This window comes from Biomphalaria glabrata, chromosome 8, assembly GCF_947242115.1.
Source record: "Biomphalaria glabrata chromosome 8, xgBioGlab47.1, whole genome shotgun sequence".
NCBI lineage: Eukaryota > Metazoa > Mollusca > Gastropoda > Planorbidae > Biomphalaria > Biomphalaria glabrata.
The window spans coordinates 19,297,542-19,441,720 of record NC_074718.1 but is presented as its reverse complement, the minus strand read 5'-3'; the positions used below and the strand labels follow the sequence as shown (position 1 = coordinate 19,441,720).

General features: G+C 36.4%; 5 protein-coding genes across 10 annotated transcripts; 2 read left to right on the top strand and 3 right to left on the bottom strand.

Annotated features, from left to right (window-relative positions):
- Positions 1-7,419: 7,419 nt before the first annotated feature.
- LOC106065136 (helix-loop-helix protein 11-like) lies at positions 7,420-15,946 on the bottom strand. Its single transcript, XM_013223892.2, has 5 exons — positions 15,534-15,946; positions 11,843-12,002; positions 11,439-11,619; positions 11,011-11,210; positions 7,420-10,523 (listed from the first exon to the last, which is right to left on the bottom strand). The coding sequence occupies exons 1-5, from the start codon at positions 15,620-15,622 to the stop codon at positions 9,597-9,599; spliced, it is 1,557 nt and encodes a 518-aa protein (XP_013079346.2). The 5' UTR covers positions 15,623-15,946; the 3' UTR covers positions 7,420-9,596.
- Positions 15,947-26,697: 10,751 nt separating this feature from the next.
- On the top strand, positions 26,698-72,983 carry LOC106065137 (sodium channel and clathrin linker 1-like). Its single transcript, XM_056039009.1, has 19 exons — positions 26,698-27,020; positions 29,855-29,943; positions 46,793-46,848; positions 47,415-47,541; positions 47,708-47,779; positions 52,777-52,827; positions 53,619-53,689; positions 53,850-53,940; positions 56,884-56,975; positions 57,903-57,989; positions 58,083-58,173; positions 58,910-59,008; positions 61,844-61,990; positions 65,174-65,322; positions 66,744-66,936; positions 69,582-69,718; positions 70,053-70,191; positions 71,154-71,322; positions 72,798-72,983. Exons 1-18 carry the CDS (start codon positions 26,936-26,938, stop codon positions 71,292-71,294), a joined length of 1,917 nt encoding a protein of 638 aa, XP_055894984.1. The 5' UTR covers positions 26,698-26,935; the 3' UTR covers positions 71,295-71,322; positions 72,798-72,983.
- A 2,273-nt stretch (positions 72,984-75,256) lies between these two features.
- Positions 75,257-94,606, bottom strand: LOC106065138 (uncharacterized). Of its 2 annotated transcripts, XM_056039012.1 has the most exons (4): positions 94,235-94,606; positions 91,375-91,438; positions 86,777-86,848; positions 75,257-77,735 (listed from the first exon to the last, which is right to left on the bottom strand). In XM_056039012.1, the coding sequence occupies exons 3-4, from the start codon at positions 86,840-86,842 to the stop codon at positions 76,329-76,331; spliced, it is 1,473 nt and encodes a 490-aa protein (XP_055894987.1). In that variant the 5' UTR covers positions 86,843-86,848; positions 91,375-91,438; positions 94,235-94,606; the 3' UTR covers positions 75,257-76,328. The 2 variants fall into 2 exon arrangements, with proteins under 2 accessions (XP_055894987.1, XP_055894986.1); XM_056039011.1 differs by lacking the exon at positions 91,375-91,438.
- Positions 94,607-109,379: 14,773 nt separating this feature from the next.
- LOC106068415 (E3 ubiquitin-protein ligase Topors-like) lies at positions 109,380-121,866 on the top strand. Of its 4 annotated transcripts, none has more exons than XM_056037185.1 (6): positions 109,380-109,724; positions 110,168-110,239; positions 114,331-115,547; positions 117,067-117,141; positions 119,108-119,280; positions 119,628-121,866. In XM_056037185.1, exons 3-6 carry the CDS (start codon positions 114,511-114,513, stop codon positions 121,328-121,330), a joined length of 2,988 nt encoding a protein of 995 aa, XP_055893160.1. In that variant the 5' UTR covers positions 109,380-109,724; positions 110,168-110,239; positions 114,331-114,510; the 3' UTR covers positions 121,331-121,866. The 4 variants fall into 4 exon arrangements, with proteins under 4 accessions (XP_055893160.1, XP_055893159.1, XP_055893156.1 ...); XM_056037184.1 differs by having other exon boundaries at positions 110,164-110,239; XM_056037181.1 differs by lacking the exon at positions 110,168-110,239.
- Positions 121,867-124,258: 2,392 nt separating this feature from the next.
- Positions 124,259-143,809, bottom strand: LOC106068416 (calmodulin-like). 2 transcript variants are annotated; one of them, XM_056037191.1, is made up of 5 exons: positions 143,652-143,809; positions 134,906-134,936; positions 130,903-131,040; positions 129,690-129,890; positions 124,259-125,602 (listed from the first exon to the last, which is right to left on the bottom strand). In XM_056037191.1, exons 1-5 carry the CDS (start codon positions 143,652-143,654, stop codon positions 125,505-125,507), a joined length of 471 nt encoding a protein of 156 aa, XP_055893166.1. In that variant the 5' UTR covers positions 143,655-143,809; the 3' UTR covers positions 124,259-125,504. The 2 variants fall into 2 exon arrangements, with proteins under 2 accessions (XP_055893166.1, XP_055893167.1); XM_056037192.1 differs by having other exon boundaries at positions 129,690-129,872; positions 143,652-143,808.
- Positions 143,810-144,179: the final 370 nt, after the last annotated feature.

Genomic DNA, 144,179 nt, shown 5'->3' with positions numbered 1-144,179 from the left:
ATTTTAGAATATGCATTTTTCCTTGATTTTCTAATGCTTGGTCCGACAAAATGAATGGACTGTATGTAAGAAAGATCAAATAGACAATAGAATGTTCTCTTTTAACTGTTTCCAGTGGCGTAACTAAGGGGGGGGGGATGGGGGGGAGAATTTTAAAATCCCCCCGGGCCCCCATCTAGGGGGGCCCCCAAATGGGTGTCCGAAATTTATTTGTAAATACATAAATTAATATATTTGATTGACAAATAGTGTCAACGGGTGTCTTTTTTTTTATCAACATTTATGGATTAAATTTATCACAAAGACTAAACCTAGATCTAGGTCTATCAGTACGTTGACTTTGTTGACATTTTAAAAATATTTTTCCCACAGAGATCAAAGTTTTTTTTAAAGTTCCTTTTACATTTTAAACTTTGTTGCCACGAATAAAACTGCATGATATAGCCTACAGCGAATTCCAGGTATCTTGTTACCTTTACTAATAATAGATCTAAATGGCGAGTATTATATGGCTACACTAATTAACCTTGAAGCAAAATTTACAGAATCGAGTATAACGGATCTAAAAGTTATTCTTAATAATGCTAAAATTGTCCATTATTCGGGTTTGGCGTCTATAATTTCAGAATTAAACTTCACACTCGAGTTATTACCCCTTTATTCATCGTTCCTCAATCCAATGGAAACTCTATATTTATTTAGGCTACATCTAATCCTTTTGCTTTCGCACAAAACATAAACAAAAAATTATGACGTAATATCATATAATATTAATACATCCTTCCTATTGAAGTTATTATCACACCCTTCCTTTTAAATTTCCTAAGAGGGATATCTACTAGCAGGGCCGGCCCTAGCATTTGCGGGGCCCTATGCGAAACGGATCGCGCGGTGCCTAGTCTGGGTAGGGATGAGCATAATGTCAATATTTTTTTTTGAATTAGAAAATAGGCCTACTTTCGTCTTTGCAATAAATTTTATCAAATGAAAGCTCGCAATGCCACTTTTTATTTATTGGCACCCCAAAATGTCAATTTCGTCTATTCTTCAGGAGATTTGAATAAATTCAAAAAAAGTTCAGTCTTTATCGTATATTTTGCCTTTTCATGAGATTTCCTGGAGGCCCTGAAAAATCAGGAGGTCGCGAAAACCCTGTTATTTTATATACGTTATAATTGTTTAATTTAATAATGTACACTTGGAATTAGCGCGGGGCCTATGAAAGCGCGGCGCCCACTGCATAGGCACAACAAGTTCTCTAGACGTTGGTCTATAACTGTCTGTTTCGTTTGTTCCAACAGTTTGCAGTTCATTGTCTTCATCGGTATCATAGTACCCAGAGATGTCTTCATCGAAACTCTTATTAAAAAAGCGTTGATTTCTTCTGTATTTTTTTCCATCTTTTGTCTTTATGATGTAAGATCTGGGTGCTGAATGTTTTTTTATGACAACTGCTTTCTGCTATGTTTGACCTAGACGAACTCTACGACAGAATAATCTTTAGGTAGTCTAGCTTTGGCATCGTATTTCACTTAGCTTTTTATCTGTCGTTCGTTGAGTATTGTCTCTGCATTTTCAGCTACCGATGGTTTCAATAGTTTGTGATCAATTGGAATGATTCCCTGAGTCTTCTACTCGTCAGCAGTTGTGATGGTGAATACGGCAGTCCACTTATCGGAGAATTTATATACTCAAGCATAACGAGATATGGATCTTTCCCACTTTTATATGCTCTGAATCCTTTTTCTTGCGCACAAAACATAAACAACCAACAATGACGTAATACCATATAATATTAGCACAGAATCTTCTTCATGCAGTGGAAAATTAAGAATTTTTTGCCTATCTGGAATTCTGGTCAAAGCTCCTGCGCCCAATTAATATAGTTCGGAAGAAACTACAAAAGTCTGGACTGCATATACGGGAAGCTGCTAAAGAAATTAGTACCCTTTCATGCTTTCTGCAAAATGATGAGAAACTGACAAAAACCCAATCCATCGAAAAAGCAAAAGAAGGTAGTGAATACTATGGATTCCCTGTAATCAAAACAACCATAAGAAAGAAAAGACTTAATGGGAATTTGAGTTCTAATGTAGGACTGTCAATAGAACTGCAATTCAAACGTGTTGAGACAGAAGTGCTGGACAGATTTCATATGGAGATGAAGGGCAGATTCCAAAGGCTGGAAAGAAAATGGATACCTTTTGGGTTTCTTCTTGAACCAAGACACCTGTTAGAAGACACGCTTGTGACAAACTGTGCCACTTTTCCTGTTTGTATGATGAAATAAATGGGAAATCGCTTTTTCAATGATGTCATTGATGCACGAGCACTTTTCATCAACAAACAGTAATACAATCACCAATAGACATATTGAAAAAAACAGGCTTCATATGGGAATTACGTGTGCTCAAACTTTGCAACCTCCTCCGAATACCGCTAACTCAGGCCACTTCCATTACGTCATGTGAGAGATCATTCTCAAAGCTCAAGCTCATCAAAAAGTATCTCAGAGCACAATGACGCAAGAAAGGCTTATCGTGGTTTTAATGTCAGTGAAGTCACAAATACTAGAAAGTATCGATGTAGTTGATGTTATAGATGTCTTTGATGCACAGAATGCACGACGTGAAGCAATATCAATTTAGATTTGTCACTTGTGCATTATTTAACTAATAAACAACGGTATTATTCATTAAAGAGTTTTGATGATTACTTTTTGTTAAGTTTACTGATATACTGAACCAATTTGATTTGGAGCTTATATATTTTTGCGTACATCATCTCATGTCATATGTCGAATGTCAAAATGCAAGGGGCCCCCAAAGAGGTCAATCCCCCCGGGCCCCCAAATCCCTAGTTACGCCCCTGACTGTTTCATTGTTTTTGAAAGTCTTCAGCTGGATCTTAAAGATGAAAAAAAAATGTTCACCCTCCACGCGCCCCCTAAAAAAAAAAGTTCTGGTTACGCCCATGACTTAGCTATGCAACAAATGTCTTTTCTGTTCCAACTAGTCATTATCACGTATGATCAGAAGTCTTGCAGATTAAATCCTTCCCATTCGCTGATGTCTTGCGTTTATGTAATACTGTGTTATTACTATGTGGAGTAACTATCATTGATATTACATATCTTTTTTGGATGCAAACTTTATTATCAATTAATAATAAAAACGGTCTAAAATTAACCATTTAGCAAAATATGTCATTCATAAAAATGGTTTGAAAGTCACGTGCTTTATTTGCTAGTTGCATCGGAGTTCAAATAGGTCTTGATCCCCAATAAACAGTTTAACTGTCTCTTTAAAAAATATTGCAACAATATTAAATATTGAAATTCAAACATATTTGATGAAATAATAATAATGAAAGCGTTATAGCTCTTTTCTTTTGATTTATAAAACTATGAATAGGTTATTTAAATTTTCTCCCAATTCGTATTTGGCCTTGAAGAAAAAACAGAGGACTATCCAGCCACGTGATAACGCTCTGCATATGATTACATCAATTATATGGATTTAGGTCACAATATCACTACGCTACGCGCATTAGAATTGTATTACTACGCATTCAATGTTTGGCGTAGGAGGAGAATGTTGTCTGGGTTGTCCATCCGGGTATCGCACACACACACAAATCTTGAAGCAACTAGGTCTATATTATAGTGGGTGGATGTGGGGAGGTAGAAGATCAGCTGATGTCTACACATCGCGCTTCGTATGACGAAAGCCCTAGCGTCGCTGGAATTTTGACTACATCTTGCTTGTAATTCATTCACATGTTCTTTAGACCTAGATCTAGCAATAGAAACAATGACGATATAACTAATATAAGTACATTTTATTTTCATTGTTATTTCGTTAATAACTTTGCCTTTCAAACAATATTCAAGTACAGCTGTTCCTCAACCATGGTCTGACGACCAGTTACAATTTATAGAGTGCAGTGGGACTAAGCTACGTAGCTACTAACTGTCTGAATGGAAGAACCCCGTTGATAAAAAGAGGCCGAGTAGGGCCGCCTATATCACAATAAGGTTTCTGGCTGATTTCAATGAAAAGAGGCATACGTCTAACACCAAGCGAGTGTCAAGTGGGACCAAATGCAAATCTGAGATTGAGTTAGTCACCGCGCTTCTTTTATTTTGCTTATTTTAGATCCAAACGTAGCTTTATAATTCAAATAATAATACAACAGAAAGAGCTTAGCAATTGTATTTTACAATGCTCCAAATGTATCGTTTACCTTTTGAATCACACCAATGATAAATACTACTTTTTTATTTATTCGTCCGCCATGTATCAAAATCTCCAACAGATAGGCCTATAGTAGAATGGGTGCATTCAAAGCATCTCTGATGATGATACATTGTTTGCTTGGGCGTAGCCAGAATTTTTTTCGGGGAGGGTTAGAGGGGGGAATTCTCAATCTATGTATACATATATCATGGGCGTAGCCAGGGGGTTGGGTTCAACCCCCGCCACCTCCGCAGGGGTTGGAATTTTGTGACTGATTTTTTCATTTAATTTTGTTTATTTTAATTGAGATTTTAATGTTAAACCATCTTTTGCCCCAGCGCAACCGGAGGGGGGGGTGAGTTTAAAATCCCCCTCCAGTGAGTTTGAGGTTAAAACTCCCCTCTTTTATATAATAAAAAAAAAAAGCAAACGATAGTCACCAAATTCCATGAGTGTATACTATAGCCAATGGGTTTTGAGTTTTTTACGCTAAAACACCCTCTTCAATATAAGACTGAAGCATACAACAGTTAAAAGATTCATGAGCGTAGCCAAGAGGGGTTTTGAGTTTAAAATGTCCTCCAGACGGCTATAAAATAAATTCCTCCAGACGATTTCAAGTTTAAAAGCCCCCTCAAGCGGGGTTTGAAGCTAAAAAAACACTTCTTTAATATAAAATTAAAGCAAACTAGAGACAAAATATTCTATTAGCGTAGCCGGGGGGGGGGGGGAGAGGGGTAAGTTTAAAACCCCCTCTAGAAAGGGTTTTGAGTTTAAAACCCCTCTACAGATAGTTTTGAGGTTAAAAACCTCCTCTTCAATATTATTCTAAAGCAAACTACAGTCATCAAATTCTATAAGCGTAGCTAAGTGGGGTTTTGATCGAGTTTGTTTTAAAAAAACTCCAGATATTTTTTTAGTTTAAAACCCCCCAACAGATGGTTTTGACGATAAAACTTCCCTTTTCGATATAATAGGGGGCCTATCTAAAGCAAACTACAATCAAAATAAATTCCATGAGAGTACCAAGAGGGGCTACAAATATCTGGAGCCCAGCGACTGGTAGAAATTGAGAACTCTAGTTTTACTTTAGTTTTTTATTGGAGGAGAGAAAAGGTAACCACACAACCGGCCATACATTCAATGTAGTTATTGTAGCTTTGCTTTTTCCTTTTGTTGGAAATGGGGGTTAACTTCAAAACCCTCTTTACTACGCTCATGGAATTTGCTGACTGTAGTTTGGTTTAGATGTTTTATTGAAAAGGAAAGTTTTGTCGTCAAACGATCTGATGGAAGTTTTTAAACTTAAACTCACCTGGGGGTGGGGGGGATTTCAAAACCCCTTTGGCTACGCTCGTAGAATGTGGTGACTTTATTTCGATTTAATTTAATATTGAAGAGGGTTTTTTTAATCTCAAAACTATTTGCCCCGAACCTCACTGATCAATAGTGAGCTGTAGATGCCAGGAGAATGCGTTTCTGCAGTGAAGAATGGCAAGGAAACGCTTTTGGCGTCGGGGCTATATATATATATATATGCTGTACGCACGTTTATGTATAGGGTTAGGGTTTACTGGGCGTTAGGGTTTGGAAAGAATCTGGTGTGGCTAATCATGACCTCCGTGACCTATATCGAAGGTGTCGGGCTAATCAAGCCAATGCTGGATCGCAGATTTTGATACAGTTCGTGCTTGTGTATGTTTGTGTTTTATGCCAGCTGGTAGGACAGCCACTTCCTTTCTTTTAGCTCTCAGCGAGGATCGTACCAGCACGCACAGTCTGTCTCTATGTACTTCGGTCTTGGGCTATTTCCTTCCACATACTTTCATTGATAGCTGTGGTTCTCATGTCTCGCTTGCAGACATCTCTATAGGTTAGTCTTGTCGGCACTTGGGTTTGACTCCCTCCACAAGCTCAGCATATAATATATCTTTCGGGATTCTGACATCTGTCATGATATGTCCGAGCCGGCGAAGTCTTCTCTGTGTCAGGAGAACATAAATGCTGTGCATATTGGCTGATTTTAAAACTTCCTGTTTGGAGACACGATCCCTCAAGGAAATGCGGCGCAGGCAGCGTGAGTAAAAGCTATTTAATCTGTGTTCTTGACTCATGTAAGTTGCCCAGCTCTCACTGCCATAATAAGTGTGCTGAGAACGCAGGCCTTGTAGATTACGATTCTGGTTGCCGTAGTCAATTTGGCATTTTCCCTGACGCTTGAAGAGTTTTGCCATTACTGTAGAAGCTTTTCCTATTCTTTTTGTCAGCTCGGTGACTATAAATCTAGGTTGCTGGCAAGTGTTGATCACAAATACCTGCACCCCCATTAAGTGTATGGTTTCCAATATGTATCACAGGTATTTCTGTGCCGTCTTATGCCAGGATTTAGGTCTTGGGGAGGCTTATTGTAAGGCTAAACTCTTGACAAGCAGCTGCCAATGCATTCACTAGCCTCTGTAGTCCTTGTGAATGAGATATATACGAGTGCCGCATCATTGGCGAACAGCAGCTCATGTCTCCAAGATACGCCGTCTTTAAGACGTGCCAGGTTAAAAAGCTTTCCATTGGATCTACTGTGGATATATACTCCATCACCCAGAAATTTAAAAAGCGCTGGTTAGTGCAACTGAAAAGAAGATGCCAAATAGTGTTGGAGCCAGAACACATCCTTGTTTTACTCGCTCTTGATGGAGAATGACCTGGAGGCGGAACTGTCACACTGTACAGTGCATATTTTCATGAAAAGCTGACACTAGTTTCCGAAGCTTGTTTGGACAGCCAATTCCCTCTAATACGGCAAACAGACCAGTTCTACTGACAAGGTCAAACGTCTTGGTCAGGTCAATAAAAGCCATATCTCTGCTCTTCTAATGTAGCTGCTGCAGGGAGAAAATCATATTTGTTGTGGATCTACTTGCTGTAACAAGCTGCCAAAAAGTATATAATTATGAGCTACTCCCAAGTGAGTCATATTTTCCCTCAATTATTAGCACCAACAATACAACCTTTGGTTAGATACTATCTGAGCCCATATGGTGCCTTTACAAAATGGCTTTAGAGCATGGCACACTTGAACAGTGTCTATGTCATTATGTCTAGTTCTAGAAGAGGATTTTGTATTCTAATATAAAAAGACACTCATTTCTTGACTTACAATTGCATAAAAACAAAAACTCAAATGTTACTTATTAACTTTATTTTTAACCAAAAAAATGTATACACATATATACAAAATAAATAATTCTAATTACACATGAAACATTCCTAGCAACCATCTCAATATGTGTACATTCATTTCAAACTCATTGAAAAAACAAACACTAGAGATGCATACTTTTCAACTGAATTGAAGGATAGACCAGAACTAAAACAAACTGGGGGCACAATGTTACTTTTGTGCATTTGCAGCCATTGTTTTTAAATATGTAGCTTAAACATGGTGACACAGTTGTTCTCAAAAGTAAACAAAATTAAATATATAGCAGTAGCACACACAAAAAACAAACAAATGTAGTGTGTACATAAAACACAACAGCCTTAGAAACTTATGTGTTTTATGTTCATTAGGTCAAATGATTTAAAACTAAGAATCATATATATATATATATATAAAAGGGCATTCTTGGTGACATTAATTTGCTCTAAGCTGTAAACCAGATTTGTAGTTCTTTGAATAGTTGTATTGACTCTTATTTCCTAATGAGCACTCCTCTCTAGATTTGAATAGTTGCACTTCCTCTCTAGATTTCAAGTACTGGTATAAAAACTATAAATCTAAGTTGAACAGTAAGAGGCAATAAAACCAATGTAGTATTGAGTTCATGAAATAAATGAGATTGTTACAATGATGACTCAAATATTTGTCTAAATTACCCATTAGAGTAGTCTGCTCTTTGATTCTTGGCTCAGGTTGCCATTCAGAAGGAACCTTTGCAGACAATTGAACTACAGAAGGCAGCATGGAGAAATGTGGGACTGATAGTCTGCAACTGAATGGTAAACAAAACAACAACAAAAGACAATTTTGAAAAAGAGAACAACTAAATGAAGGGGACTGATGATACTGTTTCCTGGTACAGCAGAAGAATTGGATTTAGCACTAATATAAAATATGACATGCTTTGAAATAAGTTTTTTAAATATTTCCTACAGCTGATTCACCTGCTAAAAAAACATATAATTTGAAGCTGTTCTAGACTAATGATAAGAGATGAAATTCTTTGAGTTCATAGGTACTGGAGTTTCAGCTTTATGGTTAATGAGGGACAACCAAAGAAATGCATTGCTTTTTCCCTTTCTGTAATCCCAATAAATAAGTAGTAACAGTACTATTGGACCTTAAAGTGTGAGCAATAGAATTAATTTAAAAAGAAACAACATTGGAAGGTGACCATTGCCAACTGAGTTACAGCCCTTGTACTATTGGTCAACACTTCTAGTTTTAAAAACATTAAAATAAAATGTATGTTAACTACTGGTCAATTCAATAAAAGTACCTTAAAAGTACTGATATTCATAGTCAAAGTTTTAATCTATATGAATTAACCCCCCCCCCCAATTAAAACCTACAAAGTAATTAGCAATTTAAAAAATGTAATCTGCTTTTAAAGCTAGACTTAATATCATAACAATGTCTTACTAGTTTCATTTACTTAGATATGCATGCCCTTTCTTCAATCTAAATAGATCTTTGTCTTTTTTTTTAAAGCAATGTCCACTATTATTAACATTTTTAAATAACACTTTAGAACCACACCTCCCCCAAACATTTTAGAATTATGTAAGCAGCCAAATACAATCAACAATTCTATACTGACATTCTTCTATCATTTCATCTATTTTGTGCAAGGAATTCAGTTTAGAATCTTTAAAGCCTAGATATTGTCTACTTAAAATTACTCTGGATCAAACACCTAGGCTACAAATTTGAATTCTGAAGTACTAACTATAGGTCAATCTCATTCTAATATATCTATAATTAGGGTTTTAAAAGATAAACATGAATGATAGACAGGGTCTATTGTTTTTCAATTAATATATTTTTGTTTACTTTTAATAAATGAAGGGTGGACAAATAAGTCCAGTAGATAAATTCAGAAATTATGATTTGGCCCAGAAATCTTAGCTGAGTCATGGCTTCAGAGCAAGGCTCTGTTAACAACACCCAAATTAACTGTTGGCCAAGAAACAGATGGACCTATGTCTCCATAGGATTTCAAGGTTTCTTAAGATAACTTTTATTTATATCCATTTACTATACTGTCACCTATGATTGTACATAATGTACCCTCCACTTTCCAGAGGATTACAGGTATATTATAGACATTTGCATCATGTCATACAATGTGTAGAAATTTATTAAGGCTTCTGGACTATAACACCAGATCTATAGTAGGACTGATGAATAGGACGATGCAGAAGTTGAGTTGCAATTGGGTATTTTTCTGATGCACTGCTAGCATTACTATATTTTATACTGCTTGTTGGAAAACTACTTGCTGTTGACAAAGTTGATATCTGTTGTTGATAAAGTAAAGAATCAGCTTGTATGTCAGGTTCATAAGATGGTGTGTCATGATTGGAATTTGTACATTTTGGCTCTTCTTGGTCAATAGTACTTACACATTCTTCTGAGTCAGACAGTGTTCTAGTTTTTTTGTGTTTTTGCTTGTCAGAATCATTAAATTTTTTATCATCACATAGTATACGATCCCCTTCAATTTGTCTTATAGCTTCCACAAGGTTCTCTAGATTCTGTGTATTGTGCTTTGGTCGATAATTTGGAACAGTCAAACTTTCTTGCTCTTGCAATTGTATGAAATTCTCAGATTTTTGTTGATCAAGTTGTGCCAGCTGACGGAGGCGACGCCTTGGGTGGTCACGATGACAGTAATTATGATGAGAGTTGTGCTGTTGCTGAGTACTACTAGATGTAAGTGTAGTAACTCTAGCTGAAGGCAAGGAGGATGAGACAGGTATGCTATTACTGCTTTCCTCCAAATGAGCTGCCTCCACTTTTAGAACATAGGAAACAGGTTCATCTTTCTGAGATACAATGCACTGGGGGGATGAAACTGTGAAATAGCCAGAGGAAGTATTTTCAACTTTAAAAGATGGGTCCACAGACATCTCTTGCTCTGGTGTAGGAGACATGGGCCTTGGAGGCTGATACATGTCCACAGGAGAAGATACAAAACTTTCTCTTGATGCTATTACAGACAGTTCACGACTGTATAAGCCAGCATTCTGGAACTGATGAGAGTCAAAATTAACTGAGTGTAGCTCCTGGAAAAAAAAAATATAAAAAAAATAAAGCAAACAATTTCAAGGGAATGTCTATGGATAAATTTATTTATTTTTAATAAATATTTGAACTGTCTTTCAACAAGTCCGAAGAATAGCTTTCTTGTTTCCAGTATGCTACAGTAAAAGAGCATTTATATCTTCAATACAATTTGTATGAACATTGCAGAAAAAGGCTGTCATCTGCACACACACACAATGTCTGCCTCAGACACCACAATAGGTCTGCAAGGAAGCATTTGTGCAGATTTTACATCTCCCTAGTAGTTGTTTTATACCCCTACAAGCACCCAGGCAAAAAGACCTCATTCAATTCTTTAATATTTTAAATCTCAATGTTACAACATATATAGTCAAGAAGAAAAATTAAAACATTCATTAGTTAAATTTTTTTGTTTGTTTTAAGTACCATTATTTCAAAAGATCTGTTTCTAATCTAATCTTCAAATGTACACTAATCACAACTCACATTAGTTGAGGGATGAGTTGCCTGAATATTCAATAGAGACAACACTTGAGCTTCCAACAAACGATTACGTTCTGTAAGAGTAGCACACTGCTGCTTCTGTGTCTCAAGTTGATGTCGAAGAGATACATTTTCATGATGAAGCTCAGAGCCTCCTTCATCGGACCCATCAGACATCATTCCAACACCTTCATCAGATGACTCTGTTAAAAAGTGAAAAGCTTTAAAAGACATGTATATTTTGTTGTTTTTAAATATTATCAGCAAAAAATATTTTACATTTAAAAAACTAATGACAGTGGGAAAATGATATAAGAATCTTTGTAAATTAAAGATGATTTTTGAGGAGGCAAGTAAATACCCAGATTAAAAAGTATAAGTTTATTATTTTTTTTTAACCACTAGAGGCCAAAAAGATTCTGATTTAATACCTGTATCTCTTTTTTTACGTTTAGTTGGAGGAGGAGTACTGGTCATGTAAGGTTCAGCCATTACTCGATCTTGACCTAGTTCTGTCAAGAGACGCCTAGTGTGATCCAGTTGTGCCTGTAGTTTAATTTTGTCTTGTTCAAGACTTGTAATATATTCTATAGTATGTTGTAGAATGGCAGCCTAAAGACATACAATTGAAGATTAATTGTTATGTAAAGAGAAAAAATTGAATATCAGTTATTCATATATATAAATTGCAAATGAGGATCTTTGAACATTTATTTATTTTATTTTTTTAAAAAGTAAAACAGTTCTAGACTAGATAAAAAGATTTTGCTAAGTGATGCTTGTTTTTTTTTATACAGTTAGCAGACTTTGAGTACAAACAAATCTAAGATGTCACCTTGCTCAGTTTTTCTCCTTCCAGCTGGGGCATTAGAGTCCTAAGACTAGAGAAACCAGCATTAATGCATTGCATTCTGCGTCTTTCATTACTATTGGCTATTTCCCGACGCATTCTTTTCTCATTATCTTGCACGGCTTTGGGTGATGACTGTGAAGCCCTTAAAAGTGAAAAAAAAAAAAAGCCAAATATGTTTTAAAAAAAAAGGAGAGCTTTTTAGGTTAAACAAATGATTATATATACACACACACAAACACACATATAATTCCTCAAATCAGCTTGCAAATTCTTCAAGGGAACAAAAAAACTAAATCTGGGTGGACACAAATCTTGAAAACAGTTCTAATGATTTTCCTAGAAATTTGAAGTTTGTGTTCCACTATATCTTTGAAGAAAAAACAAAATACTAGCCTATTGGCCACACATGGAAAACTCTTGTTTAACCATAATATTTTTTCAAAATATCTTTTTAAACTTAAATTTGGTCTGGATGTTTAGACAATCTTAATCGGAAACACACGTCAGGGGGTATTCATTGTAGAGTTAAAGAAATAAAATAGACGTTTAGGAACATTTGCGCACTGTATTCAAAGGCTGGATTTATAGGCCTATCATCAAACTAGAATCTTCTAAACCATATCCATTATTACATGTTAGTCTAGACTACTGTCTTTTAATGTTACCTGGATATGTATCAATCTATTTTCATTAATTATTATGGCATCGTAGTGGTTCTTACAAAAAGTCACCAGCTTCATAAAGAATTGTTTTTAGTTTTTGGTAAATAATATTAATTGCTAATAATAGTTATTGTCCTTTTTTATTTCAAATTGTTCAGGAAATGTAAATATTTCAGCTTAATAACCTACTTGACCCAGATCTAAAAATAGATTTTAATGCCCCCAAAAGAAATGAAGGCGTACACAGAAAATGACACTGGTCGCTTCCATATCCCGAAACAAGATTTATTATTTTATAAAGATACAGACTAGAATATTTACAACAATCTACACTTTACAGTAATGTGTAGGTACTTAAAATTAAGTGTAATGGATTTAACTAACTGCTCAGTTTTCTAGTTTTGGGTGAATAGACTAGACTAAATTAAATAAAACCATTGGGATTGCCTAACCATAATAGTAGCGTATTAACTGAGTGTGAGTGATTAACTAGTCCTAAATGACCTAAATGTCATTTTAGTATTTTTTTTTCCTTTTATCTTTTTCATTCTTAATAACACGGCACTATGGTCCAATTATTTGGGAATAGTCATATGACAAAGTTATACAAAAACACTAGCAATTAGACGCTGCTAGAATTAAAAAATCACAACAAAACAATATATATATATATATATATATATATATAACCAGGTCTACGGGCCATCAATGGGAACTCTTTTTGAAAGGCGGATGTTGTTTAACTGTGACTGCGTGACGCGGCTCCAAAAGAACAGGCACATTCCTAAGTGCACATAGTCATACTGGCATAGTTGTAAACTTAAAGGCAAACTCTATTTCTTTTTAAATTAACTTTACATACAGTTAGATATTAGATCTAGATATAAATATTGACACGCCACACAAATCCAATCGGGTTACAAATACCATTTATTTGAGTAAAAAAACAACATAGATTAGAATTAGAGAATATAGATCTAGATCTGTAACAAATGTAATACAATTTTCGAGTGTAAAGGCGTCTCATGGCCACTTCCTTTCCAAAAAGTAAATAAATAGATCTAGATCTAATTATTAAATTACTAAAATTCATTTATTATTTAAAAAAAAAAAAAGGAATATGAATCTGGTTGCCAGAAAACCAGAGTCTATATACCGTATCTAACATCTAGTTCAAGTCCTTCTAACATGAACTATGTTAACACATGTGTTCATAAAATCTTAGAGCTAAATCCAGAAAAACTCTACATCCAAGCCATTTAACACGGGTTGGCATGGCGCCGCATGGGCACGCGTATCCTGGAGTAGGGCGTAGTCTAAATCTCGATCTAATTTTATTTTGATGAAAATAAAAGATATTCTCTACTTTCTAGATAGACTAATAAGAGATTTAGATTTATAGATCTGGATTAAGAACATGAAAATGAAAGGGGTTGCACGAATCGGCTAAGAGAACATTTTTTTTAGATGAGTTCAACTGAAAGTATATAGATCTAGATTCATTGAATCTAGATCTACATCCAAGTCTCTAATTAACAAGCGCAATTAGACTAGATCTAGAATGGATCAAATGTAAAATATATATATATACAAATCTAGATTTAGACTATTCTGGACTCTATATGACATAGTATATCTAGACTTATCATTATGTCGTAATTCACAAGACTAGAATCTAGATTAAGATAGATGTCACATGTCACTCTAACTCTAATGATAATCCAGATATAGATCTCTATAACTTAGTAGATCTATAACGTTACTTCAAAAAAGATAATTACGTCCTACGCACTGTATGTGTCAATCTAGCCATGCATGTTAATATGTTAATCAATGACTCCGCTAATAAGTCGTTTGCGTTGGTTTTTCAGGATGATTCAGGCAACCCATTCCATTCTCTAAACTAATGGCAATGAGTGAATGGCACTAGGACTAGGGAAGAAGGAGCACTTGTATGAATTTATTTGTTCTGTCTAGATATAGCGTATGGAATAAGAAATATGCCTCTATCTTAATATCTTTTTGAGTATTTCATTAGGTTTTGTTTTTCTATTTGTAAATTATGTTTTAGTGAAATCAGTGTATTACTAAATTTACTGTCTTTACTTTTTATTCTTCTGTCCTGAAGTAAGTGTCTCTCTACGTTTACATAGACTAATCTAGAGAGTCCAGTGATTTTACTAAACTGAAGTCTAAACTAACCTAATTGTGTTACTCTAGATCTAGTTACTAGTTTGTAAAATGTTTTACATGTTTCGGATGTTCCTTCAGAGTTGAAGATAATTACTTCCTAGTCCAAACCTCCCGCAGGACGACGGGGGATGGGAGCGGGCAGGGTTTGAACCCTCGACCATCGATAAATGTGAACGACAGTCCAGCGCGCAAACCGCACGACCAGGCAGCCATCCAGGCAGTTTATATAGATCTATATTTGTTATTAGAGTGGACTACCTAAATCTCACTGCTCTATTTTGTGTTTGTTCTAGATCTAAATAGATCTAGTAAATCTAAATCTAGATCTAGTTTCTTTAATTAAAGTTTAATGTTTTCTTGAGTTTAGGGATCCCAAATACTGAGGATCCATATTCTTATTATTATGAGACTTAGATCTAGATATCATATTTCGTAATAATGGCCTAACTAAAGTTTAAAAGTAATAATAGCATGTTAGTTTTTTGTTCTTGTTTGATTTGTAACAAATTCTTTTAATAAACCAAACAGTCTAGATCTACAGCCTAGAGTTAAGAGTGAGTCACAGTTAGACTAGTAATAGGTACTTACTAATACTAATAGTAACTAATAAAGAAGATCTAAATTCTAAACTACTCTAGATCTACATCATAATCTAGATACTAGATTCTAGAGTCTAGTCAATATTATAATAGCAAGAAGATTTATTGACTATAGAAGTTCTAGACTATAGATCTAGAAATTCTAGATGTCTAAGGCTCTATAACTAAGAGTCTAGATCTATACACTCTATAGAATTAGAATAGGTAGACTCTACTTACTTAAGTAGTCCAGCAGCGATTTCCTTTTCCCTAGCTTGTAATTCATTAATGTAGCGTCTTCTATCACTACTTCGAACTTCCAAAGACATTATTAGAGAAACGGTGAATGTTTGATTCAGATAAGCTGTTTTCTAGTTGTAGATCTAGATCTAAAAATGTAAATCTAGATCTATTGTTTACTATTAGTCTTTACAACAAACCAGACGTAACAATTCTAGTACAATGAGTAATAATTGGCGGGAAACAGCTGTTGGTCAATTCACGACACATCAATTATCATAGCCCTCACTATACGTTAAGATTACTAAATTAAAGTGCACCAATAAAATCCATTAAAAAATCAATCACACTCATATTCTATACATTTTTATGCCATAACACTGTATGACTTTATAATAATAATAATAAAAATTGTAAAATTTATTAAAACATGTAGTGATATTTTTTTGTTGAGGATTTTTACAAAGATGAGTCAATGGTAAAATAAATAGTTCCGTTAGCAAGAGGCGGGAAAAATAAACCCAACATTTCTTGATACTACTTGGCAATCTTCCAGAGTGGCTTGTAAAGGAGAATATTTTTGAAAGTTGTTCACATTAAAATAGTATTCTTTTGTTTTTATTTTCTAAAGAACAGCAACAAAAAGCAAATTGACATTTATTTTTATCTATTACAAAATAACTTTGAGTTTTACAGATATAATATGTTTATTAAATTTAGCATTGATATATTCTCCTCTTCAACCTCGAGACAGTTTATGACCTTATTTGCTTTACACGAGACAAGCCTACGGCGTTTTAGATCAGCTGACATGTATCAGCTGATTGGTTGAACGGTTGTACTAAACCGGGGGATGGGGGGGGGGGGGTAAGATTCCATATTAACAATACTCACACTATTTATTTTTCTAAGGTTAACAGTGCTGTTGGATCTTTTAAACTAGGTATATCTTTGCCTACTGTCCTCTATGAAGTGGTGAAAATTAAGCATTGCATTAATCTTGACCGTGCGTAATCAAAAGAAAATGTGAAATGGCGAGATGCCTTTACAGGTTAAAAAATGGTACCGACCCTGTCTGGCTCAACCTGTAACATTTTCTCCCTCTCAGGCCCCCATGTGGTGCTTCTGCGACCAATCCTAAAAGCTCAGGTATAGGTCACAAAGAGTGCATGTTTTGTGTATACGAGAGAAGCGGGTTTTATTCATACACGTTTTTGTTTTGTGATTGAAGTTCTTTGCTCGATCTCTCTTTTTACGCGTACGTTGTAGGGAGTCTACTATGCATTTAAAATTAGGCTGCGTTCAAAAATATTCATTCATTAATTTGCACAAATATTAGATCTAGATCAAGATCTAAATAAAAAGGAATTATCAATGGGACAAAACATGGTCATGACCAGAATTTTTATGGGGGGAGGGGGCAAAATTTTGTTTCCCAGTGTGGGGATTGAATGGCTAGGGGTCGCCTAAGCAATGGCGGATCCAGGCGGACGAATTTTAGTAAAAAAAATTAAATTAAAAAATCACACAATTTGTATACCAATTTATTACTTATGTTAATAATATATACAATGGGCGTAGTCAGGATTGTTCTCCCCCCCCCCCCCCCGCAATATATATATATATATATATATATATATATATATATATATATATATATACCGTATATTGTTACGGATCTCACTATCCAGGCTCTCTGCAAACTGCACCTTACACCTCTATCTTAAAGAACTTGACAACTCAGGGCTCCAAAGTAACGTAACAGTTTAATGTCCAATAAATTACAGCCAATACTGAACAATTGGCAACACAGGCTGTACAAATATCTCTCCGTACCACCGTATCAATTCTTGCACTGGCCTCTCCGTCTCGTTCCGGGCTTGCACTGGGTTCAACAGTTCAGGACTGACTTCACACACTAGGTTCGTTGTGTCGGACTCGATCACAGACCAAAATCAAGACGCCGTTCGTCTCAACTGTACTTGATAGTACTCCGCACTGAACCGTCGTAATGCTCCGTACAGAACCACACCGCTGAACCATACTGAACTGTGCTGTATTCGACCGGACTGTAGTGAACCGGGCTCTGAACCGGTACGTGACGTTTTGGCGCCGCCGTTTTGGCGACGCCGTTTTGGCCCCGCCGTTTTGGCGACGGGACGTTTTGGCGCCAGCCGTTTTGGCGACGGGACGTTTTGGCGCGAGATATCATTTGACGATAATTTAATAAGCACGTAACTTTTATAATAATGTTTATTTCACTCTACCATAATATTGTATGTATAGTATAAATTCTCACACCGTTCAGCGAATTTTATTTTTTTTTAATTATAAAGGTTTTGCTTATTTCATGAATATAGGCCTATAATAAGTCAGATTCCTGAATGGTAATGACATGCTATATGTGAGTTCTGCTAATCGCACTGGATGACATTTTTGGATTTCTTTCCAAAAGATTTTGTTTTTTATTTGACATTAGTGTAATATACGAATTAGCTAAGTGTCACACTTTAATATAACAAAAACCATGTTAACATCTAAAGCTTTATTACGCTGAATGACGACAATCACTCCACACATAGTAAAGATCAAGACACGGAATGTGGTCAGTACAAACTCTAACGTGAATCCACAAATGTAAACAAACACAATGGGCGACAATAGATAGAAACAAATTCACGACACTAAGATACTTTGAAAAAATATATTTTGAGAAATTGGGTAGGGGTGATTTGGGTGACACATCTCGCATTGACGCAGGTAGAGTTAAACAAATGAAGACAAGACCAGCACCGAACACTGGTAGTTGGCGTCATGCGTCTGGCGATCATCTCCTTGGGAATGGTCATTACATGTGACACCTATCCCGCCCTCTCTCTTTTGCTCAAATTTCACTCCTTGTATATACTCTTTCCTCCACCCCTCCCCTCTCTCACGCGTAAGACGATAATCTGTTTCTAGCAGTCCACTTGACATCCCTAGGTGCGAATTTATAATCCTTAATCTTTAATTCCGAGAGCGGCCCAAAGTCTACCCCTCTCTTTCAATCTCTTCGCCCTTACGTCTTTATAAGCTCGCGTAGTTTGGACCATTCACTAATCATTTTATCCAGTACGCAGACAGACTAGAAAAACTTTCGCCATTTTATTCTATTATATTTCTAACTAAAAACCTCTAATATCTTAAAAAACTTTTTGAAAATAAAAGTGTGCCTCTTAACAAACACACATACACAAGCCAAAATGTTTATTAAAGAAAATGATGTGAAAAACAAACACACATTTACATTTAGTACGTGAAAACACGTAACACAAACACTCATGCAAAACATAGATATGAATAATTCTTTTAAAAGAATTAATACAATAAACGTACATAATGTATATCGCGCCAAAACGTCCCGTCGCCAAAACGGCTGGCGCCAAAACGACCTTCGCGCCAAAACGGCGGGGCCAAAACGGCGTCGCCAAAACGGCGGCGCCAAAACGTCCTGCTTCGCTCTGAACCCCTTTTCTGTACCGTCTTGACTGCGACACCTCCGCTCTTTATATAGGGTCTCCCTAATGGCCTTCTAGAACCGGACAGAACGTCACTCGACCATTCTGGGTGGTCAGATGACTACATCCCTCGTGACGCTCCTGAGCTCTGTGCTGATCCTTCCCGACCCGTCATGTTAACACTCGTCTTGGCTGACCGTCGTAACTCGTCACGGTTGACCGCTCGTCTAGCGCTGGCCTGGGGCGATTAGCGTCAGCTGACTACACACATACCACTACCCCCATTTGTGCCACCACCAAGTTTATAACAATATATATTTATTTATTTATTTATTTATATACATGTGTGTTTGTACATAATTAATTTTTATTACATTCTCATTCTTTCGGAAGACGTTTATTGTACCATAGAATAGGTTCTTCATGGAGTTAGTGGAAAATTGTAGAGACGCCGCCCTTGCCTGCGAGCTGAAGCGCTGTTGCTCCTCCAGCGGGTTTCGGGGCAGAGCCCCGCCGTCTTTCGGTATTTGAAGCCAAAAAAAAAAATGCAAAGTTTTCTACAGTGCATTATTCTGATATTAAAAGTTTTAGTTCAAAAACCTGATCTGCTATTCTTACTTACTTAGGACTTAGATCCTCTCGCGCCGTTCGGCGCATTGTGCGGCAAGCTGCCTTCACAAAATTCTGTCACTGGCTATGTCTGAAGTCTCTTCCCACCTGGTAGCTATTGCTCAGAGGAGCTCCATGAAAGTGTGACGCCAAGTTGTACTAGGATGTCCCTGTTTGCGCTTTCCTCGTAATGGCCTCCATGTCATCGTAACTCTTAGTGTGCGTAATTCATTTTGTCGGAGAACATCTCCCGCAAACCTCATGCGACGCTCTGTCACAACCTCACTAAGTTGTCGACTCACAGTTTAGCATAGGATTTTCTTGATTGAGACCCGATCTATATAACTAACACCTGAAATACGTCTTAGTCATCTTTGTTGAGCCACATTTAGTCTTTTTTTTTTCAATTTTGGCAGATGACTATTTACTGCACTTTATTAATGGAGCCCAGCGACTAGTAGAAATTTGTAACCTTTCTTGGCTACGCTCTTGGAATTTGGTGACTGTATAAGTTTATATGGAAATGGGAAATTTTATCATCAAAATCATCTGTCGGGGCTCTTATACTAAACCCCCCCCCCCACCCTTTCTTAGCTACGCTAATAAAATTTGGTGACTGTAGTTTGCTTTAGAATAATATTGAAGAGAGGGGTTTTCAACCTCAAAACTATCTGTAAGGAGATTTTAAACTCAAAACCATCTGGAGAGGTTTTTAAATTTAAAGCCCTTTTGTGCTAATATTATATGATATTACGTCATTGTTTGTTGTTTATGTTTTGTGCGAAAGCAAAGGATCGGACGGAAATAAAAAGTTAGTTATATATGTCTACCTTGATAAAGACAGTTATTATAATTATTATTTAGTAACATCTACAGTAATTTATTATTAATCTGTGACAACAGAACACCTTTGGAGGAGGGTGGTTTAATTCAAAACCCCTCTTGGCTGTACTCATAGAATTTCGAGTGTGTATTTTCTTTTATATTGAAGAGGTGGTTTTTAGCTTCAAACCCCGCTGGAGGGGGTTTTAAATACAAAACCCCTTTTGGCTATGCTCATTGAATTTGGTGCCGGATGTATGCTTTAGTCTTATATTGAAAAGGGGGTTTTACAGTAAAAGAAAAATAAATTCGGAGGTGGTTTTAAAATCAAAATCTTCCTAAGCATTGCACTTGGAATTTGGGGATTGTCGTTTGCATTAATTTTTGTTTGTTTATTTTATAGAAGAGGGGTATTGGCTCCGCTGGGGCAAGTGATGGTTTAATATTAAAATCTCACCTAAAATAAACAAAATCAAAGCAAAAAAAAAAAAAAAACAGTCACTAAATTCCGATCCCCCCCCCCCCGCTACGCCTATGATATATATTAATTATTTATATTTCAACCTATTTTTAGATTATTTTGCCCCCTCTAGTATGTTGGCCGATTTAGTGAGATGGTGAAGGGGTGATGCCCCCTCCCATACCATAAACTTTCGAGTGGGATGGGGGCAATGTATTTGTAGAAATCACAGCTTGTTAATAGAATCAATTAAATATCTATATCAGTGATGCCCAACCTAATTCAGTCTGCGGGACATTTTTATTTCAAACACTAATGTCGCGGGCCACATGATGGAAAAATACAAAAACTTAATGAAATTGACCTGAACATATATTATTTCAAACCAGAGGATCTAGATCTAGTACTTACATTGAATTATTGGGATATTTGAATTCTCTCTTTACACTTCATAAAATGGCGTTCTGTTTATATTTTGTTGTTAGTATTATGTTCTACAAAAAAAAAAAAGTAAAGATCCGTTCACTTTTCCTAGTGGATTTTATAGTCCTGTTTCATGAACTCACAAAAGTTAAATGCCTTGGTAGTAATTCATTAGAAAAAGTGAGGGCCCTAACGTAGGTAAAGATACATTTTGAACATTTTTTAGGGGGGGGGGGGGTTCTATATTTATTGCCGACTTTTCGGTGGGCAGGATGGAGGCACTTCGCGGGCCGGATCTGGCCCGCGGTTCGTATTTTGGCATTTTGGGCATCACTGATCTACATGATTAAAACTTGTTGATATTTTAACCGATGTCATTCTCCCATTGGCTGATTGGGTGTGTGTGTGTGGGGGGGGGGCGAATACATCTACTGCCCTTCCCATCTAAACATTTTGAAAAGGGGGGGGGAGCTGTACTTTTTTTTAGTTTTTTTTTTTTTAAAGTTGGAACACAATTGGTGAAATTACTATACAATTTGTATATTATGTCGCCCCCCTCTGATATCTTGGCCGATTCGGTGGGGTGGGGGCGATTGCTTCTACTGCTCTCCCCACTCTATCCGTCTGAGTGGGGTTGGGGCGGTAATATTTTAATGGAGAAATCATAGTTTGTGAACAAAATTAGTTGAATATCTATATTATATAAGCTACTTATTTATATTTGAACCCATTTGTACATTATGTCGCATCACACTCTAATTTCAAATTTTACGATTAGTAAAGATAAAATGAAAAAGGGTTGTACCAAGTGGGAGGGGCTTTACTTGCAATCGCCCTCCACCCATCGGACAAACGAATATTTCTTTCTTTTTGTATTTTAGTTAAGAAATTTCAAAATAAAAAAAAATGTCACTAATATAATTCAAATATGATATAAATTAAATTCTTTTATCGAGTCGCCCCACCCCCTATTCTTTAATTCCAAATGCAATCATTATCAGAAATTATAAAAAGGAGCCAGGACTCTTACATGATTATTGTTTTCATTCTACCGCACCCTCTCCCTTTCAGACGAAAACATGACGTTTTAAAACAGAATTGTCTAATAAGTCGACAGACTTTATTTAATTGCACATGAATTTATCATAATTTTTTACAGAAAGACTTTGTTTTGGAAAATTTAGAATTCATACGAAATTTTTCAGTAGAAGAGTAACGATTGAGATGAGTTCTGAACCCAAATATTCTTTTCCTAGTCGCCTTTTTCCAACCTTTATTCTATCTGCTATTTTTCTAGTTAAATAAATTTCGGACTATAGCTCATAATTTATGCTTCAATCCTAAAAATGCAAACAAATTTAGAGTAGAATCGAATTGGTCCATTTAACTTCTCCTCCCACTTCCGAAATTGTTTTGTTAGAGTCAGTTAGAGCTTTGATTTATAGTTCTATAACAAAACAAAGTTACAAACATGCCTATTAAACAAAATGTATCACTTACAAATGAGCTTTTTTTTTTAATATTATTTTTCGAATATTCTTTTTTCGGCGGCGATCTTCAAAGCCTTAATCTAAACATGTGGGGTATCTCCAAATCGTTTTATTTGCAATGTATTAAGGGCCTATCTAATTCGTATTAGAATATTTTTTTTTTAAAGTAAAACATTATTGAAAATGTCATTTTTTTAAAAGGATGAATAATGAACTGTAGATGTCAGGTGAATTCGTTTCTACAGTGAATAATGCAAAAAAAAAAAAAAAAAAACGCTTTTGGCGTCGGGGCTTTGCCCCGAACCCCACTGATGGCTAATGAGTTGTAGATGTCAGGAGAATGCGTTTCTGCCGTGAAGAATGCAAGAAAACGCTTTTGAAGCCGGGGCTATATATATGCATAGTATTAGGGTTTACTGGGCGTTAGGGTTAAGGTTTGGAAAAAGATCGCCCCCCCCCCACTCCAAAGTTCTGAATTCGCTAGTAGACCGTTGGCACCCGGGCTTCGACCCGGGCAACTCCGAGTGAGCTTGAGGCGCTCCCCTAAACATCCTATCTGATCAGTTGAGTGGCGAACGTAACAATTTTTCTTGTAAAATGTTAGACGCATAGGGCTGCAAGCTCTCTCCACAGAAGTCAGTCTTAAGCGACTTTCACAGCCACTTTCCTTCTAAAAAGGTGTGACGTCATGATAAACGTTGACGCCAGTTGACGGACATTATTTTTGTGTTCCTCTTTTCTGCTTTCACGTTAAGGCTGACTTTTTAACGTGTTTCGTCTTGTCTAACGATATTCCTCACAAATGTCAATCGACGTTCAGTCGTCACTTTCTCTATTGATTACATTATTTCGGTACGTTATTCGTATGATCCTTCTCAGTCATCACTGCTTAGCCTCTTTTCAGCCTTCCATGTCTAGAATAGTTTTTTTTTTGTTGTTTTTTTTAGGGGGAGATTATTATTTTCCTTGGGAGGGGGGGGTGGCACCCGGAGCTTACCACACCGGGTGAAACCGACCCTAGTGACGCCACTGCTTGTGGCAACGGCCGCACTCCGGAAAGCAGTCTTGACTGGTGGGCTAAACCAGGCGAGGGTTAGCCATAGGTAAATCTAGTATCTCTGGTGAAACTATGGTCTCTGTTCACCACTCAGCATGTGAAATCCAGTCCAAGAGGTCTACCAGAGCCATCAGGCGTCGCGTCCAGGGGTGGAACTGGATAGGCAAAGAACGTGTAGCGAACCAGGCCTTCTAGCAGGTCTCCCTGGGTGAGCTTTTGTTTTTTTTTAAATCTCACTCGGGGTGGGGATGGAACAAGTAACCTGCAGTCCAAAAAGTCCGCCACGCCGTTCCACATGGGGGCCGTCATCAGTGTCCCGTTAGCTGGAGTGGCGGTCCCTGCACGGAATAGTGGCGGTTACAGTATAGGAATAGGAGACAAGCTCCCCGCAGTCAGCACTGTTCTCGGCCACGTATAGCGAGTGGAACCAGGACCGGGGACGGTGCGCTGTGTACACGGCACGGCCCGGTTTTGCCCAGTCAACCGATATGGCCGCCTACCGTTGGGTGCCCTCAGACAGGACAGGGGTGAAGAGCTCCATGTCCAGGCCTGGTGGTTGGATAAAAGCCTTTCTAACCATCAACGGGATAATGGCACCTACGGCGCCGACGCCCTACTGGACTTCATCGAAGGCGTCACCTAGCAAACGCAGTGGAACGTTTGGAGCACTGTGGGGCATGTAGAGCACATACTGGCCATCCACTGCACCCAAACCAGTGAGAGATAGTGTGTCTGTGTGAAGAAAACTAAATCAATCTCCACCAGCCCCCTATCCCAGAAAGCCAGAAAAAAAATCCTAGTTACACCATTGGGTGGGGTACTTGTGAAAATAAACACTATATAGTATATATATACCTTAGGAACAAATCAACAGGCGTAGCCGGTATATAATGTTAGTAGTAGATTTATAGATATATCATCAGATCTCAATCTTTATTTATACAAGTTGAAATATATTTCTGTTACCTGATGCACATACCTTACCGTGGTGTGATAGCTTGAGTGCCTCAATGACCCTCAGTGCTACACCGGCGGGAGTTCATCACTCCTGGCAGGTACTACCAAGCCCGTGTGGAAACGACCATTAGAGGAAGTGGTTAGGCTAAATGAGTAGCAAAACAAAACTCCCGTAGGGATGCCCACGGGTAGACGAGAGTCCACCTCTTGCACGGGCGGAGTTGCAAAAGAGTCCCCACAAACCTGTCACCAATCCATGCGCTGTTCCTCAAGGGACCATTACATTAAATGGCGAGTCCCCAATGGTTAGATTGGTACAACGAAGGAAAATGGCGGAGGCTCCCGGTGTCCTCGGCCCTCGGCCGTGTCTAGCCCATGCGTTGGGGGCCAAATGCATCGGAAACAGCAATGCTTTACATAGGCATTGACTTGGGTCTCTTCCAAACAGAACTGTGTTGTCACACAGGTTTTTTTTTTTTTTTTTTTTACTGTTTGACGCTCAAACAGGTTTTTTTTTTTTTTTTTTTTTTACTGTTTGACGCTCAAACAGGTTTTTTTTTTTACTGTTTGTCGCTCAAACAGGTTTTTTTTTTTTACTGTTTGACGCTCAAACAGGTTTTTTTTTTTACTGTTTGACGCTCAAACAGGTTTTTTTTTTTACTGTTTGACGCTCAAACAGGTTTTTTTTTTCAAACTAAGAGCTCGAAGAGCCTTCGGCTCAGCTCTTAAGACGATCAAACGGTACTACCAAGCCGGACAGGTCTGTTAGGAAAGAGGCCAGACAAAAGGTGCATCCCCCTCCCCGGGACACAGGAGTTGTCCGATAGGCTAACAACCTGTCCATGGAAAAAAGAAGTGTTATAGAAACCACAAACACTAAACATAGTCAGAGGCGAGAGTAGAGCTTCACAAAGGAGACTTATGAAGCTGTGCAGGGAAAGACGAACGAATCCTGTGAGGCCGACCACTCTACTTAAATCAATGAAAAAGAAACACTTCCTACAGCTAGGGCCGGCCCTATGCGAAACGGATTGCGCGGGCCTAATTTGGGTTGTGATAAGGATAATAAGTGAAAAGTAAGATTTTGTATTAACAAATAAAGTCGTCTTTGCATTGTATTTATACTTTACTAAGTACAAAATCATTGTCAAACTAACTCAACATTTACTTTACAGTAGATTGTAGTTTTCCAACAAAAAACCGATAAACATTCAGATCTGCCTTTTAGATTTACCATCGACTAGCAAAATATCGCTTTTTTTTCTCAGAAGTCGAGATAAATTTTGATCCATATCTGTATGCCAGTGACTAAAAAAGTAAATTAAGTATTTGAACTTCTTGTTTTGGTTAAAATTCGGTTTATTATTATATTTTTATGAAATGAAAGCTATAGATAACAATGCCCTTTTATTTTATCGCGAGTAGGATTGGCGTTGTCTATATTGAATGACACCCCGAAATGATAATTTTGTCATTTTTAAGGAGATTCGCATCAGTTTTAAAAAGATTTAAATAATTTCAGGAGATTTTCATGACTTTTTCTTATACGTATATTTTATAATTTCAGGAGAATTCCAGGAACGTTTTAGTAATAAGTTAAAATGGTTTAATTTAATAATTTACACCTAGAATTCGCATCGCGCGGGGCCTATGAAAGAGCGGGGCCCACTGCGACCGCATAGGTTGCAGTGGCCAAAGACCGGCCCTGTGGGAAACCATAAAAAAAAACTAGCAAGAGACCGCGGAGAGTGGCGTGTTTTTGTCGAGGCCCTATGTTCCATGAGAAACCCAAAGGAATACTAATAATGATGATGAAATATAGTTCGTCCATCGTGTTTCGATGATGGCCACTTTTGTTACACAGGGGGTTGAAGGACTTTGCACTGGGGTTTTGTGTTTCCTCATGTGGATAAATTGAAATAGTGGTTGAATAAAACATTTAAATCTAATTGGCGAAAAGTTAATATAACGTCTATTTTTATTAGATCTATGGCCGGCCTAGCAACCTGGTACTAGATCTAGATCTAGATTTTAGATCTAGACTTTAGACTTAGACGCTTGATCTAATTTACGGGTATATATTAGAAATGCCTCGATCTAATCCTGTTGATCCATATCTAGATCCACGCAAAGATCTTGATATAGAACTAGAGGAAGTATCGAAAGATCAAGGTAGATTAGTCACTTTATTTAGAATTTAGTGTCTGAAATTAGTGAAATACTTCAAATAGTGACAGTGTGACACTGACAGTAATGACAGTGCAGAGTGCTGAAAAGACTGATTATAAATTTAAAATTATCGATTATGATTCATTATAATTGCATTGAATCAATTATAATTATAATGAATCATAATCGATAATTTTATATTTATAATCAGTCTTTTCAGCACTCTGCACTGACAGTGCCACTGTCATTACTGTCATTACTCAGAATTACTGTTAGTGTCACACTGTCACTGTCACTATTTGAAGTATTTCACTAATTTGGTATTAGTTTACGTGACTAGACACGCTAAATCAGGTTTCTCTTATATTTTAAGAATATGCAGAAAAAAAATGCAGATTACAAATATGTAATTTGATTTCCTCTGTCTGAGATAAATAGTTTTTAAAATATATATATACTAATATAGATCTATTTTAAAGTTTTCTTTCTTAAATTACCATATATTGTCATTGGAAATACGCCATTTTAGTTTTAAGGCTTAATACTAGACTATCTCCCTTGAATTACTTGTCAACTTTTTTCTGTTGCTGTTTTGTCTTTCTTTCTAGCAGCTATTATATATAGATCTAATATTAAAATTCATTTAAAATGATAGCATAAGAACAAAAAACTCTCTTTAAAAAAGTTATTGAAAAAATGAAGAAACAACTTCATCAATTTATTATTAACATTTTTTTAGACCTTCATTTCAGTAAATACACTTAAAAATTTATAAGTTGACAGCATAAAAACAAAAATCACTTTAAAAAAAAGTTATTGAAAGTTTAATATAGATAAGGGAGATAAATATGCTTAAAAACAACATGGTGGTCAGTAAAGGTATCTGGGCATCTAAACTATTACCGTTTACGAGTTGTATAGATCTACTCACTCAGAGTTACTGCTCATTCCGGTTGGTGAAAGGGAGCTCTTGTTCGCTTTTGCTGGCCTCGGCCTGTCCTTATTTTTAGGGTTCCAAGTGCAATGCACAGCTCTACACAACAATTTCAAATGGTGATCGTGACATAGTCAAGGAATTAACATCTTAACATGTTGCATAACCCACTCAAAGGTCAAGACAAACAAAGTGAAAAATGTGCCAGCCATTGCAGCACTGTGTGTAAAGCACATTGTTAATGTAAAGTTTCATTTCTATTTATATTAACACGCCTAGCTTGTCTTTGTAATAAAAGATATGTTTGGTGCATATTCATACAGGCCCTACTTTTAAGTACATTATTATGTTTTAAATGTTAATACATTCTATAACAAACATTAATGGAACAACAATTTGAATTTATACATATTCTTGTAGTTACAAGGTTTACTTTTTACTATCCGGCCAACTATCCTGCAGTGACATTCAGCTGGAGCTGGATATGGCAGAATAGTGAAAAATGGCAGAATATTTGGCCGAAGCCACTATCCTGTGCCACCTAACATGTATAAATCGCTTTAAATCTAACAAATTTCTTTAAAATTTCAAGGTATGTGTATATAAATGAGAAAAAAAATTCTCAACTCATTGGCCACATCATGAAAATTCAAGGTCGACAGTTATATTGGTTTAAACATGTTTCATAATCGTAAAATTAAATACACATATTTTATGAATGAAAGTTTCGAATGATGTCAAAAGAAAAAACTTGACACTACTTATGTCACTGGCTTACAACATTTCACTTGCCTTGTACAATGACATTTAGAACTAACAGAACATGTAAGCAATTTTTCAGATTTTCCAAAATGAGTTATAATGGTAAATATAATTTGTCCAAAGCATCCGAAGTCTAGATCTAGAGAAATTAAAAAAAAACTGAAGCAATTTTTTTTAAATGTTAATATTTCAGAAAATATTGTGAATTCATATACAAAAGTATGTATCAAATTGAACAGTTTCAAAAGAGGACTTTGAATTTATAAAAGGCAAAGCAAAATGAAATAAAAATTTTAAAATATTATGAGTTAATTAGGAAAAACTTCATTTTCTTTTTAATAGAGAGTCTATATAAAGAAGATTGCTCTCTGTTGTTAACTATTCAACACAATCATCTTTTAAATTGATCTATCTAGTTCTAGAACTATAGTATTGATCACAAAAAGAAGACTTAAGATTTATATCTATTTAAGTATATTTCTTTAAAAGAATACTTTAGATCATGATTTACAGATTTTAGCTACTTGTGTCTCAACATCAACTGTGCCAAAAGAACAAACTAAGCAGTAGTGGAAACCAACAGTTGGCTTGAAGTTTTGTGTCAAAACATTATCTTAACAGTGTTTTTAATGTGTTTTTTAATAAAAACTGGCTGGTTAGAATTTTCTGTAATAATTCTAATATGAATTATCAAATTTATATATAGTTTTTTTTCCCTAACATTATCCTGAAAGGGTATAGATTAAGTCATTCTTTCTAAATCAGCTTACTCGAAGACAATAGTTTATAACATATAGGTTATTTAAAAAGAAAGAGTTCAGAAGCCATCAAATAATAAGCATGATAAAGTTGATGCTGAAATCAAATATCTTTAAATGGACAGACGTAAAGCCCAAGATGCTAATAAAGCAGTTAGTGTTACAGAAGTTTTAATTCTAAAAATAAGAATGCATGATTGAATATTTCAATAACATTTCTTCTCAGGGTGTTGGACATAGCTGCAGAGATGTCTGAAAGTTTTCTGTTTTTAAATTCAGTATCATGCACTTCCTTATATACCATTTTCAATTTTTATATTTTTCTCATTTGTTGCTATTTTTCATGAGTGCCTTTTGTTCTTTATATTTTCTATTCTCTTTAGCTAACAAACTGAGTGAATATCATGCACAATATCAAACAAATTTCACAGATGACAAAGTTAATGTGTTTCTACATACAAGCCAATTAAGGGTAGGTAATTTAAATATATATTTTTAAAATGTATTACTCAAACTTTGTACTGGTTGCCATCTAGTTGTTAACCATTTCAGTTACCAATTAGTCAACCAGTAACCATTACTTAACCAAACTCAACTAAAATTTTGATCATTTGATTTAATAATAATAATAATAATAATCTTTATTGTCCGTAAGGAAATTTGCCTTACAATTTGTGTATTACACCAAACAAAACATTGTAACTATAAAAAACCAAAATGTACATTCACACCCGATTCGCTCATAATTAACATATGAAAAGTTTATATCAGATTGTATCTATTTAATGATTTGATTGCCAGGGGAGCAAAAGAGTGTTTGTGTCTGTTTGTCTTTGCTATCGGTGTCTTGTATCTCTTTTGTGATGGTAAAATCACAAAATTCTGACCCAAGAGTGATTTTTTATTTCTAGAATATTTAAGCTTTTTTCTGGATGTTTGTCTCAAACAGCTGTTCAAATGGGGTTTGTTTTTTGCCAATGACTTTACCAGCACCATTTGGGATTCTATGGAGTTTATTTTAATTTTTAATGTTCAGATTGTTTAAATGTAAACAATTTAAATCATCATCATCATCATCATCAAACTCCATTAGAGTGAGGGCTTGAGAGGTTCAAATCCTCTCTTGCAAAAGCCCTGGACAGAAACCCTGCTGTCTTGCGTAGTGCATATATGTCGCCATACAGGTCGAGAATTTTGGGTTTCCCAGACTGTGACAAGTCAAAAACTCGCTGTCAGAGTCACTCAAATTTATCACAGCATTAATTATTATTTTTCATTATTTATTTATTTTATTTTAATTATTTCCCCATCCAACCCCTAAATCATTCACCCGCCACACCTTTTCCTCTCTACCAGGCTAGACTTAGTCCACCACCTTGGAGAAAATTAGGCCAGTCCTTTCATTTATCTTCCCTTGACCGGGGCAAAGATACGCTCAGACCTTGATCTTATCGACAGGATGTCTGACAGCCGCGGTTGACACCACCTTGGTTTGAATGCAAGCTAATCCTCCCCCCCCCCTTTTCTCACGTCTCTCTTTGATCTAAGAGATTACCCTGGTCAACACACCGCGTGATACTCCAAGGTGCGGCTCTTGTCGGATTTCACCCACGTGTAAGATAATTCTTAGCCTAGGACATTTCCGGTGTCCGCCCACACTTTTCAGGCATATATATATATAGTAAACCAACTCAAATCACCCTCTCTTTCTCATTCGAGCTGAGCTATCGAGTCTGGACTATATCACTCATTCTTTCTCCTAGAGGAATACCTGGTGGTAAGCCGAACTTAATCACAAGTTCCATCTCAATTACTTTTGTGTATATTTCCATTGGATTTTATCATGTGTATTTTGCTTAGTTCATTTATATTTAATTAGTGCATTGTGTATTTCTCACTGGCGTAAGTAGAAAACATAAACATGTTCTATGTATTTATTTGTATACTGCATTACCCTGTTAATGCTACGTTGCTCAATTGATAGTTGATGCAACCATGTATATATTTGTACATCTTATTTTATTTCCTTTATCTCGGTTGGCCGCCTTGATAATCTTACTAGCGCACTGATACTGCGTCTAGAAGAGAGATACGAGTTATCTCCCATGTAACGAATTATCTCCCCTTTACTCATTTTACTCTAATGAGAGTGCGACGCTTGAAGGGACATTCAAGCACGCTCCATTGTTCTCGACCCACGGTCATATGTAAACAAACCATCTGGATCGCTGACCACCGCCCAACTCACCCCCCCCCCCTTTTTCTTTCTCTATCCACCTGTGTTGTTTATTTGAGATTATTATTTCCCCTTCTATGTACATTTTTATATTATTACGTTCCCTTTCATGTACATTTTTATATTGCTACTACCTGCCATCTATTTTCCAAATCCCATTTGTCATCATCTCCCCTTTATGCTCTAAAGCAATTTTACCAATCTGACGAATGCACCTCAGACGAGGGCATCGATAAGATGTATGAGAGACAGTCCTAACTTGTCTTTATTTATCCGCAGCCTCCCTCAGGTGTCTGCCTATTTATTGGCTATTTGCTGTTCAGTGTCTATTCGACGCCACTCAACTATTGCCTATTCATGTGCTGAGTGCTATCCAGCACTGCACTGTCCTGCTGAGACCTGCCTATTTATCGGATTACTTACCTGCCTATTTGCCTATCACCTATTGCCTAGTTATTGGATCAACGATCTATTTACCGGCAGTTGTGCTTAGTGCTAATCAGCGCTGCACTTGCCTAGTTGCTATCAAGAATCACCTATTGCCTAGTTATTGGATCAACGATCTATTTACCGGCAGTTGCGCTTAGTGCTATTCAGCGCTGCATTTGCCTACTGAGATCTACTCAACTCTACTACTTGGCGCTATCGGCATTGCCCGCCTATTCGACAGCCCACCTGTCAAGCTATTAGGTGCGACGTCCCTATAGACCAGATCTGTGTGAGACGTCATAGCTACGCCAACCCTCTGCAACTCACTGGACATATCCTGTCAACTACGCTGCCCACGGCAGATCAGCTCTGCCCGCAGTAACCTTGTGCCCACGGTATCCGGCCACCCGCCTTACTGTGCCCACTACAGATACTAGAACTTGGGACTGAGACTCCACAAGAACTATATCGCCGGCGTCCCTCTATCCGCTAGAGCGCCACCTCCAGCTGCAGAACCTCAAGTCAGGACACAGCCAGCTGCGACATCAACAGGACAACCAGCTAAGTCAGAGGACAAAGTGACATACTCTCTTATTATGTGCAAGAGTGATGATTAAACATAGAATATCCTAGAGATAGATGCAAACCCTCCCCCTTTTTATTATTATATGTATATTTATGTAAATAAATATCCTTTATTTTAACTTTTGTATCTATCTTTCATTGCTTTGTCTCGTTGCGTGTCTGCTCCCGATTCATATGCTGATAAGTGGGGGTGTGATAGCATTAAAAATAATCATCCCCTAGACATAAAACGTGCCAAACACACGTCACATTTCCCCACCTGTCACATTTTGGCGAGCCCGTCCGTGGATTTAACCCATAGTACAGCAGGCACGAACAGGCAGCAATAACTAAATTCCTATCAATAATTTTTCTAAGAATATTTATAAGTATCATCACTTCGCATTTTCAAGAGTGTCACTTCTGTCATATTTTATATTTTATATTTATTGCATTTTATTTGTAATATTTCATTGCAGGAATTTGTGATTAACATAGGCAGACACCACATTCCTTTCGCACTCTTTCCTATAACCGGCGACTCACTTTCGCTAACCCACTTTCTTTAAGTCTAGCTCAATCCCATTATCCATTCTATCTGCCCTTCCACCATCCCAGCACCCCTCATCGCCCACCCCTCATCATTATGGCCAGCGGCACACGCTCCAAAGCGGACTCTGACATGAAGCAGAGAATGGCTGAATGGAAAGATGCCGCAGCCTCCATATTTGATGATGAGGCAGAACGGAAAGAATTTGTGAGAGCACGATTTGAGGCGTTTGAAAGAGAGGAACGGGAAAAACTGGCAAGGGAGCATGAAATAGCTATGGAAAGGGAGAGAAGGGAAACAGAAACAGCTAAAGAAAGAGAAAGAAAGGAAGCTGAAATAGCTAAAGAAAGAGAAAGAAAGGAAGCCGAAATAGCTAAAGAAAGAGAAAGAAAGGAAGCTGAAATAGCTATTGCTAAGGAAGTCACAGAGCGAGAAAAGGAAATAACTCTGAGGGAGAAGGAGAAAGAAATAACGGCGAGAGAAAAGATAGCCGCGGACAAAGAGAACGAGGCCGCCCGCCAGGCTTCTTCTGAGTCTCGCCCAGCTAGCCCAGCATCCTTTCAAAGTTCCTTGAACGGTCTACCCCACATGCCAATGGAGCACTTCGACGACAAGACAGAGAACATCGAAGTTTATCTTGTCCGTTTTGAGGAAGTAGCGCGCTTCTACGGTCTGCCAGAGGAGAAATGGTGCTTCCGGCTATCCCAATGCCTCCGAGGCAAAGCCTACGAAGTTTACTCCAAACTTCCCTCCGGCCAGCGAGAAGATTACGCAGCCCTCAAGCAGGCGCTGCTGATCCAGTTCGAGCTGACTGCCGAGGCCTACCACAAAAAGTTCAGAGGGTCACGCCTCGAACGCAGAGAGACCTACGGTAACCTCTGCGAAAGGCTGGACAAGTACCTTATCAGGTGGCACGCTCTCAGCCAATTGCCAGAGACTTTTGATGGCCTAGCATGCCTCGTACTCTCTGAGCAGCTGTTAGAATGCATGTCCCCAGAGGTCAGAGTTTATGTCAAGGAGCAACAAGCAACAGCACCCGCTGACATAGCTTCCGCCGCTGACCGGTACTTGAACGCCCGAAAGGACTTAAAAGGTAAAGCAACCGCGACAGACCAGCAAACAGACCAACCAACTTCTCCTGCTCAATCCAACCTCGCTCCTAAAACTCCCCAGCACAACCAGGCACCAGGCCGGCAATCAGCCCCTCATAACTACAATAACCGCCCCAACCACCAGTCTCGCTATAACCAGTCCAACTACTCTCAGCGTGACTTACGTCATAGCGCGCGTGACAGTAGACCCACCCCACAACGGCAGCAGCAGGCCCCACGGACCCTATCTACGGTGACGCCAGTCTCTCAACCCTCCGCGATCGATCCTTCTGACCAACCGGAGGAGGACTCATACTTCGTCTCCACGATGGCCGTGGCTCCTCAACCTACTGCCTTTGATCTCGGCCAACCAGAACTCCCACCAGTGCTACCTCACCCCATCTCCTCTCCTCCGGGAGTAGAGAACATTCTGGCCAACGGTGTTGAAGTCTTGGGCCTATACGACTCAGGTTGTTCGTTTGGCGCGGTAATCAATAGGGCGCTGATTGACCCATCGGATCTCACCGGTGGAACAGTGACAATCCAGTCTATTGACCGTGGCACTCCCCCGCAGGTTCTACCTGTCGCGAGGGTGCACGTGGAGTGCAGATACGTACATGGCACCATCGACGCCGCCGTCATGGACACGCCAGTATATGACTTCATTCTAGGCTCCAAATATGTCCCTCTTGGAGTAGTCAACAAACCGTATTTCTCTCTGCCCGTCGGTAGATCGACGAAGCAGAAACGTGGCAGCAACCAGCTGGTTGGAAGCCCTGGTCGCCACACTCACCCGCCCGGTCCTGACTCATCAGCGAAGCTCAAACCACTTTGCCCTGGCATTGACACTGCTAGAAAGTCACGAGTTAAAGTGTGCCCGCGCACTCGTGAGGGTCTACTTGACCCAGGATACTCAGCCAAAATTAAGCAACATTCCTCTGACATTGACAGTGTCAGAATGCCCCGAGGTAAGATTAACCCTTGCTCTCATGGACTCACTCCTCTCCATGGCTCATCAGCCACTACTCCGAATCAACCTCTCCCTGGCATTGATAGTGTCAGGAAGTCACGAGGTAAGCCGAACCCTCGCGCCCGTGAAAACACTTCTCCCTATGGCTCCTCAGCCACCATTCCAAATCAACCTCCCCCTGGCATTGATAGTGTCAGGAAGTCACGAGATAAGCCGAACCCTCGCGCTCGTGAAAACACTTCTCACCATGGCTCCTCAGCCACCATTCAATATCGACTTTCCCCTGGCATTGACCATGTCAGGAAGCCACGATGTAAGCCACATTATTGCACTCGTGGGGACGTTCTCCGGCAGAACTCCACATTCTTTATCAGGCCACTCTTCCCTGACATTGATCGTGTCAGACGATACCGAGGTAAGCTGACTACTTACTCTCGTAAAGAAGCGCCTCACAGCGGCTTCGGAGGCAAGCCCCAACGAGCACACGTGCCTTGGGCACCCCGCCTAAGCCCCAATCACCCTCCCCAATCCGCCCCAGGAAGGAATTATTACTCACCCAATCGCCCAATCTACTCTCCCGAACAACCCCAAATGTTTCACCCAGGTGACTACGTTATCAGGGACGGAAAGTAGACCACGGACTGACTTGGACAGACTCTCCTCCTGGCATGGCTATCCCTTTATTTTCCCAGATTTTTTTTCTAATGCTGTGATAACAACTGATCTTAAAGTTAGAGTGACATCAGTCTGCTCGCACTTTATGGATCTTTCTGCGATAGATCCATCTTGGCGGCGGCGTATGTGACAAGTCAAAAACTCGCTGTCAGAGTCACTCAAATTTATCACAGCATTAATTATTATTTTTCATTATTTATTTATTTTATTTTAATTATTTCCCCATCCAACCCCTAAATCATTCACCCGCCACACCTTTTCCTCTCTACCAGGCTAGACTTAGTCCACCACCTTGGAGAAAATTAGGCCAGTCCTTTCATTTATCTTCCCTTGACCGGGGCAAAGATACGCTCAGACCTTGATCTTATCGACAGGATGTCTGACAGCCGCGGTTGACACCACCTTGGTTTGAATGCAAGCTAATCCTCCCCCCCCCTTTTCTCACGTCTCTCTTTGATCTAAGAGATTACCCTGGTCAACACACCGCGTGATACTCCAAGGTGCGGCTCTTGTCGGATTTCACCCACGTGTAAGATAATTCTTAGCCTAGGACATTTCCGGTGTCCGCCCACACTTTTCAGGCATATATATATATAGTAAACCAACTCAAATCACCCTCTCTTTCTCATTCGAGCTGAGCTATCGAGTCTGGACTATATCACTCATTCTTTCTCCTAGAGGAATACCTGGTGGTAAGCCGAACTTAATCACAAGTTCCATCTCAATTACTTTTGTGTATATTTCCATTGGATTTTATCATGTGTATTTTGCTTAGTTCATTTATATTTAATTAGTGCATTGTGTATTTCTCACTGGCGTAAGTAGAAAACATAAACATGTTCTATGTATTTATTTGTATACTGCATTACCCTGTTAATGCTACGTTGCTCAATTGATAGTTGATGCAACCATGTATATATTTGTACATCTTATTTTATTTCCTTTATCTCGGTTGGCCGCCTTGATAATCTTACTAGCGCACTGATACTGCGTCTAGAAGAGAGATACGAGTTATCTCCCATGTAACGAATTATCTCCCCTTTACTCATTTTACTCTAATGAGAGTGCGACGCTTGAAGGGACATTCAAGCACGCTCCATTGTTCTCGACCCACGGTCATATGTAAACAAACCATCTGGATCGCTGACCACCGCCCAACTCACCCCCCCCCTTTTTCTTTCTCTATCCACCTGTGTTGTTTATTTGAGATTATTATTTCCCCTTCTATGTACATTTTTATATTATTACGTTCCCTTTCATGTACATTTTTATATTGCTACTACCTGCCATCTATTTTCCAAATCCCATTTGTCATCATCTCCCCTTTATGCTCTAAAGCAATTTTACCAATCTGACGAATGCACCTCAGACGAGGGCATCGATAAGATGTATGAGAGACAGTCCTAACTTGTCTTTATTTATCCGCAGCCTCCCTCAGGTGTCTGCCTATTTATTGGCTATTTGCTGTTCAGTGTCTATTCGACGCCACTCAACTATTGCCTATTCATGTGCTGAGTGCTATCCAGCACTGCACTGTCCTGCTGAGACCTGCCTATTTATCGGATTACTTACCTGCCTATTTGCCTATCACCTATTGCCTAGTTATTGGATCAACGATCTATTTACCGGCAGTTGTGCTTAGTGCTAATCAGCGCTGCACTTGCCTAGTTGCTATCAAGAATCACCTATTGCCTAGTTATTGGATCAACGATCTATTTACCGGCAGTTGCGCTTAGTGCTATTCAGCGCTGCATTTGCCTACTGAGATCTACTCAACTCTACTACTTGGCGCTATCGGCATTGCCCGCCTATTCGACAGCCCACCTGTCAAGCTATTAGGTGCGACGTCCCTATAGACCAGATCTGTGTGAGACGTCATAGCTACGCCAACCCTCTGCAACTCACTGGACATATCCTGTCAACTACGCTGCCCACGGCAGATCAGCTCTGCCCGCAGTAACCTTGTGCCCACGGTATCCGGCCACCCGCCTTACTGTGCCCACTACAGATACTAGAACTTGGGACTGAGACTCCACAAGAACTATATCGCCGGCGTCCCTCTATCCGCTAGAGCGCCACCTCCAGCTGCAGAACCTCAAGTCAGGACACAGCCAGCTGCGACATCAACAGGACAACCAGCTAAGTCAGAGGACAAAGTGACATACTCTCTTATTATGTGCAAGAGTGATGATTAAACATAGAATATCCTAGAGATAGATGCAAACCCTCCCCCTTTTTATTATTATATGTATATTTATGTAAATAAATATCCTTTATTTTAACTTTTGTATCTATCTTTCATTGCTTTGTCTCGTTGCGTGTCTGCTCCCGATTCATATGCTGATAAGTGGGGGTGTGATAGCATTAAAAATAATCATCCCCTAGACATAAAACGTGCCAAACACACGTCACATTTCCCCACCTGTCACATTTTGGCGAGCCCGTCCGTGGATTTAACCCATAGTACAGCAGGCACGAACAGGCAGCAATAACTAAATTCCTATCAATAATTTTTCTAAGAATATTTATAAGTATCATCACTTCGCATTTTCAAGAGTGTCACTTCTGTCATATTTTATATTTTATATTTATTGCATTTTATTTGTAATATTTCATTGCAGGAATTTGTGATTAACATAGGCAGACACCACATTCCTTTCGCACTCTTTCCTATAACCGGCGACTCACTTTCGCTAACCCACTTTCTTTAAGTCTAGCTCAATCCCATTATCCATTCTATCTGCCCTTCCACCATCCCAGCACCCCTCATCGCCCACCCCTCATCATTATGGCCAGCGGCACACGCTCCAAAGCGGACTCTGACATGAAGCAGAGAATGGCTGAATGGAAAGATGCCGCAGCCTCCATATTTGATGATGAGGCAGAACGGAAAGAATTTGTGAGAGCACGATTTGAGGCGTTTGAAAGAGAGGAACGGGAAAAACTGGCAAGGGAGCATGAAATAGCTATGGAAAGGGAGAGAAGGGAAACAGAAACAGCTAAAGAAAGAGAAAGAAAGGAAGCTGAAATAGCTAAAGAAAGAGAAAGAAAGGAAGCCGAAATAGCTAAAGAAAGAGAAAGAAAGGAAGCTGAAATAGCTATTGCTAAGGAAGTCACAGAGCGAGAAAAGGAAATAACTCTGAGGGAGAAGGAGAAAGAAATAACGGCGAGAGAAAAGATAGCCGCGGACAAAGAGAACGAGGCCGCCCGCCAGGCTTCTTCTGAGTCTCGCCCAGCTAGCCCAGCATCCTTTCAAAGTTCCTTGAACGGTCTACCCCACATGCCAATGGAGCACTTCGACGACAAGACAGAGAACATCGAAGTTTATCTTGTCCGTTTTGAGGAAGTAGCGCGCTTCTACGGTCTGCCAGAGGAGAAATGGTGCTTCCGGCTATCCCAATGCCTCCGAGGCAAAGCCTACGAAGTTTACTCCAAACTTCCCTCCGGCCAGCGAGAAGATTACGCAGCCCTCAAGCAGGCGCTGCTGATCCAGTTCGAGCTGACTGCCGAGGCCTACCACAAAAAGTTCAGAGGGTCACGCCTCGAACGCAGAGAGACCTACGGTAACCTCTGCGAAAGGCTGGACAAGTACCTTATCAGGTGGCACGCTCTCAGCCAATTGCCAGAGACTTTTGATGGCCTAGCATGCCTCGTACTCTCTGAGCAGCTGTTAGAATGCATGTCCCCAGAGGTCAGAGTTTATGTCAAGGAGCAACAAGCAACAGCACCCGCTGACATAGCTTCCGCCGCTGACCGGTACTTGAACGCCCGAAAGGACTTAAAAGGTAAAGCAACCGCGACAGACCAGCAAACAGACCAACCAACTTCTCCTGCTCAATCCAACCTCGCTCCTAAAACTCCCCAGCACAACCAGGCACCAGGCCGGCAATCAGCCCCTCATAACTACAATAACCGCCCCAACCACCAGTCTCGCTATAACCAGTCCAACTACTCTCAGCGTGACTTACGTCATAGCGCGCGTGACAGTAGACCCACCCCACAACGGCAGCAGCAGGCCCCACGGACCCTATCTACGGTGACGCCAGTCTCTCAACCCTCCGCGATCGATCCTTCTGACCAACCGGAGGAGGACTCATACTTCGTCTCCACGATGGCCGTGGCTCCTCAACCTACTGCCTTTGATCTCGGCCAACCAGAACTCCCACCAGTGCTACCTCACCCCATCTCCTCTCCTCCGGGAGTAGAGAACATTCTGGCCAACGGTGTTGAAGTCTTGGGCCTATACGACTCAGGTTGTTCGTTTGGCGCGGTAATCAATAGGGCGCTGATTGACCCATCGGATCTCACCGGTGGAACAGTGACAATCCAGTCTATTGACCGTGGCACTCCCCCGCAGGTTCTACCTGTCGCGAGGGTGCACGTGGAGTGCAGATACGTACATGGCACCATCGACGCCGCCGTCATGGACACGCCAGTATATGACTTCATTCTAGGCTCCAAATATGTCCCTCTTGGAGTAGTCAACAAACCGTATTTCTCTCTGCCCGTCGGTAGATCGACGAAGCAGAAACGTGGCAGCAACCAGCTGGTTGGAAGCCCTGGTCGCCACACTCACCCGCCCGGTCCTGACTCATCAGCGAAGCTCAAACCACTTTGCCCTGGCATTGACACTGCTAGAAAGTCACGAGTTAAAGTGTGCCCGCGCACTCGTGAGGGTCTACTTGACCCAGGATACTCAGCCAAAATTAAGCAACATTCCTCTGACATTGACAGTGTCAGAATGCCCCGAGGTAAGATTAACCCTTGCTCTCATGGACTCACTCCTCTCCATGGCTCATCAGCCACTACTCCGAATCAACCTCTCCCTGGCATTGATAGTGTCAGGAAGTCACGAGGTAAGCCGAACCCTCGCGCCCGTGAAAACACTTCTCCCTATGGCTCCTCAGCCACCATTCCAAATCAACCTCCCCCTGGCATTGATAGTGTCAGGAAGTCACGAGATAAGCCGAACCCTCGCGCTCGTGAAAACACTTCTCACCATGGCTCCTCAGCCACCATTCAATATCGACTTTCCCCTGGCATTGACCATGTCAGGAAGCCACGATGTAAGCCACATTATTGCACTCGTGGGGACGTTCTCCGGCAGAACTCCACATTCTTTATCAGGCCACTCTTCCCTGACATTGATCGTGTCAGACGATACCGAGGTAAGCTGACTACTTACTCTCGTAAAGAAGCGCCTCACAGCGGCTTCGGAGGCAAGCCCCAACGAGCACACGTGCCTTGGGCACCCCGCCTAAGCCCCAATCACCCTCCCCAATCCGCCCCAGGAAGGAATTATTACTCACCCAATCGCCCAATCTACTCTCCCGAACAACCCCAAATGTTTCACCCAGGTGACTACGTTATCAGGGACGGAAAGTAGACCACGGACTGACTTGGACAGACTCTCCTCCTGGCATGGCTATCCCTTTATTTTCCCAGATTTTTTTTCTAATGCTGTGATAACAACTGATCTTAAAGTTAGAGTGACATCAGTCTGCTCGCACTTTATGGATCTTTCTGCGATAGATCCATCTTGGCGGCGGCGTATGTGACAAGTCAAAAACTCGCTGTCAGAGTCACTCAAATTTATCACAGCATTAATTATTATTTTTCATTATTTATTTATTTTATTTTAATTATTTCCCCATCCAACCCCTAAATCATTCACCCGCCACACCTTTTCCTCTCTACCAGGCTAGACTTAGTCCACCACCTTGGAGAAAATTAGGCCAGTCCTTTCATTTATCTTCCCTTGACCGGGGCAAAGATACGCTCAGACCTTGATCTTATCGACAGGATGTCTGACAGCCGCGGTTGACACCACCTTGGTTTGAATGCAAGCTAATCCTCCCCCCCCCTTTTCTCACGTCTCTCTTTGATCTAAGAGATTACCCTGGTCAACACACCGCGTGATACTCCAAGGTGCGGCTCTTGTCGGATTTCACCCACGTGTAAGATAATTCTTAGCCTAGGACATTTCCGGTGTCCGCCCACACTTTTCAGGCATATATATATATAGTAAACCAACTCAAATCACCCTCTCTTTCTCATTCGAGCTGAGCTATCGAGTCTGGACTATATCACTCATTCTTTCTCCTAGAGGAATACCTGGTGGTAAGCCGAACTTAATCACAAGTTCCATCTCAATTACTTTTGTGTATATTTCCATTGGATTTTATCATGTGTATTTTGCTTAGTTCATTTATATTTAATTAGTGCATTGTGTATTTCTCACTGGCGTAAGTAGAAAACATAAACATGTTCTATGTATTTATTTGTATACTGCATTACCCTGTTAATGCTACGTTGCTCAATTGATAGTTGATGCAACCATGTATATATTTGTACATCTTATTTTATTTCCTTTATCTCGGTTGGCCGCCTTGATAATCTTACTAGCGCACTGATACTGCGTCTAGAAGAGAGATACGAGTTATCTCCCATGTAACGAATTATCTCCCCTTTACTCATTTTACTCTAATGAGAGTGCGACGCTTGAAGGGACATTCAAGCACGCTCCATTGTTCTCGACCCACGGTCATATGTAAACAAACCATCTGGATCGCTGACCACCGCCCAACTCACCCCCCCCCTTTTTCTTTCTCTATCCACCTGTGTTGTTTATTTGAGATTATTATTTCCCCTTCTATGTACATTTTTATATTATTACGTTCCCTTTCATGTACATTTTTATATTGCTACTACCTGCCATCTATTTTCCAAATCCCATTTGTCATCATCTCCCCTTTATGCTCTAAAGCAATTTTACCAATCTGACGAATGCACCTCAGACGAGGGCATCGATAAGATGTATGAGAGACAGTCCTAACTTGTCTTTATTTATCCGCAGCCTCCCTCAGGTGTCTGCCTATTTATTGGCTATTTGCTGTTCAGTGTCTATTCGACGCCACTCAACTATTGCCTATTCATGTGCTGAGTGCTATCCAGCACTGCACTGTCCTGCTGAGACCTGCCTATTTATCGGATTACTTACCTGCCTATTTGCCTATCACCTATTGCCTAGTTATTGGATCAACGATCTATTTACCGGCAGTTGTGCTTAGTGCTAATCAGCGCTGCACTTGCCTAGTTGCTATCAAGAATCACCTATTGCCTAGTTATTGGATCAACGATCTATTTACCGGCAGTTGCGCTTAGTGCTATTCAGCGCTGCATTTGCCTACTGAGATCTACTCAACTCTACTACTTGGCGCTATCGGCATTGCCCGCCTATTCGACAGCCCACCTGTCAAGCTATTAGGTGCGACGTCCCTATAGACCAGATCTGTGTGAGACGTCATAGCTACGCCAACCCTCTGCAACTCACTGGACATATCCTGTCAACTACGCTGCCCACGGCAGATCAGCTCTGCCCGCAGTAACCTTGTGCCCACGGTATCCGGCCACCCGCCTTACTGTGCCCACTACAGATACTAGAACTTGGGACTGAGACTCCACAAGAACTATATCGCCGGCGTCCCTCTATCCGCTAGAGCGCCACCTCCAGCTGCAGAACCTCAAGTCAGGACACAGCCAGCTGCGACATCAACAGGACAACCAGCTAAGTCAGAGGACAAAGTGACATACTCTCTTATTATGTGCAAGAGTGATGATTAAACATAGAATATACTAGAGATAGATGCAAACCCTCCCCCTTTTTATTATTATATGTATATTTATGTAAATAAATATCCTTTATTTTAACTTTTGTATCTATCTTTCATTGCTTTGTCTCGTTGCGTGTCTGCTCCCGATTCATATGCTGATAAGTGGGGGTGTGATAGCATTAAAAATAATCATCCCCTAGACATAAAACGTGCCAAACACACGTCACATTTCCCCACCTGTCACACAGACCTGTCGAGACGGAGATCAGCAAGTCTGGGGCAGTCAAACAGAATATGAGGCACGGTTTCCTCTTCTTCCCCGCAGCGGGGGCACCGTGAATCAAAATTTGGCCATAGCCGCGAGAAATATGAGCCAACAGGACAGTGGCCTGTCCTGCACTGTGCTATAATAGCTTGCTCAGGCCTGGACAGCCTCCACCACGGGGAAGTGCGGTCAGGGCGCCTCATGCACTCCCAGACTCCATGGGCTTTTTGGGACTTGTCCCAGCACTCAAACCACTTTTCCATTTCTGTTTTTTAACAATTTAAATGGTAATTTTAATTACTAATAATTATTACTAACACAATCTTTTTTTTTTTTTTTTTTAAAGTAAAATGGCAAACATTACAATTTTACTATCTGATGCACTGATGCTTGTATGGTGAAGAAGTTAATATTAATAAAGCCATTGTTTTTTGGGAAAATTTTGTAAAACTTTTAAAGTTATTTTGTTGTTTATTTTTATCAGAACTCTTTTAATTTTTGCACCATCTGACTGTGACGACACGTCTTAGGTCACTCAAGGTATCTCTCAGGTCCAAGCATTTAATTATTTTATTTAATCTATTTATCATTAATTTTTCCTAACTTAGCGAGCGATAAAAATATTGCGCACCACCCTTTCCAATCCAACACCCACACCCCCTATAACTGATATCACATTTTACCTTACTTTTGACTTGCCAAACTAGGCTCCGACAGGTGTAACCTCCCCCTGACCAAGCTGGTTGAATGTATAACCAAAACACGCCCCTCCTCCCATTCACTGGACCAACATGGACGGGACTTACAGGTGACACTTCCCCTTCTGACCCCCCTTCTCGGGAGTGGCTGGTCAGTTTAAAAGGCTGAATCAACAACACAGCAGGCAGCATCTTCCCTGGTCGAGTCTCACACTGACCAGTGTCAAGATGTAATCTTCTTTACTCTCTTTCACTTTCTCTGACCACCTGTGCAAGAAGATCAAGGGATGCCAGCGGACAAGTCTCTGAGTTCCCTGGTCTTCCAATTCATACCCCTATGCAATGTCTCTCCACGAAAAACTTTCGTCTCGATCAAACTGGGACTTTTCTTCTAGGTGGCGTCACCCCATCTCCACCATTTTATTTCCTCAGCGTAGTCCATCTGAGACCATTCCTTCTCAAAACCTGGCTGAGAGAGGATCATTCTCCTGAGCTCTACACAATGATTCCATTCTCTTTTCCTTTGGATTGGTGGCTTATATCTATAGGTATTCTGCCCTCATCAGCTTTTCAGCTTGTACTCACATCAGCTCATACTTTGGCTCAGAAGCTCATTTTTTACTGCAGACCTACCCTTATCCAGCAGTCTAATCAACACCACTTGCCACGACCTGTCACTGGCTTTGCTGACAGTAGCCACAGCTGCTCCCTGCCTTTGCACACAGCTGGACTGCCTATGGCCTGGACCCTTTCTGTCAGCCCACCGGCAGACATCTTCAGCACCAAGCCACACCAGTCTCCTTACGGCAGCAGCTGACTTGGATGAGGCTAAGCAAATAGGCCTAATGACACTCTGACCATTAAGTCCATAACATCTAATGATGATTAATGTACATATTAGATCACATCCCAGCCCTATGTAAAGTACTACTGTATCATTAATCTAGTATAATAAATCTGTACATAACTCTAGGTGCCTGCATTTTAGCTCTGTCCCTGTCAGTATTACATTTATGCAAGTGTGGGTAAAAAACAAAACCCCTAGACACCCTAAAACGGCCATAAAATAACCCACACTGACACAACAACTAACAATTGAAGAGCCACACACTTATCCCAGTAGTCCGTAAAGATGAAATAATTTTGCTTTTGCTCCTCCTATCAAACAGTCCCACAGAATTTTTCCTGAATTTATCCCTTCCTTCAAGTATACTTATTTGACCAATCAGTTGTAGGCCTTGATTATAAAAAATCTAAGGGACAGCTTCTGTGCAATCCATTTCCACATTTCCTTTGAGGTTTTGAATAAACTTAATAATAAAATAAGGAAAACAAACTAGTTTATCAAACTGGTTTTGCCCAATAAGAAACATTTTTTTTTAAGTGTCTATAGTACTATTTTTAAAAAAATCTACAGACCTAATTACAAGAGCATATCAAATGCTAACAAAAATGATAAAGAATTGAAAATTAACTTCTTGAGCTATTTATTTGTGACAGTGCAAATAAGTCTGATGGCAGAAAATAGAAAAACTGAAATGAGACATGACCATTATTGTTAGGAAGCTATTGTACTATATGTTAAGGTAAATTATCAAGGACTGCACCCCAAGCCTATCATTTCTTTTTGTCAGATTGATAGAAACTTAATAATTAAACATATAATGATCACATCTACCATGTCACAATCATGAATTGGAATTCTGTGGTAAACCATGAGAATATTTGAACTGAATTTCCAAGCTAGTAATTAAAATACATTTTTTGTCATGTTTTAACATGTGTAACTGCAAATGTAACATGTAAATGACAATATATAAGGACTCCTCCTCTTTACACATGTATATGGTTCCAACCACACCCTTTTTTTTACTTACTGAGTCATTCCAGTTCCATATTGATTTTTAAATGACATAATCTCAAATAATTGTCACAACCTACCCTTTAACCTACTATAGCAACATTATTCTCTCACTTTCAAATATCTATACTAGATGTCTCTGTAAATAAATAAACATAATGTGTAATCTATAATAATGGCACTAGTGGTTATTGAGAGAATGAAGGTGAAGAAATTTTGATAAAATATCAAAGGCTCTAAAGAGGGCTTGAATCACAGACCTCTGATTTGGCAACACTTATTATTGACAATAAATATTTTTTTCATTTACCTCACTACACAGTTCTATTTCATCACTCTGTTATTTAAAATGTTTATGTTACTTTTCAGAATGACATTGACGGACTAAAAAATTATACACAAGAATTAGTGCAAGAAAATGAAAGGTAGGTATAATTTTTAAAAATCTTACTTTTTGAATTTATCACTTAAAATCTTTCCTGAAAATGTTGTTCAAGAGATGGTAGCTGAGGGATCTAAGATGCTTTTTTCTCGAGTCTTTGAGTTGATGTCTTTGTGCCATTGAAGTATTATCATACCAACGGGTAATGGCAAAGTTAATTAGACTACTGATGGTAGCTGTAGAAAAAAAGTGTAATTATTTTTTTTTCAATTTGAAATTTTCCTAGCTATCTGAGATAGAAAAGTCTTTGATGTATCTTGTAATATATTTTGGCATTTTTCATTCCATGTTAGCTTGTTGTTTATGGTTGGGCCTAGGTATTTATATTCTTGCTCTATGGTTCAACTATTGATCTAAATCTTTTCAAAATTATACAATGTCAACAGTTTTCTAGCAATATTTATGTATCTTAAAAAAAATTATTGAGACTTTTTGCTATTCTCATTTCTATTAGGCATATATTTGATGAAATAAATCATTGTCACCATTTATATCTTCACTATATAACCAACTGGTAATAAATATTAAATTTTAATGACTATTTTGTAGACTTCACCAAGATTTGAGTGATTTAGTTCAGAAAAATTTATTATCTGGTCACGGTGCTGGAGATGGTGATAGAGATGAAGTAAAAATAATTCAAAATCTACATCAACAAATTAATTTGGCATTACAGGTAAATTAATTAATTAATTTTGGTTGAATCTTAGATTGGTCAAATTTTCATCTCTACATCAGAGGATTATGAAGCTATGTTTTGCCTTTACTTAAGAAACATAATTTGGTTTGAATTCAGTGACTCAAGTCATATGTTTACTTTTTCTGTTTTTTTTTGTTTTAAGGAAAAAGAAGCAGCTCAGGATAAATGGAGAGAAGCATTAGAAGAAGTTGACCGGCTTGAAGCTACATTAGAGGTAACTGTAGCAGTAGTTCTCAAATTGTAAGGGGTGGGAGGGCTTGAAGCTGCATTAGAGGTAACTGTAGCAGTAGTTCTCAAATTGTAAGGGGTGGGAGGGCTTGAAGCTGAATTAAAGGTAACTGTAGCAGTAGTTCTCACATTGTAAGGGGTGGGAGGGCTTGAAGCTGAATTAAAGGTAACTGTAGCAGTAGTTCTCAAATTGTAAGGGGTGGGAGGGCTTGAAGCTGAATTAGAGGTAACTGTAGCAGTAGTTCTCACATTGTAAGGGGTGGGAGGGCTTGAAGCTGCATTAGAGGTAACTGTAGCAGTAGTTCTCACATTGTAAGGGGTGGGAGGGCTTGAAGCTGCATTAGAGGTAACTGTAGCAGTAGTTCTCACATTGTAAGGGGTGGGAGGGCTTGAAGCTGAATTAAAGGTAACTGTAGCAGTAGTTCTCACATTGTAAGGGGTGGGAGGGCTTGAAGCTACATTAGAGGTAACTGTAGCAGTAGTTCTCACATTGTAAGGGGTGGGAGGGCTTGAAGCTACATTAGAGGTAACTGTAGCAGTAGTTCTCAAATTGTAAGGGGTGGGAGGGCTTGAAGCTGAATTAAAGGTAACTGTAGCAGTAGTTCTCACATTGTAAGGGGTGGGAGGGCTTGAAGCTGCATTAGAGGTAACTGTAGCAGTAGTTCTCACATTGTAAGGGGTGGGAGGGCTTGAAGCTAAATTAAAGGTAACTGTAGCAGTAGTTCTCACATTGTAAGGGGTGGGAGGGCTTGAAGCTACATTAGAGGTAACTGTAGCAGTAGTTCTCACATTGTAAGGGGTGGGAGGGCTTGAAGCTGAATTAAAGGTAACTGTAGCAGTAGTTCTCACATTGTAAGGGGTGGGAGGGCTTGAAGCTACATTAGAGGTAACTGTAGCAGTAGTTCTCACATTGTAAGGGGTGGGAGGGCTTGAAGCTACATTAGAGGTAACTGTAGCAGTAGTTCTCACATTGTAAGGTGTGGGAGGGCTTGAAGCTGCATTAGAGGTAACTGTAGCAGTAGTTCTCAAATTGTAATGGGTGGGAGGGCTTGAAGCTGCATTAGAGGTAGCTGTAGCAGTAGTTCTCACATTGTAAGGGGTGGGAGGGCTTGAAGCTGCATTAGAGGTAGCTGTAGCAGTAGTTCTCACATTGTAAGGGGTGGGAGGGCTTGAAGCTACATTAGAGGTAACTGTAGCAGTAGTTCTCAAATTGTAAGGTGTGTGAGGGCTTGAAGCTGCATTAGAGGTAACTGTAGCAGTAGTTCTCACATTGTAAGGGGTGGGAGGGCTTGAAGCTGAATTAAAGGTAACTGTAGCAGTAGTTCTCACATTGTATGGGGTGGGAGGGCTTGAAGCTACATTAGAGGTAACTGTAGCAGTAGTTCTCAAATTGTAAGGGGTGGGAGGGCTTGAAGCTGAATTAAAGGTAACTGTAGCAGTAGTTCTCACATTGTAAGGGGTGGGAGGGCTTGAAGCTACATTAGAGGTAACTGTAGCAGTAGTTCTCACATTGTAAGGGGTGGGAGGGCTTGAAGCTGAATTAAAGGTAACTGTAGCAGTAGTTCTCACATTGTAAGGGGTGGGAGGGCTTGAAGCTACATTAGAGGTAACTGTAGCAGTAGTTCTCACATTGTAAGGTGTGGGAGGGCTTGAAGCTGAATTAGAGGTAACTGTAGCAGTAGTTCTCACATTGTAAGGGGTGGGAGGGCTTGAAGCTGCATTAGAGGTAACTGTAGCAGTAGTTCTCACATTGTAAGGGGTGGGAGGGCTTGAAGCTGAATTAAAGGTAACTGTAGCAGTAGTTCTCACATTGTAAGGGGTGGGAGGGCTTGAAGCTACATTAGAGGTAACTGTAGCAGTAGTTCTCAAATTGTAAGGGGTGGGAGGGCTTGAAGCTGAATTAAAGGTAACTGTAGCAGTAGTTCTCACATTGTAAGGGGTGGGAGGGCTTGAAGCTACATTAGAGGTAACTGTAGCAGTAGTTCTCACATTGTAAGGGGTGGGAGGGCTTGAAGCTACATTAGAGGTAACTGTAGCAGTAGTTCTCACATTGTAAGGTGTGGGAGGGCTTGAAGCTGCATTAGAGGTAACTGTAGCAGTAGTTCTCAAATTGTAATGGGTGGGAGGGCTTGAAGCTGCATTAGAGGTAGCTGTAGCAGTAGTTCTCACATTGTAAGGGGTGGGAGGGCTTGAAGCTGCATTAGAGGTAGCTGTAGCAGTAGTTCTCACATTGTAAGGGGTGGGAGGGCTTGAAGCTACATTAGAGGTAACTGTAGCAGTAGTTCTCAAATTGTAGGGTGTGTGAGGGCTTGAAGCTGCATTAGAGGTAACTGTAGCAGTAGTTCTCACATTGTAAGGGGTGGGAGGGCTTGAAGCTGCATTAGAGGTAGCTGTAGCAGTAGTTCTCACATTGTAAGGGGTGGGAGGGCTTGAAGCTACATTAGAGGTAACTGTAGCAGTAGTTCTCAAATTGTAGGGTGTGTGAGGGCTTGAAGCTGCATTAGAGGTAACTGTAGCAGTAGTTCTCAAATTGTAAGGGGTGGGAGGGCTTGAAGCTGAATTAAAGGTAACTGTAGCAGTAGTTCTCACATTGTAAGGGGTGGGAGGGCTTGAAGCTGAATTAAAGGTAACTGTAGCAGTAGTTCTCAAATTGTAAGGGGTGGGAGGGCTTGAAGCTGAATTAGAGGTAACTGTAGCAGTAGTTCTCACATTGTAAGGGGTGGGAGGGCTTGAAGCTGCATTAGAGGTAGCTGTAGCAGTAGTTCTCACATTGTAAGGGGTGGGAGGGCTTGAAGCTGCATTAGAGGTAGCTGTAGCAGTAGTTCTCACATTGTAAGGGGTGGGAGGGCTTGAAGCTACATTAGAGGTAACTGTAGCAGTAGTTCTCAAATTGTAATGGGTGGGAGGGCTTGAAGCTGCATTAGAGGTAACTGTAGCAGTAGTTCTCAAATTGTAATGGGTGGGAGGGCTTGAAGCTACATTAGAGGTAGCTGTAGCAGTAGTTCTCACATTGTAAGGGGTGGGAGGGCTTGAAGCTACATTAGAGGTAACTGTAGCAGTTGTTCTCAAATTGTAATGGGTGGGAGGGCTTGAAGCTGCATTAGAGGTAACTGTAGCAGTAGTTCTCACATTGTAAGGGGTGGGAGGGCTTGAAGCTGCATTAGAGGTAACTGTAGCAGTAGTTCTCACATTGTAAGGGGTGGGAGGGCTTGAAGCTGCATTAGAGGTAACTGTAGCAGTAGTTCTCACATTGTAAGGGGTGGGAGGGCTTGAAGCTGCATTAGAGATAACTGTAGCAGTAGTTCTCAAATTGTAAGGGGTGGGGGTCACTAATGCATTTGTTTTTAAAGTAATTCTTTTTCAATGACAAAGAAATATTGTATTTTCTTTGTAGCTATAAATCCATATTTGTGTATCAATGAAGAAAAAATGATATTTTTATTAATGTTTAAAAAATTATATTATAAATTTAAGTGACTTCTAACTAGGGTTGCACCGGATTTTATCTCAGGATGAATACCTAGCCATTTTTCACTTTCTGGCCATATTCATCTCCGGCTGAATATCATTACTGGATGTTGGTTGGATAGTAAAAAGTACACTATAGTACATATATTTCGATTAATATCTATAAAGTGGATGAGGTCTCATTAAGGTCTATTATGGAATGTGTGGATATATCTCCAGAGGTAAAAATGAACAACTCCCAATCCCTTATATTTGTTTAGTCCATCACATTGAGTTCATAGATGAATTCAACATGTCTAGAGGTTACACCTTATGAAAAAGGAGTTTGTTTAGTTGGAGATAAATCTCAATTGGGGGCTGTGGCTTCGTTTTTGTTTAGTTGGAGATAAATCTCAATTGGGGGCTGGACTTCAAGCCACAACTTTACATCGGATTCAAGTTTGCTTTCTTGGAGATAAATTTCAATTAGGAGGCTTGTCTATAAAACACACTACACAAGTGACCTTTTGCTACACAAACCACAAGTATATTACTCTATTTCATAGCCCAGTAACTTATAATGATGATAATAAAGGTACAAGGCTCAGATTTGTGTGTATAAGCATAAAAGACACTGACCAGGGCTATTTTTAAAGGGAAAGCTAAACACCTTCAACTCCTTAGTTGTTTAGTCCATGACAGTGAATTTATTGATAGATATTGACCATTTTTAAGCCAGAATGGATTAAATCAATCTTACTCCTGTGTTAAGTGTCTTGATTTGATTTTACTCCCACATTTAAATATGGATCTTGACTTGACCTGCTCTCTTCTTACTAGCAGAAATATGTTCTAGATGTCAGGAGAATTAAGTTTATAATTTGTTTAAATATTGATATAATTGTATTGCCCTGCATCCTCCCATAGTGTTGTAGATTTCAGGGGAATTAAGTTTATAATTTGTTTAAATATTGAAATAATTTTATTGCCCTGACCCCCCCCCCCCCCCCCCCACTGAAAAGTGCTATTGAAACTTTCATTTTACCATCCCCTGTATTATACTTTTAATCTGTGCATTGGCTACTTTTTGTCAATTATATTTCTTTTGTTCTTTAAAAAAAAAAAATCATTTAACTGAGCAAGGCTTGACCTTCTGGATATTGGAAGGTATTCGCAAAGGGAGCAATGAAAAAGATAATCTTTAGAGCTTCCTCATGGAATGTGAAATCAACACCCAAGACTGAATAATTTACCCATGATCACTCACATTCTATAAACATGATTTCAGCTTTGCACTTATATTGCATACAAAGCTATTACTCATTAAAAACAATGTCTTTTTATTGTGTAAATAATTAATCTAATGTAATTGTAAAATAAATAAAAAAAACTGTTATAAATATTTTAATTCCTACTATTTCAATAAACCTGTAACAACAAATTTTTTTTTTACTGCTTGTATTTACAACAATAATAGTCATGAATTTTTATTTGAAAAATGTTTGTCAATAAATCCTGTTATTTTCTCTGATCTAGATGGAAAAAGAAAATCACCAATGGAAAGTTGTAGAACAGCAAGCCAATCAGGTAAGTTCAAATGAAATTTTTACTTTAAAAAATTATTAGAATCTAATATTTTTAGGTTTAGTACATGTATCATTTTTTTTTTCTAATTTTATTTGTTTCCTTTTAATTTACTTTGCAGAATTCCATTATGTATTTGAAAGGTTTACTAAAAAAAAATAAAACGTACCCAGCGAGTTAAACAAATGTGTCCTGTCTCCAACACTATTTGGCATATTTTTGTCAAATGTTATCCATTCTGAAAATCAAATTTACTGTAAATCTATTTACTTCCTCTCTAGTCTGGATAACTCATAGGAATTTCTCATGTACATTCACCATCCTCATACAATGCTACTTGCAGGACAAGCAAATGCCAAAGTCATATTATATGACCAACTTGTCACTAGCTAAAGACAACAGACCACCTCTGTTATGTAGATGTATTTAAAGATGATCTGAGAAGTTCTTTACATAGACATTAATTATTGGGAACATGTAGGTCTAAAAAGCACTAAGTGAAGAAAAAGGGGACAAGGCAAGTTATGCATAACATAGCAGCAAAGAGATCAATCTATGTGAAGAAAGACTTCATGTATAACTGTGATAAATGAAGTTTCTTCAGAATAAGGCTCTTTAGTCACAAGGAGAAGCCACTGTCATACTATGACTAAGGCAGCCAACAACAACAAGAGAACTAGTATTTTGTTATTTATTGACATTGTGAAATTGTCAAATGTTCATCTTGTTGTCACATAGTTACTTTTGTTTAGAATTTCTAATGAATGTTGTCTACATTTGTATTCTGCCTTCAGATCAAAGCACAGTATCAAGAATCTATGACTAATCTCAACAGTGAAATGGAGTCATTGCGTGTTGAGCTCAGGTAAACATAGCAAGCCTTTTTTTTTAGTTATGTACTTCTGTATGTAATGTTTTTAAGTTACTTTAAAAAAACATAAAAAATGTTAGATTTCATTATAAAAAAAGAAAGATTGATATTAATTGATGCTACTAAATCTATTTGTTATAAATCCAAATCTTAGAGAAAGCCATGCTGACAACAGTGAACTAAGACAGAAAGTATCAGAGATGAAACTTACTCTGGGTGAACTACAACAACAACTGATATGCAAGGTGAATCAATTGGAGCACTTACATTCAAACTCACTCCAAGCTATGACTTGAAACTGTCCCTCTTTTTACTTCTTTTCTTTCTGGACTTGGAATGTTTACAAAACAATATGTATGTTTGCATGTGAGAACCTTAGAATTATTTCAAGTGGTTGGCCAAAAGCTTTTCAACATTTTTTTTTCCTAGTAAGTACACAACTTTTGATTTGGCCTTCCTATGCATGTTCATCTTTTTCTTTCACAAACTTATCAATGGGAAACATAACCTCTCAGGGTTTCTGGCCTAATGAAACAACAAAAACTACATTTTGGAGAAGAGGCTGTGTATATTATTTTTGTTTCTTGTCATAGACATTTTTTTGTACTGAAATAAAAAATTAGTTTTTTGTTATTATTAGATGCTTTTAAAGTAACAGCAGATTTGAACATTTTTTTTAACTTAAGCCTACCAAACATTTCTTGGTAAACCAGGGAAGCAGCCAAGCTAAAAAAGGCCTGATATGATTACAGGAGTACAAATACTTACAGAAAAATAAATTATAATATATTGTAATTTTTATTTAAAAATAGTAAAAACAGAATATTATTAATAACAACATAGGCCTACTAAGTATTTCATAGTTCTCAAAGGCTCCATTCAAGTATTACAATCATCATGACTCCAGGCCTTTTTTTTTTATTTGTAATCTTACCTGGCCTTTTTTATCTTGGCCACCATGTATTTTATATGGTACACCGTCAAAATAGCGCCAACAAAATAGCGCCGACAAAATAGCGCAGTAAAAATATATTTTAGTCATTTTGAAAGAAATACTTTAGATATCGTAAAAAATATGAATAGAGCCAATTTTTTTTGTTTTAATGTTATCCTAATTTTTCAGTCATTTTACAGGAAACACTTTAGATATCTTAAAACATAAATAAGCAAAAATCATAATCAGGTAAAATGAATAATTTCAAAATATAGCATTTATTTACATTATAAAAGTGTACTTTGAAAACACGCAAAGATGCTTGTCAAATTTACTCACACACACACACACACAAAGTTAAATTATAGGAAATGTCACATAGAAATTCCATCACTGGCTTGTTTCCATTCATTGGCAATATAGCTTCAAGTCGTCTGTAAAGTTGGAGGTACTTTGTCTTGCTTACAGCTTTACTTCGAAGAAAGTGAAATAATAAGAAATGCGTATCCGTTTAAGAAAACACAAACTGAATTTTGTCCTGGAAAAGAATAGACCATAATGAGAGGAAGGCAAGGTTTCTTGTCTCTTGAAGGGTGTGCTTGGGAGAGACGGGAAGTTGAGGTCTACAATCCAAATGGACACTCCTAAATTTGATATCTATTTCATGGTGTCAGACAAAGACGGACAGGAAATAGCAAAATCAGTGATTGAATAGGTCAGTCACTGCCTGAGATTAAACAAACGTTTGGCGAGATAAGAAATGTGATCGCCATCTGAACTAATCCTGACACACCTAAGACTGCCAATGTTGCGGCAATAGACACCGTTTTGATCAAAGAAAGATGCTGAAGATTTCTGATTATAGTAGAACACACTTTCGTATTTTCCTATCCTATTTTGTCAGGTCACCACATTTCAAAATCCTATTTTTAGCAAGTTATGCATTTTTTCTGCCCTATATAAAATTTAAAGTACTTTTGTTCTATGCAAGTATGGCATAATTTCAGATCTATTAATATTGAAAAAGATAGAAACATCAACAAAAATGATGCCCAGGGCATTAAATTACTAATAATCAGGTGCTTTTATACACGTCATATATAAGTCCGCGCTATTTTGTCTTACGCTATTTTGTCGGGAAATTTGGCGCTATTTAGACGGGTCACCATTTTATATATCTTTGATCTACTCACCCTATCTGCCTATCTGTCTGTCTGGTACTATTTTTGTACACATACCTCTCCCACACCAAATCTTGGATCTAGTTGAAATTTTACACAAATATTTCTTGTACCTGACAAAACAAGAATCAATTTAGGAAAATAACCAATAATTAGTTAATTAATTATTGGTAATCTATTATTTTGTTTGGTATTGAACAAGTAAAAGAAATCATACTTGACAATTGCGATGGTATAAGTTGAATTAGTCCCCTTTATACTTTGTGTAGTGAATAAGGTCATCGCTTAAAAGTTTGAAACTAACAATAGATAGTTATAAAACCATCTATTTTATAAGCACTTCTGTGGCACAGTGGCTAGTATATTGGCTTGAGGAGGCTTGAGCCCATGAGTCGTACATCTTTTTTGTTAAACATACATTTTAAAAGCTATCATGGTAACTTTCACTCAGGTATCCCCTTTTTCCCTGCCCCCCCTTTCCCAACTGGTCCAAGACAAGTGATAGGATCATAGTGCATTGAGAAAGCTAAAAGCATGAAATAGCGCTAAGCAAAAACAATTTGTAAAAATATTTCTAATCACAGATTTATTATTGTTGGTCTAGATCTTTTACAAATTTAATTACTTGACTGATCCAAACTAATTGATACAATTCAATTTAATATTTAATTTTTTTTAAATATTTTTCTTGTGCCTCTTTGACATTGAGCTGGGGAAGAAAAGAGTAAGGCAAAATATTTAGACATTTCAATAGTATAAGTTCACTTGATTATCAAGGTAATTAAAAGACATGAGAGTTGTGGCCTTAGCTGGTTTATGTTAAGAGAGATTTTTTTCAAAATGTAGATCATTATATCCTAACTTCAAACATGGCAGGGATCATTGTAGAAGTGTATACCAAGCAGCTTGTTGTAATGGTCAATTTTGTTTATCTATGGAACTAATGATCTATTTTATGCAATAGTATTAGTGATAGCATGGAATATAGAATAAATGTCTATGTTCTGCATTGCACTATTTAATGATCTGTTGTTTCTTTTGTATAGAAAATAATAAATGTATTATTTCTTTAGGCCCAGGAAAATGCAGATTCCCTTTTCAAAGAGAGTAGGTCAGACAGCAAGGTGTATGAACTGAAACAAAATATGGATTACCTCAATCAAAGGTGTTTTTCTTCTTTGTTTTCAAAGGTTCATTTGTTACTAATTAGTAGGCTAGGATTATAAGTTTATGATTCCTAATTATTACAACAAATAAAGTTTATTGTTGCCAATAAATAAGAAGAAATCATGTTGCCATTTCTTATTAAAAACTCAACTTTGATACACAATCTTCGTTTTTATTAAATAGCCTTCAAAGTCAAATCAAACATCTTTTTGATTGAGTATTAATGCAGTTTTAAAGAATATTACATCTTGTGATTTTTTTTAAGAAACCAAGAAATACCAAAAACTCCTGCGTCAAATCAAATTAAAAAAAAAAAAATCAAAAGAATCAAGTCAAGAAAATATTTAATATCTCGCAAAATTCAATTCAATGAAATGAACATCAATATAAGATTGCAATTAGTCTACACAGGTCACACTAACATTATTTGAATAAGTCTTTATGCACACTCTGACATTTCTTGACTCCTCATACATAGATTGAGCTCTAGCTTTTTATAAAGTACCTGTTTTGCAGCAAAATGGCTTTCAAAAGGAATAACTCTATAATATTTTAGAAAGACTGTAAAACACAGTTGAGACATAAAAAAAACTACAGGGTCAGACTGCAAATGACTTTGTATGCATTAGATGTGACAAAAAAATAAAATGAAAAGAAAAGGAAAATTTATAATCAAGAAAAAAAAAAAAGCATAGAATGGCAGTTTTGCAGAAATAAAAACATGAGAAAGCAAACCATCAACTGGAGGGGGATGTAAGCTATAAGTGTTGACACTGCTGATAGAACTGTGTAGAATAACTCTTGAGTACGCTTCTTGGGGCATTGTGCTTGTAATGGATGAACAACATTTATTGTTTACTTTTATCTTCTATCAAATCTAATTCATTTTTTTAAAAACAAAATTCAATATTTTTTTATGTTCTAGGTTATTAGATATGATTCATGAATCTGAGGAAGTCAAAAAAGAAAATGCTAGTTTGTCAACACGTGTTATGGATTTACAATGTCAATTGTGAGTGTGCATATAAATTAATCAATATTTGATTGTTTTAGTTTTATGTAATGTTTCTTATTGCTATCATTTGTTGTTTTTTGTGTTTACCAGAAAAGAAAGCAAAATGCAAGAAAATGAAGCAGTTTCACAGCTGAAAAATTCTGTTCACATGGCAGAGACAGCAATCATTGAAAAAGATCAGGTAGCTTTTGCTTAAGATTTTTTTACAATTCTTTATTTATGTTTATAACTTGATGGCATATTTGTACAAATAAAATCCAACTTAATATTGTTTTATAATAACCAAATATACTCTTACTTATTTACTTACTTATTTCAAAGATTTTTTTAAAGAATAAATTAAGAAACATGATTCATCAAAAATGTTTTTTTTTTAAGTTCAACATTACACAGTACATTGCTGTAATTAATTGTTTATTAGTTTTGATAAATTAAAAAAAAATATTGGATTTTACAGTTTTGGTTTTTGAAGTTTTCAACATTTTGGATATGATATTTTAGCTTTTATAACAATATTTTTTTAGATGACTGAGTTGTTAGCCCTGTGCACAACCATCTGGGGTAGGGGGTGTGGCTGTCCCTTTCAGCTCTCTGAATAGATGCCTTTATTTTAGGGTAAGGTGCCCTAACCTTTATTCATCATAATGCCATAAGTAAGTGACACTCTTAAAATTACCTTTTGCCCCAAAATGACAGATGTATTTAAAAATTGAATTTCTATGATGTCATTTTTTGTTTGATTTTCAGTAGACATGCTTAGGTCCTTTCAAAAATATCCTGGCTCAGTCATCCATCTGTAAAGAGACACTTGCTGCATTTTTTTTTGCTTAGTTTTTACTTATGAGCAGCATCCCTGAAAAAACGTAAAATCTATATGTTTGTGTGTTAGTTTTTTAAAACCTTTTGCTTTTTTCCAGTGGGGAATTCTCCTGAAAAAAAGAGATGAAGATCTGGAGCAAGTTAAAGCAGTATTAGCCAATGTGATCAACAAGGCTGGTGAAAGAACTAGACAAGAAGTTTGTCAATTTATAGTTATTTCTTAACTACATTCTAATAACCGTTTGGATTTTTTGTTTATTTATCAACTAGATTACATTGCTTGAAAGACTTTAGAAATAAAAATACCTTTAAGATCTAGTAGTATGTTCTGGGGTGTTGAAGTACCACCTCATCATGGTCACTGCGTGAACACCCTGCTCTCTTTTAGGGTGGCTGAGGGTACTGGTTACTCGCTACTGGTGAATGAGCAGGCAGCGAGTGTAAAATGACATCAAAGGGGTTATGTCCAGCCTTCATGGGCTGCGTCGGGTGGGCTGTTTGGTGTCCACGAGCTAGGCTCTGGTGCGCTAGTGGAGGAATATGCTGTGAAAATGGTAATTTCGATACTGGGAATGTCAAGAAACGTGCATCAACCCACTTCTGCCCTACAGGAAACTATCTCAGTAGTCTGTTCATATGTTTTAATTTTGAAGTTGAGAAATGAAATATAGCTTGGAATAGAAAATAATTAAATTCAAAAGTTGGCTTCATTTTTCTGTATGTTTGATACTGTTTTATGACCTAATAAAACATAACGGAGCTTCTCTATGCTGATGATTGCGCCCTGCTAGCTCACAATGAACATGATCTCCAGAACGCATTAAATGTATTTGCATATGCTGCCACCTCTTTCGGCTTATCTATAAACCTTGGGAAAACAGAAGTCACCCAATAAAACATACTCAGCCCTAAAGATCACCGTAAACAGACAGCCCCTTAACGTGGTAGACCACTTCTTGTATCTAGGTAGTATAGTGTCAAATGACACCTCACTGATAACCATCTGGCCAGGGCCAGTAGCACTTTTGGATGCCTTCAGGCGAGAGTTTGGAAGAACAAATCGCTCCGCCTGCCTACAAAAATCAATGTCTACCAGGCAGTGGTTCTCTCAACCCTTCTATATGGCTCTGAGACATGGACACTATACATAAAACAACTGAGATTTCTTGAGTGCTTTCACCAAAGAGGCTTGTGCTCCATCATGGACATATGGTGGCAAGACAGCACTACAAACAGTGATGTTCTTGTGAACGCTGGTATGGACAGTAAAGAGGAACTTCTTATGGTCCAACAGTTACGCAGGGCAGGGCACGTATCCTGTATGGGAGATGAACGTATGCCAAAGGCAGTCTTTTTTGGTGAGCTAAAAGGTGGTCGGCGTAACAGAGGCACCCCACGGAAACGCTTCTAAGACCAGCTTAGCTGTCAACTTTCCTTAGCTGACATAGAAGAGAGCACCTGGTTGCATGCGGCCTCAGAACGAGACAGCTGGAGGTCACTCACGAAGGCCGTGGGATACACATTTGAGGCCAAAAGAAAATCCGCTGCCAAGGACAAAAGCAGGCGGTGAAAAGAAAATCTAAATTGACCACCTGTGTGCAATGGTTATGCTTGCCCTGGATGTGGCAAAATATGTAGGTCACAGCTGGGGCTGCGCAGCCACAGAAAATACTGCATTGCACACTAATCTTTGGACTCAAATACAAGCCTTATTATTATGACCTAATAAATAATCATATAAACTATTACAGGAAATAATATTAATAGTATTAAAAAGCCTTATGATATCGAGCTTTCTTGAAAATATTTATGATGGTTTCTGTAAAATGGTTAAAAGTATAATTAATTTATAATTATAACTAATTTAGAGCATATGCCAATTGCATTTGTAGACTTTTTAAAGCTAACAAAAGTTGTATAAGCCATAGCTACAGAAACAAATATTGTCTCTCAACAATTCTTCTTTACCCAGACTCACTGCAGTGTATATATATATATATATATATATATATATATATATATATATTATTAACACTTCTTCATTACCCAGACTTACTGCTCTATATATCTTATACAATTTTTTATTACCCAGACTCACTGCTCTATATATCTTATACAATTTTTCATTACCCAGACTCACGGCCATATATATCTTAAACAATTTTTCATTACCCAGACTCACGACCATATATATCTTAAACAATTCTTCATTACCCAGCTTCATTATTATAAATTTCTTATCAGCCACTCCTGTTTACATTTAATTCTTATTACTAAACAAACCAGGTTTGTGACAAATATAAGTTTCCTCCATCTTGTTTGGAAAATGTTTGTAGAATATAGAGCTTCATTCCTCTTGTTCTGAGTTTATTGTTTATTGAGGACTCTTGATGTTTTGTATATGTATATATATCCTTAGCCTCAGAAACATTCTTCTCAGCCTCTTGATAGCTGGACACCTTCAAATGTCCCTCTCTTACTGGCCCCTAAAACTCAGATAAACCAATCTCTACAATAAAACAGTCTAACATAAGTCGACAATACTAGAGATGTATCTTTATTCTTCTTTTAATTCTTACTTTGGTAAAGGACATTTTCTATGCTCCTATAGTTTGCTCATTGAGCTCTGGTCTAATCTATTTTGTTCAAAGGCCCCTAATCAACAAAACTCAGCTCAAGTCAAATCTACTTAGGTAGTTATACTTGAGTCTCTTTAGTTAGGTAGCCAAGCGGTTTATCCCACTCAGCCCCACATCCCTTACTTATCCATATGTAATAAGATAATAAGCTTTGCCCAAATAAGATATGGCAAACTACCTAATTTTCAACTGGGTCATGTGAAATACTGCACTCATCCTTAATATTAGGAATGGAAGACAGTGCCTATTGTTTAAGACAGGCGCAGAAGAGGTTAAGAAAACTTAATAGACCCTTTGTATCAGAAGTGGGAAAATATGCATGTTGCAACTGGGTTTGCATAATCATTTTTTGTGCTTTACTTAGGTATTTATGAAAACAAAATTTGGTTTCAGGTTGATAATGTGAAAAAGGCATGTAATCATCGCATTACTCAATTAACAGAAGAACTGCATAGACTAGAAATGGAAAGTGCAGAAAAGCAAATACGCCTTGACAGACTTTTAAGAGACAAAAGAGCCATTGAAGCAGAGCTACAACAGGTTTGGTTCCATTTAGTCTTTTGTGATCTTTTAAGAGTTATTACAATTTTTACTGTTTCATCTTCTATAAAATTATAGAGTATTATTACCAAAGTGCTATTTATTTTTTTAGCATTAATCTATTTCTTATACAGCTAATGTCAATTATTCACAACTGCTAAAATTCAAATTTGTGTTTTGTTTGCGTACTTTCCTCATTGAAACTTTTAAGGAAGATATTCATCAATGGAAGGAAATCTATAAATAGCTTTTTTTTTTGGTTTATCCGGTTTATAAAATGAACAAAATATTTGACAAGTTTTTCTTTTCTAAAAAGCATGGAATTATTTGTTTGTTCTTTTAGTGCTACAAATTTTAAGCTCTTAGTACAAAGGAATTGTTATTCTTGTATCACCCCAGTACAAAGGAATTGTTATTCTTGTATCACCCCAGTACAAAGGAATTGTTATTCTTGTATCACCCCAGTACAAAGGAATTGTTATTCTTGTATCACCCCAGTACAAAGGAATTGTTATTCTTGTATCACCCCAGTACAAAGGAATTGTTATTCTTGTATCACCCCAGTACAAAGGAATTGTTATTCTTGTATCACCCCAGTACAAAGGAATTGTTATTCTTGTATCACCCCAGTACAAAGGAATTGTTATTCTTGTATCACCCCAGTACAAAGGAATTGTTATTCTTGTATCACCCCAGTACAAAGGAATTGTTATTCTTGTATCACCCCCCCCCCCTTTCCCTTCCTCCATATGTCTCCTACTCTTTTTTGACTGTATCTTTTGATGAATTCAGTCAATGAAAATGTGAAAAGAACATAGAGTCCTTGCCCCTAAGTGTTGTTATTGTATACATGTATTTCTATTTATAGAATATTCCACCCAAAACTATTGATTGTTTTAATGAAACCCCTGTGTGAAGTGTAAGGGGAGAAGGACTGACTTTGAGCTGGTCATCAAGTCGGTACGTGACGTTTTGGCGACGCCGTTTTGGCGACGGGACGTTTTGGTGCGAGCCGTTTTGGCGACGGGACGTTTTGGCACGAGATATCATTTGACGATAATTTAATAAGCACATAGCTTTTATAACAATGTTTATTTCACTCGACCATAATATTGTATTTATAGTATGAATTCTAACACCGTTCAGCGAATTGTTTTTTTTTAATTATAAAGGTTTTGCTTATTTCATGACTATAAGCCTATAATAAGTCAGATTCCTGAATGGTAATGACATGCTATATGTGAGTTCTGCTAATCGCACTGGATGACATTTTTGGATTTCTATCCAAAAGATTTTTTTTTTATTTGACATTAGTGTAATATACGAACTAGCTAAGTGTCACACTTTAATATAACAAAAACCATGTTAACATCTTAAGCTCTATTACGCTGACGACAATAACTCCACACATAGTAAAGATCAAGACACGGAGTGTGGTCAGTACAAACTCTAACGTGAATCCACAAATATAAACAAACACTATGCAAGTGTTTGGTATGTATAGCTGGAGATACCATACAGTCATTAAATAAACCAATGTTAATGTAAACAAATAATTGCATCAATTTTTAGTCTATCATTGTTTCATTTTATTTTTTATTTTTAAGGAATATCTTAAAAAACTTTTTTGAAATAAAAGTGTGCCTCTTAATAAACACACATACACAAGCCAAAATGTTTATTAAAGAAAATGATGTGAAAAACAAACACACATTTACATTTAGTATGTGAAAAATACGTGAAAAATATGTCTTAACACAAACAATCATGCAAAACATAGATATGAATAATTCTTTTAAAAGAAATAATACAACAAACGTACATAATGTATTTCGCGCCAAAACGTCCCGTCGCCAAAACGGCTGGCGCCAAAACGACGGGGCCAAAACAGCGGCGCCAAAACGTCCTGCTTCGTCATCAAGTAGACAGTTCAACAGTCGAGCCAAGTTTAAAAGCTCCTTCCTTTGCTAGAGTCAGATTTTATAGCTTGTATTCTCTTCAGTGTTGCACTAAAATTGATCTCTTCTTAATGCTACTCTTCTATACTTCATGTCTCTACAATCTTGCACTTTCTGAACAATTTATTGTTTTGAAATTGTTTTTGGAATGCTGATAGATTTTGCACATGTACCCTGTGTGGGGATTGAAGGAGAGACTGATTAATGAAAGCTCTGGACTACAAATGTTTGATATTGCATACAGATAGCGAGGGATTGGTGTAAAGCATTAGAATATTCTCCCAATGAAGGAATTTTAGCATGAAAATAGTTTTATTGAATTAGACCAGAAAAAGTCACACTTCAATTTAACCCTGGCCAAATGAGCTGGGCAAGTCTTTGTTTTTATCAATGTCAAGGGGAGGGAGGTGAGAGAAGAGTCAGTGCCATAAAGGGGAGAGTTAATTCACTATCTCTTGCCCCCTTCTAGTAATGTCCAAACTATTGTTAGAGCTTATGGCAAAAACCATCATAATTTAAAATAAACTTGTCATTACTTAGCAACAACATGCAAACACGACCTTGCGCTTGAAAGTATTCAATCTAAAAATAAACTTAATACAATAGCTGCTTTATGTTACTTGACTCTTAGTGATCAAATTGAATGTAGTCAGGGGAGGGGAGTATGGGGCTAGTGTAAATGTTTAAGTAGAATTATTTTATGAAATGGGAGATAAAGGGAAAATAATATTAAAATAATAAATGCTGCCACTGACTTTGAGTGGAAATTTGTATTAACATCTCATAATCAGTATCATTGACGAAACTGGATTATTGCCTTCTTCTACAGGTTTGACTGCAACTTTTCATGACTCAAGAATAATAGAAGAAAAACTAAAAGTTTGATTAGTGCATGAGGAGAACTAATGTATTTAAAACATTTGAATGCTAATGTCTGACTGTTTTAAAGCTTCTATTTCTTTGGTACTTACATTCATATAATATATTCATGTTTAATAACTGTTCAATATTTTCTAACACTTTTAAAGTCTTGCCTTAACCAGCATTGAGCAGCAGGTCCAGTCTATTTAATCTTTCATTATAAAAACTCTTTAGTAATAAAACTTCTGCCTGTAATAAATAGTAATAATGAAGAAAAAACAAAAGCTCTTCACTACTTCTAAATATAAGAACAATTCAAGAGCAAAGGAAATGTGTTCATTTTATTTCAACTGTATTTGCTTAGCTTTCTAAAGATGGTGCTGCTGAGGGCTTGAAATATAAAGAAGAAAATCAGCATCTCAATAAGCGAATTATAGAGGCTGAAAGAGCTAGAGATGAAGTGACTTTGCAGCTAGAAAAGTTACAGAGTCATTGTGACAAACTAGATCAAGAGTAAGTTTCACTTTCATCATTACCACATGTAATTTTTTATTATCAAATGTTTTAAATGGTCTTTCTATAAGTCTCCGATTTTCTTTCTATCTACATGCAGTATATACATCTATTGTTTGTCTCTTTATCTCTCTCTTTAAGTGTATTATTTAATCTAGATTTAGAACACTTTTTGGGACCATATGGCTCTGCAGAGAACATCAGTGATAATGGGGAATGTTTGCTTTCTTACTGTGCATTTAACTGCCTGTCAGTTGGAAACACATATTTTAATCATAAACAAATCAACGAAAATCATAGTGATCACCAAATGAAACTTTCAACAAGATAGATTATATTTGCATCTCCTAGTGATGGAGATCAACACTGTTGACCACTACCTTGCATTGGAAACTTTAGTTGCAACGCCAACTAAAACGAGTCACTTGACCATTAAACATAGACAAGTTCAAAGATTGTAATGCTATAGAACAGTTTCAAAGAAAACTGAAGAACTGCTTTGAGGCTCTTGAAAAAGAGTGGGTCAACTTCACAGATACTACTATTTAATATGTTGTCAGAAGGAGGCGAGGTTCATACACATAACGGTGGATACAAGACAGAACATGGAAATTGATTGATGAAAGGAAAGATGGCAAACATAGATGAGACCAAAAATATATAACATAGGATTGCAGTATAGCGTAAGAAGCTTACAGGGAAGCAGATTTGAAAATAAAGAGAATCTGCTGTCAGGATTAATTGGGACTGAACAGAAGGTTCAAGAGGCACAAGCAGCTGCATGCAGGACACAAAGACTCTCCATCGTCTTGCCTGAGATCTCACTGGAGCAAAGAGGGGACATGGAGCACCAATAAAAGACTAGGCAAAACATTGCTAATGAAATGAGAACAATATACAGGACCTCACAATAGTGGAGACAGTCTGGGAAAAGGCTGCAGATGTTGCCAGTGATTGATTTTGCTGCCAAATGCACCTTATGGCATGGAAGGATCTAAGTTTCCTTTTTTAATGCTCCCTAGGAAAAGAATTTAGAACTGACAAACTAAATTAATCTTTTGTTTCAAACTGACAAACTAAAGTAATGTATTGTACAGAAGTGACAAACTAAAGTAATGTATTGTACAGAAGTGACAAACTAAAGTAATGTATTGTACAGAAGTGACAAACTAAAGTAATGTATTGTACAGAAGTGACAAACTAAAGTAATGTATTGTACAGAAGTGACAAACTAAAGTAATGTATTGTGCACTTCAAGAAATAAGGGACTAAGAAATGTTTCAGAAGTGGCTAAGAAGATAAGAAAGTGACAAAAATGAGTGGTACTGATGATGTCTAACATGGGGACTTCTTTTGATGGAACTCTCCAATTAGATTGTTTAAAGAATATGCCTCTAACGTTGTTTTTTTTATATCAACAGTAACAAACAAATGAAACAGAATATGCAGATAGGGGCTAAGAAGTTTCAAGACAGACTTTCTCAGATACAATCTGAGTTTGAAGTGATTAGTGAGGATAAAATTAACCTTATAGATAAACAAAATGAATTGAACAAGAAGGTTTCTATAGTTGAACAAGAAAGAGATATAGCTATTAACAAGTTTAACAAAGAGGTAAGCTAATACATTATGTGAAGTTCCTCATTGATATATTTATTTATGTTAGAATAGAATCTCTATCTGTGCCAAGGGTCAAATTTCTGTTAAAGAAATATATGCCTGTTTTTTTTATTATTATTAATTAGATTAAGTATGCAGTAACATTACTTAGTAAAAAAATTTATCTTGTGAGAATGTTAACACTGAAACAACCCTGCAGAGCACTACCTGTTAGTTATAGAAGCAACACTCATGAAAATCCGTCCCAATGACAAGAATATCAAAGTGTAACATAAAAATCTAATTTGCTATGTATTGTAAACATCTATGTTTTTTTTGTTTTATTTTTAAAAATTTATCTTACCTTATAAAGTACAGGCATTACTTCAAAAAAGAAGATAATTACGCCCTATGAATTTCATTTGTCAATCTAGTCATGCAAGTTAATTAATAACTTAAACTCTGCTAAGTTGTTGGTTTCACGGGCTGATTTGGCAACCTATTCCATTATGTAATGGCACTAGGAAAGAAGGAGCATTTGTACAAATTAGTACTAGCATTGGTTCAATAATGCTGCCTATTCAGCCAGGTACAAAATGTCTCAAATATTTAATTCCTGATGGACACATTCACTTTATTGTGATATAATGCATTTTTTTTTACAGTATTTGTTTTTACAGCTGTCTTGCTTTGCTTAGAAGTTCAAAATTACTTTTTTAAAAATCTTAATTCTGTCAATTATTTAAAAATAGGATTTTTTTTCTAAGTTCTCTCTTACCATGTCTGTGGAATAACTAAAGACTTTTCTTATTTGGTCACAGTTGGACTGCCCTACATGGCTGAAATCCAAAACCTTTTATTTCTGTGGTTTTCCTCCAAGTTTTAAAATTGTCCATTCTTGTTGATTTTAATGGTGAAATAAATATTAACTCTAACAAAAATAGATGTACATCTAATAGCTCTAAAAAAAAAATAGATATACATCTGATAGCTAAAAAAAAATTGATATTCATCTAATAGCTCTAAAAAAAAATAGATATACATCTAATAGCTCTAAAAATAATAGATCTACATTTAATAGCTCTTAAAAAAATACATATACATCTAATAGCTCTAAAAAAAAAATACATATACATCTAATAGCTCTAAAAAAAAATACATATACATCTAATAGCTCTAAAAAAAAAATACATATACATCTAATAGCTCTAAAAAAAAAATACATATACATCTAATAGCTCTAAAAAAAAAATACATATACATCTAATAGCTCTAAAAATAATAGATCTACATTTAATAGCTCTAAAAAAAATACATATACATCTAATAGCTCTAAAAAAAAAATACATATACATCTAATAGCTCTAAAAAAATACATATACATCTAATAGCTCTAAAAAAAAAAGCTGTAAAGAAAAAAAGTATTTTTGGAAATCATGGAGTAGCACTTGTTAGCTGCTTTGAACACATATGTATTTGTGAGGAATTAAAATGGGATGTTTATTATTTGTAAAAATGATTTACATGTTTCAGATGTTCCTTCAGAGTTGAAGGTAATCTATTTTAAGATAAGATGACTTTATTGATCCAAACAAATGTCCGAACCTCCTTCAGGATGACGGGGGATAGCAGTGGGCAGGGTATGAACCCAGGACCATCAAGACGACTAAACAACAGTCCAGCATATACGCACAACCAGGCAGCCATTTAAATGTCTAAAGTACAAAATTATAATCCTTCCACTTTTAAGCATGTATTAACACTTTCTAGGCGTGCAACTTTTTTCATTCCAATTTTTATTTATCTAGATCAGTGGTTCTCAACCTATTTAGCTTGGATATCCCTTTTTACAATTCCTCACTATGCTGCAACCCCCAACCGTAAAATTATTTTCGTTCATAAGCCAAAGTAACTGTATAATGTTATAAAATATCACAATCATAATTTAAAATGTTTAAATATCTGATATGCATTGCCAAAGCTTTATGTTTAATCACGTAAGAAATTCATACTTAGGTGACAATAATTGCATGACATAGCAAAACAACATGTACATATCATACAGTAAACTAAATTGCTACAATATTGTTGCAACAGTTTGTGCAAGCAAGCCAACAACAGGGTAAAGGCTGAGCTTGTTTTTGCTTCATCGTATCATTAGGGTCTATGAAAGATCACAACAAATGTCATCTACTGCAGCAAGTGTTATTTTGTATTTAGACTTGATAAATAACACAATGAAAAACCACCTTGCAAAAATTATGTTATTGGAAGTAGGAAATGGAGAAATCATTTCTTGTTTTGCCTGGAATTTTTAGGCTTTCTATAGAATGTAGGATTTTGCATTATTCCGGTAACATACATGTATATTATATATATATACCAAGAAAGGTATATAAATATATATACACATTTGATTATTTAATTTTTTTTTTTAATATATTCTATAATAAGCAGCATTTAATGAGAGTCACATTTTTTCAATATACAGCTTTCTTGTGTACAGAGTAATGGAATTGTATTTTAAAAGCATATAATTTTTTTTTCTATTTCACTTGTCAGAATCAAATGTCTAAGTTCTTCTCCTTGTAGTTCAAAGTCCAATCAATATTCAATGTATTTTCTCTTAGAAATATTTCCATACATTTCTCTTTGCTTAGCTGGCACTTGTTGAACAAGATCACCATGTCAGATTTAGAGAGTTAGAAATCAAACTTCAAACAACTGAAGATTCTAAAAGGCAAACTGTTGGGGAATTAAGGCGATTGCTAACGGCACAACAAAGAATGAATGCCAGGTAATAGACTTCCTAACATTGTTATGATACTCCATTGTTTAATTTCATAAGTCAATGTGTAACTTCTTGAAAAAAATTTGTTTACAATGTACGACTGATGATGTGAGACTGTGGTGATGTAATGTCAATTAATATTGCATATATTGCTTGTTTATCAATAAAAAGTAGATGACATTGATTGAAATCTGTCTGTTAACACTGGCCTCAATAGAGAAGATAATTGGCAGACTGAAATGCTATTAGTATTTTTAAAATAAGATGTACCAATCTGTACTTCAAAAAAAAAAATGCAGTTAACAAAGATTCTCCTGTTATTGTGTTTGTATTTTTGTAGGTGGAAAGAAGAATGCCAAACACTAACTCACAAATTTGAAGCTACATTAGAGAATCTACGCTCAGAGCTAGCAAGTGTTAAGATCCGTAATGAAAACTTAACATCACTTTTAAGAGAGAGTCAAATAAAAACTGAAGAGGTTTGTAATTCTTCATCATATTTCATTGTAGACATGTTACTTTGAAGATCGCTAAATGTAGTGATTAAAACTTTCTTAATGTCATAGCCAAAAATCAAAATTTGTTTAATTTTTGGTTTTTAATTATGCATTGGGAGACTACATGTTCTAAATGTGTGACTGACTCACTTTTAATCATCACAATAAGGTTTTTAAAAGAAATAAGCTTCCCATAATTCCTTTAACATAAATATCTTTGTAGATTTGGATTTTTCACAGTAGTCTCCCCTCTCTAAAGAAAGTCAAACAACCAAATTCGCTGGTGTCCTAATTTCCTTGAGGTAAACATGTAACATTAAATAAAGGATTAGATTGAAATCATGCCATCACAATCAGGCTGCAAACAAAGTCACGGTTGAAACATTTAAACTGTTAAATGTTAAGTGAATTATAAAGAGGAATTAGGCTAGAATTTAGGCAGGAGGAGAATCATCTATGAAGAATATCAGGTGGTGTGTCTGAAGACTTCTGCCAGAGCTCGCACTCTGCATTTCAACTTGTGACAATGAATGTCGCTGACAATATTTGATCCAACTGTAATCCCTATTGTATGAATGCAATGCATAGAGGAATGTCTACTTCCTAATTCCATAGTTGATACAGGTCACACAATTGGTTGTGTTGCTAGACTGCAGAGACAGTTCAGACAAAAGGGTTTAGATGAACCTTAGTTCTTCATTGGTTGAGTTGTTTGTTTGTAACAGATTTCTAATCACTTAACATTACCATTCAATAAAGATGGCAGGGTAAGAGGGTTTACAAACAAACATTCTGGCAAAGAAATGCATGAAAATACTGAATGTGGAGCATAGAATTCTATCAGAAGAAAATGAATTGAGTCTGTCAGGGTGGGAGAGGAAGTGTTGCCAACAAATATTTTCAGGAGATTTTAAATGAAAATAATGTATTTCTATATTTTGTAGGCTGAGAAAGCTCTGTTCCTTTATGCACAAAATATTAGAAGAATGGAAGATCGAGTCAAAGAAGCTGAATTACGAGCTGGTGATGTTATTAAACAATTGGCAAGCAAGAAGAAGATAATAGAAAGGACTCAAGAATCATAGTAAATATAGGAAAATATGCAGTTCAAAGGTAACCCCCCAAAAAAAAGAGTTTGTTATGACATCTTCTTTTAAGCTTCCCAAAAAAGATAGTCATACACATACAGTTGTCTCCCATAAGTAAAAGTGCCCTACCCTAATTTAGAGAGAATGAAGGAGCACTCATTTTGACATTATTTACAGTAAACTTTTAAGAAACAGTCAAAGGTAAAAATATGAAGAAATCAAAGTAAATCCATTGGCCTCCTTCAGTCGTAGAACGACTATGGTTCATCTCAGAGCACACGTCCTCTTGTGGCTGTGGAGCCCTATTTTGGAGAGACACTCTCGTCCACAAATATTGCAGGTTAAGGTGGCTTTTGCTTCGGTGGTAGAGGAGCTGGCCATTTTTCGCATTGTCCGTTTTTCTTCCAGGGCTGAGGCCCATGTTCTTTCGCTATCCATAGCTTTCTTGGTCACTGTCACTCTCCATCTGGTGCGGTCTAGAGCTATGTCTTCCCAATGGTCAGTATTGATGTTCACTGATTTGAGGTCCCGTTTTATTACATCTATGTAACGGAGGTGGGGGCGACCAGTTTTTCTTGAGCCAGTGGCGAGTTGTCCATAGTGGATGACTTTCGGGATGCGTTTATCCTCCATCCGGCAAACATGTCCAAGCCAGCACAAGCGCCGTTGTCTGAGGGCTGTAAAGATGCTGGGAATACCTGTTCATGCAAAGATCTCAGTTCTGCACACTTTTTCTTTCCAAGTGATTTTAAAGATCCTACGGAGACATCGCAAATGAAATGAGTTCAGTTTTCTCTCTTGCTTTGCGTAGGTGGTCCATGATTCACTACCGTACAGTTGTGTACTCATAACGCATGCCTTGTAGACTTCCATTTTGGTCACTGTAGTGAGCTTCTAGTTTTCCCAAACTCTTGACCTGAGTCTAGCAAAGGTCGAGGCAGCCTTCCCTATGCCTTTTTTTTTATCTCCTCTTCTAGAGACAGGTCATCTTGAATTGTGGATCCCAGATAGCAGAATTCATTTACGGCATCCAGCTTGTTATCCATCTATGAGGATCAAAGTAAATAGACAACATTTAAATGCATGAACATTTCTAGAGAAGCATTATTTCTTTTATTTTCTTGGAATGAAATCATTGTTTCCATTTTCTTAGATGTAAAGTAATTAGTGAATACATTTAATAGTTCTTAACATATTCAGACATTACAGCTGAAGTTTTTTAGTTTTATTGTGGACTTCTGCTTTAGGTTTTTATTTTATTTTGTCAGCTTCTGTTGTTTTTTTTTCCTGACCGTTTGTCACAGTTTCTGCTTGTATAATTCCAAAAGTAAAACCAATATTGAGCTTCATACTGCGGTGGTGAAATCAATTTTGAGTTCAAAGAATGATAAACAGACTAAAGACCAGCTTGAAGCTATCTCATTGTAATATTTTGACTGCCAGATTCTGGCACTTTTTCTACATTTTATTTACATACATGTTTCAACTATTTGTTTTCAGAAAATTATCTGACAAGAGTGAAAGAGTGTGGACATTTTGAAAAGAAAATATCAAGTTTTTAATTTGATAGATGACAATGATGGTTTTATTTATGTCATCAAAACTAGATCTGTTAGTCTTGACATAATTATGTATTGCATATCAGTCATGTTAAATAGTTTTACTATTAAATATTATTTTAGTATTTTTTTTCTCTTAATATTTTTTCTTCACTAAGAAACCATTAGATAACTTAATTAATAAAAAAGTATCTTACCTTACTTAACAGGACTTGTCAATAGGAATGATGATTTAAAATGAATAAGTCTAGTCATTAAGCTTATTTATGTTTTGTTTCTGTTTAACCATAGTCATTCTGCCAACTAAAAAGTGTTAGTTATTTTGTAGCTTAAAAAAACACTAGGCAGCACATTTTCACATCTGCCAACATTGAGGTTAGAAAATAGAATTAGTTTGGGATCTGGCCTACTTAAGATTGTGTGTGAAATGAGTGGCTGAATGGCAAACTTCTTAACTACCTATCAAAAGGGCTTGAGTTTGAACCTTACTTGAGCTGAATTGTTAGTGAAGCACATGAATCTCCCCCCCCCCCCCCTTTCCAAACAGGTCTCTATAAGAGATTGGACCATAGTGAATATAGAATGCTGTAAGCTTGAAAGATAGGCCATATAAAAAGAAGAAAGTTTTGTAACAGAGCTCTGCAAGAAATCCCAGACCATTTCATCAAAATACCGTTAAAGGTAAGACTAAATTATGCTCTTGATTACTCAGGTTATAAATGAGAAATAACTTAGCGAGGGCCAAATGAGATACCTCTGTATACTGCTATTATGTCACCCTGTAATCCTATTTCAAATGATCTATTTAAGACAAGGAAGAAGAGCACTAGAACCATAGAAAAATGCATTGTAATTAGAACCAAAAAGTAAACACTTTTCATGTAGAATCATGTACATTGGACAAAATACATTCTTGTTTATTTACAATCAATTTATAAGATCAATTTTCCATTATTGATAAAAAGAAAAGAAATTGCATTGCAATAGCCCTGTGGCTTCAGACGCGACCATATATATTAGCGCAAACACACAGTAACAACTATTAAAAATTAACTTTTTTACACTTGTTTCAAAAATTGATATATATGTAAATACACACACATACTTTCAAGAGACGATCATATGCTATTTTCAACATGTATTCATGACAATGAAAAAGTTTTAGTTTGAATGCTACATATTTTATTTCCAACAAAATCAAGAAGTGAGTTTATGTCTTATAAGCTTGATGCAACTTACTCCTGTGAGTCTGTTAATTAGGATTTGCATTGAAGGTTATCAGGCAGGTTTTGATCCTATTGAAATAATGAAATATATAGATATGCAGTACCCATACAAATGGACGTAGTGCTGACACTATAAAAGTCTTGTTTGTGGCATGTTGGGATAGGTATGGACCTATTTTGTCTTCTTGCAGACAAAAGTCACAAGCAAATCGCACACACTATTAAGAAACACAATCCGGCTAATGGAGTTTGTTTTGTAAGTTTAGACCTATGTGTAGACTGGTGATATATATTTATTTATTTGTTTTTTAAGTTTAGAACTATGTGTAGACTGGTGATATATATTTATTTATTTGTTTTTTAAGTTTAGGCCTATGTGTAGACTGGTGATATATATTTATTTATTAGCTTTACCCACCGGTTTCTGCCACTGCTTTTGATCGCCGACTTATCACAGTATACTCTTGTTTGAAAACTCCAAAATGCCTCAGGGCCAATCAAATATGAGCCCACTTCTCATTCATTGCCAACTCATGCGCAGCCGGTTGTGACATTAGATCGATTACTTTCAGTTTATTTATTTACTGGGACATTTAATAGTGAGGGAATACGTCAACAAATAAAAAGTGAGGCGAAGAAAACACAACTCGGCCAAGGTCCCACACATACTCCATGAATCGAAGCCTAGATGTAATGCTCACCCACAAAACTTTTGGCCTGTGAGTGGAAATATCCGTGATACTCATGTTTCGCTACGCTAGAGTAATTCAAAGGCTATAACAGTTTCGACGGAAACCTTTGTGTAACCTCATTCTAACGCTAGCCTACACCCCCTTCATCTGTCCTAATTATATATCTAAACCAACCTTTATAACTTTTTTGTTTCACATGTTTTCCGGTTTTCTATACACCTCCATGATTAGCTTATATTGTATTCGTGGTCGAGAAGCTAAGTTCGCTTGATGGGGGCTCGAGGTTCGACACCTAACTTGAGCAGAGTTGTGTTAGCTGAGCGCACGGAAAACCTTCTCCCAGATACCCCCTCCACCCACTGGTCCACAAATGAGATTGGACTAAAAGCGCTCTGAGCATGCTATAAGCATGAAAGTAGTGCCATATAAAAGCCATAATATATTTATATAAAATCATAAACTTCGAATTTATTTATTTCTAATTATAGTGACGTGAAGAGGAAAAAAACATTTTAAAAAATCACACGTTTGATTTTTTTTCTCTCCATATTTACGCCTAAAGGTCGAAGGTTTTCCTAGCGAGATATAGCAAGAAAACATTTCCCTTTGTGGAAGTGAACATTTTCTCCACTGGGTCTAGTCCAAAGTATTTCAAAGAAAGGTAGCATCGTGGTCACTGCTCGTTCAGCTTGGATAGTTCTTAGAGTCATGACTTCAAAATGTGTCGCATGCGGAGACAATGGCTGATTCGACACGGAAGGAAGCAAATGTTCAAATAATCATATCTGTCCTGTCAACATGTTTAGGACAAATACTAGTTAGGTGTAGGCAAAAAGTATGCTATTTAAATATGTTATTAACATGAGAAAAAATAGTTCAAATACATTTACAGGATTAACTAAGGTACATGGGTATACAATCCCACTCATGGGAAATCCAAATGAAGTCACGACCTGCTCAAATGAGATCCAATAGCATAAATCCCCCAATTCATATTTTTCACTCACATGGACCCATTGTAAGTTGTCGTCGACCCCTGAGGGTCGCTCCATCCCACTTTTTCACTGCCTTATAACATTCCTTTTCACCTACTTTTCTTGGTACACATACATAACTCATTCATATCAATTTGTTTTGATAAAGTGTCATCGACTGCAAGTTACTGGCTTACACCAGAATGTAATTCACTGTTTTCTACTATTAAACATTTGTATTTGGTATTTAGGAAAAGTTATTTTGGCCTATATTAGATCTATGCTGACTTCTTCATTCCTGTTTTATATTCAGCACTTTCCCTCTTGACAGCATACAGAAAAAAAAAGTGTAGCCTTTAGAGAACAAGTGCGTTTTAAGAAACACATTATCGTAACGGCACATTTTGTCAGCAATACTTTTTTTACCAAGTTTACACATGTATACATTCTAACAGTTGTGTTACTTTTGCATGCTCTTTAAAAGTTATTTCAAAACTATTGACAGGTTATAGCAATAAAACAATGTATTAGATATTTGCACACGAAACACACTTCCCAGCAGTGTAAGGTTATGAATGGTTTAAATACTTTTTGGTCTCAAGTTTTTATTGACATTTTGTGTTATTTGTCCGTTTTCCAAAATATAAATGTTTGCTGTAGAATTATTTAAGTACGATGCATATCTGCTAAAGCCACTCTTGGAGATGACCAGTACATCACAGAGACTCAACAATAACTGGTCAATTAAAGCGACTTCCAATCCACTGCAAACACTTTGTCCGTTTCTCTGACGATCTATGTGCATGATTTGACCGCCATAGTCAATGAGACGATCACCAAAAAAGAGCAAAGATTCTTTTCTGACATAATCGTAGTCGGTGGCAACAAAAAAGTACGGATCTAGACTAACACGGCTTTTGGCTAACATAAATCTGTGCAAAGTTGGCAAATCTGTCATTTTAAAATTATACAGATCCTCATCCATCGGTATCGTAGGATTTTTTCCTATTCTGACATGACCACATATTAATGTGGAATTATCAATGTCATAGAGAGACCTGATTTGCTGTCTGGTTTCTATTGGTTTGTTTATAAGGCCTTTTTTAATCAGAAAACTGGAACCCACAATATGTTCAATATCTTTAAGTAAGATGAGCGAGGGTTTCATAAGATCATTCCAAGCCCACCTGAATCTATCTCTAGCATCCAGCAGCACTTTCCAATGTTTGATTCTAGGTGAATAGGAAGAAAATCTCATCACCCTGTCGTAAAAATCAGAATTGGTCCGAACAAAAACAACTTTATAAGGAAATTTTTGATTGAAATCCCCAGACTTGAGGTTTTGAAAAAATCTATCATTGTTCATGGAATTGATTTCCGTACTCTTCAACTCTTTCAAAGTGGTGTCTATTTGCCAGTCTACTCTGTTGGGCACATAAAAGTTGGACAGGTCACAAGGCGTGCTCATTACAATTTTAAATTGGCGGCCCAGAATTTTAGAGACAAAATATAGCGACGTTATTCCTCTTTGCCTATCGCCCCATCCGCCACAAAATAGCGTCGAGTCACAAAGATAGACAAGATATCCAGGCTCTGTATTGTTTTGTTGAGAATCAGCTTTAGCTGGGGAGTTAATTGCTGCTAGATTTTCATCGTCAGAGCTTTGAAACTGCTTTAATGTGACCGTCAACAGTGCCAAAGAGGATGTGACCGTTGGTGTTAGAAATGTACGTTCCTTGTCATGTTGTTGATTTGAAACCAAAGGATTTACCGCTACAGTCTTCTGATCAGTTCGGTTGCTTGGAAAGTCGGCTTTTATGCTTAGATCTGATTCGAACATTATCTCCCTTACATAATCATTGAACTTAGAACGACTTTCAAAGAAAGCATCCTCTGCTCTTCTCGTCATGTACATGAAGTACATGATCCAAGCACACAATGATGTGATCAGCAAACAAATTACTTTGACTAATGTTCTGTTAGAAATCTGAAATAAAGAAAGACAATGTTATTAGCGGCTTCAGATAAATCATCCAACTGCTCAAATATTTAAAAACATACGTTAAAAATAAAAACTTCCGAAACAATTTTCTTTTTTTTTCTTGGCAAATGGTGCATTAAAATAAAAAGTAAAAAAAGTAAAAAAAACATTGTTTTCAAAGATTCTTATATTAAAACGCCTTTAAAAAGTGTTGGATGTGAATTTCACTTCAGTTCATACTAGATCTAAGCCAGTTTTTCTGAAACTGTTTTATAGTGGTGAGGATCTAGGACTCTGCTTCATAAAGTAGTATTGGCTTAACAATGGTGGTGCTTATTTCCCTAGATTCCTAGGTGTTCTTCCAGCTGATGGAAAGCTGTTTGGAACAATGTCATTCATCACAAAAAATGTTCTCATTGATACACATACATCTAGAAATGTTCTTTTGGTTGAACTATAAACCTCGGAAAAACAGAAGTCCTGTTCCAGAAGTCAATCAATCAAATCTAAGCTCCAAAGATCACCGGACACTCACTTCACGTGGTGGCTGAGCGGTAAAGCGTTTAGCGTCCGAACCGGGGGTCCCGGGTTCGAATCCTGGTGAAAACTGGGATTTTTATTTCGGGATCTTTGTGCGCCTCTGTGTCCACCAAGCTCTAATGGGTACCTGACATTAGGGAAAAGTAAAGGTGGTTGGTCGTTGTGCTGGCCACATGACAAACTCGTTAACCGTAAGCCACAGGAAACAGATGCCCTTTACATCATCTGCCCTATATAAAGGGGAACTTTGACTTGACTTAACGTGGTAGACCACTTCACATATCTAGGAAGCATAGTAGACCTAATGTTCTTTGAGTTGGCAGTGTCGTTCATGAAGTGTTTCCAGAGATCCTGGAGTCGTTACATGTAGGCTATATATACACGAATTGCTCGTATTGCAGTATAGCATTAATTGGTCAAGCGTCTTTGTTAATTTATTGGACAATCATTAATTAGTAATAAATAAAATAAATTATGGTTTTTATATAGCGCTACTTTCATGCTTAAAGCATGCTCAAAGCGCTTTGGTCCAATCTCAGTTGTGGACCTGTGGGGGGGGGGGGAGGGAGGGAGGGGGTATCTCCGTGCTGCCTTCAGGCGCTCAGTTAACAATACTCTGCCCGAGTCGGGTGTCGAGCCTCGAGCCCCCTTCATAGGTAGCCAAGCCAAGTTCCAGAGCACTTCGCCTCTCGACCACGCTTCCCTCATGTCCATTTCGTCGCTTTGAAATGCCAGCTGCATACAAGGCACGGGTAGGTTAGTTCATGGGCGTAGCCGGGGGGGGGGGGTTAGTGACTGATTCTTTGCTTTGATTTTGTTTATTTTAGGTGAGATTTTAATAATAAACCATCACTTGCGCCAGCACAGCCAATAGGGTTTGTTGCTGAACATAAAATTTATATATGTGTCAGACGCGAATAGCCCAATTTTCAGTAAAAGAAATTACAAAAAGTCATTTCTCTATAGAAGAAGTTACGAAGGCTATATAAAATACAACCACAGACCTATATATACTACAATAAATATAGGTTTTTGATTGCTAGTTTCGATTTATTTAGGTAGGTGCTGTTTTACTATTACATACCAAGTATTAGAGTTTAGACAAACCCAGGTTTATTTCTTGAGCAACGCTATTAGCTAACACCTCATATCATCTCTCCATTAGTATATTTACATATATAATCTAATTCTAGTCTAGATCTATATATAAAAATCGAATAGATCTAGTAATAGTATAGATTCTATCTTGAGACTCGATTGCCGAGTCTAGCCTATGCTATGCCTATAGTCAGTTTTTATAAGAAAAAAGTCTAGATACTAATAAAGACTAAAGTTTTTTAATTATTAGATTATTAGAATTAATTAGATATAGACATAGACATAAGACATAGATCTAATAATACTGTTATAAACCTGGTGGTGGCACAGATGGGGGTAGTGGTGTAAGTGTAGTCAGCCGACGCAAATCGCCCCAGGCCAGCGCTAGACGAGCGGTCAACCGTGACGAGTTACGACGGTCAGCCGAGACGAGTATCAACATGAAGGTTTGAGTAGGATCGACGTCGTGAACAGAGCTCAGGAGCGTCACGAGGGTTGTAGTCATCTGACCACCTAGAAACGTCGAGGGGCGTTCTGTCCGGTTCGAGAAGGCCAGTAGGGACCCTATATAAGAGCGGAGGTGTCGCAGTCAAGACGGTTGAGAAAGCGGTTTCACGACAGGAGTTCAGAACACGGTCGACTACAGCACAGTTCAACGGTGTGGTTCTGTACGGAGCATTACGACAGTTCAGTGCGGAGTAGGCCTACCCATTAGGAGAAAAACGACCCCTTTACTCAAGAAAAATTTAAGAAACTAGAACTGACACAAAATAAACAGTGACATTCATAACAAAATAATATTCAAATTGATTAGAGTAACACCTTTTTAAGTAATCATTTAAAGTTTAAGATCACTACATTTTTTTTCAACAATTACTTTGTGTATTAAATTGTGTATCGGAAAATGCCGGGTACATGAAATAAGCTAGTCCTAAAAAAACAACACAGATCTTGGGTAAAATAGTCATAAAATAAAAAAATAAAAAAAGCGACTTCCGGCCCAATACTTTTTAATCAAAGAAACGAAACGGACTAGTCCAACAAACCCTATTGGGTTTTGAATTTTATAAAACAAACTAATAATAATAACGACTATCCCCAAATTCCAAGTGCACAGCCAAGGAAGATTTTGATTTTAAAACCCCCTCCGAAATTTGTTTACGATAAAACCCGCTCTTCAATATAAGACTAAAGCATGCATCAGTCACCTAATTCTATGAGCGGGGTTGAAACTAAAAAATACCTCCTCAATATAAAAAAAAGCAAATTACACACTCAAAATTATATGAGCGTAGCCAAAGGGGAGTTTGAGTTTAAACCCCCTCCCATGGGGTTTGAAGCTAAAAAAATAACTCTTCAATATAAAAAAAAAATGCAAATTATACACTAAAATTTCTATGAGCGTAGCCAAAGGGGTTTTGATTTTTAACCCCCTTTCTCCAGCGGGCTTTAAGTTTAAAACCCTTCTAGATGGTTTTGAGTTTGAAATCCCCCTACAAATAGTTTTGAGGTGTAGAACCCCTCTCTTCAATATTATAAATAAAGCAAACTACAGTCACCAAATTGTATGAGATTTTTTAGTTTAAAACCCCCCAACAGATGATTTTGACGATAAAACTTTTCGATATAAAATCTGAAACAAACTACAGTCACCTAATTTTAAGAGCATAGCAAAGAGAGTTTACAAATTTCTACCAGTCGCTAGGCTCCATTAATAAAGTGCAGTGAATAGCATGGAAGTCATCTGCCGAAATTGAAAAAAAAAAAGACTAAATATGGCTAAGACGGATTTTAGGAGTCAGTTATAGAGATCCGGTCTTAATCAAGGAAATCCTATGCCGATCTGAAAGTCGACCCTTAGTAAGGTTGTAACAGAGTGTCGCATGAGGTTTGCGGGACATTTTCTCCGACAAAATGAATTACGCATAAGAGTTGCGATAAGGCCATTACGAGAAAAGCGGAAACAGGGATATCCTAGTTCAACTTGCCGCCACACTTTTATGGAGGTCCTCAGAGCAGTGGACACCAGGTGGGAAGAGGCTTCAGACATTGCCAGTGACAGATTTTGTGGAGGCAGGTTGCCGCCCAATGCGCCTAACGGCGCGGGAGATCTACGTCCTATGTAAGTAAGAATAGCAGATTAGGTTTTGGAACTAAAAATTTTAATAGCAGGATAATGCATTATAGATACCTTAGAATATGCATTTTTTTTGGCTTTAAATACCGGAAATAAATCTTGGCGATGGGGCTCCCCCCCCCCCCCACGAACTCCGCTGGAGAAGCTTACAGCGCTCCTTCAGACCACCTGGGTGGCAAGTGTGGGGTGTCTACAATTTTCTCACTAACTCCAGGAGAACCTATTCTAAGATACAATAAACGTCTTCCGAAAGAAAGAAGGGTCAGAATGTAATAAAGATCTATTAAGTACACACACACACAAATATATATATATGTGTGTGTGTGGCGGGGGGGGGGAGAGAGAGAAAAATCCCCTCCAACCCCCCCAAAAAAAATCCAGGCTACGCCCATGGGTTAGTTACGTAACAAAGTTGCCGGCTTTTCAGCGGCCCCCGTAAGGGTAAAAGCCGCTATTAGGTTTGTGCAAAATGTCCGTCTGTCACACTCAGATCTCGAAAACTAGAAGAGATATCAAAAATATTATTTCACCAAGCGATGCGGCTTGAAAAGTTTAGGCGCAACGGCTACTTTTGGTTTTCTAAAAGCAAACCGTTTAATTTATAAAATTAATTATGCAAGCGTTTTTTTCATAAAAATACACCGATTCTTAAACAAGTAAATGTAAGGGAGGCAATGTTACAATATATTAACAAAGAAAAACATAAGAGGCTTATTTTTGTGCGTTTTGTCGGTCGGTCGGTTTAAATAAAAAAAACAATAACTCTATAGGCTATTGAAAATCTGATTTACCCTTTAATGTTCCTCCCGTAACATCTCAATAGTTTTAAGTATTTACAATTGATTGTTCCAGATGTTTTTGTGCAAAACTAATCAATGCCAATGAATGTTTGTTTGCTCTTCTAACCTATATTACATTTAATTTCCATGCTTAAACGTTGCAAAAACACATATGTTGTTCCGTTTTTTTTTTATGTAAATAGCATATAAATGTTAAATCAAAATCACTATCCTGACTGTAATATTAAATGTAAAAAGTTCCGGATATTGTTTTATAAAAAATGAATTATGTTAAATGATTGTTTGAAATCGCATAATTGACAAGTATCAATTTTTGAAATCGCATAATTGACTAATATTACACTTAGGCCTATATTCATTGATAATACGTTACTATAGTTTAGTTATCGATATCAAATTGTTCCGTATTTTCATGTTTAAACAAATTTCTAAAATATAGACGTATTTTACATTGAATTTTCTTGCTGAAACATTACAAAAGTTTTTTAATCGATAAAGAATGTTCCGGATTTTGTTTTGAAAAGAAATCGACCTACAATACTTACATTTTCTACAAATCGTCGCGAAAAATGTCCGAATTTTATATGAAAAATCTACTAACGCCAAATAGCCGAAATATCTCTTCTAATTAATAAAACAAATAATCTTCACATTTACGATAAAATGTTTTTCAGGATTTTTATGAAAAATATTTTATCTCTATTTTTATGTAAAATCTCACTTCTCTCTTACAGTACCTTTAATTTTCTAGCTAAAACGTTACAAAATCTAATTGTCGTTAATATTATGTTACGATTTTTTAGGAAAACAACTTCCAAACACCAAAGTATGGTATGAAAATCTTTCCACAAGGCTGCGGTACATCTAATTTTTATACAAGACCATCCCAAAAACTTAATTAACGGTGTTACATTGATCTGGAATTCTCTTTTTCTCTTACTATTTATAAAAACATCTGGAACAATCTATTATATATACTTAAATCTATTGCGTTCATACTTTAATAATTTTTTTTCTATCGTTGCTATAGAAAAATATTTTTTTTTTCATTTTTCAAGTATTTTATTGCAATTAAGACAAAATATTAATTCAGACTTAGAAAATGTAAGCAAGAAGTTGTACGTGGTGTAAGTAATAAGCAGGACAAGTTTGATGGAATTCATATTTTTTACTACTCCTTCTTGCTTACATTTTCTAAGTCTGAATTATTAAAAAAAAGGTTATACTATATTTAGAAACTAAATGCTAGAAAATGTTCTGGTATGATTGATTTACACATTGTATATTTTTATTTGGCAATAGCTTAAATAGTTTTAGAGCCTTAGCGATTTAAAAACAATAAACAAAAATCCAATATGGCGGCCGTTGCCATGATAACCATTATAAGAAAACAATTTTAACCACATTTTTTTTATGGTTATTCATAGAGATTATACATATAAAGTTTAGAGTAATTTGATCAATTAATTAAAAAAAAGGTGTCAAGTGTCCCACATAGCCTTAAGTTGTTTTTCTATATTCACATGAAGAACAGACCAGACTGACAGACAAAACGCACAAAAAAAATGCGGCTTTGATCCTGCTTAAATAAATTCTATTAGAACTCAGGGCACCAATGCTGTGCTGGACTGATTATCTCGACGTCCAGGGTTCATACCCAGCTCGCTGCCATCCCCTATCGTCCAGCGGGAGGTTTGGACAAGGAAGTTATTTATCTTTAATTTTGAAAGAACATTCGAAACATGTAAGACAGAAGAAAAAAATTAACAACGGCAAATAAATCTTTGAAACATTATTACTTTTGACAATCCAAATAAAATCACGTCTTGAATATTCCTTGCGAATAGGCGGATCCGACAGGGATCCAACGGGGCCGCCTCTGAGTTTGTAATCTTGATTTTTCTTCGCTCTCTACTGCAAATACTGATGAAACCCCCCGCCCTTGGCTATGCTCATGAAATTTGGTGACTGTAGTTTGCTTTAGTTTTTTTATTAAAGAGGGACGATCAAGAGCTAGCGTTTCCGAGTTGTCAATTTCACATTCTTTGAGGGAGCACTTGACGGTGTCTTTGTATCTCTTGTGTTGAGAGCTTTTGACGGTGTCTTTATATCTCTTCTTATGTTGAGAGCTTTTGACGGTGTCTTTGTAGCCTATCTCTTGTGTTGAGAGCTTTTGACGGTGTCTTTATATCTCTTCTTGTGTTGAGAGCTTTTGACGGTGTCTTTCTCTCTCTTGTGTTGAGAGCACTTGATGGTGTCTTTGTATCTCTTGTGTTGAGAGCACTTGATGATGTCTTTATATCTCTTGTGTTGAGAGCACTTGATGGTGTCTTTATATCTCTTGTGTTGAGAGCACTTGATGATGTCTTTATATCTCTTGTGTTGAGAGCACTTGATGGTGTCTTTGTATCTCTTGTGTTGAGAGCACTTGATGATGTCTTTCTCTCTCTTGTGTTGAGAGCACTTGATGATGTCTTTATATCTCTTGTGTTGAGAGCACTTGATGATGTCTTTATATCTCTTGTGTTGAGAGCACTTGATGATGTCTTTCTCTCTCTTGTGTTGAGAGCACTTGATGATGTCTTTATATCTCTTGTGTTGAGAGCACTTGATGGTGTCTTTATATCTCTTGTGTTGAGAGCACTTGATGGTGTCTTTATATCTCTTGTGTTGAGAGCACTTGATGGTGTCTTTATATCTCTTGTGTTGAGAGCACTTGATGGTGTCTTTATATCTCTTGTGTTGAGAGCACTTGATGATGTCTTTATATCTCTTGTGTTGAGAGCACTTGATGATGTCTTTCTCTCTCTTGTGTTGAGAGCACTTGATAATGTCTTTATATCTATTGTGTATTTTGATAGCGCTTTCCAGTACACAACTCCCCATAAAAAAGTCGTTTGGAGAGGCGATTTTCAGACATACGAACTACATGTCCGTACATGGACTACATATCCAGCCCATATTCGTGGGAAACTTTGTTTGCTGTGACAATGAAACTGTTTATCTGTAACAAGTGTAAGATCTCAAAATCCATTATGTGATCAAATCAATTCGTTGGACAGATTGTTTTTGGCTGAGGTGGAAGGAGTTGAGCTTTTGGATGTGGTAAGAATATAGGCTAGTGCAGGACTCATATAAAAGTAATCGAAGGACTACATGTCAACTTTCAGTTTTGTGGATGTGGTAAGAATATAGGCTAGTGCAGGACTCATGTAAAAGTAATCGAAGGACTACATGTCAACTTTCAGTTTTGTGGATGTGGTAAGAATATAGGCTAGTGCAGGACTCATGTAAAAGTAATCGAAGGACTACATGTCAACTTTCAGTTTTGTGGATGTGGTAAGAATATAGGCTAGTGCAGGACTCATGTAAAAGTAATCGAAGGACTACATGTCAACTTTCAGTTTTGTGGATGTGGTAAGAATATAGGCTAGTGCAGGACTCATGTAAAAGTAATCGAAGGACTACATGTCAACTTTCAGTTTTGTGGATGTGCTGCCGAGTTCTTTCCGTGACCTTGTTCTTGAAGTCTGCCAAAGGAGGCCGCGATGGCACGTGCTACACGAAAGTTAAAGCTAACTTTCATTGTCTTACATTCTAACTTACTTTCTCTTATCTCTTAGAGCCTGGCTAACTTTCATTGTCTTACATTCTAACTTACTTTCTCTTATCTCTTATAGCCGGGCTAACTTTCATTGTCTTACATTCTAACTTACTTTCTCTCATCTCTTATAGCCGGGCTAACTTTCATTGTCTTACATTCTAACTTACTTTCTCTCATCTCTTATAGCCGGGCTAACTTTCATTGTCTTACATTCTAACTTACTTTCTCTTATCTCTTAGAGCCCAACTTACATTTTCTTATTTCTTACAGCCTGACTAACTTTCATTCTCTTATATTCTAACTTACTTTCTCTTATCTCTTAGAGCCTGGCTAACTTTCATTCTCTTACATTCTAACTTACTTTCTCTTATCCCTAAGAGCCTGGCTAACGTATATATTCTCTTATCACCTTTACTTTTAAACTGATGTAAAATGCATAAAAATGTAGATATAAGTTTATTACAATTGTAGAATCTACTTTCTATTGTCAAAACATAAGTTCATCAAATTTACATTCTCTTTAGAATTGCCTCCAGTTCATTGTAGCTCTATAAACACGTACACATATACAATTACACAAGCTGGCCTGAAGGATAAGAGTTAATGAAACTTAATGATGAAAAAACAACTCGACAAATATCATAATTTTCATAGAAAATCTTTAAAAAATCTATAATTGTTAAATTCATGGGCCGCATTCGAGTTAATTTTAATTGATTCATAATTTTTTGTTCAGCTCATCTAGATTATTCAGCTAGGGAAAAAGGAAATAGTTGTACAATTGAGAGATTGTGTGATTCTGATTGCATGAGAAGCAGAGTTTGGTTCTGGTTCTCAGGCGTTGCAAATACAATTAAATTTGACTTACCAGGTATGCCATTTTAAATTTGTTCCTTTGCGATTTACCATTGAATTGGATTTTATTTCGATACATATTTCACTGAAAAAAAAAAAGAAAAAAAAAATCAAATAAAAAGTTACAACACAATTTCCATTACACTTATTTGGACTTTATCAGTTAGCGAAGTAGTGTATTTCCAAACTATGAACTATTGGTGTCAGACTCTCCCTTCCTTTGCTCATCCAACTATTCTATGTCTAGCACCTTTGTTATTTTGTTTGTTTGTTGTTGTTGTTTGGCATCCTTTAATCATAAGCATACATATTACAGATAGATACAGTCAGCACTTAGGACCAAATATGTAATAAGAGAAGATGATTCAAATCTAACGAAACTAAGGGACTGCATCGATCAGGACACGGACGTGTACGTCACTTAACGTCCTTACGTTTCATCCCAAGGCAAGCCATGTACTGGTATTAGGTACCGCAACGATTTCTTTACATATGCAGACAAATAACGCATTTTCCAAACACCCCATTAAATCACCCATTCCCGTTCCCCACGCTACATTTATTTTGGCATTGTGCCTTCTAAATAAAAGGAAATATCAATTTGGTTTTATTAATTGTAATCGTTTAACTCCTTTTGAATGTAGACAAACGACAAGGCTACAAAGTATCATTATTAGGATTTCTTTCGAGCGCTTCTAAAAGGAAGTGAAAATGACGTAAGGCAAATACAATTAAGTGGACTTAGGAACAAAGAAATAATTGGCTTTAGAAATACAGAATTTTTGTGCTATTTCTTTGAATGATTTATTATTATATATTAACTGCGCCTTCATGGGGAATTACCGAAAATAAAATACCAAGTTTTTTATAGAAAGCTTGCGGCTTTTCTCGAATTGCGGTGTTCAGGCTGCGAATCTGTCAGAACCGCGTCTCTTTGTTGATTAAAAGATCTCAGTCAGTAGTGCTAGTTTACAAATCTAATATAGATTGGAGTTCTGGGGAAGCTCTTTGATTAGTTTCTGAAGCGTTTTTTTTTTACTTCGGTAATCATGACCTAATCATGACCTAATCATGACCTAATCATTACTAATCTACTATTAGCTTGCATTCTCTCCATGAGTGGAAAACGTTATTGTAGTTGGAAAACGGAAATTGAAAAGTTTAAAGTTTATGTTTATATTGGAGACTTAATCACTCGCTAACTGACCACTCAGTGAAAACTGGTTTAACGGTTTCAGTTTCAGAATGACTTCATCTTCGTAAAATTTAACTTGGCTTAGGCTACGTCTTTTCATCAATTTAAATGTATTTAAAAACATACATGTTTACTACTAGACTAGAGCTAGAATAATTGCCAGGCAAAGCTGACTGGTTGACTCCTTGCAGTCATGAAAGATGACAAGAAATGACTAGACATCATACACCACCATCAGCTTCATAAAGTAGGAATGGATTTTTCAAGTACTGTGTGACCAATAAGGTAGTTATTTTTTTCCTAAAATATAATACATGAAAAATCAGATCGTTTGAGCCGTTTTCGAGACACACGTACAAAGTACAAGTTCCCGCCTTTCGAGCCCATGAAGAATGTGCAAGCTTATAGGAGGACTTGGAAACAAAAACACGGAATATATATATATATATAGAATTAGAGATATCACTGGCTAACTCATTCGCTAATTAATCAACTATTGCTCATTTAGACTTTATTTACAAATATAATTTTGTACTCAGTTCTTCTAAGAACTTTTCCCATCCTGTGACCTACTGACACTGTTTGCAAATAAACACAATGAACATTTGTATTACATTTCTTTTTTACAATTACCAAAAACAATTTGAATTTTCCCTTTAGCATACATTGCACTAATAGAATACTACATCCCTGTAAACACATTTGTAGAATAAACCGGAACAATAAATTCTTCCAATCTCTGTGGCATTTCACATTTCGAGAAGATTATTTTCCCTTAGCAACTTCTTGTGTGACTTCAGTGGCAGGGCCGCCACTACCTAGTGTGTAATGTGTGCAGTGCACGCAGGCGGCCAAATTTTTGGGGCGGCCAAAACGTTATTCAAAGGTTGACTTTTTAAAAAATTTAAAACTAAATGAATGGTCTTTGTACTAAACTGAAAGAATTGTAAATTTTTTTTGTTACAAAACATAAGCCTAAAATATTAAATATTGCAAATAAATTCTTTCAGAAGCCTAAATTAAATTTCTTACCAGCAAGGAAAAAGCTGAAATTATTTTCTAGACTTAAGATCCTATAAAAATTTCGATAATATTATGGGAACAAAAGAACTTGCTTGTGTTCTAGACGCTGATGCTGAAGGAAATAAAAGAAAAAGTAAATAGGATTGATTTCGAATATCTTGATGCCCTGTAAAGAGACCAATCCTTAATACATATCCACAGTCACATATTTGTAGTCATCAGACGCTATTTTAATACAGCTAATAAGTGGAAATTGAACCTGAAGGAAACTATATATATATATATATATATATATATATATATATATATATATATATACATGGGCGTAGCCAGGGGGGGGGTTCAACCCCCCCCCCCCCGAAATGAAATCCCCCCCCCCCCGAAGGGGGGGAGTCGGAATTTAGTGACTGATTTTTTGCTTTGATTTTGTTTATTTTAGGTGAGATTTTAATACTAAACCATCACTTGCCCCAGCACAACCAAAAGGGTTTTGAGTTTAAAACCCCCTACCAGGGGGTTTTGAGTTTAAAAACCCCTACCGGGGGGGGGGGTTCGAGTTTAAAACCCCTACCAGAGGGGTACGAGTTAAAAAAAAACCTACTAGGGGTTTTGAGTTTAAAACCCCCTACCAGGGGTTTTGAGTTTTAAACCCCCTACCTGGGGTTTTTGCAGTTAACTCCCCCTCTTCTATAAAACAAAACAAAAAAAAATGCAAACGAAAATCCCCTAATTCCAAGAGCACAGTTAAGGAAGATTTTGATTTTAAAACCCCGTCTAAAATTTACGATAAACCCCCTCTTTAATATAAAAAAAAAGCAGCTAATTACTCACTCAAAATGTTATGAGCGTGGCTAAATTGTTTTGACTCAGTTTTGAGTTTAAACCCCACTTCAGCGGGGTTTGAAGGTAAAAAATATCTCTTTAATAATAAAAACAAAGCAAATTATACACTAAAAATGTTATGAGTGTAGTCAAAGGGGTTTTAAGTTTAAACTCCCCTCCAGTGGGGTTTGAGGACAAATTTAAATACATCTTCAGTGTAAGAAAAAAAAAGCAAATTACGCACTCAAAATGCTATGAACGTTGCCGAAAGGGGTTTTGAGTTTAAACTCCCATTCAGAGGGGTTTGGTGCTAAAAATACATCTTCAATATAAAAAAAAAAAGCAAATTACACACTAAAATTATTTGAGCGTAGCCAACCCATCGGGGGTTTTGAGTTTAAACACTTCTTCTACAGATGGCTTTTTTTTAAAGTTTAAAACCCCTCCAGATGGTTTTGAGTTTAAGATCCCCCTACAGAGCATTTTGAGGTGGAAAACCCCCAACAGAAGATTTTGACGTTAAAACTTCTCTTTTCGATATAAAATCTAAAGCAAACTACAGTCACTTAATTCCAAGAGCGTATTCAAGAGAGGTTACACATTTTTACCAGTGGCAGGGCTCCATTAATAAACTGCAGTGAATAGTCATCTACCGAAATCGAAAAACACTAAATGTAGCTCAACAAAAATGGCTAAGACAGATTTTAGGAGTCAGTTATAGAGATCGGGTCTAAATCAAGGAAATCCTATGCCGAAATGGGAGTCGACCCCTTAGTAAGATTGTGAGAGAACGACGCATGAGGTTTGCGGGACATGTTCTCCGACAAAATGAATTAAGCATAAGAAGAGTTGCAATGAAATCCTAGTACAACTTGACGCCACTATTCATGGAGGTCCTCATAGTAGGTGGGAAGAGGCTTCAGACATTACCAGTGACAGATTTTTATGGAAACAGCTTGACGTCAAATGCTCCGAACAGCGTAGGAGGGTCTAAGTCAGTAAGAATAACACATTAGGTTTTTGAAATAGAACTTTTTAATAGCAGGAAAATGCACTGTAGATACCTCAGAATATGCATTTTGTTGGTTTTCAATATCAGAAATAGTGCTTGGCGGCGGGGCTTCGCCCCGCGCTGGAGGAGCTCCTAGTGCTCCCCCAGACCCCTTTGCTAGTAATGTCCGAGAATCTACAATTTTTCCACTAACTCATGGAAGAACCTATTCTAGGGCACAATAAACGTCTTCCGAAAGAATGAAGTGTCAGAATGTAATAAAGATTTTATACGCACACACACACACATAAATAGATATAATTTTTTTTCGCCGGGGGGGGGGAGAAAAAAAATTCACCCCCCCCAAACCCCCCCCCCCCCCCGAAAAAAAATCCTGGCTACGCCCATGTATATATATATATATATATAATTACTAAAAAAAAATGTAGGCCTTTAGATCTATATCAATACATTTTAAATTACACGAATTAAGAAAAATTCTCTCTGTTAGATTCATGTGATAGAAAGGTTCCTGTCATTAAGTATGTGTTTAATTGCATAAATAACTATTTGGTCATACCGTGAGATAGGTAGTTCCTTTCACTTGCTCTATTGTAAAAAATGTGCAGCTCACTAACTCTAACCTAAATACAAAAATTACAAGTATAATATTTTGAAATATAAATTTAGCATATATGTTGAAAAATATCTGTTGGTGTTGCTAGTTATGCTATTGTATTGTATGTTATCGTAGATATGAAATATAATTCTAGTTAAATAAATTGTCATGGGTATTGAATTCTGCTCATAGCAAATACCAAGTTAAGCACATTAATTAGGACTACTATCCTATAGTGTGCCCAGGTACGCACTGGCTATATGGGCATTTGGGCGAATGGCCGATGGGTCTGTACCCAATTGAGCCGCTAGGGTCACCGAAAGGGCCGCATGAATACCAGTAAATTGTTTAAAGATGGTATAATATTCTCTTTAAAAGTAAAGCAGCACTATGAGGGTCGTGATGTAAAAAAACAACATCTTTTACACTTAATAAAGTCTAATACTTATCTAAAGCATTGTCTTTAATAGCCTAGCCTACATCCGTATGTAGTGCTTCTAGTAGACGTCAATTCCTAATACAAACGATAAACAAGAAACTTAAGGCCTTTATTTCTTATAGAGATACAAACTTCACGTTCAAATGAACCTATAAAGGGATCAACAACAACGTTCCAAGTCCTATAAATGATATGTCCAGTCACATACGAATTCTTATTGGCTTGGTAGAGTTGTCGCATGATATCGAGTTGCCCCACTATGAAGTCTTTCATAAATCCATAGTGCATTGAGCATGCTAAAAGCTTGAAATTGCGATAAACAAAAACAATTAGTTAAAATATTCCCAATCGCAAAGATTTATTATGGTTGCCTGGTCGTGCGGTTTGCGCGCTGGACTGTCGTTCGGACTTATCGATGGTCCCGGGTTCAAACCCTGCCCGCTCCCATCCCCCGTCGTCCTGCGGGAGGTTTGGACTACGAAGTAAATTATCTTCAACTATGAAGAAACATCCGAAACATGTCAAACAAAACAAAACATTTGATTCCCTTGAACACAGGAGACATTTTTTGATTTGAATCAAAAGAATCTAAAAAGAAGAAGCAGAAAATAAATACAATAAAAAGCAACTATTGCTGGAAACCTGTGCAAAAGAATGTAGTAAAATGATGAATGTTTTCTCTCAAGCACTAGAGATTCGCCCACCTTATAAAGACATGCATTTATGAATGAACAGGCTCAACGCCTTAAGAAATATTAATGCCAATAGGACAAAGATATTGCTAAAATATGTAACAATCTTGACAGCAGTTTTTACTAAATGTAAGGATATTAAATTTCCTTCAAACAAGTAGACTTAATGTTCTGTTGTGTGAGTAGATAGCATCTAAGATGCACTCAGCCAAACTAGGTTTCCATGCATATGACCTTGTGAGTAAAGTGAAGTTCCTTGCCAGCTTAAGGGCAGATGATGCTAAGGTCATCTGTTTCTTTGGCCAAATCTTAAAGAGCAGATCGTCATGTGGCCAGCACAACGACCAAAATGCGTTTACTTTTCCCCAGCTAATGTTAGGTACCCATTAGAGCTGGGTGGACTCAGAGGCGCCTTAAAGAACCCAAAATAAAAAAATCCCAGTTTTCACCAGGATTCAGGGCCCGCTGGTTTGGAAGCCATACGCTTTATATTTATAACTCAGCTACCGCGCCTGTATGGTAGGACTTTTTTAGCAGCTAGAGATTCCCAATTCTAAGTGTTCTACTTTATTCATTTAGCAATAGAGATTATTATATAGTTTCAAAGTCATATAATTCATTAAGCTAACTACTTTAGATACATTATTAAACTTTACACAATGCTTTTTAGAACAAATAAAGAACAAACCGCCCCTGATTGTACCCTATAGTCAAAACAAGTACAATCCGTCATTAAAAAAAGAAAGATACACTTTCTTCTATCAATTAATATAGACTTTGACATTCAGATTTCAGCAGGACGACAGGAACGTCCAAAGCTCATACCACGTGGCAAGTAAAATTATTTTAAGCATTTTTTAAAATGACAAAGCTTCTATCGACTCCCTGACAGTCTGGTACAGATTTTGTACACCTTATTTCTCCCACTTCCCATTGAAACTAGTTAAGGGGAGATAAGCCTTGTGTAGAGAATTACGTTGTCGACTAAACATTTAAAACTAACAATAGGTATCTATAAGCACTTGTCTAGACCAGTGGCTAGCGTGTCGGTCTTCATAAAGGACGCTGGTGTCCTGAAGTTCGAATTCAATTCCCGCAACATTTTTTTTAAAATGCTTTTAAAAACCTAGCAAAAAACCTTCTCCCAGACCCCCCCCCCCCCCATTGGTCCACACAAGTGAGTGATCCATAGTGCATTGAGAAAGCTAAAAGCATGAAAGTGCGATAAACAAAAACGATTTGTTAAAATATTTCCAATCGCAAAGATTTATTATTGTGATTCTTTATACATTACAAATTAATTCCATGATTGATTCAAACTAATTGATACAATTACTCTTAAAAGTTTTTTTTTATAAAAGTATTTTTTTTTATTTTACTTGTTTTAAATGTCAATTAATCGCATGTGTAGGGTTCAGAATCTAGATATTAAAAGAATAAAGGAATCAATACGTTCAACATTGAAAACTAAAAATGACGGTCTGTCTGTAATTTGGAATTTAATTTTGTTTAAAGTAAACAATTATATAGCATTGCTTCAAAATGAGAAATATAGATCTATAAATCAAACAAAAATATGATCTAACCCCAGAGTGGAAAATAGACTGAATATTTCTTGACGTATTTTACTGAAAAGTTGACCAAAGTGAACTAATTCTATTTAGATCTAGTCACACAAATGTATACTCACTACTAAGTGAACAACTCCAACTTGTGAAGTCTACACTATGCATGTTGATAAAGTTGTTTGAGAATCGTACACACTTTTGTTTTAGTAGAGATGACAAGGCCGACGTTTTAATCACGTATTAAACATTCTGAATCAAAAGTTCTAGTGATAACATTGTTTCGTCTAATTTGAGATGACAATAAAAAATTGCTGTTCATTTAATCATCTCAATGGAACACTTTGAAACACGTTCACAGCCAGCAGCAGACACAAGGCTAGGAGTGGCACAGATAGCCCGTGTGAGCTACATGTGTGTTGTGTTGTAAACACAGTTCACTCACGAGGTGTTTCGACTGCAGGGGTTGCTGGTTAGTCTCGCTTGTAATAGATACCAATGCATTATGAATAGCACCTCTCCCAACTGAAGTAAATAAACAACAAAAGTTGGTTCTAATCATAACGCCATTCGTTGAATACGTTGTGATACTATAGAGGTTGAAAATGTGATACTATAGAGGTTGAAAATGTGATACTATAGAGGTTGAAAATGTTGTGATACTATAGAGGTTGAAAATGATTTTAAGGAATTGAAATGTTTTAAACAAAGGAACATAGACTGCACAAATTTAGCATGCACACACATTTTAAATAAAAGTTGCAGATCACGGTGTTCTTCTTTATTCAACAGATCTGGGTGTTCTAATTTATTGTCTAATTAAGTGCACATGTGTAGCACACTTGCTCCTCTCTTTGTGAGATTGTTCATGCGCTTTTTTTAAGTGAAAAAAAAATACGTTAGCATCAGTCCTGCAACACACACACACACACACACACACATTTGCATCTCTCAGTGGTCTGGCAAGGGATCTACAGGAGATGTGGGGGGGGGGGGGCAGGGACGTAGCCATAAAACCGGCCAAACTTCAAACAATCGCTTTTCAAGCACAATGTCTGGGTTTGTTTGTTTTTTTTTTTAAATATAATTTAAATCTTGTCGGGTTTTGGTAGGTTATTGTGATGTCAGTAGAAACAATCCAAGACATAAAGACTCTCGTTAAAACAACACACAGACTTTGGTAGGTTATTGTGATGTCAGTAGAAACAATCCAAGACATAAAGACTCTCGTTAAAACAACACACAGACTTTGGTAGGTTATTGTGATGTCAGTAGAAACAATCCAAGACATAAAGACTCTCGTTAAAACAACACACAGACTTTGGTAGGTTATTGTGATGTCAGTAGAAACAATCCAAGACATAAAGACTCTCGTTAAAACAACACACAGACTTTGGTAGGTTATTGTAATGTCAGTAGAAACAATCCAAGACATAAAGACTCTCGTTAAAACAACACACAGACTTTGGTAGGTTATTGTGATGTCAGTAGAAACAATCCAAGACATAAAGACTCTCGTTAAAACAACACACAGACTTTGGTAGGTTATTGTGATGTCAGTAGAAACAATCCAAGACATAAAGACTCTCGTTAAAACAACACACAGACTTTGGTAGGTTATTGTGATGTCAGTAGAAACAATCCAAGACATAAAGACTCTCATTAAAACAACACACAGACTTTGGTAGGTTATTGTGATGTCAGTAGAAACAATCCAAGACATAAAGACTCTCGTTAAAACAACACACAGACTTTGGTAGGTTATTGTAATGTCAGTAGAAACAATCCAAGACATAAAGACTCTCGTTAAAACAACACACAGACTTTGGTAGGTTATTGTGATGTCAGTAGAAACAATCCAAGACATAAAGACTCTCGTTAAAACAACACACAGACTTTGGTAGGTTATTGTGATGTGAGTAGAAACAATCCAAGACATAAAGACTCTCGTTAAAACAACACACAGACTTTGGATCCAAACACTGACACAACGTAAGAAAGTTGACCTAAAGCATATCTAAAAATAGTCTTGACATTGGTCTAAGGGCCAAGCCAGAGCTTTTGAATGTGCGATAAAGCATTTTTTGAAACACTAACACGCCAAATAGGATCTTTCTCCTCCTCCTCCTTTCTCTCTCTCTCTCTCTGTCTGTCTGTCTCTCTCTCTCTCTCTCTCAAAAAATATTTCAAGGTACAATGGACAAAAATGTTTTTTCTAGTTATAAATTGATGTTTAAATATTTTTAAAAAATGCATTATTAGCAATGTTCGAAACATGAAACTATGTCCAGGAAGAGATGTTTCATCTTAGAAGTAGGACATTTCGTTTTCGTTAGAAGTGTCTGCAATAATATTGACTGATTTATTTATTTTTGGAAGAAGACTTTCAAAACGTCGCCGCTAAGGCGATTCTTCTCCACTATCTAAATGTCAACACGGTCGAATCTCGACTGCTGCACATCGTTATATAAACGACTTTTGCGTGACGAAAACAAAGTCCGCGACAAGACGTTTTACTTTACAGTTTACAGTTACACGAAGACGATCTTTCGACGATCGCGCCCTTTACAGGCGTACTTGCGCTATAAGTACCTCGAATGTCCCTAGAAAGCCTCCTTCATTATTATACTTAATTTGACCTGCACCCGTCCTACCCTTTTACTGAAACCTTTTTTGATATGCACTCTTCTTACTAAAGGGGATTGTTGGACAAATTTCTACAAATGCTCATTCTTCACTAGTGCTATTAGAGCATGGAATGGGTTGCCTGGGTCAGCCAGGATAACCAATAACTTGGCAGAATTTAAGTCATTAATTAACCTGCATGACTAGATTGGCCTTGGGACACACGTAGGACGAAATCATCATCTTTTTGTTTTGAAGTAACGTCTGTATTTCGAAAGATAAGATAAGATAAGAAGTACGAATTTATGAAACTCAGATGCAATAAAACTCTTGGCTTTGGATTTCCTCTCTAAGACTATACCCAGACAAGCTTCAATCAACATTTATGACGTAAATTCGGATTTCAAACTTATTGCAAATATATTCTTTATATATATTCAAAGAAAAAAGGAACATTGTGTTTAAAACAATCTTTAAGTGTTTTTTTTTCATTAATAATAATAATAACTTTTTGAAATTCGATTTTTTTTTGTTGACGAATGCCAAACTGAAGGAAACGTGGGTACTCATATAGGACAGCATGTCCTGCTTTATCTAGGTCGCCTTAATCAAGTTGCGAGACTAATACATACACACGCACATTGCCTTGACATGTGATCAGATTGGAAGAAGTAGGGTACGGGAGTGCTTTTGAAAATGGTTGAAGCATTTGTAAAACCCAACCCAAATTATAGGCACATAACTTTGTTGGCTGGGTACCATATTTTAGAAGCTTTGTTACTCCTTGTAGTAGCTGCTTTTAGACCTACTATGAAGAAACTAGTGTACAAGTTGGAATCAATGTCAAAATTGCCATCTTTGGTTCCATAATAGCAGTCAAGGCTTAGAAGGAAAATTTGTGCAATCAGTTTTTTTTTTTTTTGCATCAGCTGTGAAGATAAATAACTTAACTTACATTATATGTATAACTATTAAATATTTAACCTATACTTTCAAATCTGTTCGTTACATTTATTATGTTTTTATCAATTATCATTTACATTGTTTACTACAAGCTGAATTTATTTAAAAACAAAATAATTCATATATATATATATATATATATATATATATATATATATATATATATATATATATATATATATATATATATATATATATATATATTTATATATATATATATAATTACATACATAATAAAAAAACATTGAAAGACACAAAGATAAAGGCACATTCCTCGTCCCATATGCTAGGACAAATTTGTACAAATACTCCTTCTTCCCTAGTGCTATTAGAACATGGAATCAGTTGCCTGAGCTAGCAAGGAAAACCAGTGACTTGGCAAAATTTAAGTTATTTGTTAATATGCATGACTAAATGCATGACCCGTAGGACGTAATCATCTTCTTTTTTGAAGTAACGTCTGTATTATATAAGATAAGATAAGATAAGAAGATACACAAATACATTGATGCATTCGGGTGAAAAACACTTAAATAATCGTGAAGGTTCTTAATTTTTATTATTTTTGCTTCAGTATTTCTTTTTAATCAATTATCTTTTATTAATCTTGTTTACAAACTTAAATTATTAGAAAACAAAATTACATCTTTGAATTTATACACAAAAGACTAAGCATCTAAGAGGTGAAAAATATGAAAATTGGCATAACTTTTTGCCTACAATTATTTTAAAACTATATTTCATGTAACATAAAAAGCATCTATGAAGTCAAAAAAACACTTTATTTTCCATAATTTTGCTCTTGGGGTATGAAGCCTAATGGAGGGGCTTTTTGTCCCAGGTGAGGGGGAGACCCTTTTTCAATTTCTTACATTTTATGCAATAATTTTTAAATGCCTTGACACAAAATCATTTTTAAAACTTATTTGTAAAGTAGACATATTGCACTACTTGAAAAATAAATTTAAGCTACAAATATATTAATAACCTAGCTTTGACAGGCCATAGAAGCTTAGAAGGGGCTTTATGCCCCACGTTACCCTACGCCTCCTTACAATGGGCCTACTCACCACAGGAGGTTCTGGAGTCAACCAATTATCTACTGTATTGGGATAGACCTATTTTAAATGGCAAGTTAATAGGGGAAATGGATTTAATCAATCAGGTGTACTCTTTATTGACTTAAAAAAAAGAAAATATGAAAACCTAAGCTTAGAGTTAAAGCGATTATGGAAGTTATATAAAACAACAGCATTGCCTGTTGTTATATCAACTTACCTAGCAGACACACTCAAGAAAATTCGTCTGTGTTTAACCCTCTTGCTCTAATTTTATTTTGCTTCTGCTGCAACTTCAAATTGGTTTTCACCTCTTGATGAATAATGCAATGATATTTAAGAAGAGGACGAGCTAAAAATCTTTCGAGCAAACTTAAAGTTCCACCAACTCTACCATCCATTGGCGTTCCCTAGAAATACAATAAAATTTAATACAGATAGCCTACATCATTTTTCAATGTGTCTTTTAAAAATGTTTTCATTCAGTGAGTGATTTCATTTATCTTTTTTCAATACTTTAATCACCAAAACATTTTATGGAAGCATAGACGTATGCTTTTGGGCAAAGACAATGGCGATTTTGTAAGAGGCCTCAAGTATTTCTTTGAACTTTCAAACTCTTTTAACAAAGAGATTTTTTTTGACTTTATGATGGTATTGTTACGATCCTCTCTCCTAATCAGTCCTTCTGTAAACACTGCTAAACACAACACAACACATCAAGAACTTGACAACAATGCTCCAAACAATCTGGTATTTTAATAATGGTCAGGTAGATAACAGCCAATACTAGACAATTGGCAACAAACACATCAACAACTACTAATGCTACACAGTACATCACCGAACTAAACTCTACTGTCTCTATCTCTTTCTGGACTCGTACGTTTCTCTGGAGGACTGCACCAGGACCGACTTCATGGCTGACTAACAGTCCCGGTCTCAACGCTCTCCGGTCTTGAACTGCCGCTTTCTTACACACTGTGTCTCTGGTCTGCGCAGGCCTATGATCAGATGACCATAACACGGGCGCCATTCACTTGCAAAGTTCATGCCAGTACTGTCCCTTGCCTTTCAATATAGCACGCTAAACTGTATTTCTGGCCTGTGTCACATATATCAGCTAATCACACACAGTTAACCCTTTTGCGTCGCGAATAGGGTTATAACACTGCCCCCTTCTCAGATTTGTCCGTCCCGGACAAAATCTATGACGACATGGGCAGTGGAGGTGAATCGATGCAGGAGGAGGTCTAGCGGTGGGGCGACAATGGGCTTATATTGCCATCTCGATGGAGCCATCTGTGTTGTATTCTGCGTATGTCTCTTTCTCCTTCTAATCCAGTTGACCTTCACCTGGTTGCACTGACGTCGTGGTTGCATCGCCATGCACTTTGGACTCAGCAAACGTCGCCTTCTTCGGTCGCTCACTACTGAGGGCAGCCACTTAACACATGGGGAGGGATAGGATGTCAGGATTGAGGTCACCAGGATCGTTGGCCCATCAGGTTGTTTCATAGGGCTTTCAAGGGAAGGGATTTGGAAAAAGGTATCAGGTCCACAGGAGGGGAAATAGTGGCACACATCATCTTCAGACTTGTCCGGAGGGCAAACCAGTGGAGCAAGTTGGCAGCACTCCACTTGCGAAGGTCCCTCATCTTCAGCATCAAGCTCCAGTTCACTTACTTGACCATCACCAGGGTTTCTCACTCTGGTCTCGTCAGCAGGACAAACGTCTGTTAGGTGCAGACCTTGCCGATGGGTTCCTTGGAGTTGGCGTTCTCCCTGCAAAGCTCGACATACAAAGTTCTTGCCAAACATCTGGGTGCAGCCATCAGGATTCGAGTTCCTCTCATCAGCACTGGCAGATTGACAGATGTCTTTAATGTCCTCAGCTACGAGCTTGGGGAAAGACACAACGTTGTCATGTTCTGTCTTGCTGATGGAGGCACTCACATCAGGTACGTCTACAGCAAAAGCGTTGGTTAAACTACTGGTATCTTCTCTTGTTTCTTCAACTGTCTCTTTCTGCGAGTCACCATTTATCACATTCTGAAATCCAGCCAGTATCTGTTCTTGAAATGTGGTCAAGAGCTCTACCACATCGGGTTTGAGTTCAAAGAGGTACGTGTTCGGATCTTCCTCTTCATCCACCAGGGCTTCCCGGAGACGTTCTTTTAAGAGTTTCGTTGCTCCTTTCGTAGTACTTCAGTCCTCGCCATTTCAACTCTTGCTTCAGTTCTTTCAGATTCAGTTCATCTAGCAGTTTTACAGAAGCCATATGAAATCCCACTTCTGACACCAGTGTTACGATCCTCTCTCCTAATCAGTCCTTCTGTAAACACTGCTAAACACAACACAACACATCAACAACCTGACAACAATTCTCCAAACAATCTGTTATTTTAATAATGGTCAGGTAGATAACAGCCAATACTAGACAATTGGCAGCAAACACATCAATAACTACTAATGCTACACAGTACATCACCGAACTAAACTCTACTGTCTCTATCTCTTTCTGGACTCGTACGTTTCACTGGAGGACTGCACCAGGACCGACTTCATGGCTGACTAACAGTCCCGGTCTCAACGCTCTCCGGTCTTGAACTGCCGCTTTCTTACACACTGTGTCTCTGGTCTGCGCAGGCCTATGATCAGATGACCATAACACGGGCGCCATTCACGTGCAAAGTTCATGCCAGTACTGTCCTTTGCCTTTCAATATAGCACGCTAAACTGTATTTCTGGCCTGTGTCACATATATCAGCTAATCACACACAGTTAACCCTTTTGCGTCGCGAATAGGGTTATAACAGTATTCTATTTTTTTTTCTTGACCACGCATTCTTATCTTATCTTAGCCGTTACTTCAAAAAAGAAGATAATTACCCCATACGCTTTTCCTGTGTCAATCTAATCATGCATGTTAATTAATTAATGACTTAAACTCCGCTAAGTTTTTGGTTTTCCTGACTAATTCAGGCTACCAATTCCATTCTAAAATGGCACTAGGGAAGAAGGAGCATTTGTACGAATTTGTTCCAGCGATCTATTCTTTCTGTAAATCAGAGCTAGGCACCAACTTCTAGTTTTCTTCTTTTTCAGCTTGATGTTTCCTATAGTGTCTTGTCTTCTGTTATCCGAGAAAGTGCTCTTACAAACAATGGATATTGGTTTTTCTAAAAGATTTGCAATGAATAAGAAAATTATTTCCACAAACTGACGCTTGCAATCACTTTCTGCTTTTCTTTTGGTCATGTTCTTTCTAACATGCTTCGTCCAAGCAAGATAATGCTAAAATAATTCTAAACAGACTCAAGAGAAAAACTGAGGAGGTCCTTCTCGAAGATCAGGCAGGCTTCAGAGCAGGTAGAAGAAGTGTTGAACAAATATTTAACATCGGACTGTTACATGAAAAATACATTCAACGCCAAAAGAATCTGATATCAAAGACTTCAAAAAAAGTTTTTGACCAGGTTTGGCATGTGGCAAGTGATGTCCCTCAGAAAGACAAAGATAAAGGCACATTCCTCATCCCATATGCTAGGACAAATTTGTACTAATACTCCTTCTTCCCAATTGCTATTAGAGCATGGAATGGGTTGCCTGAGCTAGCCAGGAAAACCAGTGACTTGGCAGAATTTAAGTCATTGGTTAATATTCATGACTGAATGCATGACGCGTAGGACGTAATCATCTTCTTTTTGAAGGAACGCCTATATTATATAAGATAAGATAAGATCAAAACATTATTGATGTTATCACTGCCCTATATATCAAAATTCTTCTAGCTCCGTACTTCCAGTACTTCTGTACAACCAAATGGAACAAGCTTTAGGACATCCATAGGAGTGTGGCTTGGAAGCATTATCTCTCCAGCTCTTTTTAATTGGTTTCTGAAGCACATTATGATGGACACTCTTGAAGGATTTACTTCTAGCTTGACCATGAATGGACGACCTATTTCCAATCTCAAATTTGCAGATGATATAGACCTCGTTGGAGATAATGCAGACCAAGTACAAGATCTTACTTGAAAACTGGATACTGCAGCTAGAGCAGTTGGCATGAAAATCATTGCATTAAAAGCAAAATACAAGTTTGTGGTAGAGATAGTACGAGATGTTGCATACAGTTGAATGGCTAAACATTAGAAGAAGTTGACTCATTTAAATACCTAGGGTCAAACATAACAAGAGATGGACGATCAATAAAAGATAAAAACCTGTTTAAGCTTGGCATCTGCTGCCATGAGCAAACTGTGGAAAATCTGGTAGAGCATCATCAGCTTCCTAGGAAAATTAAAATTGTATTCTTCATTAGTGATCTCTAAACTCCTATATGGTTGTGAAAGTTGGATACTGAACTTTGAGGCTGACAGAAGAATCCAAGCCGTTGAGAGTAAATGCCACCAAGAAATGCTGGGTATCGGATACCAGGAAAAGAAGACAAATTAGTTTGTATTTGTACAAGTCAACACTCTGGCTGGCAAAAAGGAAAGACTCTTCTATAGTGTGAAGAGACGAAAGTTGAGCTGGTTAGGCCATATTGTAAGACATGACTCACCATCAAAAGTAATTCTTCAAGGTAAAGTGAAAGGAGCACGAAGAAGGGTCGTCCAAAGAAAGGCTGACTGGATAACGAAAGAAAGGACCGGCCTCGCTCTTAATATCCTGCTGAGAACAACGGCTGACCGGGAAAAGTGGAGGGATTTGGTTGCACGAACTGTCACAGCACCTCTACGAATTTAAGTAATTGGATAGCATGCATGACTAGATGCATGACGGGTAGGACGTAATCATCTTCATTTATGAAGTAACGTCTGTATTATATAAGATAAAATAAAGAGAGTTTGAGATGAGCAGCTTTTGCCACCTCTGAGTTCTATGAAGTATTATGATTAACCGCAATAAGAAATTTTCTGTTTACAAGAGCATCACTCTGAACATGCCTGCGGGCGCCCAAGCCTCCATCCTCGTTGATGAAACAAACTAGAAGTTGTACAAGAATTCTGCTACCTGGAATCCACAATTCAAGACGACTTGTCCCTAGAAGAGATTTTTAAAAAACAGGGGAAGACTGCATCGACCTTTGCTAGACTCAGACCAAGTTGGGATAACCGGAAGCTCACTACAATGACCTATATGGAGGTCTACATTCTCTACAATGAATGTGTTTTGAGCACGCTACTGTAGGGTAGTGAGCCATGGACTACCTATGCAAAGCAAAAAATAATACTGACTCCGAAGGATCTTGAAAATCACAGTGTGCAACTGTGACAAGTCGGATTAAAGTATTGGCCGTTTTGGGTGTCTAGGGGATTTTATAGTTTGAGAATCCTTACTTGCACATATAAACTATAAGCACAGCGTTATAATGCAGGCAACAAATACTATATTTAGATGTAAACTTATGTACAGTTTATTATACAACATAAGATAATGAAAGGTGAAATGCTGTACAGATGCTAGAATGGGATCTAGCGTATTTACATTAGGAGACTATCATCATCAGATATTAGAACCAAGTGGTCTGAGTGTCATTAGGCTGGTTGCTTAGCTTTTGGTCCGGTGCTGCACTGGTGAGACGGGTGTGGCTGGTACTGATGCTGTCTGCTGGTGGGCTAGCGTAGTGGATCCAGGCTCCGTGCGCAGTCCAACTTGTATGGTTGCAGAGCTAAGCTGCGTCTACCAATCAGTTAAGCCAGTGACGAGTCTGTGGCTAGCGTTGTTACTTGGACTCTTGAAGGATGAGTAGGTCTGATGTCTACAGATCTAGTGCCAGCAAATCTGCTATCAGCTTTAGGTTGCTAAGATTTCAGGCGGGTATAGCCTATAGATAAAAGCTGCAACGATATGATGTATGCGTCGGTTTAGCCATAACGATAACTCTGGGACATAGATGCCTTTCCGTGAAGGACATCTTCAGAATGATGTATAGAAACTATAAGCTAGTTTCATAATTATCAAAGGGACCTAACAAACGAATATAGTGTCCCATCAAGGGAGATAACAATAATAATGGGGACTCCCATAAAGGGAAATAACAAACAGTAATAAGTGATATATGATAAGTAATACAAGTGTCGTTCACCGATCACGGTGAGTAGCAAGTACCTATATCGCTTAGATAAATGAGATGAAAGGGGAAGGGGAGATCAACGTCTGATACTCGCCCATGCTCTCACATAAGTAAACATAGAGCATAAGTAAATACATACTCAGTAATAAGACATGTTTACATAAATGTTTGGATAATTCCCTGCCAAGGAATTAATCAATGATACTACGTTGAAGGCTCGTGCTGAGCGCTAATATATCAGAGTTAAAACAATAATAGTTAAAGAGCTAAATACATCTGGTAAGAATTGTTAATAAACTCTAGTCCAGCTGGTCTGAACATTTAGTCACAAAGTCATGATATAAAATAGGAGTATACAGTAATCTACTTACATTATCCATGATAAGAACGCACAAATATATACACAAATAATGTAGTAACAAATGCACACATATATATATATATACATTACTAAGTAAAATGGTTCACAAGCACTTTACTAAGTTACATACCACCAATCCAAAGTGAAATAAGGGAATGAAAATAGTCTAGAGCTCAAGCAAGAGATAGATGTGCTCCCTGTGGGCTCTCCAGCGTGAATGAGATCGGACGATGAAGTTTGTCCATATACACGTGGATAGAAAGGGGGGGGGTGAGTGGCGGGAGATAGGTGCAAAGGTGGTCTAGACTATCTGACGTCTTTGACAATGGGGGTCCACGCTTGACCGTGACGAGAGTTTCCGGGAGATAGACATTGCGCGAAGGCGCGAGTTGAAAGTCCAGGAAATCAGTCCAGGTGGCCAGGTGGATTATGAAGGGGAGATTATCGGAGCTCGGCCAAAATCAAGGGAGATTATACCTTGATAATGGCTAGTGCTAGACGAACAGCGTTGCCCGAGGCGTTAAGTTGAATGGGTACTTTGAAGTGACCAGCCGCTCCCGGAAGGGGGGGGGGTCAACGGATGTTTGCCACGATAGATGGAGGGAGTGTACTCTTGTCAAGGGTCTAGTGTAGCACGTGTCAAGGTGGGGATAGTAAAATGTGACATCGCTGCCAAAGGGGGGTGGGGTTGGATTGGAGGGGTGGTGGCTGTGTTTTTAGCGCTTGATTGGCTAAATTAATAAAATTGATGATTAATAGCGAGTAAATAAATTAATTAAATGCTTAGACCTGAGTGATATCTTGAGTGAGCTAAAACGGTTCGTCACAGCAACACTGTGATACTTCCTCAACGGGTCTTCCAAGCATCTTACCATCCTCAGACAATGTCGCCGGCACTGGCTTGGTCATGTCCGACGGATGGAGGACAATAGTATCCGGAAAGTCATCCTTTATGGTCAATTGCGACTGGCTCAAGAAAAATTGAATGTGAATGTAATCAAACGGGACCTCAGAGCAATGGACATTGATGCTGACTACTGCAATGACTATGTGGAGAGAGATGGTGATCAAGAAAGCTATGGACAGTGAAAAAGCTTAGACGTCTGTCCTAGAAGAAACGTTTCCCAAACAGTGGCGTAGCTAGGGATTTGGGGGAGGGGGCTTGGCCTCTTGTGTGGGGGGGGGGGGCTGCATTTCAACATTCGACATCATGACATGAGAAAATAAAAGCTACGTCAATCATACGATGCACCAAACCGTTTAAGTTCTACATCTTTAAAAGCCTGTGACAAGAGCCATGACTAATAGTAACATGCTAAATGTAACTTGCGGGGCCCATGGGCGTAACCAGTATTTTTTTGGGAGGGGGGTCTCCTGCCCCCCCCCCCTATAAGTGTGTGAATGAAGAGTTTAGAATCATGATTAATACAGCAACTGGACCCCAAGATGCTAACCACTATCAAAAAAATAAATTCAAACTCTATGGCAACATGACAAGGTCCTCAGGGCTCGCAAAGACCTTCCTTTAGGGAACAGTACCAGGAGAAGATGAAGAGGAAGTCAGAGAAAGCGATGGAAAGACAACATCAAATAAATGACAGGCCTGTCAGTGAATGAAATTATATCAAATGCAAAGGACAAAGAGGAGTGGAGAAAGACAGTTGACAGATCTTGTGTGGAGCCCCAACGGTCCAACAGACAAAGGGATAGGAGAATGTGATTGCGAAGTTAAATGTGAACCTGGCTAAACAGATGTTATTCAATGATTATCTAATTGATCTAATTGTTTTATTAAGAGCCAATCTCTTATTTAAAGTTCTCAACAAATACAACTTTTCCTTTTAGTTAAATGTTCCAGATTTAAAATATCACACCGTAATTCACGATCATAATATAAAACACTGCTTATTGGTTGTTGTTTTTTTTAATTAAATTTACGTATGCGTACTAAATAAATTTTTTCTCTTTAAAAATAAAAGTAAACATTTTTTTTGTTAATATGTATAGCCTAGTTTGTAGGAATGAGATTACTTAACTTAGTAATATAATGTATTTTCTATATTTTCTTTTTGACAAAACATGCATCAAGATCAGGGGTGGGCAACCTTTATGTATCGAGCCGCATTAAAAAAAAGTTTGGAAATGGCGGGCCGCATATATATATATATATATATATATATATATATATATATATATATATATATATATATATATATATATATATATATATATATATATATATATATATATATATACTTTTAACTGATATTTACACTGTATTATAGTCAAGCTTCTTTCTGTTTTTGTAACAAGAGTAACCAATTTTTGAAAACAATTTTACGATTTTTTAAAATTGCTGTTGTCTTTTTATATCACAATATCCCCACAATTATACAGTTGTACTTAATGTGCAGTATTTTACTTTTTACACTAGTGCATAATGTTCCGGAACTACGAAACTATCTTACTAGTTGTTACCCCTGTGACTGCTGTCAAATTACAGTCAGTCAACATTGACCAGTGATTATACTTGTTTAGTTTCCACTGAATGAGACAAATATGTTCCGGAAGTCAATTGTCGGAACGAGCGAAATCTGCCCTTCAGAGAATGCTGACCATGTCCTTCAATGGTGCATACTAAATCAAGAGACCCGAACAAGACTCTTTAAAGACTATTCGGAGAACTGCTAGATCTGGAAACCACTGCGCGGTTCATCTCAGATATAGAATTACTGATCTGAACCCTCCAACATGTAAATTGAGAACGAAGAGGAAGAACAGATGTATGTGTAGTGTGTACCCAAATAGTGTGAACAGCGGCAAATTTTTTAAAGTGTGGAAACACAGCTTCTGGCACCCATAAGCCTTGTTTGAAAAGATTTAACATGCATTTGCATTTCATATATGTAAACAACCAATTGCAAAAGCAAATATAGAAAACATGAAATCTGTCTTCCACTCTTCATTAGAAGTATTGGTAACAAAGTCACAGTCAATATCCTTCAAGTAACATAACAACTTCTTCCTTGAGAATGTATATCTCATTTTACTTTTCCATGCTAAGCTAGCGGATACATTTTATTATTTTCTTCATAAATCGGTACTACCCGTGGTTAACGCACCTAGCTCTATTGAGTTTGATTATTGTTTCTGTTCAAACAATTTAATGTTAAAACTTTATGCAGCTTTGTGCAAACTTTCCTGTTTAGAGTTTATGGTTGAGAAATTTTTTTTATTAAAAAAAAATATTTTTCTCAAAGATCGAGCTATATCAGTTATTACACTTGCAATCTTGTTCCAAGCCTACCCAACACTCAGAAAGTGTGTCTTGAATCGAGTGTAATGATGTATTGCCAATACGCATAATCTTCGTTTACTTAAAACTTTTATAATGAGACAGTTTCAATAATTTATATAGATATTATTTTTAATATTTGCATTTTTATATGTATATACTGTGGGCACACCTGATTTCTATAGGTGTCGGCGGGCCGCATAAAACACTTCGGCGGGCCGCTTGTGGCCCGCGGGCCGTAATTTGCCCATCCCTGATCTAGATCTAAAACCGTTTGCATAAATGTGTTAAAAATATAGTAAATGGATATCTCCCTTAATAAATAATCTCCCTTATTTATTACAATTAATAGTGAATAGTTGTAAAAAATTGTGTATTTTATGAAAAATCTGCTTGCATGGTTAATTTTTAAAATTAAATTTTTCGCTTTCAGAAAAGAAAAAAGTAGACGTACGTTGCATCAGAACTTTGAATGACCTAAAATATCATGATGACGGATTTTCAATATATTTTATAGTTTACGAAATCTAAACGTGACGGACAGACAGACCACACAGAACTAATAGCGTATATTCCCCTTTCGGGGGCCGCTTAAAATAGTAACAAAAATACCCCCTTTTTTGATTGGGAAGTGGTTTGAGCCCCGACTCCCCCTCCTTCACCGGCTACGTCCATGGCGGGGCTCCTGCCAGGCGCAGGGCCAATTAGGAGCAATCGGTCTTATCGGCCTAAAACCGCCCCTACCCAGTCCACACCTGTCTATAGGGGGGACACCACTCTATAACGAATGGTCTTGATAGGGGTTGCTCCATAAGTCTATAGTCTATACTCTATGCATATAAGATGTCACTGAACTATGTATTCGTAGAATAGCGCAGATGAAGAGTGTTACTACTTCCGTCTTGAACCTAGATCTAGATCTAGACTCTAAATCTAAAATCTAGTCTAGATCTATATGAGTATATCTACTCCAGACTCTTCTCTACTCTACTCTAGATCTAGAGTTCTAGACTATGTTGATCTAAATAATAAAATTTAATTAATCTGTATACAGATGAGATCAAGAATCTAGACCTCCCCTAAGGCTAAGGGGCTAATTCTATACTATAGAATCTATAGTCTACTCTATAGTCTATAGACTCAAGTCACTCAGTCTCAGAACAGAGACAGAGTAGAATCTAATTCTATTATAATTATTTATTATTCAAAACTATTATTTATTGTCTGAAGTAAGTCTGTAAGTTGTTCAATTATTATAATTTACTAGAGTAACTTACGTTTATCGAACAAGTTAATCTCAGTTGCCGACATTTTTTATGTTTGAATTTTTGTATCTCCGTAAAAATTAGACCTAGAAAAAAACTGATTGTATCTATGAATTCCTCATCCATTTTTCTTAAAAAGTAGATAGACGTCTTCTATATGTTTTATTTTATTACTACTCAAAGTTAAACTTATGTTAAAGTGGGTCAGGTCGATGCTTTCAAAAGCTTAAATTATCGAACACTGTTTTACCTTTATCTTATCTTATCGAACATATTAAGAAACTATCGAAGTATGGTGTTTTAAAAGTGTTATAATCTTAAAATTTTGTGAAAAGTATGGTGTTCAAAAGTGTTATAATCTTTAAATTTTTTTTATATCAATTTCTTTTTACGCCATGTCAAGACAGACAGATTTTCGCACATGCTCCACATCGAAGGAATCTATCAGCTCTGCTTAGAAACTGACGATACACATAAATGTAAGGTGCTAAGCCCAGTAACCCATTACCGACACATTACCATACCGGTACTTATTTAGGTCTAAGCTATTTTGATATATAAGGCCCTTAATAACTCCAGATATTATTTGGGGGAGAGCCTAATAAGCTTTGGTAGCCAATAGTTAGATAATCCCGCCCTCCCCAAGCCATTGCAGGGCACAACAGTTTACGTGGTTGACCTAAAAACAAAACATACGAGGCTCTACATATCTAGCCGCGGATCTAGCACGCTCAGTGTATGTAACAGCCAAAAAGTCAGTGCTAAATATTTTTCGATCGGGCGTGGGGGGGGGGGGTGAAAAGCTATGATAGCTTGTGAGCTGTGTTACCTATAGATGTAGATAGATCCGCCCTCCCTAAACCACCTGGTTGACCAAAAAAACAAAACAACGTATTTTAGAGCACGCTTAGTATTTGTCACACACACACAAACAACATATCTATATATACTACGTATCTATCATGCCTAATGTTTGTGACCTAATTAGCGGCTTGACCGTAGGTACTTGACTGATGTCTCCTCCCCCTTTCCCATCAACATTGTTCTTACTACAACTTGAACAATGTTTTGGGACTGTGTTGATGGCCTGGTTTACACCTGTGTGTTACGCTATCACTGACCTTTTTTTTTTGTTGTGTGTTAGACTGGTGGCTGCGTTTAGATTGAGTCTTGAAATTTACGTTGTTACTTTGCACTGAAAAAGTGTGAATGTTGGAGAGTGGAATTGTGTAAGAAGAAGAAGAAGCGCAGGTAAGGGGGTGTAGGCAGAATAAGAGAGTGGTTTAATGTGTTATTGTTATTATTTTGTGTATTTGTGATATTTCAAAGGAGTGTCTTTGTAGCGCATTATGAGCTTTATCATACTTTATGGCAAAAAAAAAATATAATAAAAAAATATATATATAATTTTATAGACCCAGCGCCACACGTCTAGATCGAGAAGCACAACTGACTCTATGTATTTGAGGCTGGCGTCACATTCTAATGGTCGATCAGTTATTGATGATCTCTGGATACAGTGTCTTGACTGTTTCTCTCCCCCCCCCCCTTTTTTTTTTACCTGCCCAAGACATTTTTATTTCAAAATACCATATCTACATTCTATACCTCCCCCTTTGCCCTTTCTTTTTATTAATATCTCTTCACATCAAGCACATGCGCTAGGTATTGGTTTATAACACATAATTCAGAAGTTAATAGAATGGGGCATCTGAAAAAAAAACAACACAACTGAATATATTCCACTCTTCTTTGACCATGACTGTCGCAATAATGTCATTAGCATCAAGCTATGTGTCATCAAATCAAGCTTTTAAAATGGGTACAATTAGTGCATATCGATTTAAATCTATTTACTTAAAAAAATATAGCACATTTACGGTAAACCACAAATAGCTGATACAAATTGCAACATTTGAGTAATTTATATCTGTACTTTGCATTACATTATTTAAAAAAATAACAATTAAAAAATATATAATTTAAATATTTTGTCTTCTTTGGGTTATATCCCTTTGATGTTTATTTTTAACATTAAAATGATGTTCGATATTTTACGAAGCTGAGATTGCTTATATAAAAACAGCTACTATTGAACACCCCCTTTTTAAACCTCAATTTTCATGTTTAGGTAGCAAAGGCAACTTTAAAAAAAATAGTTGCAAATATTTCTCAGCCTAATTAGAAGCGTATTATATAGGTTTTGTTGAGCTGAAGCATCATTGGCATTAAAAAATACCCTTAACCCAAGACTCACTTCACTCTTCCCAAGAGGTCAAAAAAAGTGAAATTTTTATACCAATATTATCAATGCACTTTGAATATAGGTAAAAAAATTATCCTCGGGTGAAAATGAAACTAAATATAACTTAACTATAAAGAAATGGATGATGCACAATAGGAATGGACTAGTTTTGTCATAATCATCGAAATAAAGGAGAATTTAAAAAAATACAAAGGGGTGTTTGATAAGTACCTTAAAACGAAGGTGTTCGCTAGATGTAAGTTACTGTAGTCTAATTTAGTCAATATTTAGTTATTTACTATTTTATCTAGTGATTATTATTTATAATTATAAAATAAATTATAAAAACAACCTCTAACTCTACTCTCCATCTTCCTTAATTATTACTGATTTTATTAGTGGTTTCAGTAACTGTTACAAAAGGGAACGATATTCTTATATCTTATCTTATTATTTATAAATATAATACAGATGTTACTTCAAAAAAGAAGATGATTATGTTATGGACATGGATATAAATATTATAAAATATAATGGATGTCAGGTGTGTAAAAGTCGTCCTGGCCTGATACATAGTGGCTAAGTACGCATCTTAAGTAAAAAAAATAATAATAACAAGGAGTTAATTGACTGTCACAAATTATTAAGAATATCGTTATCAAATCAAGACACTTAACTGCAGAAGTAACATTCAAGTTAACACGTTAGAAAAAGTATTTAACCGTAATATTTATTTACAGTGTAATATTCTTTGTTAGCACATTGTGTTTTTTCATTCTGTCTATCAATAAATTGGGTGTCAAGGACCAAATAAATAAAATAAAGAGTAGGTGATGTTTAGCTTTTATTTAAAATTTAATTTTACAGATAGCACTGGTTGTGTCTTTTACGCTAATATAGATTTTTTCTACAAAATAATTAGTTACTGGCTTACTGGGCTATGAAATCTGGCGGTTTGTGTTCTATGTAGCTAAAGGTCACTCGTTTAGGTGTGTGATCTTTAGTCCAGCCTACTAATTGAGATTTATATTCAATAACTCGGCACACTTGAAAAGGTGTGGCCTCTAGTCCAGCCACGTAATTCAGATTTTTCTCCAAATAAGCAAACTCTTTGTCCGGTTACCCATGTAGATGGTGGCTTTAAGTCCATCCCCCTAATTAAGATTTACTACCAAGTAAACAAACTCAGTTCCCTCGACAAGGTGTGACCTCTAGAGAGTGTCAATACCCTGACATTAAACCTACGTCCATTGTATTTAACTAGTGGTCACGAGTCTGTAAATAAACTCAATGTGATGGACTAAACTAATAAAAGGGGGTGGGAGTTGTTCATCTCTACCTCTGGAGATATACCCGCACAGCTAGACGGACGTCTGGTCAACATGACAAAATCAAGGAATGTAACATTTTAACATGTTAACTAACCTACTCAAAGGTCAAGACAAATTGAAAAAAAATGTGCCAGCCATTGCTGCTCTGTATGTAAAGCGCATTTATGATGTAAAGTTTCATTTCTATTTATATTAACACGCCTTGTCAATCAAGGAATGTAACATTTTAACATGTTAACTAACCTACTCAAAGGTCAAGACAAATTGAAAAAAAATGTGCCAGCCATTGCTGCTCTGTATGTAAAGCGCATTTATGATGTAAAGTTTCATTTCTATTTATATTAACACGCCTTGTCTTTATAATAAACGATGTTTGGTGCATATTCATAAAGGCTCTATTTTTAAACACATTATTTTGTTTTAATATAAACATTAATACATTCTACAACAGACATTAATGGAATGAGGTCCACTTTATGCATATTAAATATGAGTACTTTTTACTATCCGGTTTACTATTCGGTAGTGATATTCGGCCGGAGCCTAATATCGCTGAATATTGAAAAAAATGTTGAATATTCTGCAGAAGCCGAAGCGACTATCTGGTGCACCCCTAATACTAACGTACAATAATTAATAATATAAGCTTTTTGAGCCCTTGAATTCACTCTTATAATGTATAGATCTACATCTATAATAATAGCATCTAGACTCTTGATCTAGATTAGAAGCAAATGTTTGTATAAAAAAATGGATTTAGGTCGATTAGCTATTTTAATATTTTTACATTCACATTTGCTTTACTTATAACATTGTTATTTTGTTTAATAGTTTCTAATACACTATAGCAGTGACGCAAATTAAGACCCACTTGCTGCGGGTAATATATGGCTAGTATATATGTAATATACTTATCTTATTTATGTTTCCATCCATATTTGTTGATCCCTTTTATTTATGTACTATATATTGATTTTGTTTTAAATTGTTTCAGTCATGGAAGTTAGAGAAACAATCATGACAAAACTGACAGATAATGTTATTAGGCTTTGATCAACATAGGAATTCAAGCTCAGAAGATCCAGTGTCATCATAAGCGGCACTACAATCACAAGCATATGATCTGCAAATAGATGTTCTAAATAATGACAAAACTTTAAATAGACCTACAAATATGGATTCTCTTGAATCTGTCAAAGTTAGTGAAATTATTCCATCACAAGAAGTTTGTGAAAAACAAACTTTACAAAACGATGATTATTACGAAACAATTTCTGCTGATGGTAGCATTTGTGAAGATAATAGTCATGTTAATGACAATGTACTCATTGACATTCATGACAATGACTGCGATCAAATCCAAGAAACTATGCACGCACATGAATATGATAGGAAGACATCTTCTTTTCTAAATTCACCATTCGTTCCTAACTTTGACTTTCCTGCCTCAACCAATTATGGTAATAGCCCTAGTGTAAATAGCACACTAAATAATACTTCTAGGCCTAACCCTAAACCAAATTTTGATTTTTCCATACCACCTCCAAACTATGATATTGCAAATAAAAATATGAATACAACATCTCCCCCTTTCCTTCATCTAACAAGTTCCAAAACATCTTTGGTTGATGGTAGTATGTTAAATATTGGAAGTGACAATTTAAATTTGGATACATGTTTGACTAAACCTGTATCTTTGATGAAAGAACCATTAGCTGACTGGCTAGATGAAAATGGTGATCCAGTGAAAGGAGCTTTTGATAATATTAAAACTATTAATAGTTCTGAGAAAGCAGTAGCCAAAGGTTCTAAAGTAGAGTATGTTTTTTATGTGCGGGAAATGAAAAATATACCAGTCTCAAAGTCTTCAGCAATTTCAAGTGATGCTAACACAGTAACCAATACAAATGCTCTTAGTGCAGCTGGAAGTTTGGATTTTGAATCTGAAAAATTGAATTCAGATTTAAATGAGGAAGAAAAGAAACTGTATTTAGCATCTAAAAGTGGTAGTGAATACAAAATAGCTTTGCAAGCAACATTATCCACATCTCAAGATCCAAGTGTCAGTAAGACTGTTGCAGAAAAAGCTAAAAAGGAACTTTTAGACAGATTGAGAAAAAACACATTGAATGAAAAAAGCAACACATCTTCATCTGTAGCACAGCCAAAAGAAGAACCTAAAAAGACTCAAGAAGAAGCAGCTCTAGAAAGGTACAGAATCATTATAATGTTAGGTTGTTGTTGTTTTATCATTAAAGCATTTTTTGTTTCATAAACTGTCTGTATTGTATGAGTATAGCACCAGTGTAACTGGATGTCTGAGTGGCTTCTCTGGTTCTTGTTATTGGTGGGGATCACTGGCACCAAATCGCTATCAAATCCTTTTACCCCCTGCCAAAAAAAAAGGATTGTTTAGATCTTGATAAACTTGTTGAGTTAGGAAATGTAGATTTAGAGAGTAATGAGGCTCTTCCGGCCAAGAATGTGTAGATCTAGGTTACTCATTTAATCACAAACTGTAGACTTAAACCCTTCCATTCAGGAAGTGTAGACAAAGAAAAGCTAAGCACTAAGTCATTTAAAATGTAAATAAAATTGATTACAGTCAAGCACTGGAAATGTCTCAAAACATAACTTTTTTGGGGGGAGGGGGTATATATTGGGTGAAAATCTGCATCAGGGTTTCAAGGATTGGTTAAAACAAGATTGTTATTAGATCAAGCATGGCACACTCACAATCAATGTTACAGGCGATAGACAAAGAAAACAGGAAATAGTGGATTGACTTGACTTTCTTGACTGTGAACTCCCATGTGGAGCATAGGGCTGCGGGATTAGGAGTTTGAATAGCTCAATTGAGGTTAGCAACATGAATAGAGCAATAGTCACCAGTGCTGAATAACATTAATCTTTATTGCATCAAGACAGTTGTGGCAATGAAATAATAATTGAATTAGCAAATCTATTGGGTACTGGAAAAAACATTTTTAAGTGTCAACTATTTAAAATTTAGGAACATTTATTATGTTAATAGAGTAGGACATAAATGATGGGTTGGTGTGTAAACATAATACTGCCTGGTCGTGCGGTTTGCGCGCTGGACTGTCGTTCGGATTTGTCGAGGGTTCAAACCCTGCCCGCTCCCATCCCCCGTCGTCCTGCGGGAGGTTTGGACTAGGAAGTAAACTATCTTCAACTCTGAAGGAACATCCGAAACATGTAAAACAGAAACAATACATTTGTTATCAGGGAAGGAAGAAATAAGCAGAGATTTTCTTGGTCAAATCTTTTTGAATCAGCAATGACTAATTGTCTTGGTCAAATCTTTTTGCATCATTCATGACTTATTGTCACATGGATGGACATAAGAACTTATCATTTTTTTGGTTGTCATGTGTACCGAGGATGGAAAGAATTTAGTTAAGTTAAGACCTTTCTTTATCTATAGAAAGAAGTTTGAAACTTCACAAAATTTGAACATCAACTGAGATTTTACATTATAAATTGAATATTGTTATTATTTTAAAAGTTACCACATAATCTACACGTCGTGGAAATTTATTGGTCTAAACATGAAAGGTAACATTTTTTAAATAATATCTCCTATTTTTCTCTTTACAATATAATATATATTTTTATAAACAACAAAAAATAAAAAAGGATTAAATTTTAAATGTTTTTAAGTTGTTGTTTTTTTATTTAAGTGTTAACAATTTTTTTCCTCTTTTAGCCAAGCAGTTAGTGAAATTCTGAAAGAAATACAACGAGGTGCTGCTAGAGCTAAAGAGCATGGTGCTTTAGGATGGTAGGTTTATTATTCTTTCATTAGTTTTGTTTTGGATTGTCAAAGCATCGTGGTGTCATAACAATAGTGTAACTGTGTTAGTACAAGAGACTCTCCCAGCTAGCTCTGGGTATTTATTCAACAGCTGATTTGAATTTATAAGTACTTAAATTGCACCAAAAATATGACATCATTGCTAATAAATACATATAAGGAACTCCCTCATGTAGCTTCTTCTCTAATGTCATTTCCATTCAAACAGCCATCTCTACTTTCACATTGCCTTATTTATGTTGTAACAAAAAGGAAGAATATATGAAATGCTGTCAAATAAATTGTATAATGTGTAGGGACAAAAAATTGTTCCTTCCAGAAACAGAAATCTTTGGTATATGTATCTTCTTTTTTAAACTGTCAATAATGACATTTATTTAAACATGCATTGTACATCTGGCTAGAAACTGCAAATAAAAATGTTGAAGCCTGTCTATCTGTACTTTTACTAAGCTAATATCAACTCAGTCTGTCTGAAATTTTGAACAATTATTTCTTTTACCTGACAACACAACAATCAATTTAAAAATTTAACCAATTAGTTAATTAACTATTGGTAATAGATTATTTTGTTTGGTATCTCAACCAATGGAAAGAAATAGTAATTGACTGAAGTGGTAGTATAAGCTGAATTAGTCCCCTTCATAGGTCATCATCTGAGTCTTAGTGAACACAAACCTGGAAAATAGGGCGACTGCCGACTATAGAAACAATAGATAACAATACAATCTTCCATGTTCACAAGCTCTCCACTAGCAGAGTGGTTACTGTGTTTACTTGAGAAGGCTTGAGCCATGAGTTTGAATTCAGGTCATTCCCTTTTTTATATTCGCAGCCCCCGAAATGGGAAAAGACAGGCAGGACTTTAAAAACATGACTCCAAGAACACCTTAGAGACATTCGTAGTTTTGCAACTAAGCCCATCTCTATCCATTTTAATAACACGCATCATAGGGGATATCACTGATCTCCTCGTCACTACTATACAACAATGCAACGGCAAAAACACCTGTCTGTAGATCGAAAACAAACTTATTTACATGTCAGGCACCCTCCAGCCTAACGGGATCAACAACAAGCACACTTTTATTTAATATGTGATGGGCACTAACACTACCCCCTTTTCCCGTTCATCTTTACCTGTCATCTCCGCCCCCTTCCGATTTCCCACTCTTTTACACCAGCGTAGCTCATTTCTTTTCTGCCTCGATAGAAAACAACATCGGAGAGATAAGTTAACTTAAGACTATTTTGTGTTAATTGTTTGTCATTATTTTGTTGTTTGTTTTGTAGCTGATGAAGGCCTCTGGGCCCAAATGTCCTTTGTTTATTTGGTCCAGCAGGGTTACATATATGCATGTTTTTCGTATTTTCTGCAGCAGTAAATCTTTGTCTTTGAATCTTATTATCACATACTGGTATATTTCTAGGTCTATATTTATCAAACGCTTGTATAAACATATTTTTAGGCTTTGTGTGCATTAAAAAATTAAATAATAAACAATAAGCACAAATTTTGATTGTATGTATGTATGTATGCTTAGAAGTTTTTAACAGTGATTTTAATATTTTAAGGAAAGACTGATTATTGAAGCACAAGTGAATTTTACACACTGATGGCATAAATAATTACCCTATCAAACAAAGTATATTTTCAGTTCATTCTTGTTGCCAACTTGAAGAGCCATTAATTGTGTGTAAAGATTGGTCTATTAAACCTTTTAGCCCATTCAAGTTCAACTATAGACTGAATTTTTTATTTTGTTTTCATGCTATTAAAAAAAAATTCAAATAGATAGAAGACCTAGTTTGGCATTTTGTTACATGTTTTACTACTACTTTTAGGCTTCATCTTTGTGCCTCAGGTGTTTTTTAAGCTAAATTTAGACACATTTTGAGTTTCCTGAAAAAAAAAAAAGTTTTCTTTTTTTAGGCAAAAATGTCCAGTACCTGTCACGAACAAGACATTTCTGCGCAATACTTTAGTAAGCACTCTTAGAGAACCATATAAACCTCCCAGGAAAAAAGGAAGATTTCATGTTGGGCTCCACAATGACAAGTTTCAATCAACCACTTATGATGATAGTGATAGTCAATCCTCTAGGTAAGGACACATTATGATAATAGTGATATCCTCTAGGTAAGGACATATGATAATAGAGTTAGTCAATCCTCTAGGTAAGGACAAATTATGATAATAGTGATAGTCAATCCTTTAGGTAAGGACACATTAAGATAATAGTGATATCACTATTTTAATCTTGTTTACAAGAACACAATGTTTTCATTATGATTCTTTATGTCAATTCCCTTTTCCCAACTTCTCCTTGTTCTCTTAGATTATCTTTCACCACTCATATGCACAGTTTCATATTCCCGCTACACTCTACACCGTCCATAACTATTAGCTCTATTAATTGGTTTGAATAAAAAAAAATATTTTTTTCCTTGGTCCAGCCGAAGTCAAAGCACTGGTAGGAGCACTAGCCATTCTTATAGTTCTCACAGAACTGATGATGAATACCATGAGAGATCTCCATATCCTAGAGGTAGAGGTCGCTGGCCCCATGCTTCAGATCAGTTCTATAATGAATGGGCTGCTTATTATGGATATGAATGGTATGGGGCAGAAGCATACAGTATGTATTATGACCCTGAAAGCTGGCCAGCTGATCCGTACATGTATTTTGAAAATCCTGAAGCATGGCAAGGTTATGGTTCTTTTTATGGACCACAGAACATAAACTTGAATGCACTGGGACGAGGCATTAGAGGCAGAGGTCGGGGACGAGGTTGGAATGGAAACTCTAATTATTCTCGCAATTACAATTGTTCTCCAAGATCTAGATCTTCAAGCTCTTCCCGGTCATTGTCTCATGGTAGGAGTGAAAAGTCATTGAATGGAACAAAAAGGTCTCATAGTAAAAAACATAAAGATGTTTCTCGTTCTAGGAGTAGATCTATGTCTACAAGTGAAAATTCATTACATAGAAAAACTAAAAAGAAATTCAAAAAAAGTAATAATACTGGAGGAATGTCTAAGAGCCCACCACCTAATAGTTCCAGAGAAAGCAAAAAGAAAAAAAAGAAGCACAAAAAAAAGTCCAAAAAATCTAAACATAAAGAAGTGGAAAATAAATCTTTAGCCAGTGAAATAGCTCAGAAAAATGTGTCTCTCAGTGAGGATGAAAGACAACATCAAAGAAATAAACCTAGTCTTCAAAGTAAGAAGAATGAAGGGAACTATGAACTAGCTGAAGATCTGGAGCAAACTTTTATTGATGACAATGACTTGAGACTAAAACTAAATAAAAACTTTCAGGAAAAGAAAAGAAGAAAGACTAGTAGTAAGTATGAACCAAGTGGGAGTGATAACTGCAGACCTAAGTGCTCACAAAGTGCTGCAAGGCATTCACAATCATTTCAAAATGAAGACAGTTTGAGAGAAAAAAGACATATCAGTGAGGAGAGCTTTTCTGACAAAAGTAATTTGTCTGTGAGAGACCACCAACATAAGTTTGGTAGAGTCAGACCAGACAAGTCTCGTGACAATATACACAAACATCGTTTTGATAATACTAAAACTACAAATAATGACTTTTCGAAAGCAAAGAAGTATATTGATGACATAAGAAATTCTGACACAACTGATGACTTCATTGCTAGACAGAAAGTTCATTCATCAAAAAAGGTAACAGAAATGTATTCATTAGAAGAAGAATTTACGGAGTCATGTTCTGCTGACAGGAGGATAAGGCAAGAAGAAATTGAAGATAAAACTCAAGTCAATAGTAAACACAAAGAATTGAGTGTTAGCAAAAAAAGAAGCAAGAAGTCAGCTCAAAAATTGAAAGAGTTTTGTACAAGTGATCTGAGAAGTGTAATTTCTAATTCAAATGACTCTTTCAAACATTTAGAAAATCATGTGTCACATAAAGATGTTTATATTCATGAAGAAAGTTCTAGTCATAAACTGGCCAGTGTCTCCTTAAAATCTGACATCAAATTATGTTCTGGTGGTAAACTTGAAAGTGACAAAAACAAAAAACACACATCATGTGTGAAACAATCAGAACAATTACATGGTGACCAAAAGCAGTTAGATGTAGAGAAATCTTTAAAAAGGAAAAAAAGAAAAGCTGCAGGAGAAGATTGATAAAGAAAAAAAAAAGTTAAATCAATATTAAAAACATTGACATTTATATCTTATTATTGATAGACAAAAAAATATTTATAGCACGATAGATATTTACATATTGTTGTCTTTGGAAAAAAGATACATTAGCTGTACAAGTGTTGTCAAATAATAGACTCACTTCCCTGTATAATAAAGAGTTGATTGAACAATGAATTACATTGTTCTATGGTCTATGAAGAAAATGGTCATATTGACTTCCTGTAGCGCACTGGAGTTTATCTCTTCTGTAGCCTACATTCAAAATAAGTTTTAAAAAGTAACTTTGATATTTGATACATTTCAGATGGGATTACTTGGTACTTCATTGAAATAGTCTGTTTTGCATTGCTGTTATCTTTTTTCCAGCTGTAATTTTATACATAAATGAACTGCCGGTACTGGTAATAAATGGACTATTGTTTATGTGTATACATATTTATGTTGCAAAGTGTGAAATCCAGCATTCTATTCTATAGAATGCCTGAAAATTCCAGGCAACATAAGAAATAATTTATCCATTTCCAACTTAGCCTAGGCATTCTATAGAATGACTGAAACTGCTTTAGACAAAGTGTAAAAAGTTGATTTAAAGTATATTTTTAATATTACAAGTTTCTTGGAATAATATTTCTATTTGCCAGTAATCTAAATAATTTAGTCTTCTTCTTTTTTAAGTGTGAAGTTATTTAATTATGACTTTCTAAGTGTGCGTGCAATGTAAATTGTTTCTGCAAAAGTTGTTTCACATTGTGTTGTATGAATGGGGAAAAAAAAAAGAATATGTGATCTAGGAAAGTATGACTACCCTCCTGATCAATGTTTTTTGTTTTTATTGTGATGATCATGGAAAACACAAACAAGTTGATTATGTTGAACTTTCATTTTTATGTCTGAAAAATTGGATTTGGCCATGAAAGAAAATAGCTTGAACCCACATACACAACTTACTTGTCTTGACATTGAACTTTATAATCAACTCTGTGGGTTAGGCTACAAAAAAAGATGTTTGATATACCAGTAATTATCTATATATATATAATTCTCATCATGGCTCAAGAGTTAGGACAAGAAGTAAAGCAAAGATCACTCTTTTATTTCTGAAAGTCGGACTAGAGTTAATCTACGAAAAAAAAGAGATGGGGGGGGGGGGAGAGAACAAGTAGTATTCACCTGTCACAAAATAGCAGGGCCTGCTCCTGGCTTAACTGTTGTGACCAAGACGTCATGGAAAAATCACTCTTTTTTATTTCTACCCCATGTAGTTTTAGCGGCAAAAAAAAAAGAGGTTGGGAGGAGAACAAGTAATTTACTCTGTATTCACCTGTCACTAAATAGCATGGCTAGGCTTAACCATTGTGGGCCCTATGCTGAACTGAATTTGCGAGGCCCAGTTTGGGTAGGATACGGATTATAAGTGAAAATTAAGAGTTAATATTAGAAAATACATTCTTCTTTGCATTTTATTAATTTTTTCTGCGTGCAGAATTACTTTACAAAGTCATACAGTATATCATACAAATTCTATTTCCTACTTAGATCACGCTCAATAGCAAGAATTACCTAATGTTTCAATCTATCTACAAGAATTGTTGACCTCCAGTAATTCTTCATTAGTTTGAGGCACGAGAAGCTTCTTTCACCAGATTCCAAAATTACAGGATAATGCCGTTTTTTTTATAATTGAATGACACCCCTAAATGAGAATTTTAAAAAATATATTTCAGATTTGTATGAGTTTTCTAAATATTTTAATAATTTCAGGATATTTCCAGGTAAATCGACAGGAGACTGTGGGAAATCTGTTATTAAATGGTTTAATTTAATAATTTATACACCTAGAAATAGTGCAGACCCTATAAAAGTGCAGGGCCCACTGCAACTAAGGCCGACCCTGCAAAATAGCGGCGTATGCTACGCCGCATGTTGACTAGTAATATATAATCCTCCATTGCTATTGCCAGTAATGCATATTAGTAAATATTTTTTAATTTTTTCCTACAAGTCTACAATGAGAAATGATAAGATGCAGAAACATTTAGTGAGTAAAGTAATTTATATTCATTAATTTTTCAGAATTATTTAATTATTTGCAAATTGAAATTGCTCTTAGGTATATAAACCTACAAATGTATTTTTAGTCTTAAGAAATCCTTTGTTCATTTTTTCCTCATTTCTTTATTTTTTATAAATATCTTTATAAATCAGACATTTTTTACATTACGTACATGAGTAAGCAAAATACTAGTTTTTGGTGGAGATAGTATGAGATACTATGAGATACAATACAATTGAATTGCCAAACAATCAAAGACAAGTAAAATTAAAGCTGTATCCTTCACGAGTGATCTCTATACTCCTATATGGTTGTGAAAGTTGGACACTGAACGCTGAGGCTCAAAGAAGAAATCAAGCCTTTGAGGGTAAATACTACAGAAAAATGCAGGAAAAGAAGACAAACAAGTCTGTATTGTTACAAGTTCAAAAGGTCTACCTGGCAAAAAGAAGGAACTTCTCAATACTGTGAAGAGTTGAAAGCTGATCTGTTTTGGTCATATTGTAAGATATGACTCACTGCCAATAATCATCCTACTAGGTACAGTGGAAGGAGCATGATGAAGGGGTCATCCAAAGAAAAGCTGGCTGAACAATGTAAAAGAATGGACAAGTCTCTTTCTATTGATTAAGAAGGTTCAAAAGCCTTTTAAATCATTAACTGAACTTAGTTATCTTAACCTGCAATAAATACATAGCAATTGGAATACATCTAGTTATTAAAACTAAATACAGGTACTGGTATGTGAAAACATTACATTACAGTACTAGGGTAATCTAATGATTTGGTGGAAAAAAAAGTCATCAAAGATTGATGCTAATGATAATAGGAAAATAAAAACAAACATTACAAAATATTACACAGCCATTTTTATTTATGTACTGTATTAGAAAGCTTTAACATCATGGAATGTTCCAATCAAAACTCTTGATATGAAGTATAGTGTAAAAAACATCACAAATTTCTTTTGGAATGTAAAAGTTTGAAGTACATAGGCAAGGAGTTTGTTTGACCAAGCTAACAACAAGGCTAAGACAATCATTCAAGCAATAAATAATCATGAAAGTTAAAACCAACATTTTGAAATATCATATTAAGCCAGATAAACTATGCCTTGAAATGGTTATGTTATCAAAATATTGAAATTTTTAAATACTGGTAATATTCTAAAATAAAAATTAAAAAAAAAAAAAGACTTAATAAGCCAATTTCAGAGGTGGGCAAAGTACAACCATCATGACACATGTTATAAATATATATGTGAAAATGTGCACTACATCTTTGAAAATTGTTTTGTAATGATGCACAAATAAAGACTCTTCCACCCTTTCCTTTGTGTGTCCAAAAGATTAGGCAAGGCTCATAACATTTCAACTTTGAGATGAGTTGGGATATTCAGCTTAAAAGTATGGTACATGTAATATTTGCTTGTTAAGTCTTAAAGAGTTCTGTCAATGACAATTTAATAATGTTTAGCTTTAAGCCTGATGGTTAGTAGGTGCATACAATGTTTGCCCATGTCTGGCTTCTTCAATTTCAGAATGAGTAATATAAAAGAGAATGCTCTTCAACAAATCACAACAATAAATAGACCATTCTTTAAAAAAATGAAAACAAATTTGTTTCCTTACTCTACAATCTGTTTTTTTTTATGTTTTAAAACATGTAAGTAAACCTTAGGCTAAAATGACTAATATTAAGGTCTTGTTCAGCCTAAATGTTTTTCATGAGCCTACCTGCTGGCCCCCAACTTTCCTGTCTCAAGTAGTGGTGTAGAGAAATAGTGATGGATACAAACAAAAATTACTTTTTTAAATTACATTAAGTGTAGTCAACAAAAGATGAATAAATATGGAAAAACAAATTAAAGAAAAAATTATCAGATGCATAATAGGTACACAGTACAAACATTTTTAAATTAAAAAAAAAGATATTCTAGTCAAAATAGAATAATTAAATATTTGTATGTATTATATTTATAATATGAAAAAACAATCATGTTTAGATGTACATTATTTTTTTTTACTCTATTTTGATACTTTCATCTAAACTTCTATACTACATATAATTTATTACATTTCATATTAATGACATTTCTTATTAGTAATCTGCCTGCGGAGTCATAATAATCTCAACAAAGCTTGAAATGTTAACATGACCATTAGAATGCACACCAGCTTCAGAAAATAATGAGTCAACTGAAAAGAAACAAAACATTAGCTGAGTGTTCTACTACAATATTATGAGCAGCATACAAAAATATATAAAAAAACACCAGTAATTAAAATGAATTAAAATTAAAAGCCTTAAGTTTGTGGGTATATAAATAACTTTGAAACAAAAAGCTCACTTATCCATATCTATAATATATGCATGTATGTATGTCCCTAATAAAAATCAAAACCCCATGACCAAGCTTGATCAAACTTGGCATTAATGTTCCTTAGATCTTGCTGGAGACCTTAGTGTATGTTTAACGTCCCTCCCACATCCGGAGAACCCTTAAATTAGACAAAAAGGACCTAATTTATCTCTAATTAAGTACTAAACTTTAACAAATTGGGTAAACCCGTTTTCACAGTATTTTATATTTGATATGAATATGTCAGCAAAACGGGTAAACCCAATTTTGACACTTCTTTCATTTTTGTGGCAAAATAAAAACATGTGAAGGGAACATTCTCCATGTTTGACATAGATCTAAATTCAATCCAGTAGATCAGTAATACCCAAACTAAGGCCCGCAGGCTGCAGGTCCTATCCCACTAGTAGCTAATAAACTATGTGCCTACAATAGTGATCAAAGCCAATAGAGTATAGATCAGTGATTCCCAAAGTGGTCTATATAGACCCCCAGGGGTCCACGAAGACTTCCAAGGGGTCTACGAAAGTTAAAAAGGGAATAGGGGGTCTATGAGATGTGCACGGGGGTCTACAATAAAGAATCTCAATTCAGCATGTCGTGACTTTAATTTTGACAATTGGAATTTTTTCATGAAAGAAAAATTGTTTTATTTTATTTAATAAGTATATTTAAATAGTGTAGTTTGGTCTAGTTATAACTTTAACAAAAAGAAATGTACAGTGTACATAGTTAAGTACTTGAAATAGAACTTCATTATTTCCTTGTCAAACAAGCGAGTGTTAATGAGCCATTTTTTCATGATGCTATGAAACAAATTAAGCTGGAGGATCATTTGAGATTTCATGATTGGGTTTTGTGGCTGGCGTCTTGTCTTTATGAAGAATGCGATTTTGAAGACATGTTCGGCATTCTCTGGTGACACTCCAAAAGGGCAAATTTCAATGGTCCCAATTTTGAGCTTCCGGAACATATGTTTTCTCATTATGATGTGTATGGTTCTGATGTGAAAAATTATAGGTGGTCCTATCGGGATAGTTTATAATAGGTGTCATCTTTCTTGTATATCGAATGAGAGCTTGTCCATTTCTCCTTTTTACAATTCACTATTAGTTTCTTCATTTCTTCCGGATAGAGTGCGATGTTCACGTATGTATTTGTTTTCTCACATTTGGCAAGTGTGTCAGTCTTCTATTTCCTTCTATTTCAACATTGGAGAACAGTGTTCTTGATGTTGTTGTGCTTTACAAGGTCACACAATATATTTTGCACAAAATCTTTTGGATGTTCCTTCAGATTATGTGGATGATTACATCCCAGCCCAAACCTCCCGACGGGAGATGTGAGCTGGCAAGTTGACCACCGAACGTCAGTCCAGGCATCATGAGCTGTTTTATTTAGTAGGCATCAGAGTTTGTCAAGCTTTGAAGGACATTTTTTTTTAGATTGGTCACGAAAAATTTTAACTGGCGAAGTTGGCTGATTCGCTAGCATGGTAGCTGTTAGCTCCAGTGCTCCTATTTCTTCTCTGTTGATGTCATTAGTTACAATAAACTTTATTTTTATATTTATTTCTCCATTGGGCCATTCAATGAGTATTCCAGCTTCTCCGTTTGTGGTGGCTTTCTGAGAACCATCCATGCAAACTCTGACCCATTGGTTGTTAGGGCAATGGATTTGTAGAAGAGTTTACTAAATTCTTGAGCTCTGTTGGAATATAGTCAAATATTTATTTCTTCTTATGTAAATTATTGCAAACGACATATTTCTGCAAACAACATATGTCTCTATACAGCTGGCTGAGTCAACCTTGTCTGATAATGATGTATTTTTTAAATTCAAATTATTATGGCTCAAGAAATCCACGAAAAAACTGCTCTTTGTGAAAACTTTTACTATGATACTTAAGGTTCATTAACATTCAATGTTTTGAAGAACTACTTCATATAACAACAAATCCCTATATGAAAAATAATCTCCGTAGCAACGGATGGTGAGCTTGCAAACCATTATAAACTAAAAGTTTACAATGTGTTTAGTGATTGTATGCTATACGTATTAACTGTTATATAATTGGTTTAAATTTGATATGTATGATTAATTTATTTTAAAAAATTAGTTCAACTTAAAATGTAGTTTTAAATAATTTTTTTCACTCTTCGTGTCACTGGTTAAAAATTATTTTAAACAAAATGTGCAATTTGAAATAGATGAATTTTCAAAAATTCAATATAACTTAAGCAGGGGGTCTACGGAAAACCAGAAAACATGGCAAGGGGTCTACAAGACAAAAAAGTTTGGGAACCACTGGTATAGATGATGATAAAGATAAATCAAATTGAAGAAGCAACAAAAAGACAGCATGAGAAAAGAATAGTCATACCTTCTAGTATGAGAAATGGAATACATTCAGAGCACATTACATTTAGCTTATTTAGAACCACCAATGATGTCATAATGTTTGAATCTCAGTGCATTATGTTTTGATTGAAAAAATGGAATTTTCAGGGATGAACAAAAATGTGCAAAAGGGGGGGGGGTAGAGTTACTAAAATTAGCATAACTTTTGTATTTAATTATATTTTATTTAATTTTAAAGGAAAATGAATTGGCTACCCCAAAGTGTAATAAATTATTGAAGAAAATAATTCTATTATTAAGTTTAAACTGAATACGTAAAAAGGTACTGTATAAAAAAACTATAAAAAAATCAATTTACTGAAAGGTTTCATCTATTAAATCTTTCTCTCCTAATTAACGATACCATCGTTGATTTGACTTCTTTAAACTAAATATTTGATTTTATCAACTTTAATTTTGTGATTAATAAAAAGAGCATGCATTCTCCTATAATTCTATACCAAAAGTAACCTTTTCTGATTACAAACAAAGATGTTATTGAAGTTTAATCATAACAATGTAGAATCTACAAATGTGACAAAAGAACAATTCTGTCAGATAGTTGAAAATAATTACAGAGATAAAAAGAGTTAATTATTTAATCCATAACTAAACATACTTTGTGACTTCATTATTGAATAAAAGATGAACAAATGCACTAAGATATTGTTATATTTACATTGTTTCAGGTCCTGTAAATAGGAACCACTAACACAATGTAGTCTGTTAAAAAAAAAGAGTTGGGCCTGTTTACAATTTACAACCAAAATATAGAACAATCACTCTCACATAAAGAAAATTTAAAAAAAAAAGAGAATATAATATAAATAGTTTACCAGATGCTCAGTGAGAGTAACATCTCACTTGCCAGCACATGCGAAGTTACTCCCTGAAAGTTATGTCCCATTGAAAGAGTTAATATAGAAAAATTCCTACTTAAATCTGGAACCATCATTCAAGGAGCCTAGATGCAAATAGAGCACCCAGGTCTCAGAGTCACATGAAAAGTGTGGGATTTATAAAGATCAAATCAGGCACCATTTTGCTCTTACTGGCATAGAAGAAAACAGCTAGCAGTGGTTAGCCTCTGAAAGAAACAGCTGGAGAGCTCTCACAACAGTAACTGGAAAACAACTTCGAGACTCGTAAAGGGCCCTTGCCTATGACAGGTACAGAAAGATAAAAAAGACAGTCTAAGTAGACCCCCCACACACTTTGTCTGCATTAAATTAGGCAAAATATGCAGGACACAGCTGTTTTGTCTTGTCTTTTGAAATACTGCACTCAATGCCTATATATATATACACACACAGTACGGTAACACTAATGCATTTATTAATTGTAGCTTTAGTAAAAAGAGTGGATACTCTGGGTTAGAGTATAGTATGGTACAAGAAAGAAATAAGAAGTCATGAAACACATTTAATAAACAAAAAGCTAGTGATTCTTTTTCCCAATCATATACACCAATTGTCAAAGAGGTTTATTAAAAAATTGCATCACTATTCCAGAGATAATAGTACCTTCTTTGTTACTCAGCTTTTCTCCAATATTTGTCAGAATGTGCCTCAGTTCTGCAGCATTCAAGTGGCCTTTCCTCTCTCTATCTTGTGCAACAAGTGCTGCTTTTAATTCTCTCTGCTTATTTTCAACTTGGGAATGACTGTGCATTATGTTTAGGAAGGAGGCAAAATCAATTCGTCCATCTAAATTAAATTTATTTACTCAAATAAAAAATCAGAAAATCTATTAAGATAATAAATATAATTTTTGTTTAATATTTACAATTCTTAATGCTTATGTCAAAATGAAAACAAAAATGAAATAGGTTGGGTATACTATTGAGACCATCTTGTGCTCATTTACATACTTATTTTGTTTACTTTGTAACTATATAAAATAAAACACAGCTTGTAAATAATATAAAATCAGCTATGAAAAGTTTTGTTTTACATGTTATGGATACTCTTTTAGAATTGAAGATTATTACCTCCCACAGAATGGCAGTGGATGGTGGTGAATAGGGTTTCAAGCCAGGACTAGCACAATAACAGTCCAGAGCACATATCGCACAACCAGGCAGTGACAATGTGTCACATCATTGAGCTAAACTATCTTTTATAAAACTAAGTATCTTTTAGGAATTCCATAAAACATTAATGCTATCTAAAAGTCCCTGATGTAGATAAGTGTAAGATGTGAGGTGAAGTTGTAAACCCATAGTGTTAGTACGTCAGGAATGTGTTCTAATTTAAGCCTAGTGAAATGGTGTTTTTATGGTGGGTACAACATGCATTGCTGTTTTTTATTATTCTTTACTTTGTAAAGTTTATTCTTAAATACTGACTTTGACTGGATCTGTAATTGGCAACTCGGTCTTAGATTAATGTTGAGTATCAGTATTAATTTTGAAGGTCTTTATTTATTTCTTTGTCTGATACTTTATTACCCTTAATTTAATGCTCATAGAAGATCATGCAAAAAAAAAAAAAAAAAAAAAATTGAAATCAATGTCCCAGAGCTGCTTCAATTTTGTTTGCACTGCATTATATAGAGCAGCCACCAGAAGGTCTAAGCAAAATGATTTTGTCCTGTAGGAGTAGGCACATCCTGATTTAGTGCTAATCAAAGGTCTGTATTACATAATTCATCAAAGATAAATATATTACATTATTTAAATAATTAGAAACAAAATGACCAATGAAATGAAAACCTGTAATAAAAAAACAATCTGACCTGATGATGCTTTTGAGAAGTATTTGTGGACTTCATCTTTTGTGATACAAAAGTTTAGTGATCTTATAATAATGGAAAGCTCTCCTTCATTGGAAACATAGCCTTTTTTGGCATGGAAAAAAAAACACTCCTTAAAAGCTGAAAAAAAGTTTAGAAATAAGTGTCTTTTTTTACTTCATATTTTGTTCAGTGTTTTTTTTTTTTTTTTTGAGTTTTTAAGTAAATAATTTTTTTAAGCTTATGAACAAGAAAAAAAAAAGAGGAAAAACATTTAAAAAAAAAAAATATTTTTTTAACCCAATAGCTCCTATTTCCAGGTTTGAACAATCCTTTTCATACCCTAAGCAAGGGGGGTAGCTCTGAATAACCAAAAAAATTCTTAAAAAAAAAACATTTTGAAAAAAAAAAATCTAATATTATAATAATAATATATAATAAACAACTTTAAAAAATAGAGTGATATTTCTAGTTTAAAAAACAAACAAACCTTTAGAATATAAAGAAGCTTCAAAAATTTTACAGTAGGGGACTCATACAATGGGGCTAAGGGTATAAAAAATAATTTTTAAAAAAATTAAAATAACAATACACATACATCCGGTTTTCACTAAAATGCCAATGCTCTAGTTATTATTTTTACTAACATGGTGAGCTCTTCGTATATAGTTCGTCCATCGTGGTTTGATGATGACCACTTTGTCATCCAGGGGGCTGAGTGCTTAGCACTGGGGTTTTATGCCTCCTCATGTGGCTGGTGAGACCTATGTGAGCCCGGAATGTTCGGCTGCACACTGGGCAGGTTATTCCAGCTTGAGCTAGTGTCGTGGGCCTTGCTTTTCTTCTCTGGCGTTTTTCTTCTGCCAGCGTGGTTCTCTTTTCCTCAGCAACCTGTGCGCCAGTTTTCACAGCGCAACGCCAAGATGCTCTGACATGTGCCTCTGTGTCCCAGGTGGCTGAGTCTATGCTGAACACCTTCAGAGAAGCTATGAGGGTGTCCCTGAAGCGCTGTCTTTGACCACCTTTAATCATTTTCCTTCGCTTAGTTGGCCATACAAGAGTTGTTTAGGGATGCAGTGGTCTTCCATTCTGCAGACGTGTTCTGCCCATCGCAGCTGGGACTGCATCAGGATTGTATGGATGCTTTGCAGACCCCCTCTTCGAAGGACTTCAGTATCTGGTATATTGTCTTGCCATTTGACATTCAGTATTTTTCTTAGACATGTCATGTGGAAGTGATGTATTAATGCATCATTCTGACCAATAACTTAGGGAACATTACGTAATGGCTAAAGTGGGGGGGGGGGGTATACAAATTTGTTACAAGGGGAAGGAGGGATCTGAAGATTTTTTTTACGTTACAATAAAATCAAATTTTTAACAAATTTAGATCATTTTCTTAATTTAACTATGGTGTTTATGTTTAATATGTTCTCACAGTGCCTTGAGCCTATATTATGTTTGTTGACGCGCCTTATATATTTAAATTATCACAGACACAGTGACTTTTACAGGTCCGACTTTCACTTACCATGATGTTGTGAAAGAATTTTGGTTTTCGTGTGTTTGTCTTGGAGTATGTTTGTAAAATGTTTTACATAATTCGGATGTTCCTTCAGAGTTGAAGATAGTTTACTTCCTAGTCCAAACCTCCCGCAGGACGACGGGGGATGGGAGCGGGCAGGGTTTGAACCCTCGACCGTCGATAAATCCGAACGACAGTCCAGCACGCAAACCACACGACCAGGCATCTTTAAGTTACGCCCCTGTCCTGTACCTTACCAATGGTTGAATGGGTCAGCCTAGTGGGGTCAGGACTGCAGAACGACAGTTAAACGAATGGCTTGTCAGTGAGGTTGTGAGATACCGGTAGAAACTTAGTAGTGAATAAAGTGCTGCAGATTGATATTAATAGAGCTACACAAGTTTGTTAACTTTAATTAGATGTATGTTGTTCAATAACAATTAGAAATTCATCACACAAGGGTTTTCAAAAAATAATGGAAAAAATACCATTCCACAAGTTTTTTGACAAGTTATTTGGCGGCCGCCGATGTATATGTACACTAGTGGGGGAAAAAATGAAGTTGATACTTTACCTATCATTTCTATAGATACCATGATTAAAAATGTAATTTGGGAAAATGATAATTAACAAACACGTCTTTTGTAAAATTTGAATTTTCTTGTTACGTTATGTATGTGTGTGTGTGTTGAAAAACATGATTTTTGATGTTATGTAATATCCGATCGTTCCATTTAGTACACGAGGGCACTAGTTAGGTAATATTGTAAGAATATATAATTGCATGTATTTAGGACTAAACTTAGTAAAAGCTGTCAATTCTTGAATTTGGCAGACACTGCGTAGCTAAACCACCTACACCTGTTAGCTGTAATTCTTTCAAGACATGAAGCTCTAGCTTTCACTCATTCATCCAACCAAGCCTTACAGCATAAAACACCATTATTTTTTCCTAAAGATAAATGTTGCAGAATTGAGAATGCAAGCTCGGTATCTGAAGCAACACATGCTATACATAGCGACACATTTCCTTATCAAGTGTGAGCTAAGCTGATGACAAGTGTCACTGATCTAGTATAACAAGCATAATACTGGCCTGACAAGCCTAGTGCAGGAACACCATCACTTTCATCTTGGAAGAGACAATCAATATCCAAGACCAGTTAACAACAAACAGGATTAACAGTACAATTAAGTATCTGACATATTAGGTTCACTCACAATCCCAAACTTCAGCAAGCATCTATATATATAATTCTCTTCTTTGCTCAACAGTTTGGACGAGCAAGAACTAAAGGAAAGATCACTCTCTTATTTCTGCGGATATTAACCCCACGAAAAAACAAGGGGCGGGGGGGAGAACAAGCGGGTATTCACACGTCGCAACAGATGGCTGCGCACTGGACTGTCAAACCCTGCCCGCTCCCATCCCCTTCATCCTGTGGGAGGTTTGGACTAGGAAGTAAACTATTGTCAACTATGAAGGAACATCTGAAACATGTAAAACATTTTACAAACAAACATTTTACAAACACTAAATAGCAACGCCGAACTTAACCATTGTGACCAAGAAGTCATAGAAAGAGAACAAGTAATATACTATGTATATTTACAGGTCATTAAATAGCAGGGTCAGACTTAACAATTGTGGGGCCCTATGTGAAACGGATTTTGCGGGTTCAAGTTTGGGTAGGGAAGTGAATAATAAGTGAAATTTAAGAGTTTGTATTAGAAAATAAATTCGTCTATGCATTTTATTTATTCTTTGCTATGTACAGAATTACTTTACGAGCCTTGCGTGTAGCAAAGTCATACACTATATCATAATAATTCTGTTTTCTACATAGATCACGCTCAATAGCAAGAATTACCAAATGTTTCAATCTATTTTTGAGAATTGTTGACCTCAGGTAATTCTTCATTAGTTTTAGGCATGAGAAGATTCTTTCACCAGATTACACAATTACAGCTAATCCATAATGCCGTTTTTATTTATCGCACGTAGGATTGGCGTTTTCCATATTGAATGACACCCCAAATTGACAATTTTGGTCTACATATTTCCATAGATTTTAAGGACTTTTTCTTATATTTTGTAATTTCTGAAGATTTCCTGGAGCGCCTGGTAAATCGACAGGAGGGCGCGGTAAATCTGTTATAAGTTATAAAATTGTTTAATGTAACAATTTACACCTAGAAATAGCGCTGGAACTATAAAAGTGTGGGGCCCACTGTGGTCGCATAGGTTGCAGTGGTCTAAGGCCGACCTTGCAAAATAGTGGTGTATGCTATGCCGCCGGTCGACTAGTTTTACTTATTCTTAACATTCACTTTTATTTCTATACATTTATTAAATCATTCTTTTATATAAATTTAATAAAGCAAAAAGCTAACATTTTTCTCTAAATATGGAAGAACTAAGTTACTAGATAAGGAATTAATTAAACATATAACTTTTAAAATAAATACAAAGATACAAACCATCAATCTGTGCCTCACTAAAGTAATGTGCCTGAGAAAAGAAAATTAATTTGTAAACAAGAATACATAACAATTAGAAGTTTGAGATTTTTAGTCATTGTTCTTGATAGACTATGGCTATAACAACATTTATAGATAGATATAAACTCTAAAACCTGAGTACTGATAATTTTTGTAAGACTAAGACTAAGACTGCTTTATTGATCCTTACGTAAATTTGTTGTGATTACAAGGACTCTTTTCTCATAAAGACAACACAACAGAAAAATACACATAAATACAACAGATAATAAAGAGTTCATTCAGCAACTACACACAGGTATCTCATGTTCCCTGATCAATGAGTGGCGGTGATAGAGTCTGACCGAGCGAAGTACGAACGAGTTTTTGTACCACTCCGTTCTTGTTTTGATTGACAGCAGTCGCCCACAGTCGCGACAACCTGACGTAGTTCTGATGGAGTGGGTGGCCGTTGTCTTCCATGATTTTTTCGATTTTTCTTAGGCACTTTAGTTCAAAAAGTTCCTTTAAATGTGGTAATGTTGTGAGTGTAATTTTTGGTGCTTTTTTAATGATGTTTTCTAGACGTCGCAACAGTTTAGATGAGGCGTTGCCTTGCCAACAAGTTATTCCGTATGTTAGCAGATTTTGTATAGTCGCGCCGTAAAAAGTCTCAAGGATCTTCTTGTTTAGTTTAAAGCTATTGAGTTTGTATAGAAAAAAGAGTCGCTGGGCTGTTTTCTTTGTCAGAGTTCCAAGGTGGTCTTCCCATGAAAGCTTGTTGTTGATGATAACGCCTAGATATTTATATGCGTTTACTTGTTCTATAGATGTAGTGTTTATTTGCAGTTCATGTATAGTTTGTAATTTGATATATGTACATTATTAAAATGGCCTTGGAATCCTTTTCAACCATAGGATTAAATAGTCTTAGGGGTTTCTTACATAAGTTCAAATTATTTACATCCAATGATATAAAAGAGCTAGCAGTAAAATAACAGGTGTTGATATTCTAGTCATCAGAGGGCAAAGAGCTGCAAGGACACCCAGGGGTTGTCTCTGAATATTAATGAAAATGTAATCATAAAATATGTCCACTTTATATTTTATGTACACTGGTTTCCAACAATTAAAATCTTCAGACAAAATCACTTTAAAAAATTTTCAAAAAAAGATTTTAGTACGGTAATGGGGGCAGCTGAGATGTGGATGTGTGTGTGTACTCAACACCCAAAAAAGAGATACAGCTGTTATCAGCCTTTATAATGGACATCTACTGCCCAACAGTTCTTTGGCATCAGCAGTACTCTGCAGGTACTTCAAAACTATATGATTATAAACAGAGAACTTATGTCTTACAAGTTATCATTATAAGGAAAATGTATCACAATTTTTAATACATGAGATAGATGGTTTCTAAAACTATAATTTGCTTTCCTGCCTTAAAAGAATGTTTCAATGAATGTTTCAATGAATTAAATTTTTAAGTAGATAAGCAAGTTTCCAAAGAATTGTTATATATAGCTTAAAAAGACCACTCTTTTGCTAGACATCTACATTTTCTGAAAACGTCTGGACAATTCATGGGTTAGGAATCCATTTTCCATGAATTAAAAGAGCTTTAGATCCAATTAAAATCAGGGACTCCAATTTGCAGCAAAAAAAAATACCTGTAGTCCTAGCATAGCTGGTAACACTAAGGAAAAAATCATCTGTTGTGGAGGGAGAATAGGGGTTATCATTACAGGTAATCTCCTAAGGAGACATTTTTTTTTACCCATAATGCAACTCTACTAACACAGTGTATGTCACACCTTTTTGGTACCAGTACCTAGATGAATGGGTTCCCGGTCACTTCATCCCCGGTCATTTCATCCCCGGTCACTTCATCCCCGGTCATTTCATCCCCTGGTCACTTCATCCCCTGGTCACTTCATCCCCCGGTCACTTCATCCCCTGGTCACTTCATCCCCGGTCATTTCATCCCCTGATATTTTCATCTGATCATTTTTATCTAACAAATTGTAATTTTAAAAATTATGAAATGAGCAATATTTAATGTATTCATTTTTATTTAAATGACAAAATTGTAACACGTTAATGTTTAAAAGGAATTAAAGCAAAACTTATACATGCGACATCACGAGGATGGGTGAACTTCGCCTTTATTAAAAATAAATAAAACTTTATTTCAAGGCTAAAAAAGACGCGCCCATTTTCAAGAAAGAGCGATTGAAAAATAAAATAAAGTGAAACATAGTCGTACTTCCACCACACCTTGGCCTCTGGTGATAAGTTAACAGCGGCATGATCATTATTATTCTAATCGCACTTCTATCTCTCAAATGATTTCCACTACTTGCACCACACCTTGGCCTTTGATGATAAGTTATCAGCGGCATGATCATTATTATTCTAATCGCACTTCAATCTCTCAAAAGATTTCCTCTACTTGCACCACACCTTGGCCTTTGATGATAAGTTATCAGCGGCATGATCATAATTATTGTAATAGCACTTCTATCTCTCAAATTATTTTTTACTACTTCCACCAAACCTTGGCCTTCGATCCGGAAAATATTATGATATTACAACCCCCACATCCCTTGGAAGCGCTATAGCTAAGTACACACCCAGATTTACAATATAATATAAGATTTCTCATTAAGAAAACAAAGTGGAACAGGAAACACTATAAACGCATTAGTAACAAAATGTCAAAAAGCATTTTACATAATCATATTTATATATAAAATATTTAATTGGGGATGAAATGACCGGGGATGAAGTGACCGGGGGATGAAGTGACCAGGGGATGAAGTGACCGGGGATGAAGTGACCGGGGATGAAATGACCGGGGATGAAGTGACCGGGGATGAAGTGACCGGTCACCGATGAATGATAATTGCTAGTCTCCTGCCCTCTCTCACCAGTTGTTGTTTTTTTCTGGAGTGTCTCCACTCTTCTAGTATGCTTAGTGGGTATGGAGGGGGACTGGGGAGCAAGCTTCACACTCTCTTCAGATTTTGACAATTTTTTAGACCATGCATTGCAGAGAAAAGTCCTAACAGTTTTACATGTAGCTGGTTGACCAATCATTATTAGTCTTTCCTCTGACCCACCCTGTAACTAACAGTAGCTGGCTGACCAATAATGGTTTATTCCTCTGACCCTCTACATTTTGACAACTACGGTAAAACATAACTGAAGATGTTTGTCCCTCCTATGATAATGGAAACTTTTGAAACCATTTGTAGACAGAAATAAATAAATTAATAACCGTTTAAAACAATGTTGTTTTAATATCAAAACGAAAAGTATTTTAGGTACAAATAAAAAAAAAACAACAAAAAAAACAATATGCTTTTTAAAAAGATACATACATATTAATATACCATGATATTTGCATTTATATAAAGATAGATAATGGAAAAAAGAGTCTATTTACCAATGATAATGTACACATTTATGTACTTTAAAACACTGAACCATAATCTTCAAATACAAAAATAAAACATAATAAAATACTCAGGCACAAAGATAGCTGTGTGTATGAACCTCTAAATTCAATGTTAATACCCAGGACAGCAGAACTGCACAAAAAACCTGAATGTTTGTAGTTGTTGCTTTTGTCAAATGTCAATTAGTGTGCCATGAAGAGTCACAAATTGAATCTAGAATCTTCTGTGTCACCAATATTCCTAGTTCCACACCCAAAATAGTTGTCATTTCACAGAATCTTTGTCTTTTGCCAACGCTATTTCCATCTTCTTTCTTACTACAGGTTCCTCTCATCTGAGTCACTGTGATGTCTTTTACCTTAACCCTCTCTCTTCTTTGCTTCCTCTTCTTTTTTCTTTGCTTCCTCTTCTTTTTTCTTTGCATCCTCTTCTTTTTTTTTTGTTCTCCTTTTCAATTTTTGGATTTTTTGCTTAGTTAATTTTTTTCTTTTCGGAATTTTTTTCTTATGTTTATTTTCCATTCTCTTCGTTTCCAGCTCATTTTTTTGCTTCCAATTTTCTTTTTGACAGACTCTTTCAATTCATGTCTGCTGATGATGTTTGGTAATGTCGGAGTAGTTCAAGGATTTCTTGTTGCCTCACCCCAATCCCCTGTAATTTGGCATTTTAAAAATGTCTTCGTTGGTTGGAATTTCTATATGTGGTGGGGCTTCTGGCACTATGAATGCCTGATTGATAGACCATTGTTTCAAACTGTTTTGCTTTTTTCATAGATAGGATCAACTATAATCTGGTTTTGCAGACTTGAAAAATGGGTTCAGGAATAATCAGGTTTTGGAGACTGAGACAGTTTGGAAAAAAAAACATGGCTAATTCTGTCTTTATTGTTCCTCAACTATAAAGTGGGTATATTATTCCAGTGCAGATATTTTTTCAGCATTAAATGTCACAAGGCCTGAGACAGGAATTTCTGCTGCAGCTGTGAATATTTTGATATTTTATATTTTGGCACATCTGCACAATTTAGGCCATGTCATGCCCTGCAGCTGTGGAAGTACAAGCGTAGCATGTGGGATACTGATTAAGTTGTTTAATCTGGCACTTGAGATGGAGAGGCTTGGAATTGAACTAATATTATTAATTTTAATTTTTTTATGAATTGTAAATTCAAAATCAGATTCAACTTCAACTAATGATGTACATGGTGATGAATCTGGTACAATTGTTATTTGAAACTGGAGAGATTAGGAAACTTCAAAAGCAGATTCAAATTGAACTGATGGTGTGCATGTGGTGAATTTCGTATTGTTGATTCTTGAAGCTCATGTGATTTATAGGCTGAGGTATGGTCATCCACAAGGAGTAAAATTTGATTTAGGGAGGAGGTTTGTAAACAGGATAAAAAGTGTCCTTTAACCATGTCTAGAAAATGGCAGAATTGATCTGGCCATTGTCCAATATTGGGAGCAAGGCTTCTGTGTACTTTTCTGTGGGATCCTCTTATATGGGTATATTAAAAGAGGGTATATATATATTGCTCCACCGCACTGCAACATGCAAACAGTGTGACCTGTGTTTTTGTATTTCAAATCACATTGTACACACGTTTGCTCCCTTTGAACTTTTCAGCTCTTTATGTTGAATCCAAAACCAGATTCATCAGCATAGAATAATCTGTTTGGTTTTGATTTTGGGCACATTGGCACAATTCAGGCCATGTCGTGCCCGAATATTCTGTCTGGACTGTTGAAGATGGTTGCCTCAATAGATTCTATTGCTTTTTTTAAATTGGCTTCCAAGACTTCACTGCTTAGGATGTCAGAAGTGCCCTTTCTATCCAGAGAGCCATGAGATCTTGAAGAGAGCTCAGGATGTCTGATAAAGAACCCATTCAACTATTGCTTAGATGGTAGCTATCTCATCTTAGGGGCATTTTATTTGGGGCAGCTGTAAGAGCCAGAGCGCTCTCTGGAACCTCTTTACTGCTTTTCCCAAAGCTACGCTTGGCAAGTTATATTTAATAAGCCATTTAGGTAGCTTTTGTTCCTCGCCTTTTGTTAGGAGGGATTTGTTAGGAACAAGTGGGTAAACTCCATGCATCTTGTCATAAAGTGTAGCTCTTGATATCTTGTAAAGGAAAGACCCTTATCAACATTCCTTTCTTTTATGTCATGAATTGCTGCTTTTAAAATTTCTACGTCATGGACAACATGGGTAGCTTTGGATTGCTTCTTGGAAGACATTTCACAACTTAGAGTCCTCTAAAACTAGGCTTTACTATTTCTAAAAAAAAAAAGAAAAAGAAATTAACATTTTTTAATAGTCGGTACTGGTATATGGATAGCTTTTAAAAAAATGTAATAGATAAAAACCTCAGGCTAAAATGATGAAAGCCAAATTAATAAGTGTATTTCCTCATCTTTTTTAAAAATCAATTGAACGAAACTACTTTAACTACTATGCCATCAAAGTTAAAATTCAAATAACACTAAGCATAACATTGTAGTCTCATTGTTCCAAGGGAAAAAAAAAATACGTACTGAATTGGTCATCAGTTTGAAATCTGCTGAAAACAGAAGAAACTGGAAGCAACATGTTGGAAATGTACAAAAAAATGGTGCATGTGCAGTAGGCCAATCCATTTTTAAGGAAGTTGGGTAGTAAACATTCAAATAAAGAGGATTATATAGATCTAGATCTAAAATCTAATTTATAATACTTTACAATTACAAAGAACGGGATGTCGGTAATCATACTTTTAGATACTTTGACATCCTTAAGATAAGATAATTTTATTGATCCAATCAAATGGAAATTCAGTTTGACTACAATTGACAACCTCAGCGTAACTACTTTACAAAAACAATATGGATGAAAAAATTCAAACAGCAATCACTCACACACATTCCACACATTCACAACCAGCACTTTATGAGTTAGGCTTCTATGTACTTCTCGATGATGACAGATGATCTTGTAACACTCTGACCGATAGTGGGATAAAGGAGTTTTTAAATTTCTGTTTTAGTCCTAATGGAAAGGAGACGACCACTTCATTCATATCTTATGTAACAGTGGTTTAAATGGGTGCAGGTTGTCTTTAAGAAACGTGAGTGTTTTGGAAATGCATCTTTCTTGAAAAAGCTCTTCAAGAGATGGTAGCTGTATTTGGGTGATATATGATGCATGACCTATAAACTGCTAGACTAGCTGCTATATATATAGTTTTGAAACAGCAATGCTAGACTTCCAAACCCATGGTGTTAGTTGATTGATTGTTGTTTTTACATTTGCTTCATTTTTTTAAAACTTGTGATAATCTTAAAGGAGGATTCCTAAGCTTTTGAATGATACCACATTGTCAACAAATGAAAGTCATGTTTAATTAGGAAATTTACATTTAAGTCATAGGATGGCTGCCTGGTCGTGCGGTTTGCTCGCTGGACTGTCCTTCGAATTTATCGACAGTCGAGGGTTCAAACCCTGCCCGCTCCCATCCCCTGTCGTCCTGCGGGAGGTTTGGACTAGGAAGTAAACTATCTTCAACTCTGAAGGAACATCCGAATTATGTAAAACAATACAAACAAATAGATAAGAATGATTTTGCATTTACTAACATTTAAGCAAGCTTGGTATTTTTTTTATTGTATTTAGACCTAGATTTATGCTTAAAGTTTTTTATATATATTTCATTATTTTTTAATGAAATTTTGTCAACCAAAATTTAAAAAACTTACCCTAACAAGCTGTTATCAGTAATAAATGATGCCAAATTAGGCAATTTTTCGAAATGGGTAAGTGGAAAAATAACTACCATAACAATCTATGCCTACATAGTATTAAAATCAATATTTCTAATATTGAGTAGTTTTAGAAATTTTTTTTTTTATATACTTAGGTACACAAAATATAAAAGGAAATCAGCTTATAAAGGCAAGTTTGGGCCCATCCTGATGATGTTAAATGAAGTCACTCCATGATGTAGCGACATGTGGTGCCAGACATTAACAATTCTCATTGATAATATGAAGTATAAATGATTTATGCACTGTTTTGGCTTATCTTTGATCAACCTAGTGGAGAGAATGCTATCAAGGTGTTTTTTTTACATTATATTTATAAATATTATAAAGCTGAGGAAGTTTCTACCAAACGGCATTCTAGAAAAAGGATCAAAGTCAATTTACAAACAATTGGATTAGCTGTGAATGAATGTTAGCTACATGTGAGATGAAACAATCAAATTAAAAATCATATAATGGGGTAGCTGTGTTCCACATTTCAAGCTTCTATCTATTATGGTAATAAAGTTATGATGAGAAAAAGATGAAAATTCATTTTTTCTATCACAGTTTTTTTTTACATTTTCTATATATATAGTAAAGTGCGAAGCTCGAACAGCCCTGATTTGTATAGAGGTTCGATCACTTTTTATTGCTAAAACTTTTTTATTTGAATGTTTACCAAATTACTACTATATTGGTACTGCGTGTGTACCTTTTTTCTTCACTTCCGGCACATACTATTTGGGCGGAAACAGGAAATGTCCTAGGCTAAGAATTATCTTACACGTGGTCGTGGGTGAATTTGACTCGAGGTGGGAGTCGCACCTTGAAAAGGTCAATGGGCGTGTTGGTCAGCGTGATCTCCTAGATCAAAGAGAGACGTGGGAGAGGGGGGGGAGTATTGACTTGCATTCCACGCAAGGTGGTGTCAACTGCGCCCCTCAGACATCTGGCCAGTATGATCAAAGAGAATGTGTATATCTTTACCCCGGTCAAGGGAAGATAAGTCGAAAGACGTGGCCTAGTTGTGGTCAACTAAGTCTTGCCTGGAGAGGAAAAGGTGGTGCGGGTGAAGAAATTGGGGGTAGGATGAAGAAATAATTAAAATAAAATAAATAAATAAAGATAAGTAATAATTAATGCGGTGATAAATTTAAGTGACTCTGAAAGCAAGCTTTTGACTTGTCACATAGACTATAACTAGATCTATAGAGTATAGTTAATAGTATAATGATAATCTACTATTAATAGTATTAATTATCTAGAATCTATAGTTTTAGACAATCTAATAATAAGTAATAATCATTATAATCTAGTAGTGGCTGACTAACTCAACTAACTGAGTGACTTGACTGTTTGACTACTTTGACTTTACTTCAATACTTGTCATGTCAGTGACTCGTGAAGTCAGTCTTCAAACAGTCTTGTGTTTTTATCATTTATTAGAATAAGAATTGTAGATCTAGATCTATTAAATTTACTAACTAATAAAATACTAACCATAATGATTATGAATTACGGTGTATTATGTAGATTTAGACTCTTCACTTTAGTCTTTAGATCTATATCTAAATTATTATTCCGCACTCTAGCTCATCTAGGAAGTCTTAGTTTCAAGTTTAATAGAGGGTATAAATAGACAGGAGTGATACTTCTTGGTCTAAATCTATTTTTAAAAATCCACTTAGTTATTCAATAAATACCCAGAATCTAGAAATATACGCACAAAAGATTTTTGTTATTTCAACCATACTTTCATCTATTCTAAACCTCATGATTGTGTCTAAGCAATGCCTCAATGCAGTGGCGTCACTAGGGTGGGTGTCACCTGGTGAGGTCCACTCAGGGTTTCACCCTCGACCACCCCCACAAAATTTTCGAGTATTTGGTTTGTTTGTTTAGCCATAATACACATACTTTATAATTAACTACATTAATAAAAATTAATTGATTGTTAAACAACTATACAATTTCAATTAAATTTAAGAATTCAGTTGTTAAATTTATCTATAGTTCAATTTTGCAACA

Bases quoted from the DNA above. Each gene is read 5' to 3' on its own strand.
- LOC106065138 (XM_056039012.1), bottom strand. From the start codon at position 86,842: ATGTATCGAAATAAAATCCAATTCAATGGTAAATCGCAAAGGAACAAA. The intron at 77,736-86,776 runs GTAAGTCAAATT...TCTTTATTTCAG, and splicing joins AATTTAAAATGGCATACCTG to ATTTCTAACAGAACATTAGT.
- LOC106065137 (XM_056039009.1), top strand. From the start codon at position 26,936: ATGCCTCGATCTAATCCTGTTGATCCATATCTAGATCCACGCAAAGAT. The intron at 57,990-58,082 runs GTGAGTGTGCAT...TGTGTTTACCAG, and splicing joins ATGGATTTACAATGTCAATT to AAAAGAAAGCAAAATGCAAG. The intron at 69,719-70,052 runs GTAATAGACTTC...GTATTTTTGTAG, and splicing joins CAACAAAGAATGAATGCCAG to GTGGAAAGAAGAATGCCAAA.
- LOC106068416 (XM_056037191.1), bottom strand. The intron at 129,891-130,902 runs GTCAGATTGTTT...TTTTTATTTGAG, and splicing joins CTTCTCAAAAGCATCATCAG to TAAATAAATTTAATTTAGAT. The intron at 125,603-129,689 runs GTACTATTATCT...GTTTCTTTTCAG, and splicing joins AAAGCTGAGTAACAAAGAAG to TTGACTCATTATTTTCTGAA.
- LOC106065136 (XM_013223892.2), bottom strand. From the start codon at position 15,622: ATGTCTTTGGAAGTTCGAAGTAGTGATAGAAGACGCTACATTAATGAA. The intron at 12,003-15,533 runs GTAAGTAGAGTC...TTCACTTTTAAG, and splicing joins ATCGCTGCTGGACTACTTAA to GGCTTCACAGTCATCACCCA. The intron at 11,211-11,438 runs GTATTAAATCAG...ACTTTTTAACAG, and splicing joins ACGTAAAAAAAGAGATACAG to AGTCATCTGATGAAGGTGTT.
- LOC106068415 (XM_056037181.1), top strand. From the start codon at position 114,511: ATGGATTCTCTTGAATCTGTCAAAGTTAGTGAAATTATTCCATCACAA. The intron at 115,548-117,066 runs GTACAGAATCAT...TTCCTCTTTTAG, and splicing joins GAAGAAGCAGCTCTAGAAAG to CCAAGCAGTTAGTGAAATTC. The intron at 117,142-119,107 runs GTAGGTTTATTA...TTCTTTTTTTAG, and splicing joins GAGCATGGTGCTTTAGGATG to GCAAAAATGTCCAGTACCTG.